Below are 132,919 nucleotides of genomic sequence, written 5' to 3'. Positions count from 1 at the left end.
CCCCCCCCCCCGGCCGGCCCCTCCCCCTGCGCCGCCGGGAACAATGGGGCCGGGCCCCACCCCCTGCCGCGGCCTGAGGGGGGAGCCACCGCCCCCCGCCCGGCACGTGGGGGGAGGGGTGGGGAGCGACCCCCCCCTTTCCTGGCATGTGGGGGGAGGGGGAGGGACCCCACACCCACCCTGGCATGTGGGGGAGGATGGGGAGTGACCACCCCGCACCGTGGCTTGGGGGGGGTAGAGAACCGGGAACGCCCCCCCCATCCCCTCCGACATGGGGGAGGGGAAGAGTGGGGAGCGACCCCTTCTCCCTGCCTAGGGGCGGGGGGGCGGAGGACGGGAAGAGTGACCCGCCCCCCTTTGCAGCCCCTGGTCCCTGGGGCCCGAGTGTGGGGGGGGGGGATGGAGCATGACTATCCCCGTCTCTCAGGCCCCGGGACTTGGGGGGTGTTTCTCCCCCACTCCTCTGGCATGGGGGCAGCTGGGCGGTGAATTGCCTGCTTTGCCCCTCCACCTGGATGCCTTGTGGGGGGGGGGTGAGGAGCAGCCTCCTTCAGCCCCTGCCACCTGCTTACATAGTGGGGCAATAGGCCCTTTTTTTCTGACCCCGGGACCAGGTCCCAGGAGGCAGCCTCCTATCCCTTATTGTGGCCCTCGGGGCGGGGAAATGGGGGAGCCACCTAGTGCCAGGGAACATCGGTCCTCTCACTTCCTTCTAGGTGGCTGTTGCGTCAGTCCCCACCCTTCTGCCAAGGGTTTTCTCCCATTCTTTTTCTTCTGTGTCAGGGGATAGCCCCCCTCCCTCGTGCCAGGGGGAGAATGAGGAAGTATCTGGTTGCTGCCAGGGAATGCTGTTCACTGTTCCTGGGATTTTCTCCTAACACCCTTTACCTCACTCCTCCCATGTCCTAGGGTGGTCTGCTCCACCCTCAGTGCCAGGAGATTTCAAGATATGTCCCCCTCCTTAGTCCTCAGGTACAGTGCTGCAGATTTTAGGCCTCGCCCTCTCTATCCTCTTTGCTTTGTGCTTTCTAGGGGAGGGGTCCAGAGTAAATGTACCCACTCTCTTTCTATTATAAATTCTCTGAGCTGGAGGGGTGGAGAAGAGAAGACCCCTTGTCCCCACAAAAAGAGATGTGGTTTTCCTCTCTTGGCTCGCAGTATCTCCATGCAGATAGAGAACTCTGATTTCCCAGTTGCTGTAATCTCTGGATTTTGTTACTGGTACTGTAGAGACTCCTCTCTGGCTTGCCATCATTCCCCCCTTCCCGTTAATGTGTCTCTCTTCACGAGTTCGCTGGAGAGCTTGGCCACCTCCGAGCTTCACCTCACAAAATAAATTCTGTGGTGGGTTAGCATATGCAGTTGAATGACAAATGATGGGCACCAGTTTATCATACCTTCTGTTCTACTAGCCACTGCCCACCATCCTATAGAACAAGGGGTCTATCCAGTCCGAGGGCAAAATTTGAGGATCAGGGTGTCCCAGTTGTTTCAGGGAGCTTGTAGCATGCACAGTTAATTGGGATGCATCAGGCGCTGTCTGGTAAAGTGGGGCAGTTGTCCCAAAGGGATTGGAAACTGCAGCTTTAAATGATTCTCTACATTAAAATAGAATAAATTTGCTTTCTTGGAGGGTCAGCTCTCTTTACCTGTCCATTCAGTGCAGACATATATATCCATTTTAGCATATCCTTGGGGGGTATCAAGCTGCATATGTTTGTAATAACCCTTCCCATAATCAGTTACTAAGGTCCAGTCTTCCTCACATTGAAGTCAACTGGAAACTTATCGACTTCTGTGGCAGCAGGATTGGACCACAGCTCTGAGGGAGCAGTTGTGTGAAGGGCTAGCAAGATTACACTGATCAACTTTGTTTTATTGTCTCTTACTTAGATTAGAAATCAAATCCTGTGTGTGTGTGTATGTATGTATCACTGATACACAGTCACCGAGTAAAAACATTCGTATGTGATGTAAATCAAAATAACTTCAGAGATCAGTAGGACAGTCATGAGTTTTTAATTGTAAATGGTGTTGAGGAACATTTAGCAAAGCCTGTGAGACAGAAAACACAGTTTCTTTTAGCCAGTTAATTATAATCAGGAAGATAGATAATATGATCTGCAGTTTCTAAAAGGCCCTTTGGTTTCATTTGCCCTACAGGGCAGAATTGTGCACCATTTTTGTCCCAGGAATTCAGGTTTATTCTCTTAAAGTGTGACTCTGTGAGGTCTGAAAATATTGCCAAGTGTGGCAGTAAATATTTTCTTAGCATGGTGAACTAAAGGTTTGGACCTAGGTTTTTTTTACCACCATTCACATTCTTACTGGAAGAAAGAAATATTTGTGTATGTTCTTGTGCTTGGTTTACATAATAGAATGAGCAGACAGATTTACTAGGAGCTGATGTTTTTCCCTACTTGCTTGAGCTGATAACTGATTTTGTAAAGACTGTGGGATGAGCAGCTTTCCATGCTGTGAGCTCACATTGAAGGAGGGAATTCAAAGCAAAAGATATATTTATATCTGCTTTTGTTCATGTATTGATGGCTTCAAGAATCTGTGGTGGTAACATTTTCTGTGATAGTTACGTGTGCCCGTTGGTGTAAGGAGGTGTGTTTTCTGCATAGATTCTGCATTTCTCATCACTGGAACCCCTTTAGTAGAGGTAAAGCTGGGTTAGTGAGGACATTCTTATCCAAGGAGTGGGTGATGAGGGTGTGTTCCTAACCATTATTTCTGTGAAAGGAGCTGGGAATTACCTGACCTCTTTGAAAGGAAGCAATGGCCATGTTGATACACCTCTACCTCGATATAACGCTGTGTTCGGGAGCCAAAAAATCTTACCGTGTTATAGGTGAAATCGCGTTATATTGAACTTGTTTTGATCCGCCGGAGTGCTCAGTCCCACCCCTCCGGACGCAGCTTTACTGCGTTATATTCGAATTTGTGTTATATCGGGTCGCGTTATAATTTCTGGTTTTCCTGACTTGTAAAGCTGTTCGTTCAGTGTCACATTCTGATATAAAGTTACTTTTATTTTTTCCAGTCTAGCTTGGACCTCACTTTGTAACACCCAAAGTGCTCAAGTCCCAAAGGAGGTGTTGGATAATGAAGAGGGTGGCAGTTAATGTGCAATACTGAATGTAAAGTTCTTGTTTTTAATCGGCATTTTGGTTGCCCAGGTCTTGTTTGCATTGAACAGGTGAAATAAAGCACAAACATGCCCTGTTTCATTTTTTTGCGGTTATTCAAATGGAAATTAATTCATATTTTGGGGGGGAATCGACACTGTTTTTTGCCTTTGTAATTAAGACTACACATTTTTAAAGAAGACTTAACTTTTCATGCTGAGTCATTGTTGACCCAGTTATCCAATAGCAAAGATCTGAATGAATGGCTTGAATTACTGCAGTTTGTTTCTATATCAATATTTCTGAAAGTGCAGAGCCCTCCCTACTTTTTAATGATTATATTCATAATGTTCATTCTGGAGTTTTGCAGGGTTATTATGGAAGAGATCCTTTAGTTTTCCCTTATTCTTCTGTAAATTTAACAGCTTTCTGTTTCTTGATTATGGAGGGTGGTGGGATTATTGTCAACATTAAAGTATTCTCTTGAGCTGTGTCTTAACTGAATTATTGCTTAAAATATTGTGCTCTTCCCATTCTGTTTTCTCCACATACTACCTTTTGTTAAATTTGGATTCCTTTTCTCTAAATTATCAAGAAATGTTAAAACTACAACTGGCCCTGCTTACCCTAGGATTTTAAAATGTGTTATCTATCACATTTTGAAAACATAGCTTTTTCCTCGTGTATGTCTGGCCTTGGAGACTGCATTTGTAGTGTTGGGTGCACTCCCTTGTAGGAGATTGTAGTATTCATTTTTTTCTCAGTGGAAAGGGCAGTGTCTATCCAGGGGGGAAGGCATGGGGAGCTGAGTACAAGGGGAGATAATTTTTGGTAGCCAGAAGACAACACATTGGACTTCTGGTTATCTGAGCACCAACTTGAACTGCATGTTGAATACATGGCCTCTATCCCAAAACACAAGTTGCCATATTGATGCAATCTCTATCTGGACTCTTCTGCAAAGTGACTATATGTATTCAGCAAGCATCAGGTCTCTGTGCAACGAAGAAGAGAATGAATGTCCCGTCATGTGCTTATACCCTGCATTCTAAAAGGCCTAAATGTTTTCCTGCTACAGTTGGTGGCTTGTTTACATATAAATTTTCTGAACAGACTGTAGTAATTCTTTTAATTTAAGACCTTCCAAAATCTTTTTCTTTAGATAAGCAGTAAACCTCTCTAAACAATTGACAGTGTTCCTTTAAATATGAAGGATTATTTCTCCCTTTGGGAAAGCTGCAGTCATTTTACAGCATCAGATTTACAGAGATACGCTGTACAATCCACAACATACACCATATCCTGTGTTATGTACTTTGAAAATTAGCCTAACTGATGTATAAATTGACCATGACCAAAAGCAGTAAGTTTCTTTGTTGCATATTAAAGCAGCATGTTGGAATTGTATTGATTTTTAAATATAGTTGCAATGAACCTCTGAGGAAACCTTTAAAATCCCAGTTTTTCCTTCTCCGTGGAAGGTCAATGAGGTGCAGTTTCATAATCTATTGAAACCTCTGCATGTACTGACACACGGCAGCTGTGTGAGTGAGTGATCACACTTCACAGGAATAAAACAAGAGAAAAATCATTACCATTAATTGCCATAGGCAATTAAAAAGACCTTTTTTGGTAATAAATTGTTTACAAAGGAAAGTGGATAATATGTTACATATGAGATTTAGACTTCTGACAATGATTCCTAAATCTGGATTTTTAGACAAATAGGGGCTTTTATATCTAAATAGTGATTTTATGGGGGATAGGATACCTAAATGGACTAGTGATAATTGGCATTTTAATCTGGTCAGATAGAGCTTGGAGTGGATGCTTGCTTATTTTGTAGGTGGACTGCTGGCTGATGCCGCTATTGTGATGTAATTTTTAATGGCCTGGATTCATTGATTTATTTCTTTAGCCTGCTGACTGATGTGAGATTCAAGCACTGATTAGTCAGTAAAAGAATGCAAATGAACCCATTTGATAAATGTAAAAAAAAAAAAATCTTCTGTGAGGACTAGCTGTGGGCCTGTGAAATTGGCATTTGCCCAGTAAACGGCCATTGAATACAAATGCTTGGAAGATGGTGGGTTTAGCTCCAGTGGCCAGTGAATTTGAGGGCTGCGTGACTGAGGTTAGTGTCTTTGTCTTGTTTATGCCAAGACCAGTTTGCAGTGTGACATGGTGATGTTTACCTTTTTCATATGTAATAGTTTGGAATTTTATACAACACTGTCATCTGGGTTCTAGTTTAAGGTCTTGCTTCTAGTGGCATATGATACTGGAATGAGGAAAGTGTTGTAATAAATACGCTTACAGAACAGTATACATTATTACTTATGCTTTGATTCTTGCGTTTCTGTTTTTCTCTGTCCTGTTTTGTTTTTTTTTAATTATTTTCTCCTGATCTGGATTATCCAAATTTTTGGTTGTTTCAGTTTTTTGAGTCCATTGGAAGTTGTTGAAAATAAACTAAAATCTGATTATTATTATTGCCTACCACAATCCTAAGTGCTTGTTATCAAATTTGATGGTGCACATGTAGTGTCCTTGGTTATGCTATCACAGTTGCTTTTTTTTATTCCCTGAGGTGCAGTGTGGCAAGATGTGCCTATGGATTTGCGAGCAAGTTTAAGACCATTATCCTATCAAATGGCCTTACTCTCTGATATTTTGGTGAAGTACTCTTTTTAACCATTGGGGTCATCCACGTTCTTGATGAAACCATGATGATTCTTCATTTCCCCTTCTTTTATTGCTGCTGTCTCTTGGCCCTGCATCTCAGCTTCCATCTTTCTGCAGATGGCTGGGCAGGACACCCCCTACCCCCCCCAATCCATCAGTGCTGCACAATTGGCTGAAGGGGTCACAGTTTAGCAATGCTTTGCATATTCCTTTCTCTCCCTTCCCAGGGGCAGTCTGCTGCCTCTGAAGTGCTTCCAGTGTTTGTCTCTCACATAGCGGTGCGGTCTTCGAGCCAGCCTTACTTATTTCTGACCATTACTTGTTGCTTTTTTGCTGCTATCCTCCTATACATGATGACAGATTTTCCAAGTGTTTTCTTAGGGCTGGTCTACACTGGGGGGCGGGGGGTTCGATCTAAGATACGCAACTTCAGCTACGTGAATAGCGTAGCTGAAGTCGAAGTATCTAAGATTGAATTACCTGGGGTCCACACGGCGCGCGATCGACGGCCGCAGCTCCCCCGTTGACAGCGCTACCGCCGCTCGCTCTGGTGGAGTTCCGTTGTTGACAGTGAGCGCGTTCGTTGCATCTTAACGAGACGCGATATATCGATGCCGGATAAATCGATTGCCACCCGCCGATACGGCGGGTAGGGAAGACGTACCCTTGGAGTTTTTTTATATCCTTTTGAATCCTCATCTGATTAGGATGAAATTTTAATATCAATTTTGTCTATCGAATATTGAGTACATTGGCATTTGTTCATGGTAGTTGTAATGTGCCCTAATTTTAGTTATTTGTTAAAGGGTGTGGAGAAATGTGGTGACAAGAGATTGGAAGGAGTAAGACGGACTAATGGAGTAATGGAACGGTTCGCTGAAGATCCAACACCCTGGAATATTGCTCTTGATGCTGCTAGATCTAGTTTTTATTCTCATTTTACTGCTTTTTGGGTGTGTGTGTGTGGGGGGAGGGGTAGTGTTACATTTCTATTTGCAAAGAAAAGCCCTGCCTTCACATTCCTCTATAGTGGTTGGCTCTGATTGCAGTCTGACATTTCACTCTTGATTATTAGAGAATTTTTCTCTTTCCCAGTGAATGTATTTGATGGGCACCATGCATTCAGTAACTTGTCCCTTGGATCCCTGCTCTGTTGGATCCCTGCTCTGTTAAACTCGTTAAAGATTTTCACATTTAATTGGTACCTGGTACTTGTATTCTTCTTCTTTTATCTTGCCTTTCAAAAGGTTGTTATACTTTTAAAGAAATTTTCCTTGCTGTCTTGGATTTCTAATTTTAGGACAGTGTCACCCAGGCTTTTCTTAGCTAATCAGTCACTGGTCCATTTATCTGAATGCCTTTGATGTCCAGTGTGATTTTAGAGCGGGCCTGTGGTAGTGAAGCTGCCTTGGTCCACAGAGTTAATGCTCTGACATGGCTGTGGTTTCAGGGTAGGCTGTAGTAATGAAGCTGCGTTCCTCCTCTCTGCTAATGCTCTTACATGCACCGATAACAGGGCTGTATCTATCATTTCTTTTGGATATTTCAGAAGCCTTTGATATGCTGCTTTGACCGTGACACCATGTCAGCTTGCCTTGAATCCTGTGTGCTGGTTACTGGGGACGCATCACTATGGTTCTAATAGATAGGGGATAACAGGCAGTCTGGTAGCAGAGTGAGATGAAGCTACTGCGGCCCTCATCATCTTGTTAAAAATAACAGACTATTGTTTGAATTAAACAGTATATCGGGGTACAGGGGAAACTTATAAACTACGCATCTACCCAAGTATCAGGAAAACCAATAAGTTGACTACCAAAAGTTGCTGCTTGGCAGGAGATACTAGACTTCTGAGCTATAAACCTGGGATCTATTCTGCCTTATAATGTTATTTCTAACAATATTTTCAATATATTCAGCTTTTAATTGTCCTCTTACAGATAACTGATGAGGCCTTCTGCATTCTCTTTCACCTTATCGCTATGTGTTATTCTGTAACCCTTGCCTGTATTTCAGTTTACATGTTGCTATGCGTTTAATTCAAACTTTTGGTTCCAATAATACTATGCCTGTTTTTCTGTTGTCGGCAGACATGCATAGAAATGTGAAAATGGCTCATTTCCAGTAGAGTGGTCATGCTGTTTCAAGGTCTTGCCATTAGTTCTGGAAATACCTCTTCCTATTGAGTTTGTAGACAGTTTCATTTTGGAGTCTTGATCTCTTACAAGATTCCTGTTTTCAGTTAACCTCCTTCCCACTTTGTATCTGAGTGTACCTTTGTCTTGGAAGCAGAGCTAGAATATATTGTCCTCTGTCGAAGCTGTGACCCCGACACATGTATTGGTGTATCTTTCATTATTGATTATCAGGTCTAAAATTTGGAATGATACAGTTCTGTCCCACATATGTCAGGATGTATATTTGAACTAAAATAGCTTATTTTAGGACTTGCTTTGCTATGCTGACCCCATTAACTTGTGACTTTTTGCTAGAGCGGAGAAACAGGTCTCTTGGGTCCCTGACTATCTTTCTGCCCTGAGATGCACCGAATAGTTACAGTTGCTAGTTAATTTTTATCATCTATCCCAGGAGTGATCTTGAACTCTTACTCCAGTCCCAGGTAGAGGGGGAGAATGTGCTTTTTTTTCTTCTATAGGGCCTGACTCATGGCAGTCAATGGAAATACTCCCGTTCACTTCAACAGAAGTTGGATCAGGCCCTAAGCTGTTAATACACACAGCCTAATTCTGCTCCCTGTATACAGCGCTTTTGTTAGAATCCAGGGAAGTTCCACTTGCTGAGGAATTGCAGAATAGGATAGGACCCGCAATAATTTGCTAAAATGTAATGCGTTTTCTTTCAAGGTGAGAGAGAGAACTGTCACTTAAGGAGATAGAGGGTGTACCTACGGGTGGATGGCCAGATCAGATGCTGGGGACACCAGATGATCTTCATGGTGACACCTTCCCCACAGTTTCCCATAGCAGAACAGTATACTTATTATGCTTTCATCTGTGCACTGACACACACTCCTTTTGAATATTAAAAGGGAAATAACCTAAATAACCCTAGATATTACATTGGAAAAAAGGAACCAGATATATCAAAATCTCTGCCTCTTCATTTGATTATTTTGTCTATTATATTTTTGAACAAATATTAAACTATTGAATGCTTTAGGACAAATTAGATTGTCAGCTTGCTACTATCGAATCTCTAATGTTAATGTTGTAGAAGTATAAACATGTCATGGTAAACAGTAGATGTTTCAATAGTTTTTTCAATAGATGTTGTTATAGTAAGGTATTTATCTGTTAAATTAATATTAGAGTCATGCAAGTAGTATTCTGATGTTACTTTGCGTTCTATCGAGGTAGAGGTGTAACTTAATACTAAGAGAGCCTGCAAATGCTAATGAATTCAAAGTATTTGTTAAATTAACCTCTTTCCCTTTCTCCCTTTTGGACTTCTGGGCGTATAACTGTATAACAGAACAAATGTGTTCTGATAGGCAGTAGTGTCCAGTGACGCGCTCATGTTCCTGAGAACATCCCTGTCTACCCAGATGCTAAACTGGATTTGAGGACATCAGTCAACTGGTGTAAACAAATTATCTGCTTCTGTGTACATAGCTTCTTAGTGTCAGTTTTGAAATGCCTGCACTTCTTGGAGGCATAGTTTTGAATTCCATCAGGGGTAACTTAGCCATATTAAGTTCCATTTAGCTTCCCATATGTGTTGTGGGTTGTTTGTGTGTGTGTGTGTGTGTATTTGTGTGTGTGTGCGTGTGTGTGTGAAACCTGAACAACTGTACTGGTGGACATTAAAGATACGATTGCACTTTTTTTGGGTAAGAGATGTGGTTGCCTCTGTCTTTTCTCCCGACGCTTCCAAATGTTGCTTTGTGTTGTGTGTACCTACTGGCTGCTGCTCTACACCACAAGGTGACTGTTTCAGTACTGTTCATATATTTTTTAAAGCATTTGGGTGGGATCTGTCAGGTTGAAAGGTGCTATGGAGAGGTTTCTCAAACATTTACAGAGTGGCATATATTTTAATAGCATGTTTTCCTTCCCATTCATAGTCAAGCGGACCACTTCCCTTATGATTCAGGGTCACTTACGATCTCTGTAGCAAATTCAACAATTGTTTACATAATACAATTTAGAAAAGTGATTAATGCACTTTTAGTTTTTTTTAATGAGATTTAGAATTCGAAATGAGGAAGAGAGGGCAACACCAGCTGACAGCCAACTCTTCAAGGGCCACCAATGGTCTGTGTACCATACTTTGAAAACCTGTGCACTGTGGAATAATGTAGTACGGCTGTAGATGTGTTTTAAAGGCCAGTATACTACGTAGGTTCCAAAGTCTCTTTGCAGGTTCTACTGAACTTTGATTTACTTTCTGATATTCCCAAAACCTCACCCAAGATCTTACTGAATTTTTCTTGATGTCCCCACAGATATAGCCTAAAATGAACATGTGATCTGTAGTTCGTATCTCTCATGGTGACAGTGGAAAAAACAGTCAGTGTGGACAGATACATGGAGTTTTTGAAATTATCCTTCTGTTTTGGACACAGTGTAATCTCTGGTGTGGATTGGCAGGCTGTTTAATTTTGTTTTCTTGATCTTCACATGGAATTGATATGTTAGGGTAAATTTTCCTATAGGAATATATCTTCTACTAATAAAATTCTATATTTCACTACAAAGTGTTTCCAAGCCCCAAGAGCAGCTTTATTAGAAGTAAAATTTCTCTATCCTTTAAGTTTTAAGTAAGGATTCTTTTCTTGTGTATTGATCGGTGAGAATTTCAGTAATTAACCAAAACAGCCTTCTAGATGTGTAGCAAATGGTGGTTAGATGTTGAAAGTGGCAGGTTTGGTTATGGAGACTTCACACTTACGGGTTGAAAATATGGAATGTGCAAAGTCAACCTTTGCTTCCATTTGAAACAAGTGTTTCTACTTTTGTTTGAGCACTGTGGACAAACAATAATCCCAAGGATTTGTATAAATGATCAGTAGGCTAGTTGAGAGAAAGGGGATTCTCTGTCACCTTCAGTGTTGAGTTCCTGGATTTATTCAGCCCCCAAGTGGGGGCAGGGACTGTAGAAGTCCTACAGGGAAACCTGTGAACATCCATGCTTAGGATGGGTACCCTGATTTTGGCTGTATACCAGTGTGCTTTGTACTGTTCAGAGCATGGTGGGAATTCCATCTGCTTACCGTCCAAGAGTTTATCACTCATGTACAACCAGAGGCCTTTCTTGGCCACATGCACTCTAGAAAGTCAAATTCTGCTGTCTTTGACTGGTAAAGATCTGGAGTTCCCCATAACTTTGGTGATGTTACTCTGAATTTACATTGGACAGAATTTTGTCCTATCAGTTTGGGACCCCCCCCCCCCATTGTATTTTCTCCTCTAAAACAAGTTTGAATTTACATAAGCTAAATAGAAGATGGAAGGAACTTAATGATTTTAGACATTTGAAAAGTAGTTGAAACACTTATCATAAATCTATATCTAAGTTTTGTGGATAGTTCATAATGTGATGTGAGATGGGGACAGGGTTAAAAGCTGTTTGTTCATCAACCATAGAGTTCTAGTGACATCCCCCCACCTCTGGAGGGGATATATTTACAATCTTAACACCCAGATTTTTTCGTTTGGGAATTCTTTACGTAGAAATTTTTGTCTGATGTTAAAGTGAGGTGTTACAAAGGCCATGGCTTAAAGTAACACTTTTGTTTACACTGTGTGATGAGTATCATCACTCTTCTTCCTTATAATTTAAGGTGAATCAGGCTAGATAAATGTATCCCTGTAAGAGATGAAGTACGGTCTTTTCATGTAGCTGGTATAATTTGAAGTTTGATTTCTACAGTGAATTTCTATCAAAAGATTAACTGGCACTGAGAGGACAGAAAGAATGACTTTGAGGGGAAGTGGGGATGACAGTAGGATTCAGAAACATCGGAGCAGAGCGGAACATAAGTTTTGCTGTACAGTGGTTTGATTAAGAGTCTATAGGCCAGTCTGGAAGTCACAACCCGGATATGGTCAGGCTGTCAACTGGTATAATGGGGCTTTCTACATTATTTTACAAGCACCTGTCTCTGGATCTTTGATGATAAAGCATAGTAACATTAGCAGATAAACTAATTTCAAGCTGCCACTTTTCAGTTTTTGTTTTGGGAAGCCCATTTTCATAAAACCTGTCATTTAAATAGATGCTGTGATTAAAGTTGAGCTAAACGAGCAAATAAACTGAGGTGAGAAATGGGTGGTAATCCCATTAAAGCTTTAATTTTCTACTGCCGCATCTTCCCTTCCCTTAAAACCTACATCTACCTTTAACATAAGCCATATCTCCACTGGGACTGAAACTTAGTTAACTATGTTTAACTCAGCTCCAACTAAATTGGTATTTAACACAGTATGACTGACCAGCATGGATGAGGCTAAATTATTAGTATGACACTGTTTTCTTTTAAAAAAAACATGATTCTAATGCAATTTGGCCTCATCCTTGCTGACTCTTGAAAGCATGTTAGGAAATAGTTTGCTGAATTTTGCTTTAAACTTGAGTCATAGGTAAGAATCTTAAATCCAGTTTAAGGGAATATAGATGGTGGGAAAGTCTCTAAGCTTAAACCAAATTAAGAAGTTTAAAATGTTTTTCTTCATTTTTGGTGAAATGGCAATACCAGAAGAGGGATACCACCCTCATAATGGAGAACTTCATGCTTAATCCTGAGAAGTTACTGGTTGGTTTGTGTTCTGAATCATTAGGTTTGAAATCCCTTATGTATTTTTATAACACCTCGCACCTGTAGGATACTCTAGTCACCCCAAACCCAGAGTAAACAAATCTGGAGGTGAAATAGCCATTTTATTCCCTCCTTCATTCAAATGCAGGTACAACTCACTTGAGTCAAAATCCTTGGAGTACATTCACTTATTCTGTGAGTCCAAGAAACAAGACTAACTTGAGCTTTCTGCTAGTCTGTAAACCTCCAGATCCCAAAGGCTTCCAAGAGGAGCTGATAGGGTGATGAGAGTCACAAGACTCATTGTTCTGAGAGACTTCAGCATCACTATGGACACACTCTCTGATATGATAAGCCCCAAAACTCCAGTCTGAACACTGCACCCTAGGTGTTTCTAAGGTACTTCTGCAAATCCCACCTGTGGCTGGCCATATTCTGGATGGGATTCTCGGGTTGCATGTGGAGGTAAGAAATGCAGTAGTAATTGTGTGTTGCTGGTCAGACCACTTTCTCTTCTATGTGGAAATAAACTCTCACTACTGCAGTGAAAGAAGAAATTACTACCACTGTCTTTCCCTGAAAACTTTTGGCTCCCCCAGTTTCAAAAACTTTCTTATGGAAAAAGAAACTTAGTGAGACAGCACAACTCCTCCCTTGCTACTTTTATAGACTTTAGCACTGAAGCCCCTTTCCCACTCTACTGCCCACATGTATTGTCAGGGTTCTCAAGTGGCAAAGTGGGAAGGAAGAAAACTTGTGCATCAGTGTCAGAAAACATAGTCTGATATAAACACCAGACACACAGAATTTCAAGAAGTCTATGCTGTTGTCGTAAAGGAAACCGAGAGCTCGCATCTCATCTGCTATTGAAGCAGTAAAGTCATGTCCTGCAGAGCTTTGCTGGATGATAAATTGCTTTGTAAACTCACGCTGCCGCCACTCGTACCCTAGAATGTGTCATCTGCCTTTGCGAGGAATTCTATTGTTTCACAGAGGAGATCACCCATATGTGGGATGGGCAAGAAATAAAAGTCGAAAGTAGGCCCAAAAATACAAGAATTTGACCCATTCACATGAAGTAAGCATGGAATCATTACAGCCACAATGTGTGACTCTGAGCCCTGCCTTTTCTAAATGGTAAAGCTAAAACATGTAGTTGTCTGACCAGTATTAAAGAAAACATTGCTTAGTGCTAAAGTCTTTGCAAAATACTGTCAGAGGCCACCATCTCTTTTCTAACCAAGATAAATAAGAATCTAGTACCAAAGAGTTTCCAGTGACACCTGTTAGCTGGATAACTGTCCGGCTTCAGGGCAGGTCATTGTAATGAGAAAGCATTTGTTTTGGTGAATGACTGCTTTCGATTCATAGCCAGGTGAAGTCCATTCCTATTCCTCCTGCTGGGACACTGTTCTTTTTAATATTACTGTTCACCACCTGATACTGCTTGATGTATCTGTCCTGTCTCCCAAGATGGTGCAGGGGTGAATAGAAATGTTGAATGCCTCAAATTAGTCCTTTCACACCAAACTTGGGGGTGTGTGTGTGTGTGTTTTGGCAAAACCTTCAGAACCTCACAAGGCTCAGTCTTCTTTCCCAGATTGTTCAATGTCTGTGTAAAGCTGACAGTTGGTGAAATAACTTAGGCTGAAGTGCCAGCAATTCACATCAAAACTAGTCTCTGCATCTTTTCTTCAAATAGTCCCATCTCCCAGACTTGTGAATGACTAGCCAAAATCTTCTCAGGGTGAAGAGCAGCTTGTTAAAGCCGACCCCTGCCAGATAGATGATGCTGGTAGGAAAAGGGAGTCACTTTGAAGAACTTGCCTCATAACATCCCCCACTACAGATGCCTTCCGATTGATGGTAGGGACGGTTGCTTCCCGTCCTATCAGACATCAAGCTGGCCTGTGGTCCATGTGTTTGTATAACCTCCAGGGTTGATTATTACAACTCATATCTAGAAATGAAGCTGTGTACTCTTAGAGCTTTTTAAAAACGAGTACAAGACACAGTAGCCCTCCTATTGTAATGTGTTCACAATTTTCTGTAAAGTCGTCATCAAGCCCTTCATGGGATTGTCCCAAGCTACTTGTGAGATCTCTTCTCCCTTCACGAGAACACTCACCAGAATGACATGCCACTGCAGTAATGAAATTGTCAGCCAATAGGAAGAGGCTTGAGGGTATGGGAGACAGAATTTTCACAGGGGCTTTACCTGTGCTATGGAGCTCTTACAAGTGATAAGAATGACCACAGAACTGGCCACTCGGCCATAATTGCAAAATTCATGTGTTCGGTTAAGCTTTCCCTCAGTTTTCTCATAAAAAAGGGGATAGAGAATAAGACTGAGAATATATTATTGCCCTTATATAAATCGATGGTACGCCCTCATCTCGAATACTGCGTACAGATGTGGTCTCCTCATCTCAAAAAAGATATACTGGCACTAGAAAAGGTTCAGAAAAGGGCAACTAAAATGATTAAGGGTTTGGAACGGGTCCCATATGAGGAGAGATTAAAGAGGCTAGGACTCTTCAGCTTGGAAAAGAGGAGACTAAGGGGGGATATGATAGAGGTATATAAAATCATGAGTGATGTGGAGAAAGTGGATAAGGAAAAGTTATTTACTTATTCCCATAATACAAGAACTAGGGGTCACCAAATGAAATTAATAGGCAGCAGGTCTAAAACAAATAAAAGGAAGAAGTTCTTCACGCAGCGCACAGTCAACTTGTGGAACTCCTTACCCGAGGAGGTTGTGAAGGCTAGGACTATAACAGAGTTTAAAAGAGAACTGGATAAATTCATGGTGGTTAAGTCCATTAATGGCTATTAGCCAGGACAGGTAAGGAATGGAGTCCCTAGCCTCTATCTGTTAGAGGGTGGAGATGGATGGCAGGAGAGAGATCACTTGATCATTGCCTGTTAGGTTCACTCCCTCTGGGGCACCTGGAATTGGCCACTGTCAGTAGACAGGATACTGGGCTAGATGGACCTTTGGTCTGACCCGGTACGGCCTTTCTTATGTTCTTATACATGTGCACATTAGCACACTTATTCATGCAAACATAAACAAGCAGAAAAACTCCATACGAAATCTATGAACTAATTAGCTCTTTGGGAGGTGCTTAGAGATGGGGACAATGCGTTGTTATTAACTGATACAATATAAATGTCCAAAGCTTTTGTGAATCGTGCTATATTCTTGGTCCGCGTCTTGTGGCCTGAGATTAATAAGTGTTTTTTTTAAATCCTTTTATCAGTTTCAAATTTGTTACATTATACCCCTTGTTCTTGTTTTAGGAGGGTAAATGGAGTGTGTGATAAGCCTGTTAACCATTCATTATTTTTTAAGAAGTGCTAAGATACAATTTTCAAAAGCATCAAAGTTCTATGAGAGGTAAGCAAGATTTAAGCTTCTCAGTGCATAAGTCACTTTTGAAAATGGGACAAAGTCAGGCACTTTAAAAAAAAATGTTACCGCTAATCTTTATACTTTTTCCCTACAGAAGTCTTTATCTTCTGCTAATCACTTTTTGTGATCACTCTCTGGACCTGTTCAGTTTCTGCTGAATTCTTTTTGGAACAGGTGACCATAACTGAACACAGTATGCAAGCCAAGGGAGTACCATTGATTTCTGTAATGCAGTTATATCTCAAATATTCTCCATTTCTTAACAGAACTTAATGTCTTGTTTGGTTTGTAACCATTGAGACTATATTGTGTCCTATTCCCTCCCTCATCCTGTAGTCTCAAGGAAACCCTGATTCTCTAAGATGAAATGTAACCCTGATAGCTGTATACAAACTCCAGAAGTACTTGGGTGTTACTGTGATGGATATGTTAGCAATACCCAGCTTGGAATAAATATAATATGTGCAAAGGTCTTTCATGTTGTGTAGTTCTTAATGTGGAACGTAAGTGACAATTACATGTTGGGGGTTGACCTCTGGGAGCGGCACTGACATACTTGTTTTTTGCATTAATGCAAATCATGCACTTCTAGTGACATAAGATACCGTTGAAATGAATCTCCTGGCTGGAAGTCTCGTTAGCTTTAGTGGCGTCTACCTTAAATCTATTGCATCTAGTGGATTGTTTTCTTACAGCCTAAATATTTGTTGCCTGTGCTGATGAAAGCTTCGGAAGATTCTTTTTGTATGAAAGAAAATGTCTCCAGCCACTTGTCAGTTGCTCGGTTCCTGTTCCTGCTCGCAGAGCTGGTAGCAGATCTTTTCTGTAGCTCAGCTATTAAATTTATGGCTGCCGGTTCAGTGGCTAAAACCTGGTCATTATCTATGTGATTATAGTTGCAGGGGTCTTAAGTAATCATTAGGAACAATAGACTTACCTGTCTCCTTGAGGAACATCTTTGTCCAGTGAACAAACTGGTGGAGGTGGAGCTTCCAGATTGAGAGATACTGCTTAACTAGAGCCTGTTTTTCCCCCCTTCAGAGAGTTTTAATGACCCAGCCGGAGGAGGAGTCCAGGCCGCTTGGCTATTATCCAAGTATTCCACCATCTGAGCTGTGAGATGTTACATGGCACTTAGATATCACAGCGATAAGGTCCTTAGAAATGCCTGAGATAGCTAGCTGGTAGCAGAATACCTCAAATTATTTGCTGGTGCTGTGACTTCTAAATGTTTAGGGCATGATTCTGCCACTCTTACAGTACCTCACCCTGCAATTAGTCCCATTAGAATCAATGGGACACCTTGCAGTTAAATATTACTCAAAATGAGTAAAAGTGGCAGAATGGGCCCTTCATTTTAAGTGTTCAGCTTGCTTGTTAGTATGTTTTGAAGTAGAAATCAGGGCTTCTGTTATCTGCTGCAAATAACAGGTTCACAGAATTTTTTTTCAAAAGTCTAGAGTAAAGACTCTTGAGTCTGTTGTGCAACCTGACATTTTATTTGGCAGCCACATAGATGCAGACCCTTCAATAACAAGGTCATTTCTGAAGAACATTTAGTGGCTGAAAATTTGGGACGTTCTTGTTTGGTAATGCACGTAGTTTTTTGCAGCAGCTTTGTTTAAAATGTAATTTTTGGTCTGTAATTGGAAACAAAAGTCTAATTTACTGTTGCATTAGATTGCAACACTGTACTTAGTGCAGGGGTTCTCAAACTGGGGGGTCGCGAGCTGTCAGCCTCCACCCCAAGCCCCGCTTTGCCTCGAGCATTTATAATGGTGTTAAATATATAAACAAATGTTTTTAATTGATAAGGGGGGGGTCGCACCCAGAGGCTTGCTGTGTGAAAGGGGTCACCAGTACAATAGTTTGAGAACCACGGACTTAGTGTGACTGGAACAGAGCAAAGCTCTCGCTATTTGTACATTTTTAGATGCTGCTCATTGGAAGGTATTTTTTGTTTTTGTTTTTTGAGTTTGAGAGGGAAGGCTTGATAGTTAAATGTATTTAATCCACCTAATGACAGGCAGAAATCCTTATATCCCTCCCCCACTCATTTTCACAGCTCTGGAATGTGGACAGATGACTTCCGAAGTTCAGGTAATAATTTATAATGGTGCAGCTAGCATGACTTATCAGGGTTTAACCTTTTAAAAAAAATCCCTCAATATACGAGAATGGAAAATGAGATAGGAAGTTTCACTGTTTTCAGAGCACTTAATCAAGGTGACTTAACTGGTTCAAAAGCAGAACCAAGGTGAATTATTCATTCCTTAATGCTCTGTTAATTTTAGGGTTCTTTTCATTTAAAACAATCACTTTGTTCAAAGGCAGCTAGGTTTATAGTTAGATTTTTATATCTTTTATACAAATTAAAACAGTATTAACTGAATAGATGTTGGGTGAAGTTCTATCTGATATTGGTGAAAGCCCCATTGCTTTGGTCAGTAAAAAATATACTGCATAAAGTATTCTAGGTAATAGACTTGTATGGGCCAGAGAGTGTGGGGCAGACAAGAGTCAACTTAGATGACTTAACAGGTTTCTTTTATCTTTTTATTTCTATAATCCACATAACTGCCAAAAATATAATGAAGGTACAGTTCATTCATATCCGATAGTGGAATCCGTCAATAGCCACTAGGAATTTGAAGGACTCTTCTTAAATTTCAGATACGTGTTGCCCCCATAATAGCTTAATTAAGTTTTAAAGTGAAAGTAGTTCAAAGCTACACTAACATGGTTAAAGGCCTGGTTTTTGCGTTACTATTTTCATGTTATTTAGCATGTATACAAGGGTTGAAAGCAACGTGGCAGGGCTTGGTCATAGTTGTGCCCAAATATACAAAGATAAACTGATGGCATTGTGAGATAGGAAAAATAGTTTTCTGTACTGGAGTGGGGCATCTTTGCCTCCTGGAAGCTGAGGTCATTGTAGAGGAGTCTCCAGTGGTCTGTAGAAGTACTGTGGCCAGCCACCTCTCTATGAAGGTATTTTTTGCTGTATAGGAAATAGCCTATTACTGTCTTGGTGTGGCTGTTGAAAGAGAAATTATATCAATAGTCATTTTTAGACTGCTGATTAATTTTGTTCCTTTAGGAATATGGTGGCTTTTGTGCAGAATTGCTTGTGTGCTTTTACTTAAAATTAGAGTGAACTCTTTATTCACTTTTGTCACTTTTTCCACTTTATATCTCCTGCAGTCTTTTAATAAAATTGGAACTAGTCAAACTCGGAGCTCAGGTTTTGGGTCCAGTAGAGATTGGGAACGCTGTGGGGGAAGCCTGGCTATGTTTTTGGGAGAAGGAAGTGCCTCCTTTGAATCTATAGGTGTACTGGGCACTGTGGGAATCAAGTACAGCCTAGTGCAGACTTTGGGGAGGTGATATTGTGTCCATTGAGCTCCCATAGATTGCAATTGCAGGCTGATCTCCAACTTTGTCTAGTCAAAATCATTGAAAAGTGGTGCGTAAGCTCCAGCATCTAACCTGCTGACGTAGTAGGACCTTCACTAAGTTGTCATGGGATAAGAGGGAAGGTCCTCTCATGGATTGGTAACTGGTTAAAAGATAGGAAACACAGGGTAGGAATAAATGGTCAGTTTTCAGAACCGAGAGAGTTTAATAGCGGTATCCCCCAGGGTCTGTACTGGACCAGTCCTATTTAACGTATTCATAAATGATCTGGAAAAAGGGGTAAACAGTGAGGTGACAAAATTTGCAGATGATACAAAATTACTCAAAATAGTTAAGTCCCAGGCAGAGTGCAAAGTGCTACAAAAGGAATTCTCAAAACTAAGTGACTGGGCAACAAAATGGCAGATGAAATTCAACACTGATAAATGCAAAGTAATGCACATTGGAAAACATAATCCCAACTATACATATAAAATGTTGGGGTCTAAATTAGCTATTACCACTCAAGTCAGGATGGGCAGGGATGGTGTCCCTAGCCTCTGTTTGACAGAAGCTGGGAATGGGCGACCGGGGTTGGATCACTTGATGATCACCTGTTCTGTTCATTCCCTCTGAAGCACCTGACATTGGCCATTCTCGGAAGACAGGATACTGGGCTAGATGGACCATTGGTCTGACCCAATATGGCTGTTCTTAAGCTTCAGGCAAGGGTATGACACAGCTTTGGGTGGTGGTACTGGACAACCGCTATGGATAAGATGATAAACCTCGATGAGCATACTACATTCTGTCTACTGTGGATCATAAGGAACACCTGCTTTCTGCATGACCTTGCTGGGGTGGATGGAGCAGTAGTGAACTACCTTCAGTCATTCCCTTCAGACCAATACCAAAGAACTGTGGTGGGCAGCTGTCCCTTGTTTTGAAAGGCCATTATGTGTGGAGTCCCACAGGATTGGGCCTGGGTCATTGCCCTGCCCCCACGCTCATATTCATTGGGGCCTCTGGGAGATGTGGGTGATGGCAAGGGCTCTAATGCACTAATATGCTGGTGACACCCAGCTGTACATCTCCTTTTAGTGGACACACACTGCACTGTTACCGCTTGGCTGCTGGCGGAAGAGGAACAGAGCATCTGGGCGGTGTCGCAGCTACTAGTCTGAGACTTTGCAGCAGGCAAGAAAAATTTCCCTTTTTTCCTCCTTCAAGAATCTTATCAGGGAATACAGATCTGTGACTGACTTGGGAGTGCAGATGAGTCAGAAGTTAAGGCCAGAAGGGACCACCAGATCATCTGATCTGACCTATTGTATATCATGGGCCACCAACACCACCCAACATCTGAAATTAGTCCAAAGTATTAGAGCGCTCAGATGACTTAAACTTCTGTGCCTCAGGCAGCGAATAGGAGGGATCAAGGCACACCAATATCAAAACCTTTCTGCTGTGTGTATGTGGGATAATGAGCGAGATCTGAGGAAATAGAACAGGGTTGTTGACTGACAAGACTGCCAGTTGTGGAGGGGGACTGAGTGGCTCCAGGGAGGGACAGCCATAGGGAGCTAACTGCTTTACCTGGTGGGGGCTGCAGCACGTGTCCTTCAATTGCTCCTCCCCTACTGTCTTAACATGGATGGGAAGGAAGCAGCCCCAGACAGTGATGCCAGCTTGGTGCTGCTTCAGATAATCAAAAAGCACTCCCCCCCCCCCCCCCCCCCATGGTGTCCATGCACCACTGTTGAGAAGGAGTTGCTTGAGCACTCCTTCAGGCTTGTAGCCCAGTCCCTTGAGGGGGAATGTCTCCCTTCTGCTTCTCTAGAGATGGATCCCTGGAGGGAGTAATAGAACACTTGTTATCTGCTGCATGTTTGTTTGTGGTGCCCATGTAAACAAGAATGACCCTCGCCCTGCCTGCAATCAAAAACCAAGGGGTATGTGTGCAAAAATAGTTGGTTGGTTAGTTTTATTACTTTCAATTCATGTTTTACTACCTAAACCCTGTATTTTAATTGTGGCTTCGGGGTAGCATGTGGGGGAAGTTGGTAGACTTTAATTGGGTAGAAGGCTGGCTATTGAGGTTTTGCAAATGCTGCTTTCTCCTCCAATATTTCAGTGATTTTTTTTCTCACTTTCCCGTATTTAGTCTGGTGTCTGGATTAGAGCCGTAACTCTTCTTTTAACTAATGTATTATCTCTAAATGGGCTTTTCTTTGTAAAACGAAAACTTAAGAACCTTTTATTCAGGAATGTATGCGGGACAGACAGATTTGTTCCATAAACTGCCAGTACCATAATGAGCTGTTACATTCCACTGGGTCGCTAATCTGCAAACAAGATGTACCTAGTAGATGAGAGAGCAGCAGTTCTTTAAACTGTGTCTACATTAGACTTTATTTCCTTTACATTTCCCACTGGGGCAGTTTACGGGTACTAATGCTAGTGTCGACCATCTGCCATCATAACGTGTCATCCAATATTGCTCATAGTAGGTCTAGACCAGGGGTTCTCAACCTTTTTCTTTCTGAGGCCCCCCCCCCCCCCCCACCAACATGCTATAAAAACTCCACGGCCCACCAGTGTCACAACAACTGTTTTTCTGCATATAACAGCCAGGGCAAGCGTTACGGGGTAGCAAGCCGGGCAATTGTCGAGGGCCCCACGCCACAGGGGTCCCCACAAAGCTAAGTTGCTTTGGCTTCAGCCCCAGGTGGTAGGGCTGGGAGCCCTGGGCTTCAGTCCCACACTGTGAGGCTTCAGCTTTCTGCCCTAGGCCCCAGCAAGTCTAACACTGGCCCTGCTTGGCGGACCCCCGAAACCTGCTCTTGGCCCCCCTGGAGCTCCTGGTCCCCTGGTTGAGAACCACTGGGCTAGACAACAAGGTGGCAGAAATGCCAGAAATCACCAGTGCCTTGTCTATGCAAGTTTTTCCACTCTTGCTACCATTTGTGGTATTCATGGTGAGAAATCTTGAGAGGTGGAGGTGTGGCGTGGGATCCATGATTATCTGTTGCATCACAAACCCATATCTTTAGAAAAGTACATTAATGTGTATGTTATCGAAAACTGTGTGTTCTTTGAAACAGGGAATCTCTCTCCATCTACATGTTTGTGCAGCATTTAGCACAGCAGGGACTTGATTCTGACAGGGCCTCTGAGCTACTGTAGTACAAAGTATATTAACTTTGAAATCCAGCACAGTGGTGGAGGTTGATTGAGTTTCTGTCTAAAAGCTGGGCACTCTTTTTGTTACATGCACAGAGTCATTCAAAATTAAGGGCCAGATCTTCAGCTAGTGCAGGGGTGTTCAAACTTCATTGCACCGTGATCCCCTTCTGACAACAAAATTACGACATGACCCGGGTGGAGGGAGGGGCGGCCGGAGCCTGAGCCCTGCTGCCCCAGGTGGAGGGAGTGGGAGCCTGAGTGGGGGTGGAGCTCGGGCTTCAGCCCTGGGTCCCGGCAAGTATAATGTTGGCCGTGGTGACCCCATTAAAAGGGGTCCTGATCCACAGTTTGAGACCCACTGAGCTAGTGTAATTCAGTGCAGTCTCCTTGACTTGAGTGAAGCTCAGATTTACATCAGTTGAGAATCTGGCCCTAAAACTTTTAAACCACAATTTAGGTAATTTTTTATAAATACCTTGACTAGACAGTTGTAATAAATATATGTTTAAATGAGGTTTATTCTGTATTAACTACAGCGGTTGAGAGTTCTGCAAGAAAGTGTATGTTTTATAACTACATAAAGGGTTAACTATGCCATGAGGAAGTTCAGAGACCAGAAAACTGTGAAACAAATGGACAAAAGCCAGGAGTATTAGTGTTGTCTTTGAATTTCCTGTCTTTTGTAGGTTAGAATCATAACCTTGAGGTTCTTTTAAATGCAGTATATTGGCAGTGAAGTTAGTCAATGAGCAGGTTGTTAGGTATTCTTATCCGCCGTGAATAGAACCTGGCTGATGGGAAGGGCAGTTGTTGCTCTGTTTCTTAGTGACCTTTGTGTGCAACATCAGGTGTATAAGATTTGTATGGTTTTCATAGCTTTTGTGAAACTGTTTAATTGTTCATATTGTTAACTCCATGGCTGCTGTAGCAATACACCACCAACATGGTGTGTTTTAGATTAGCCAATCGCATACCTTGGGTGTTCTGTGAAGCTGAAGGTTGAGTGCATCCAGACACCTAAGCACATCAGTATCCCACCATTGCATATGCTGGTTGTTCCCTAATTTCAAAATTTTTATAATACAATTCCCCCCCACCCCCCAAATGCTGGGTGTGTGTGGGAGTTGGCTTTCTATATATCTTTCTGCTGTGAAAGTGAGTTTATAGGGAGAAGGGTTAGAAAAGCCTTTTCTCTATTTTGAGCCTGTTGTTAATTTTTTTCCCCCTCTTAAAATTCACTGAACTGAATTATTTGAGTTCCTTCTCCTGACTCCTGTTCCTCATTAGGAACATCTTGTGGCCTAAATGCTACCCATAACTTGCTTTCTTTTATAAATCAAAACAAAATAGGGAGTAATGACTAGTTTCCAACTTCGTTTTTATGGCAGAAAACGAAAGTTGTCCTCTGGCCACTTATTGCCTGCCATTTAGCTGGGGTCCTGGGGAAGGGAGAAGGGGAAATAGAAATCTGTAATCACCCCCACCCCTCTCTTTGCTAGAGGAGATAGTATCACTTGAAAATGGAAAAAGATCAGGGTGGATAAAAACCAGTGATTTAAAAAAAAATCATTTTTTTTATTTAAATTGGATTTTTTTGATAAAAGATTTTTCCTCAAAAAGCATATCTAAAGATAGTTTTAATTAAGATATATTATAGCTCAAAGATATCTTATCATGGAAGGATTATAAATTCTAATTCTATAGTATGAGACAATATATTCATGTAATGTTTAAGAAAATTTTTGGATTCAGAGACTGTTGAAGTGATGATAATCTCACTTTTAACAGCAGTAGCTTCTTCTGCCGGTGTAGAAAGAATATTTTCTTCCTTTGGACTAATTCATTCCAAATTGAGAAATCTTTTGGGACCTGAAAAATCAGGAAAGCTTGTTTTTCTTTTCCAAATCAACAAACAGGAAAATGAAGGTGAGGACGACTGAGTTATCTGCAGAAGCCAATATTTTAAGTTTCTCATAGTTGATTTAATAAAAAAAAATTCATTTAACTATTTTAGTTAAAAACAATTTTAATAAAAACAAACCTGATTTTAAAAAACTCGAATGTTTAACTAAATTCAAAAATTTGTATGCTTGTTTTATTAAAATATTATGTTTGCTGTTGAAGAAAAAAATCTATAATACATAACGTTGTTGTTTTAGTTAAATAAAACAGTTTAAATGTCTGTCTGGTGATGTTCTCCTCCTAATACAGCATGGCAAGAAAATCCTCCAAATATTATTGATTAACCTGTTGAATTGGAGATAGTTCACCTCCCAATGACTTCATAAATATCTGCTTCAGTTACCTTTGGCAAATGAAATAACCAAACAATCATTCATTTTCTGATATAGCTGTAAAACTAATATGAAAAGTTTTCAAAATAAATCACTTTAAAAATGTAGAATGTGTACCTTCTAAAAACGAAATCTACATCTATCTCTGAGTTGTGAAGAATATGTATTAAGGTTATAAGAACCAACAAGAATGCACTTTTCTGTAGAAATCCATGATTAATGCGAGTCTTCCTGACTAGTGATTTAAATCATGATTTAAATCAAATCCACCCTGAAAAAGGTGCACTTTATCAGGCTGTGCTGTAAGCTTCAATATATGTCCTCTTCAGAGGGAGGTGATAAGGATTTTGTATTTATCTTTAAAGGCACCCTAGATTTTAGACCACAAACTAAAATACATGTATCAACAGGGGGGAGGGATAGCTCAGTGGTTTGAGCATTGGCCTGTTAAACCCAGGGTTGTGAGTTCAATCCTTGAGGGGGCCACTTAGGGATCTGGGGCAAAATTAGTACTTGGTCCTGCTAGTGAAGGCAGAGGGCTGGACTCGATGACCTTTCAAGGTCCTTTCCAGTTCTAGGAGATAGGATATCTCCATTAATTATAATAATAATAATTATTATTAATTATTATTATAATTATAACACAAGTTACAAATATATTTAAAACAATGTATTTGAAAATTATCTCCTCACCTGTCGAGACCCGTGTTCAGGGTTCTCTTGCTGACATCTCTAGCTTAGGGTAATAGACACAGAATCCTGCTCTGTTTTAGGTGTTAGTCATGATGTCAGCTCTTGTTACAGAGAGACCTCTGAAAGCAGATTTGGGGCAAGTAAAAGGAAAGAGGGTTGTTGTTTTTTAAATGTTATATATTTACAATTGTAAGGCTACATGTGTATGTTAATGATGTAAGATCTTAAATAGGGTTTGCATTGACTTCACATCCCCGGGAGAGTAACGTATAATTTTGTGAATGTTAGCAAAACTGTGGTATAGGTGGCTAGAAAGAATAATGACCCTGTCCTTCTTGAACCTTTTAAAATCAACTTTTATGCAACTGTGCTTCTGAAATCCATTTTTTCATCTTCAGCGTATTAAAAATCTAATTTTCAAAGAATATGAAGCAGATCTGATTTTGGGGTGGGGGGAGAGAATGGCAGAGGTATTTGCATTTTTTTTTTACCTTCATTGTAATAAAGTGTATATCTTATGATTTGTAAGCCCTTATCTTTTTTTTTTTTTTTTTTTTTTAATTAGAATAATATTTTATTTGGAAACACCATTCGTGACATGTTTGCCTATTTGAAAGTACTCTTTTGTATCAGAACTTGTTTATCCTCCAACTGTTTATTTTTGTAAAAGTGGCAGTATTACATTTAAGGAAGTACTTACGAAGTCACCATTGGAATTTGCTTTCACTCTCAGAACAACTTGCTTTTGGAAATGTTAATTTTATGACCAGCTTCTAAATGTCTGAATGCCTAAAAATGAGGGCTCAGTGAAAAATTAGCCCTTACTGTAGGGCAAGACAAAGGTGAATAGTGGAAGCCTGTTCTGGTTTCTGCATCTGTTAGCAGGGAACAATCCAAATGCCTGGAGATTGGGTCATGTTTGCTGTATCAGTGGGCTTGGATTTGCTATATTAAGAACTGAGCTGGTTCAGGATAAATGATGAAGGAACGCTCACAGTTGCCTGTTTTTTTTGCTGTTGATTAAGACTTAGTACATTCCTCCCTTTATTCATTTCAGATTTAAAACATGGCACTTAGCCAAATAATTTCTGAAATCGATCCTCACATACAGTTCTGAAGCTTAGTTGTGTTGCTGACATTCTTTTGTGCGGTGTAAGGAAGCGGACTTCTGTGCAGGCCTATAAGAGGGTACCACAGTGATTTTTGTGGGGGAGGGTGGTCAGTGAGGGGGTGCTGCATAGCATGTGTGGCATGTAGGCTGCGTGCACGCCCTTTGCCTAAGAATAGCCCATCTGTTGCGTGAGATTAAGCATTTCAAATCCAGATGGTTAAAAGCTTAAATCAGTCTTTCCTAAGATACAAATGACCCATTTCAGAGACTTTCTACACTTGGGCCACTGTGATGCAGTGAGAAAATTTACAACTCTGTGAGGAAATCCTTCCACATTGATATACCTACAATATGTTCAGCATCAGTGTAATGGCATCCTTTAGTGCCATACTCAAGGGTCATTTGGAGTTTCCTTTATAAACTCTAATTTCCTACAGCATGTAATTATGCACATTCCAGCTGGCATACAAATTGTCATTCCTGTTCCCCAAAACACCCCTTAAATTGGGTTAATTTGTGATCAGTTTTAAAAAGAACTGTTTGAGGATATTTATATTAGTTTTGCATAAATAACACTATCCCATATAACTTCATTTAGGATGTAGGAATACAGAATCCAGTCCTACTAGAACAGTGTGGGAGCATCACTTCAGCATTCAGTTGAAGTAACTCCTAAGATTGACAAGTACCTTGTCCCCTCAAAAAACTTGAAATGTGCCTGTACCAAAACTTGAGCCCAGGAAACTGATGGAATGCCTTTCTACTATGAGTCTCATGATATAAAAATTAATATTTAGAAGTTCTAGGTGCAGGCTAGTAAACTCTTAATTGTCCAGCAACTCAGGACAAACAAACGATCCTATCTTGACATGGTTAATGTAGTTACCATATGCGTATATAATCAATCATAAGCTGGTTCATTTATAAGCCAACCTCCCCCCCCCCAAGATGGATAAGTAAAAATGGAAAATTTTTATGACCCATTCATAAGCCGACCCTATAATTCAGGGGTCAGCAAACTTTGGCTCCTGGACCATCAGGATAAGCCACTGGTGGGCCGAGATGGTTTGTTTACCTCGAGCGTCCGCAGGCACGGAGGTAAACCTAAGAAAACAAAGTGTCCCAGCGCGCCAGCTGCTTACCCTGACGGGCCAAGACAGCAACTGGTGAGGGGGAAATCGGCTTATGAACGAATATATACTTGTTGCTTACCTGTACTTACAGTGTTGGGTGTGTTTACTGACTGACACATCTAACTTGGGGCTGTTATTGAGAACAAAGGCTCCACAACCTAGTTGTCGTTGTAAATTTTATTGTTCAGTATTTGATTTGCCTGTCTGACCTGCCTTTTTGCTAAATTCTTCCTCTGGCTTATACCCACATGCCCTTTGAGGTGAGCACGCACGAAGTTGGCTATATGTTTCTCCAATCAATGTAACCAGGATTTTAAAGATCGTATCCGCTGTTCCCAGGAGGGAGTGACATATGATGTAACAATTTTAAAAAGTTACCCTCTTTGGCTACCAAATGCATGAATAATATAAAAATACAAATTTGGACACTAATGTGTAGCTTCAGATGAAGGTTTTTCAAAAGTGACTTGTGACTTTGAGTGCCTCAATTTTTGATTGCCCAACTTGATGCTCTAAAGGGACCCGATTTTTCAGAGGGTCAATGCTCAGCACTTTGAATATCAGGTCCTATAAGAGGTACCTGTAATCAGTGGTCACTCTTGAAAATCTTAGCCCAGTATATTATTGTTTGACCTAATTTATACCAAAAGGTATATAGAAAATGCAATGTGACTGTTAATGTTGTTGGACACACTTTTGTCCTGGGTGATTTGCACAGGTATTGGACTGACGTTTCCTAGATTTCAGCAGTAACTTTAACATTTCATATTTCCCCCTGCCCCCAGAGTTAAGGCATCTGGGGTGGGACAGGGAAACCACTAAGATGCCCAGATAAAGACTTAAACTGACTGGAAGCATTCTGTTCAGAAACAAATCTGCTTGCTTATTCTGTATTTTCTAGATTTCCCTTCTCTCTTGAACCTGGGGCCTGGGCTAAATATGAAGTTGCACAGGTTTATCTAAAAGTGTGTTTTTAAACTGATTTAGTTATCCCTGTGTGGATGCGCTCTTATGTTGATCTTCCTTGCACTGGTGAATTCACAGGTGAAAGCCGAAGCAGTTTTAAACAGAATATGTTCACACAGGTTAAAAACACACCTTTAGATAAACTGGCATAACTTGGGATCTTTGTTAGGTAACTGGCTGAGCCAGATTCGTTCCGTACCTGAAGCTGATATTTTCAGAGACATTAATTGGTGGAAATGTCAGAAGATTGGCAAGGACTGGGAAATAAGCAGGTGTAGCAGCTAAGCTCCTAGAGAGGCTCTTTACATGCACATTTTCTCATTAATAGATGAGGATAGCCCCCTTCCCCCCTGAAAATAACATTCAAGCAAAATGTTTCTGAACCATTAATATGCTGAGCTTTCCAGGAGGTATAAGTAGTTCTTTAAATTTAACGTTAAGAGTAGCTGTTCAAAAGAATAATAAAAAAAATATTGGACAGAACAGCAGCTCAGCAGAAGAGCTTACATCACACACTAGCCCCAACTTGCCCTTTCACCTATGGACTCTCGTCTTTAAGAGTGAAGTACGGTACTTACAAATATAGAGATCTTCATCCCTCAACCGTGTCTGGTCTTTGAGGAGCTAAAGATACTAAGGAGAAAATCTCCAGATTTGGACTGAAAGGATCCTGTCGTCACTCCTGGTACCTGACTACCATGGTGTACCGTCATTGCTTTTGTGGGTTTTAGATAATAGAGCCGGGTGACTCAGCTAATTTTAAGCACCTTTTAAAGAAGTGGAACGTGCTTAAGATCAAGGGTTAAGATTGCCTTCTCAAACGCAAACGCACAAGACCCATTTCAAATTTACCGCAGCCTTCGTCTATTGTGTAATTCAGCCCAACTGAAGAACTTGTAAAACTGCATTATCCAGACATCAAAGCAAAGAAAATATTTTATACTAGCTGCATATTCAATGCTTAGCAACAGACAGAGTTACTGTGAAGACCAACAGTGTTACCAGTAGACCAGTTAATTTCTGTCTCGTTTTAAAAAGCTTACCACATCAACATCATTCTGAGATTTTCCTTTTAAGCAACCTCCCCTCTCCAACTTCTGCTATTTAAACATAGCACCATCTTGAAAAATAGTATAATTGGAACCATTCCTTCATTAGGCATTAGTTTAAGAGGACTTCCTTGTTTTAGTATATAAAGCTTGGTTAAGTATATGGAAATTATATTCCTTTTTATGGGGTTTACTTAGATCTTTTCACTCTCTGAACTACTACGATTCTGTTAGATTGAGTCTGTTCCCCTGCAAGTGCAGGAGATAATCCTCCTGGTAGAAGACACATCGGATATTAGACTAGTACCATACTTGATCTTAGCTGGAAGGCAAACAGAAGACTTTACATTCTGCTGCTCTAGGAATTATTTTCAATATGTTAAACAGGAATACATATGCAGCGTTTCGTCTCCTTCCCTCTCCTCTCCTTCCCTTGGGGGTGGATGGCCTTCCTCCTGTCTCCAGAACTGACTCTTATTTCTCCCCTTCAAGTCTCTGTCAGGCTGACTCATTTTTCCTGTGGAGTACTTACTCCCAGGCTTTCTAGGGCGGGTTGCTCCCTTCTCCAGCCCTCACCCTAAGGCCCTGTGCAAACTACAACTTTTAACTGAGTTTGTAACCTTTAGTGACATGGCTGGCTTGTGGTTTGTGCCAACACACCACAAGATATGGCAGTTATAATGATGGCTGGGTAAGTAGTGTCCATCGTGGCTAGGCTAGCCTGCGGTTAGTAACCGTGGAAGTTAAATGTTTTGTCCTTGCCAGAGGCCTAGGCTGGCACATGTTATCCTGTAATCAGTCTGTCATAGCTTTTTGAACTGGGAGCAGGACCCTCACCTGTGTCTGTGTACCTGGTTTGGGTGGTCTTCCCTCCTGCCAGCTGGTGTGGTTGCCTTTTATGCTTATCTTTGTGCATGTTCTCCAGGCACTCAAATCCCAGTTGAGACCAGAAGGAGAACTGTCTAGTGCACTGTTACAAACTTGATTTAGGCACATGGTAGGTGCAGATACACAAACATAAATGTGATGAAAGAAAAATTGCTTCCTGGACACAAACTGAACTGTAACTTGTAACTGGGTGAGGTGATCTGCTTCTAACTGATTACAAAATCATGGTTGAGGTGGTAGCATGGTCAGAGTACCTCTCCTAGCCTAGTATTCCCATTTGTTTGGGTGACCAAACATATACAGCTAAGCACTGGGACTTCTGGGAGGTGGCAAATGAATGTGAAAGTCAGAATAATAAGATTGAGACACTGCATTGATAAAATATTTTAAGGAACAGTTTACAACTAGTTGCCGTTTGTGTTTGTGATTAAATGCAATGTATTAAACTGTACTGACCGAGTCTTTCTTGAGTTCAGTTCTATTCGTACTATAATTTCAGAGCTGTAATACTGATTATTCTTTTTCTTTTTCCTAGGGGGAAATGCAGGCTATCCAATTATGAGACTCAGTGAGAACTGAGCTGCTGCTGGTGCATACGGTATGGGAACAGCAAACTTCATTGCCCTGGCAGTCCGCCTGGATTGATAACTGTCACCCCTCCTCCAGCAAGCTTTGAAATTGCACGGAGTACTGGAAACACTAATCCTCTCGGAAGCAGTTGACTGTGGCAGGATGTGTGGATGATGATGATGGCAAGAAAGCAAGATGCTCGCACTCCCACCTACAACATTAATGTGGTGGGATTGTCCGGGACAGAGAAGGAGAAGGGGCAGTGTGGCATTGGGAAGTCTTGCCTCTGCAATCGGTTTGTGCGGCCTAGTGCAGATGACTTTCATTTGGACCACACTTCAGTTCTCAGCACCAGTGACTTTGGAGGAAGGGTTGTCAATAATGATCACTTTCTGTACTGGGGGGAAGTTGGGCGTCCCCTGGAGGATTGCGTGGACTGTAAAATGCATATTGTGGAACAGACTGAATTTATTGACGACCAGACTTTTCAGCCACATCGTAGCACGGCCCTGCAGCCCTACATCAAAAGGGCAGCTGCAACCAAACTTGCATCAGCTGAAAAGCTCATGTACTTTTGCACTGATCAGCTGGGGCTGGAACAGGACTTTGAACAAAAACAAATGCCAGATGGGAAGCTGCTGATTGATGGCTTTCTTCTCTGCATCGATGTTAGTAGAGGTATGAACAGGAATTTTGATGATCAACTTAAGTTTATTTCAAATCTTTACAATCAACTAGCAAAAACAAAAAAGCCCATTGTGGTGGTCCTGACGAAGTGTGATGAAGGAGTGGAGCGGTACATTCGAGATGCACATACTTTTGCCTTAAGCAAAAAGAATCTCCAGGTTGTGGAGACATCTGCTAGATCCAATGTGAATGTTGACCTGGCTTTCAGCACTTTAGTGCAGCTAATTGATAAAAGTAGGGGGAAGACTAAAATTATCCCCTACTTTGAAGCTTTGAAACAGCAGAGCCAACAGATAGCTGCTTCAAAAGATAAGTATGAATGGCTGGTTAGCCGCATTGTCAAAAACCACAATGAAACATGGTCGAATGTCAGCCGGAAGATGCAGTCCTCTCCAGAATATCGGGACTACGTGTATTTGGAAGGAACACAGAAAGCCAAGAAGTTGTTCCTACAACATGTCCATCGCCTCAAGCAAGAGCATATTGAGCGCAGAAGAAAGATGTATCTTGCTGCTCTTCCTCTAGCATTTGATGCTCTTATTCCTAATCTGGATGAAATAGATCACCTGAGCTGCGTAAAAGTAGAGAAGTTATTGGAGACTAAGCCAGATTTCTTAAAATGGTTTGTTGTTCTTGATGAGACCCCTTGGGATGCTACTAGCCATATAGACAACATGGAAAATGAATGCATTCCTTTTGACCTGATGGAGACTCTGCCTGCAGAGCAACTTTATGAAGCTCACTTAGAAAAGCTGAGAAATGAGAGGAAAAGAGCAGAAATGAGAAGGGCTTTCAAAGAAAATCTGGAGACTTCCCCTTTCATAACACCTGGAAAACCATGGGAAGAGGCTCGTAGTTTTATTATGAATGAGGAGTTTTACATGTGGCTGGAGGAATCTGTCTATATGGATATCTACGGCAAACACCAAAAACAAATTATAGAAAAGGCAAAGGAGGAGTTTCAGGAACTGCTTCTGGAATATTCAGAATTGTTTTATGAGCTGGAGCTGGATGCTAAACCTAGCAAAGAGAAAATGGGGGTCATTCAAGAGGTTTTAGGTGAAGAGCAAAGATTTAAAGCTTTACAAAAGCTGCAAGCCGAGCGAGACGCCCTTATTTTGAAGCACATTCATTTTGTGTATCACCCAACTAAGGAAACTTGTCCTAGCTGCCCAGTTTGTATAGACTCTAAAATCGAGCACTTGATCAGTTCCAAGTTTATAAGACAATCCGAGCGCAATCAGAAAAACTTGCTTTCTGATTCCAATATAGATAGGATCAATCTAGTTATTCTTGGCAAAGATGGCCTCGCACGTGAACTAGCAAATGAGATCCGAGCTCTGTGTACAAATGATGACAAGTATGTGATAGATGGTAAAATGTATGAACTTTCCTTGAGACCAATTGAGGGTAATGTCCGACTTCCTGTTAATTCTTTTCAGACACCAACATTTCAGCCACACGGTTGTCTCTGCCTTTATAATTCGAAGGAATCTCTATCTTACGTTGTGGAAAGTATTGAAAAGAGTAGAGAGTCCACCCTTGGCAGAAGGGACAATCACTTGGTTCATCTTCCTCTGACACTAATACTGGTTAACAAGAGAGGGGACACCAGTGGAGAAACACTGCATAGCTTAATACAGCAAGGTCAGCAGATCGCCAGTAAACTACAGTGTGTCTTTCTTGACCCCGCTTCTGCTGGCATTGGATATGGACGTAACATTAATGAAAAGCAAATCAGTCAAGTTTTGAAAGGATTACTGGACTCGAAGCGTAACTTAAATCTTGTAAGTTCTACATCTAGCATCAAAGATTTAGCAGATGTTGACCTTCGAATTGTTATGTGTTTGTTGTGTGGAGATCCTTTTAATGCAGATGACATCCTTCTACCTATCCTTCAGTCCCAAACCTACAGACCTTCCCAGTGTGGCAGTAGTAACTCAGTTCTACTTGAACTACCAATAGGATCACACAAAAGACGGATAGAACTGTCCATCCTTTCATACCATTCCTCATTCAGCATTAGGAAAAGCCGGTTAGTCCATGGGTACATTGTGTTTTTTTCAGCAAAACGTAAGGCGTCCTTGGCTATGTTACGTGCCTTTCTTTGTGAAGTGCAGGATATTATCCCTATTCAAATTGTGGCACTCACAGATGGCTCAATAGACATTTTAGACAATGACTTAAGTCGAGAACAGCTGACTGAGGGACAGGAGATTGCCCAAGAAATTGATGGAAAGTTTACGACAATATCCTGTAGCCCGCCTCAACATAAACTCGAGATCTTTCACTCATTCTTTAAAGATGTGGTGGAGAAAAAAAATATAATTGAAGCCACTCATATGTATGATAATGCTGCTGAAGCATGCAGCACGACGGAAGAAGTGTTTAATTCACCTCGGGCTGGCTCACCTCATTGTAATTCAAACCTTCATGATTCAGAAGAAGACACTGAGCCACCATCTTACAGCCCATTTAGAGAGGACACATCCATGCCCACTTTGCCCAAAGATCATTCTAAACTGTCAATGGAACTGCTGGAGGGGAATGATGGTCTGTCTGTCTTTTCTGTTATGAGCACTTTCGAAAGCAAGCTGAACAACAAAGTACCTCCTCCAGTGAAACCAAAGCCCCCTGTACACTTTGACATTACAAAGGGGGATCTGCCTTATTTGGAACAAGGGCATAGAGATGGACAGAGGAAGTCTGTGTCATCTAGTAGTTGGCTGCCTACAGATGGTTTTGACCCTTCTGATTATGCAGAACCTATGGATGCTGTGGTCAAACCAAGGAATGAGGAGGAAAATATATACTCTGTGCCTCATGACAGCACCCAAGGCAAAATCATCACCATTCGTAATATTAACAAAACTCAGTCTAATGGCAGTGGTAATGGTTCAGACAGTGAAATGGACACAAGCTCTCTGGAACGTGGTCGAAAGGTGTCTATTGTTAGTAAACCTGTGTTGTATCGGACAAGATGTGCAAGACTTGGGAGATTTGCCAGTTACAGAACCAGTTTCAGTGTAGGAAGCGATGATGAGTTGGGGCCCATTAGGAAGAAAGAAGAAGACCAGACATCCCAAGGATATAAGGGGGATAATGCTGTTATTCCGTATGAAAGTGCAGATGGAGAAGATCCAAGGAGAAGGAACATTTTACGAAGCTTGAGAAGGACAACAAAGGTAAGATGCTAATTTCTGGCTTTAGAGTTTGAGCCTTAAAATATACCTTGGATTGTAGAAGTCTTTTTCCTTCATGAGAAAAAAGCATACACTTTCTAAGAACAGAGTAGTAGGGGAACGGTTGACTTAACTGGCATCAACCTCACAGATTAGACAACCCAATTAGTATGAGCATTAAAAACTGGGCTCAGAATGACTCTTTAATGGTCATTTGTATACTTCATATATTTTAAAATTGTCCCTACACGTGTTCTTAATTTCTAATTTCTGACTAGATCTCTGTGAACTGTGTGTGGAGGAAGGTGGTAGAGAGTGGGGAAGGAAGATGATAGTAAATAGTTCACCATCAAGGAACATCTCTCTTGTGTAGAGAGATCCTTGTATTGCACCTAAGTAAAAAATATTGTTCCTAATAAGTGTTATTTTATTTAGTCTTAATAAAGTTTCTTGCAGAATACTGTTGGGTTACTTCCTTAAGTTAAATGTTACAATCTAATGTGATTGAAGCAAGAAATCGTTTAATAGTAAGACTGATGCTGTGCCAAAGAAAACCTAAAGTGTTTGTTTTACTGTAGCGAAAGCGGTTGTCTAACATGATTGCCCATCCTTATTCCGTACAGTTCTTGGGATAAGTGTGCCCCCTTCTCCTCCCCGGCCCCCGAATCTTTGAGAGCAGTGTCACTTGTAACCATTTTTCACCTTAACCCTCCCCCCACATAGCTTGTTCTCATGTAGGTTTCTGAGGGTGTAGAAGGGTGAGTGGCCCCAGCTGCCCAGTAGTTACTTTTGTCCACTGAAAACAGAGCGAGCTCAGAGCATGCTGTTTCTTGGTGCTTCCCTCACCCTGTGTGTAGTTTTGCAGGGGTTGGGGTGTATAATTGACTGGTCTGAAGATTCAGAGCTTGGGTACCAGAGGCCCACTTTTCCTAAGAGTGTGGGGCTTGTTGCGGGCACCTCTGTAAAGAGAAGGGATGAACACCTTATGTTATGTTGCACGGTGGTCCTTCTCCTTGAACTTACTATGGGGAAATGCCAAAGAGTACAGAATCAATAATGATGGAAGATGTAATCTTTGGCTTGAATACATCTTTATATATAGAATAAATGGCAACGATAGATTTTATGGAGCATGAAAAGGAGGCAGGAGACTTTGATGACTACATAACAATTGGTGTCAAAATCGAGTCCTTAAAAGCACCTTGCTAGCAACTTTTACAGCCTTGTTTTTAACTTAATTTAGTCATAGAGGAATAAAAATTTAAATTCTAACTCCCTCCTTTGTCCATTTGTCTCCATACCTGAAAGTATCCTTATCCGTGGATATAATCCTACAATCATGAGATGATATCACATGTATGCTTTGAGATTAACATCGCTATTGTGTAAAAAAAATAAACAGGTTTATCAGTATATTTCTTCGCTAAAAAAGGAGTGCTGACGAGCTTAACATATATAGTAACGAGAAGTTAACATGAAACGACTATATTTTGATCCATTGCCAACAATTTTGTGCAAATATATTGGTATTAGTATAGTATGTCCTGGTTAGAACTAGCTGCTCCTGTTTCCCCCCTTCTGTTCTCTTTCAGTGAACCCCTTCAGGTGTCAAGTCTCATGCCTTTACCTATCCCAGGGTGGAATTCTGCAATTCTTCTACTCTTAGACTGGGCCCTAGGCTACAGTATCCTGCATATCCAGCAGGTGTGACTGAATTTGGGTAACCTGTGGTTCTTCATTTTGGGAGTCTGTGACCAATGGTATACAATGATTAGACAGGCTTCATAGAACCAAATAATTGTTTATTTTAACATTTCCCAGAACATTTAGACAAAAAAGATTTTAAAATAGTCTGCATGCATGTCTAGCTTAGCTAAAGGCATACCCTTCCCTGACAGTAACTTAGGCCTCCTAGCTTCTTCAGACACCCTTAATGGGGTGTCGTCCCAGTTGGGTTTCCCTGAACAACTACTTGCCTCTTGAGAGAGAATTCCTTTTTAAACCTGCCAGAGTTCTTTTGATCTCATGTGTTCTCAGGCCTTTTCCTGTCGTGATTAATACTAGTTTTGTAGGCTAGCTGGAGAAGAGGCAAAATCTTCAAAGATGATAATCCTGGCATTGTTCCTTTACCACCCTCAAGTGTTTGCGAAGAGGTGGCTTATCTTGAGCAATTCTTTCCCATCCTGCCGTTTTTTTCAGAAAGTCTCCTGTTGCAGTAAATCAGGACACTCAAACAGTCCTAAATTATTATGCAGCAGCTCTGAATGTGTCACAAAGTACACTTAGCTAAAATCAAGAAGGAACCCCTCTGTGGTTCAGAACCTGAAACGGGAGAATAAACAAATGCAGAGGAAGATAAAAAGGCTTGAACCCAGAGAGACCCTAGAACTGAGGGTATCTAGATTAGGCAAGTAGATGCTGTAGGAATGGTTCTTCAACATTCCTTTTTTAAAAAACAGCCTAAGGTGCTTTACTTATCTCTGTTATACTGATAACGCTAGCTAGGTGCGGCCATTGCAATCAGATTTACTCTTTTCCAGGGCGTCTCCCCATTGAGAGACTGACAGTCACAGTGTTTGGTGCCAAACTCCTTTGGCAGTGAACATCGATCTCTTTTCCTGTCACGTTTTGGCAGTCAAAATTCCTCCCCCATATTTTTATCCATATAGGTGGGGATGTTGGGAGTATCGAGTAGTGAGTGTAGTTCTCCATTGCCCCAAGACCGATGTCTTTGATTTTGCTGTGCTGTATGTCTCAGGCAAATTAGCAGGAAGTTGAGAGACTGGAAAACGAATACTTCAAAGTTCTTGAACCTACTAACAGAAAATATCACGGAAGCAGCATGGCTGTACACCTGTTCCAGGGGTTCTCAAACTGGAGGTCGGGACTCCTCAGGCGGTCGCGAGCTGTCAGCCTCCAACCCAAACCCTGCTTTGCCTTCAGCATTTATAATGGTGTTAAATAGATAAAAAAGTGTTTTTAATTTATAAGGGGGGGTCGCACTCAGAGGCTTGCTGTGTGAAAAGGGGTCACCAATACAAAAGTTTGAGAACCACTGAATTCAGTTGAAACCAGTTTGTACAATTGCCAAATTCCTTTACTGAATTAGACAATAAACAGGACTTCTGGCTTGCTGGAGCACAGGTTTCTTGAAATGGCCCTATGACTAGATATTAAATCGACATATTAAAAACTACCTTATTCAAAAGGAACTTAAGGTGGGATTTTCTGAAGTACCTTGTTTGTGGTAAGGTATTTAATTGTCAGCATTGGGAACTGAAATATTTTATCAATAGAACAGGTAGAACTGAAATAATTGAAGAGTGCCACATAGCCTTGTATGTCCACTTTACCTCAACCCTGGTATGGAGGGGGTTACCTGTGAGGGCATTAGTGGAGTTTAGTCTCTTCTGCACTCTCCTTTTGAGTCTGAAACCATCTCATTTGTGACAGAGGTTTACGGAGATTCCTGTCTACTAGGAATTCGGCTGAGACCCACAAACTCACTTTGCATATTTTGAAAAGGCATTGTGTTCCTATGAGGTGAACGGTGCTGTAACCGATTTTGTAATCTTTTATATGCAATTATAGGGTTTTTTGTTACAGAGGTGCTTGTTGCAACTCCATAGTTAAGGCGGAGTTCCAATTTGCACTTAAAGTAGGATTTCCACTGCTTTGATTTGTAAGTAAAATGTGTTGGCTTTCCCTTCACCCTCCCACTTTCCTGGTTCTTATCACGCAGACAGCAAGCAGCAAAAGACCAGAAGTCCGAAGCACAGACAATGAGATGTTTTTTGGGGTTAGTTTCTAAGCAAGCATATTCCGAAGCCCTTCACACCAGTTGGGCGTATCTCTATACGCCGGTAGTCTATTCCTCAGTGTTCTGCTCCCAGCTCTGACGCCGCAGAGCGTTTACCCGTGTCCCCCTTCCCACCTCTGATGCCGCAGAGTCTTGTCTGTGTCCTTGTTTCCTATTCCTGTTCCCCCCCCTTAGCAAGCATGATTCCAATTTCGCAATATCTTCCCCAAGCTAGCAGCACTAACTCTGAATACGCTATGAATTTTCTGAGAATTTACAAGTAAATCCATTGATTAATTTTGAGCTACAGTTAGTTAATTTGAGTCCATTAAGAAATTTAACATCTGTAAGTCATCTTTGTTTCAAATGATCTTAACAATGAAATAACACACTTCAAACTTCCCATGTAGTTAAAATTAATTGAAATCATGGACATAGGCTATATTTGAAGAAATTAAATTGTAATTAAGATGAGTTGTATCAGGCTCGGGTAACCGTAAATGGGGTCATTGTGATGTTAGATTACTCAACCAATGGCCACCCTTCCTCCACAGCTGATTTCTGTACAGCAGTTCTATTGCATATATTGACTCATTGATTTGAGGCTCTGTGGTCTCTAGTCAGAGTTCTCATCAGTAGATTGTGGTCCAACCAGCACTGCTCTTTAACGATTCCATGGTGGCATACTAGCTTGAGCCATCAGAGTTTGTAAGGCTCCCCATGCACTGCTTTCTCAACTCCACTGTGCATTCAGGAAGTACTGATGAACTGAGGCGGGAGTGCAGGGGAAGCTCTTAAAGCACAGACATGTTGGGTTTTACGGACGGGGCTCTCCTTGTTCTCCCTTTACACAGCACTGATCTCTGCAACACAATCTGCAATGCCCTTTTTGGTTTACAAGGCTAAGGGATAGATTCAGCAGAACACTTTGGCAGCTTTGTGTTACGCAAAGCTGTTGTTAAACCCATATCCACTGGCTTGTGAACTCTGGCTACATTGCACTGTTTTCGTACACCAATGAATCTGCCCTTTAAAAGTCAAAATTAAAACAAAGTAAGGTTGATACTACATATCTTGGAATAAATAGAAATCTTGCATGGTAGAATTCTCTTTGGGCTTCTTTTTTAGTGTTTGTGTATGACATTTTAAAATTTAAAACTAAGGAAATTTCTGGAAACGCGAACTACATTAAGAGGCGAAGATTTATAGTGTGTATCAGTAATTTAAGGGTAAGAAATGTTGTTGTAATACTGTTGTAAATATCCAAAAATAAAGTATTGTAAACCCAGGAAATTAAAAATTAAGGTAATATTTAAAGGAAGTCAAAACATGTTAAAGAAAGAAATGCATAATTAAGGCACCTAAACAGCCTTAGCTCTGCTCTGTAGTAATGCTATGATAGGTAAGAAATATGAAAAAACAAACAAACTGAATTTAATCTGGGACCATATACCCTAAAATGCCTTAATCATAATCAGAGACAAGGTGGATGAGGTAATATTTTATTGGACCACCTTCTATTGGTAAGAGACAAGCTTTTGAGTTTACACAGAGTTGCTCTTTTTTTTTTCCACAAAGGTCAATTATAGACTGATCACTATCAGTCCTCATCCTCAAAGGAAACCTGCACAATACTTTCAAAAGACAAGCCTGGGAGCTTACATTTATAACTTTGCAAGACACTAAAAATCATGGTCTTAATAATGACACTGGATTTATGTCATTTTATAACAATCTGTAATCCACTTATTCCCCTTTTTGTCCTGTGTCTATAGGGATGTTAAAGGGTCGCTTCACCTTGAATAGTCCTTTAGAATGTGGTGTCTACTTATACTACGCTATCTGTTCAACCTTGTATTTAGCTGTGACGCTCTGAGTACCTTTCCCAGACCTGAGGAAGAGCTGGTTGGTCCAATTAAAGATATTACCTCCCCCACTTTGTCTCTGTAATATCCTGGGACTGACATGGCTACAACAATACTGCATACAAGGATAGAAATGTATCCTATAAAGCTAAATTGCTACTTTTAATAATATGTAGATCCCAAAATTGAGACTTAACCCTTTATCTTCCTCCTTCAGGCTTCCACTTTCCTCATAATTCATGAGTAACATATCATTTACTAATTAGATATGTAGGATAATGTACCCAGGAGCTGAGACTTTTGTCTGTGCATTTCAGCTTTACGGGTTTAACATTGGCAGTATGATATCTTATTAAAACAAATGCCTGTATGGTCAGTGTAAAAAGCACAGAACTTTATAAGCACAGCAGAAAGCAGTGGATTACTTTTTTAGAGTCTGGAACATCTTAGGGACAAATAATTTGCAATTAAAATTTCTCAGACTTAAACTTCCTCATCCCAGGAGTGTTACCAGTGAGCATGCAATGATTTAAAACTAATCAGTTTTCAGTTGATTGTCCCGCATCTTTGAGAAAAATTAAATATAAGCGTGGTCCAGATCTGGGATTGTGCCATAAATCAATAGGCCCTTGAATACTACGGTATAGAAATGCCTGTAAATAAATGGTGGAGTATCTTTTGAGGGCATGTATGTGGAGGGAGGGGAAGAATAGAGACACAGAGACCATGTATTTAAAATGCCGATTTGAAGGAGTAGTGTAAGCGTAAGTGATGAAAGTCCACTGTGTGTATCTAAAAGAGTTGGTTTTTCCCAGCGCCCACGTCAAGCGGTCAAAGGGCTTGGTGTAAGAATAGCAGATCTAGCAGGAGCGCACAGTGTGCAGAATGCTAATGGGGGAAAGGGCAGGAAATTCTCTGACTTCTCAGCTAATTGGCTAGTTGCTATGAAGCTGTGAAATTTACATACCAGGTAATGGTTTCACTGCGGACGTAAATGAAATATCTTAATTGCACTTCTAATACATCTATCATGGTAGTCATAGCTGGGTGTGTTTGTCATGATTTCATTTCATTCTTTCTGAGCTATTTTGAAATCAGCCTGTTGTCTGCTATATCTACTTGATTTCAAAATGAATTGTGTACATTTCAGGACTGCTCATGAGGGCAATGCTACCGAAAGTCTCTCCATGCACCGCCCTCTCCCTCCCCCCAGTGTGTTTTAAAGATAGTTCATCAGAGGAGCTGTGCAATTGATTTTCAGAAAATACTGGTGAGCTAGAGAAACCGTTCTCCCAATATTCCTTTGGAAATCCAGATGCATAGCCGTGCTCGTATGGCCTTGCCAGTAGTACCTCATCTTTAGTACGCTCTTCTTTGAGTGAGAAAGTATACGTCTTACTTGCTGCCTACCTATGTGTTCCTTATCCTGTAAGGATGGAAAACGTGGAGTTAGTCCTGAAATAAGAGAATTCCCCCCCCCCCCCCCCCAAATTTTCATATTTTCATTTGGAGAGTTGTGAGAATTATGAATAAACAGTAGCTGGTGAACACTCAGGTTTCCCTGCCCTTCAAAAGATGGTGAATTTTGACAGACAAGTTGAATGGTATGAAATTTGAACCTTGTGTAATCTTACAGCATGGAAAAAATTTTTGTTGTTGTTGTAAGGAACTATAGTGGTTTGCAGTGTAAACACTCTCTCGCACCAATAGGACTACAGCTTTGTTCCTGTAACGTGAAATTATTGAGAAGGCTATTCTTCAGTGATTATGTAAGGTCAGTGCTGCTCCTTGCTTCAAATTGAACTTTCCACACAGGTTTTGCCAACTTGGGCTGTAGAAGATTGTTCTTTACAATGAACAATAATAATAGCTACTAAATGGAAGGGTATTCTCATTCTTTCATCCTTAAACTCTTGTCTTCTTAAACAATGTTGCTACTGCTTTGCAAAACAGTGGGGATTTCATACTTGCAGCAGCTGTCCCTTGGCAAGCAGGGTAGGGTGGTATACTTCTTTTCATTGGCATTGGAGCACTGTTCCTAAAAACAAAGGAGGGCTGAATTGGTAGAAGTCTTGTACAGTCTGAGGAACTGTTTTGAAGTGGAGAGGTTTTTGCAATTTTTAAACCTTTTCTTTGTATTGTGCGCTTGCTTTGAATTATAAAAATAGAATATCTTTAAAAAAATCTGTCAGCGCTTAACACCGTTGGGAATTAAATTAGAATAAGAAAAAGCCTATTTTTAGAAAACTATATTCTCTATTCTAAGACCCTCAATAGCATGCAGACCTCTGACAGGAAACCAAGTTTTAATTAAAAAGGAGGTGAACTTCCTCAGTTCTTGACCTATAAGGTGAGACAGTCTTACCTGGGTGGGAACAATCTCTGAGGTGCATGAGAAGTGCTGATACGGAGAGCTCCTTTCTGTAGGAAAAACATATATTCATAGACCTGCTAAACTGTGCATTGGTTTAAATGGACACATTTTAGTAATTTAGGTGCAGAACTCAGTGCTTAAATATTGTGCAATAAGTGCTGTAAAAATCGATCACAGATGAAAATTTGAAGTATTTTTTAACTAGATCAGATCACAGGACAGGGGAAATCTCCTCCAAAACCCATTGCTTATAGAATACCTGGATTAAAAAAATGTTTTGTGCTTGGCTATCTCAGAGCCAGCAGAGGGAGCACAAGTTAATTGCCAAACATAATTACTAGCTCTTGATGTTGATGCACAAACAATTAAGTAAATTGAAAGGCTTTGTTAATTTCAAGCTCCATTGGAAACACATGGAGAGAACCTCAAATATTTGCCAAATAGAAAATGGCAAAATTAATAATTTTTATAATAATGACAAATAATCTTTCAAGCTTCTCAGAGGGAATAAATAATGGAGTAAAAATACTTGTTCTGGTGTCCCTTTTTTAGTAACTTACCCATTACATTTAAAGTGTTAAACTGCAATAGCATGTTACCCTGAGGAATTCCTGAGCTGGCCCCAGTCAGTGCTCTGATTCTTTGAGTCAAAATAAAAACTTACCTCAACTCATCATTCTTTGTCAGATAAGGACTGTATTGTGGCAGTTATTTTCCTGAGGTAAGCTCATCTGCATTAGATAGATACACTTGGCTGTAGCAGGTATGTGCATAGATTTTTATGGGCAGAAGGGCCCATTGTGTTCATCTAGTCTGACCTCTCGCATAACACATGCCATAGAATTTCATCCTGTGCTTCCTGCATCCAGTGGTAAGTTGTTCCAGTGGCTAACTACTGTTTGTTTGGTTTTTTTTAAAAAAATGTGCCTCATTTTCTGGTTTGGATTTATCTAGCCTCAACTTTCAGCCGTTAGTTCTTGTTATGCTTTTGCTTGTCTAAAGAGCCTTCTACTCAGATATTATCTGACTGTGGAAGTGCTTATAGAACATGACACAGGTGCTTCTTAGCTTTCTCAATAAGCTAACTAAAGCTTATTAAATCTCTCTGTAAGGGATGTTTTCATGTGGTTCTCTGGTCCATTGTTTATGCAGGTAGTAACTGTGTTATTCTCCTTTTACAGATGGTATAAATTAGCCCAGAGGTTCTGGCTTGTCCAAGGTCACATAGCTAGTTGTCATTTTGTTTTCCTGGTCTTAAAACGAACATAGTAACACTTACACACTTATTGCTTGGTATAGATCTAAAATGAAGGTTAATGCTCCACATTTTCTAATCTGTTGAAAGATTTGTATAGCGATGTTGCAAAATCCATTAGCTATCCCTGAAGAACTGATTGAATCTGGCAAATAGAAAATAGGAAGACTTCAGTTAAGGCATCGTGACCTCCATCTTCAAAGATCAAGCTGCTAATAAGAGGATCAAATTCCCTCTAATCTTTTTTTAGTGACTCATCTGATACTAGAGTTTGTTTCAGGGCAGATTTAGTTCATTTCTTTGGGCTAAAATGATATAATAGAGCAAAATATACACTGGCACGAAATCCAAGACAGGAATGGATAGAGGAGAGTGTTCATCAGCTTTTAGAATTTAAGTTTGGTAAGAGGCAAATTGTGCTTGGCATTTTAATTAGTTCTGCAAGTTTTGTGTTGTTTTAACATATTCCTGTTTTGTCCTGCCAGCTTTTTAGTTGTTAGCCTTCCTCACTCTGCCTTTTCCAGGAACAAGCAGATAACATTGAACAAAGATCCCTCCAGGTACGGGGGAGAAAACAGTTGGTTCATGAAATCCAAGCTTCAGGCATCACAAGGGGCTTGATCATACCATTTCAATTCTATCTTTTCATGAGTGTTCACAGAGGCCTTTGAGACCGTATACCTAATATAATCCATGCAATAGTGCATTACTTAAAGCATACAGCATCTGCACCTTCATGAGGCCAACTGTCAGAGTAACATTTCCAGTGTTGGCTTCTTTAAAAGAGAACTGGATAAATTCATGGAGGTTAAGTCCATTAATGGCTATTAGCCAGGATGGGTAAGGAATGGTGTCCCTAGCCTCTGTTTGTCAGAGGGTGGAGATGGATGGCAGGAGAGAGATCACTTGATCATTATCTGTTAGGTTCACTCCCTCTGGGGCACCTGGCATTGGCCGCTGTCGGTAGACAGGATACTGGGCTAGATGGACCTTTGGTCTGACCTAGTATGGCCGTTCTTATGTTTTACTAGCCTTTCAGTCACTTCGATTTTCATGATACATTTCTTCTTTCTTAGCATCTTCCATAGTCTGCAAGTTTTCTGTAGCTGATTCAGTACTTGGTGTGATCACAGTTGGTAAGAGATGATGTAATTTAGTTCTAGCTACCTTGTTTTAATGCAACAGAACTTTAACTCTGTAGATTTTAACAATGGATTATGATGCTTTTCACCTCTAGGTTACTGGTTTGAATCCAGCCCAGGATGATAGGAAATTTAGCATATTCCAACTTCAGTGGTCCACATGAAACAAACAAATGGACCTTTGGTCCAGCCCCAAGCAAGGATGTGTTTCCATATTTCACAAATCATCATCACTATTGTCACTAATTGGCCTGCAAATTGGCAGTCTCATTGGAAGCGAATAATTGAATGACACACTGAAGCTGAACAATCTTTCTGAATGCGAGAAATAGTTTATTCAAATCAGGTTTGAGACATTCTCGGGAGTCAGCTTGTGTTACTGCTGTCTGTACTGTAAGTAGAAAACATCAGTCTCCAATATTACCAAACCAACACCTTTCACCAGCATTAAATTCACTTTAAAAATACAATTATTTATTATTTGTATTATTGTTGTGCCTAGAAATCCCAGTCATGGATCAGGACCCCAGTGTGCTAGACACTGTACAAACATAGAACAAAAAGACGGCCACTGACTTTTTTGCCTAGTAAGAAAGTATTACTGTGCTTTTTCCTCCTCTTTCAGTTTCAGGCTGGCATATGTGGAGTTGAGTAGCCCCATTTGCCCACACTGGAAGAGTGCCTAGATTGATTAGGATTGCAGGGTGCCAATTTTATTCTCATTTGGTGTATCAGGTAAAGCATATCAGCACTGGAGAGTGGTACTGGTAACTAGATTCCAGCATCAGTTCCTCACAGATGTCTAGTGGGAAAAGGTAGCTCTGCTTGTGACCTCCTTACAAGTTGGTTGTGATTGCAAGTTGAAAAAAGCTGCCAGCATACTTGTAGTCATTGCTTAACCCACTCTTCAGTCCTCATTTACATTTGTATCCGTTTTCTTTCGCCTTTAATCTTGTCGAGTAATTAAGTAGCTAAAACCTCATCCCAAAATGTAAGTCTTGCCCAAGTGAATTGCCTGAAGTTTTGCCTGATGTGGTTTAGATGCAGAGATGCCATCATCTATGTGATGCTTCTTGGCACTTAACCATCATTCCCCTTTGTTACAGGGAGAATGGGCAGCTTTTCCCTTAACCATCAGGCTGTTCTGGGCTGCTGTTAGAATTCTCTCCATATTCCTGCCATCAAAGCGATGCCATTGTGTCAGTGTATCACTCTGTGCAATCTGATCAAATCCTTCAACACGCTGGGGCTGTGCCCTTGCAGTTCAGCTCAGTTGAGCAGAAACACTATTTTTTGCCAAGTTCCAACAGATCAATGAGTTACTTCAAGAATGCAAAGATCCAAATAGTTCTGGCTCTCAAGGTAATTCTGTTCTCTGAACAGCTACCAGACTCTGCTTTATTGCTTTTTTAAAAAACAAACACAACCTCATATACCATTTTGTCAGCTATGTACCATACTGTTGTCCAAAGCATAATACATTAGCATTTATTCAGCACTTTGTGTTTTCGTGTTCTGCACAGCCATTAATTAATCCATCCTCACTCCTCTGAGATAGCTAAATATTATCCCCATTTTACAGATGATTAAATATTTTTAAAATAAAGACAGCTATGCTTTTAAGTCTGTGGAGAACTCTCAGCAGGATCATGATATAATTGCTTCATTAATAGGGAGTACAAAGCATAACCTTTGAAGCTTTTTGTCAGTTACCCACTTCTAGTTCCTGGTCCTTTGTCTGCTTTCCACTTTCTCTCACTCTAAAGCCGTTCTCTACTTTACCTGTTATGGCAACTTCCAGAGCTTCTGTTTTGAGAGGGGAAGAACACTGAAGAATGTGCTGCTTCATTAGGTGCTAATAAGTGGGTTCTCAAGCCCTTCCTTGGAAAGCAGGAGTATTGTCATTGCTGCTGCTTGCCACAAGTACTCCTGTTCTTCTTTTTGCGGATACAGACTAACACGGCTGCTACTCTGAAACCTTTATTCCTTGTCTCCCACCCTTTCCTGGTCTCCGTCAGACAAGAAGTTGGAGTCCTGGAGCAGATTCCAAGTGAGTCTCCTACATAGCAATGCAGGCATAAATTATAAATATCCCTGTATGCAGGCCTTTGTTTCTGGCAAGGTTCTTAATGCTGAGACCCAGCCAAGACACCTGCTGTTTTTATAGAAACTGTCAGCGGGCCTGAAGTGCTGTGAAGAGCCCTTACCCTTTTAAAGACCAAACAATTATATTCTCTCTGAGCAGGAGATGTGTGGGGCAGGCAGTTCTATTGTATGAACTGGACATGCTTTTTTGTAAGTACAATTCTTGGTGGTTTTTTTTTTAGTGAATTCTAAAAAATAGGTAGCACTGACATGCGTCTGTCTTTCTAAAGACTTAATTTATCTCCTTTGTAGAGGCTTTGTCTGATTTGCTAACTGAGAATTAGCTGCTGTAAATGAAGATGGATGTTGGGATGATGTTGCTTTCTTCTTGCTGAGTGCCTGCTGCTGCTCTCTAACCCTTTTAATGGTTCCCTAATGAGTGACACATGCCCAGCTAAGGGCAGGGGACTGTCCATTAGACATCTGGCAGGTGGCACCGAAGGGTGACGTTTCCAGCTGAAATTTACAAAGTAACCCTTTTATTGCCTGAAGTTCTAGAAGGGTTTCTACATATGTTGTAGCCTCAAATTTCCTTGATGCCCTGACTTTGGTACACACTGCATCTAGTCACAGGCAGCTAGAGATAGAGCTACAGGTTACACCATTCTGTTGCCTTTCGGCTGAGTCTAAGGCCTTGTCTACACTGCCACTTTATAGCGCTGCGACTTTTTTTCTCAGGGATGTGAAAAAACACACCCCTGAGTGCTGCAAGTTTCAGCGCTGTAAAGTGGCAGTGTAGACTGTGCACCAGCTGGGAGTGCTGGTACTACTCCCCTCGTGGAAGTGGGTTTTTTACAGCGCTCTCTCCCAGCCCTAGTGTTGCGTTTAACCATGTTTAACATTGCTAGTGAAGACATACCCTCACAAACTTCTTTAGAAATCTGCTAGGTCATCAGAATTTGCTTCCTGTAAACGTTTATCAGCAGTTCCTTTCCCCTTTATAGTTCATCCAGCTACTACTACTGAGGAAGGAAGGGAGAGAGATTCATAGTTCTAGTATTTGTATTCTGCCATCATTCTGCTGTGCTATAAATCAGTGGTTCTCAGTGAGGGCCCAGGGCCCACAGGGGCCTGCAAGCAGGTTTCAGGGGGTCCGCCAAGCAGGGCTGGCATTAGACCTGCTGAGGCCTAGGGCAGAAAGCGAAAGCCCCCACCACCTGGGGCTGAAGCCCAGGGCTCCAAGTCCTGTCACCTGGGGCTGAAGCCGAAGCCTGAGCAACTTAGTTTTGCCGGACCCCCTATGGCATGGGGCACCAGGGAATTGCCTTGTTTCCTATCCCCTAATGCTGGCCCTGGCTTTTATATGTAGAAAAACAGTTGTGGCACAGGTGGGCCATGGAGTTTTTATAGCATGTTGGGGGGGCCTTGAAAAGAAAAAGGTTGAGAACCCCTGCTATAGATGATTAAAATGATGTACAATTTGAAAGCTTTCTAGTGATTGGAGTCATCCCAATTACAGCTTCCTGTCGTCTCATTGTTGGATCTCTGACTGAAACACCGATTGCAAACTTCTTCTGCATTGAAGAGGTCTCTTGTTTGTTAGCCCTGTCCAAGCATAGTGTACCGTACTTCATAGGGTTATTTGGGAAAGATGAGGATCTTGTCATCTTGGCAGTTGGACGTAATGAAATTTGTATTGAATTTCAGTAGATCTGTGAGCTAGAGTATGGCAGTATTATTTTAGACAGCTTCCCAAAAGGGGTGTGCTGAGGTTTTTCATCTGATCTTGGAGCCAAATCTGAGAGGGCAGTGTCTCTTTTTCACCTGTTAATTTATTGCACAGAGCAAGCATGAACATAGCAAAGGGGCATGTGACAAACTGCACATCACAGACATAGTAGATGTGGCAAGGGATTGACATTAGGATTGAGAACTGTAAAGTACATATATTAGAAAGGTGTTTCCCTGTACTGATCTGCTCACTTTTTCCTCACTTTCTGTACACAGGACCGGTACATGGAGTAGGTTACATTACAATTGTTGTGTGGGGTTAGCTTTAAGTATGGACAAGGTTTTCATTCCTTTTTTCACCACTTTTTTGCTGCTAAATTTGTCACGTGATACCTGTTCTAAATTTGCTGTTTGCTTTTATTGGCACAAACAAGATGCTGTGCCTGTTGCACAAAAATAAACGTTTCTCTCATTATTGCAAACTCAGTATTGTTCTAATGTGTCCATGTGTGTCACCACTGCTATGCAGGAGGAAGTTTTATAGAAACACAGACTAAACAGGAAGTGATCTGTTCCAGCGGGGCGGGGATATAGACAATGGGGTGTGTGTGAGTTTCTTGGAGTCACATGGCCCAGCATCTGGATAGTAGTGCTCTCTAGGGAGGTTTGTTCATGCAGCCACATACAGTTATTGGGCTTCTAGAATTACAGTTCTATGATATTGCAGGTCAGGAGTTTGAGTAAGAATAATCAACTCACCAGGGCTCAAAATCTGGACACCTGCTCTCCTAAGTTATTTTTGTCAAACTAGAAACTGTATGGAAATTGAGCCACCACTGATTGATTTTTTCCAACACTTCAACATCTGTGTCTTCCGCTAGATCTCCTACCATCTACCTCATCTGGAGAGAATGTTAATGCTTGTTTTATGAATCAGTACCTATTGAAAAGCATTTGACTAGCCAGCTTGCCTATTGAAAAGTGTTTGACTAGCCAACTTTTACTCTTTAGATGTACAAGCATTTCAAAAACAATTAAATGCACATAGTGCCCAAAATAAGTTGCAGGGAGCGTCTTCACTCAACCAAAACCATCCTCTCTCAATCCACCCTGCTTAAGAAAAAGACTGAATAAATGTGTAGTGGTGGGGAGGGAGGGACAAAAAAATTGATAGGGATGGAAAAAATTCCGATGGCTAAAGGGCTCTTCGTTGAGAATGCCCTTCCTGTGGTCCCCTGATCTATAAATCTGTGGACAGTAAACTCAGATAGCCCTGTTGATCTCAGCTATTGCAGCATCACTCAAAGAATGGAGATAGTTTCCTAGATAACTATAGCTCAAACCATAAAGATGGGACCTCGTAGTTTGAATGTATCTAGAAACTGGTTGGAAGCCTGTGCAGTTCTAGAGCACAGATGTAATGTGCTACCTACGCAGAACAACACTAAATAAATGTATCAGAGGGGTAGCCATGTTAGTCTGGATCTGTAAAAAGCAACGGAGAGTCCTGTGGCACCTTTAAGACTAACAGATGTATTGGAGCATAAGCTTTCGTGGGTGAATGCATCCGACGAAGTGGGCATTCACCCACGAAAGCTTATGCTCCAATACATCTGTTAGTCTTAAAGGGGCCACAGGAGACTCTGTTGTTTTTTACTAAATAAATGGGCAGCCGCTGAAGTTTCCAAGTGGTTTTAGGGTGTGTACACACTGCAGTTAGATACCATTGCTGGCCTATGCCAGCTGACTAGGACTCTCAGAGCTCAAGCTTACGGGGCTGTTTAATTGCAACCCATAGATATTTGGGCTTGGGCGTGACCCTCTCAGGGTCCTAGAGTTTATAATCCTATGTATGTTGTGGTATTTTTCTTGTTATATTAATTCAAGGACATTCTCTTCTACAGAAACCAAAGCCAAAGCCTCGGGCATCCATCACAAAGACTCCGTGGGAAAGTAATTATTTTGGGGTGCCTTTGTCCACTGTAGTGACTCCAGAAAAGCCTATTCCCATCTTTATCGAGCGATGTATTGAGTACATTGAAGCAACAGGTAAGAATTTCTCTTGGGGCAAGCATCAATGAGTAAACTGTCCACTGGGAGCTTGGTACAAAAGTCCTATAGTTTGTTAGGAAGTCCAGGATCGTATTACCCTTGAGGGAGAGAGGGTTATGAAAATGTTTGTATGCAGATACCTTTGTACATATTGGAAGACTGGGAATTACATTTTCCTTAAGCTTCCTGCATTTAACCCTTTAAGTAAGCCAGGTTACACTGCACGCTTTTGGAAATAAAATAAAATAAAATAAAATAGGTATTATACTAAAATCTGTATTACAAGCAATCTGATAGGTTAAATTGAAATGATTGTCTTTACAATACAGTATTAGGCTGTGAACCTGAATTCCCATTCCTTGCAATTTCAGCTTCCCTGATTTGTATAAGTAATTGACAAATAATTTGTCATTTCATGAGATTAGAAAATGAGACAATTTGCTCTGTTGGGATAAAGCTGAACTTTATTTTGGTGCCAATGTGGGCTTGGGTTTGTGCCTCAATCATACTACACTGAAATTGCATGCAGATACTCTAGGACCGTGCACTTTGCTGTTTTGTGTCAACAAAAAATAGCTCCTTTAATTTCATTTTGTTTGGCAAATGTATTAAGGTTTGTAATGCACTGAAGATGTAAAGTGCCATTCTTGTGATTTCAGAAATTTGCCAGATATTTACTAGCCACAGAACTAAATGTGGTAGCCAGAGAGTAATATGAAAATACCGCTCCCCCCCCAGTCAACAATGTCAAGGAGTGGTGTCCCAATGAGAAACCCAAACCCAACATCCCCAGTGTTGTCATTTTCTTCATAGCACTGGCCCTTAACTTGATGTGTGTGGCTAGGAAAATCTGATTATATACTGAGTTTAATTTTCTGTCTGGCTCCTGGAGAGAGAGGGATGGGGTGTTCTTCCTTCCCCCTTACAGATCCAGAGTGGAAGGGCATCAGGAAGGTTGTGTCTTTTTTACTTTGTTCATCCTCTCCCTGGTTCACACCCCTACTGTTGCTGCTGGTCTCTGCCTTATAGCAGAGTGAAAACGACATTACTTTGGCCTGCTTCACTCCGCTACTGTGAATTGCTGTGAGCAGCCGCAGCATAGATTAAGGGTATACCTGCACTACAGCTGCTGCAGTTGTGCTGCCGTAGCGCCATAGTGTAGACATTTCCTACATCAAAGAAAGGGGTTTTTCCATCAATGTACTTAATCCACCTCACCGTGAGGCAGTAGCTAGATCGACAGAAGAATCCTTCCATTGACCTAGTCACATCTACACTGGAGGTTAAGTTGACCTAACTGTGGTGCTCAGGGCATGAAATTTTTCACATCCCTGAGATATGTGCTAGGTCAACCTACGTTTTAGGTGCAGACCGAACCTCAAGCCTCTACTGTTCTTGAACTGTTTTTCAGGGTGGTAGGTGGGGAATCAGTGAGAAGGGACGGAGAGAAAACATTCACCTTTTACAACTCTGAGTCTGCCATAGGCATAAGGATTGGCATGAGCAGCCAGTTAGCAACCTGTTGTCATGTCAGCTGAACACTCATGTGCGTGATAAAGAAGACAGAACAGTAGAGGGGCAGTAGTGGAAGGAACTATTGTTCAAGTATAACTTAAAATTGATTTAAAAATAACTCCATTTCCCATCCTTCAGTATTAGTGAGTGTTCTTATTTGGCTTTTCCCTTCCCTGTGTTAATACAATAGGCCCCGAAATTATTTCTGATTCTAACACTTGATATCAATCTGTTTTCTAGGGATAGAGTTTTCCCATACCTAGTTCTAGTTCCATTTCTGGGGGAGTGACTTCTAAACCTGTCAACACTGCAGTAGGGCTGCATGGAAACATGCATTATTTTGGGCCTACTTGTAAATTTCCCCGTTTGCTTGTTCTGCCCCTGAAGTGCGATGCAAGGATTTAATTTTGGAAGTTTGTTTAATGGTTAGAGATTATCCTTGAATTCTGCAGCTAGGGTTGAATTGTACTGAAAGTCATCACAAGATTCAGTTCTACCATAACTTCTGTCAAAATTCCTTAAGTGGCAAAGAATTCTAGATGCCCTAACTCAGAGGTAGGCAACCTATGGCATGCGTGCCGAAGGCGGCGCGCGAGCTCATTTTCAGTGGCACTCACACTGCCTGGGTCCTGGCCACCGGTCCAGGGGGCTCTGCATTTTAATTTAATTTTAAATGAAGCTTCTTAAACATTTTAAAAACCTTATTTACTTTACATACAACAAGAGTTTAGTTCTATATTGTAGACTTATAGAAAGAGACCTTCTAAAAACATTAAAATGTATGACCAGCACGCGAAACCTTAAATTAGGGTGAATAAATGAAGACTCAGCACACCACTTCTGAAAGGTTGCTGACCCCTGCCCTAACTATATCTGGATGGTTTACTTGATTCTGTTTGAAACAGACTTTTGTGTGTGTGTGTGTCAGTATTTTTGATCCATTTTTCCCCCTCCTCTGCTTTTTACTTGCTGCTTTCAAAGCCTTGATAGCATTTGAGGTGGGAGGTGCTCTGAGTCTCTAGTAATGCAAATTCTTCTGCAGTAATAGCTATGCTCAAGATTACAGGCTTACACTAATGTGTTAGTACCCAACACAGTCAGGCTGTGGATTACAGTCTCTTTCCGTCTGGATTTATTCCCTCTAATCCAAGTGTAATCAGTAATGATTAAGTATCATTAAGTGTGGACGAACTGCCTCAGCCTGCTATTAACCCTGATAGCAACATCGGGAGTTGAGTGATGGCGTTAACACTCTCACTATTTGAAACTTCATGACAAGGGGGAAAATGCACGGACTTTTAATCATTCAAGGTCTGGGTCAAATGAAGCCTAGACAACAATCCAAAAAGTCAATTTTAAAGTGTGATATACTGACTTAGTTCCAATTGAATAACTCTTCAGTGTACGTCCATATGCTATATTTGAAAATGCTTCTTTAGACAAATACTTTCTTCTGTTTGATCTAGTTGTTAAATGCCAGCAAAGCTTTGCTGGAGTGCTGAAGAAAGTAAATCTTTGGTGTCCTATCCCCACCTTCTCAAAAGTCATACAACAGGGTAATGTGTACAGACAAAATAAAGCTAGTGACATGTATATCAGGTTTCCGACTTCATTTAAAATTAAGATCTCAAGTATACAGCACCTGCTTTTAGAATAGAGTTGTAGGTAGCACCCCTATAACTTTTACTGGTCCTTTCCATTATGCTGTTCCTTTGTTAACGGTCTTGGGGTTTGACATAATGTGTAGATGGAACTTAATATTCAGCTACCCTCTGTATCCTCTTCGGACACTGAGTTTGTAATGCTCTGATGAACTAGAAGGTGAAGATCCGACATAGATATTGAAAATCCAGTCACTGATATTTCATTTTCACTGATTTTTCTCCAGTAGGTTTGATTTATGAGCTTATCCCTTAATCCATATTGGGCTTCAGAGATGTCCTAATACCTAAACTACCTTCTCTGAAGAGCAGCTTTTTGCTAGACACAATTGCATTTTGGTCCCCATCTGTTCTAATTTTTTTCACAGTGGTGATATGGCTCCTCAGATTTGTGTGGTATTTGAATTGCTGTCAGGATTCATCTGTTGGAGTCTTTGCTTTGACCAATGGAAGCTTTTCTCTTGCTTGGTGATATGTCCGTTTAGCTTGAGGGAATTGCCATTTTCTCCTGAAGATCTTTGATCCTACAGCTGTGGCCTTGAATGGCCATTTTCTCTTGGGGGCTCTAAATTTTTCTACATATGTTTCAGCTTTGTTCCCTTATGGCTTATATGAGGGAAGAAAGGGGCAGCATCTTTGTTGCTTTGATGGTATAATTCAGGTATTTGCAACACTGGTGACCAAGACATCTGTAAAGACACAAGAATTTATTTTTCTAGACAGAGCTAAATTCACATAGTTCTGTTTCCTGCTCAACACCCAAAAGAGCAGGACATTCCTGAAGAGATTCTCCAGTCTGAAACCTGAAGTATTCTGCATGATCAGAATTTCCTAGGTTGCAGCTTATCTGTGTGTTTGTATGGGGGAGCATCTTTGGCATTGCAGTCCAGCTCTGTCCACTTAAAGTTCATGAGGGAAAAGATATTCTCTTCTTGAAACATTTTATAAAACATGGTTTCTGTCTGTTGCATGTGCCTATTAATTTCCCTATCAGTGATACAAGTTCTAACATTTTTAATTTATTCACCATACCATATCTCTGACAGTTTGTTTATACTGCAGAGGAATGCAGAAATTAAAAGGAAAAATGTACCTGTGGAGAAGTGGTCAGTCATTTCAATTACAAATGATTGAGTTCTTTTGTTGTTTGTTGTCGTTGTTGTTACTATAGTATTGCAGTAGTGCCTACGAGTTCCAAACAGCAATCAAGGTCCCATTGTGCTTGGCACTGTACAAATGTATAACAGAGATGGTCCTTGTCCCCAAAAGCTTAAAATCTAAATCCTTTAGTGAAGGCAGATTTTAAAAGTTGCTACACAATCTGCTTTGGCTTGGCTGGAAAATTAAACTTGTTGCTTTCTGGGCAGGGGTAACTGCTCTTGACCTATCTGACTATTTTGATCGACCAGAGTAGCTGAAAAACCCAGGCTCCATCTCTTCCCAGTCACCATACACCTGTGATCAGAGAGCTAAGTCAACACATTCAAACTAATGTTCATCACCTTCCCATCTGCCTTCTCTCACCAGAATAGCAACTCAGTTGTGTTCTGTTTAGCCTCTTCTCTCCTGATCCCAGAGGCAGCTCAGTTCAATTTGCTTCCATTCCATTTGGCCCCTCTCTTTCACCGTCCCCTCTGAGTGATGTCACTCATTCTGCCCCAGCCTCAGCCATGGCCTCTTTTTGGCAGGTAGGAAACCTGACACATTTATTTGCCCAGATATTACTTCTACTTTTCCTGAGCTTCTGGGTACTGGTTTTGGTGCAAGCTTCTGTGCACACGTTCTGGTTACAGTTTAAGAATGTCTACACACAAACAACTGTCGGGAATGGTACAGGTAAACTTAGTCCTGCCTCAGTGCAGGGGGTTGGACTTGATGACCTTCATTTGTGATTCTAAACTTGCACTGTCTACACACAAACTTGCACTAGCAAACTGAATCCGTTAAAAAACACACCTTTAGTTAAACTGGTGCAACCCTGTGTGTGTAGACAAAACTTAGAGTATTTTGCTCCTTGGGTATGTTGGACTGGGTTTTTATGTGCACAGCTACACTGATGTATCTGAGTATAAATTGGTTTAATTTTTGTATATTTGCTTTAGGGATAATCAATATGTCATATTTGCTGGCAGTTACGGCTTATTTTCATGTGTGTTTAAATATGTGCATTACTTTAATTGTAATGCAGGTTTCTTTTGGAAAAGCCAGTAGCTTTAATTTCCTGAATAGTGCTCTGAAGTTGGCTTGATATAAAAGGAAATGCCTTGCTTAAGGAGTTATAGCTGCCCTGTTTGCTAATCACTTAATACACTGGAGGAATGGGTTATACTGTTCTCTCAACTGGCAGTTCAAGCACGTGCAGTCAGTTGTCTCAGCACGTACAGATTCCTGTAGACGAGTCTGAGATTTTTTGACCATCAAAATACAAAGCCTGTTATCTGGTCTTTCTCCATGGGCTAACGTAAACTAAGTGCGCTGCAGAGGCTTGTAAGAGATCTCGAGTTGTAAAATTAAAGATATGCACTTAAAGGGGAAGTTGGCTTTGCACGGTAAGAGAGATAGTGGGGGTGAGTGGTGGCTAGTTAATCAGAACTCCACTAAATGATTGATAATCGCCGTATATACTCGATCATAAGCCGGTTCGTTTATAAGCCGACTCTCTCCTTCCCCCCCCCCCCCCCCCCCCCCCCCAAAAAATGGATAAGTAAAAATTGAAAATTTTTATGACTCGTTCATAAGCCAACCCTATAATTCAGGGGTCAGCCAATTTTGGCTCCCGCGCCAGGAGGATAAGCCGCTGGTGGGCCGAGATGGTTTGTTTACCTCGAGTGTCTGCAGGCACGAAGGTAAACCCTAAGTAAACAAAGTGTCCTGGTGTGCCAGCTGCTTGACCTCATGGGCCGGGACAGCAACTGGTGAGGAAATTTTTTGGGGGGGGTGGTGGAAGAAGCTGGGGGTCAGGGGAGTAACCTTTGTGACCACCCCCCACATGACCCCACCCCTAGCCTGGGACCCCCACACTCTCCCCTTCCCACCTTATCTGGGGAGAGCCAGGGGAGGATGTCTCTGGCCTGGCCGCAGCCTGCCAACCCTGGAGCTGCAGCTGCTTCAGAGGCTGGGGGGAGAGCAGCGTGGCCAGAAGTGGAGAGAGACTGGCCCCTTCTCTTCCCTTCTGGCTGTGCTGCCTCTCCTTGCTCCCTCTGTTGAGGGGAGGGGCTGTGTCCCACCTCTCCCTCTCTATACCCGTTCATAAGCCGACCCCCTTCTCTGGTGCTTCCCTTTTTTACTAAAAAAAATTCGGCTTATGAACGAGTATATACGGTATCTCAATATCAGGTCTCATAAATGTGTTCTAATATGTGAAGGAAGGAGGACAACCCCAAGTTCTTGGTTTTCTGAGAAATATGGCAGTGAGCTTGTAATAACTGTATGTAACTAGTTCTCACCAAACTCAGAAGAGCCCAAAAGGTATAGTTCTCTTTCCCCTGTTTACACCTCTCTTTGTGGTATGTACAAAAAATATGCAGTAGTCATTGATTTACTAAACATTAAAGATCCAAAGAAGATTCTCTTTTATAGACTTGATACGAAGGGCCCTTAATGTTTTGGTAAGAGTTTGGAAAGGTGATTCTTTGTTCTGCTTGAATTAGCCAAAAGTGAGGGTGAAGGCCAATAGGTTGTTGCTAGTAGAGGTCAAGGGCTGCATGAGGAAGGCAAGCGGGGACTAAGTGGTGTAGGGGGTTGGTAATAGGGTACAGAGTCTTTCCCCTCTGGGTCACTAGTTCAAATCTAACCAGTATCAGTAGGGACTGAAAGTTAGCCTCTGACAGCTGTTCATTGGCCTGCCTGAAAGGAGCTCTGGTGATCCTAGAAAATAGAATATCCCCTTTTGTGACTGAGTGCCACAGTCGAAACTGACAGACAGCCACTAACTAACATTATTTGGGCTCAAAACAGGTGTTTTTTTCGTTTGTTTGTTTTAAAGAACTGAAGTTAACATTCACAAGAGAAGTTCTGAACATTAATACAGATCTTTTAAGCCTAAACAATTGGACAATGTTGACTTAAAAAAAAAAAAAGTAAACATGGTATTCTGCTAGCAGATTAGTGCTTACAATAGAAAGAGAAATATGTTAGTGCTTCAGAAGTATTTTTAAGGCTGTAATTGCTGTGCCAGGTTTTTATCTTAAAGCCGTCTTTGCTTCAGCAGCCTAAGATGAATAAAATGCAAAGTGGTGTGGTGTTTTTTCTTCCTAATATCATGCCAGAGGTTCTGAATGCCGATTCTTCTACTTACATTTTGCACATCTTCTTTTGGCTGCTGCCAAAACATAAATTATTTTCTTTTGAACATGTAACTAAAGTGTAATATTCCGCAAGTAGTAGCATTTTCAGGCACAGAACATCCAGCAATTTTGTAATACAATCTTGTCGAGCTTCCGTTTTGTCAGAAGTAATCCTGTTCTAGAAGTTAGGACTGCCTTCAGATTAACTCTAATCTCTGGCTGTTGCATTCTGGTAGAACTGCATAATATAAGGCCATTTTTCTCTGGAGCACTTTGAGCGTAACTTCTGTTTATGCTGTTCAGTGGGAAGGAAGAGCTTTGAATGAGACCTTTTTCAGAATAGGGACTATAAAATTCTTCCTTCTAGGAATGTTGGAATATAGCAATAGGAAGCCAGATCTTGTTCCTGCTATCATTGTACTATGCTTCTTTATGAATAGATTGCTTCTTATATACGCTTGCTCTTTTCTCTGAGTCTTTTGATTAATCCATTTGCAGCCATTCTGTGAGAGAGATTGGTTTGTACTCTGAAATGGCCGGTGCGTAGAAAACAGTCCTCTAGGATTCTGTCTGCAGACATTTTTAATATTGCGAAAACACAATAGTCTGTCCCTCACAATAGAAAAACCTCTTTTTCTTTAGTGTACTAATGAGATATTAGGCTTTCAGTCTGTCAGTGCAAATCGCTCACTATCAGACAGAGCAGGTTCGTTGGCATAGCTGAAATGAGGTATCCCATTAGCACCGCTTGCTGTAACATCAGCGGGTCAGGGAAGGTTTAACCACCAGTTAACACACACATCCACTTCTCAGATTCCCGCACAAAGGAAATTGGCTGACAAGGATCTACATGTCAGGGCTGCTGCCTAACCAGTAGGTAGTTCCATGCCTTGCATGAACATCTGACTTCCTTGGTGAAAGGAGAGATGAGTATCTTCAATTAGAGCTGTTGCATTTTGCAGCATTGGTGTTAGAAAAACCATCTGTAATGATGTCCACCCTAGCGTGGATTTGCAAAACACTTTTCACAACTATTAGAACTTCCACATTCCCTTTCTAGGAATCAGTTCAGATGTACTGTGTGAAGTGTGGAATCATGCTAACGCTGTGCTGCGCTTGTAATAGACACAGAGGTGTGTGTATCTACTTGTTGGTTTGGATCTTTGTGATATTAGATTACCTGGTATGGCTTTACTAATACACTTCCACAGCAAGCTCTGAAGCCCTGTTCACACTGCAAGTAAACCAGCTTAAGCTAAAATGTCCGGTGGTGCTGTCTCAGGCTATTTCTCTAACAGGGTTTGAACGCAGGTACAAAAGGTTTTTTTATTAAAAAAAAATAAATATGGTAAGGTGACATGATCTAATCATGTTGACCATTCAGTGATAAATCAGGTGGTTTTTCTTGTAGCATGTTCAAAGTTCATAATGCATCAGAACTGCAGTTAGTCCTCACTGGGTCCTCCCCCTGTGTTACAGATAGCTAGCGGAATGATTTTACGGGCAAGGCTGCTTCTATCAGATGAATGCACCTGCTTTACATCTTTAGCTATAATGTATTCAGACAGTACTGTATAAATAGCTATCAGGGCAAGGTTTTTGTTAGTGTATCTGTAGCTCATTCTGCCCCAGTGGGATGAATAATACCCTGCAGTTAGCAGTCAGGATTCTCCCTCAAATAATGGAGAGCTCTGAGTAGTGTTAATCTTTTTCTTAGTTTGGTAGATCAGTTAGAGGCTGAGAGCCCTTTGGGCAGTCCAAGTACTGGTTGGTTGCTTGTGCAGTGCCCGTTGTCATATTGCTGACACCCTTTATGATGGATATGCTGAGAGTGCAGGTCTAGCCCTGCTTCAAAACAGGCAGAATCAGCACATAATTTGTTAGTCTCTAAGGTGCCACAAGTACTCCTGTTCTTTTAGCACATACAATAGATCTCTAGCTGGTGTGTTAGAAGAGGGATTTTGTTCTGTATGGGAATTGGAATGGCAGTGATCAGCCTTTGATAATCTCCATAGTGAAACCTAAATGGTGTCAGCTCACCTGAAGATGCTTTAAATCAGTGGGGTTGACAATTTAGTTTTTTCCTTTGCTATGAAAAGCTGTTTTTACCTTTCATGGTACAACACTAAACACCATTTGAAAGATTAGCTTGCTTCAGGGTATTTCTCTGGCCCTGATTTGGCAGGGATTTGAGTACATAAATATATATATTTTATATTGGACATTATGATGTATGCTTCCAGCAGGTCTTGAACTCATTCTCCTGGTGATCACATGCTTCTGTTTTGATTAACTCTATAGCATGAGCAGGGGAATCCATGTTTTATCAGTTTCTACCAACGAGTGTAATTGAAGGTTTTGGGGTTTTTTTGTTTGAGGGCTCATAACTTTTTCATCAATGTTTGCTCTGAGTTTTAACTTCGTGTACAAGAGGCTTTTCCTAGAGGAGCTTTAATCTGTATAGAGGAAAAAGTAATCGTAATGAGGAAAATAGTTAGCAAGTTAGCCAAAAGGGGGAAAAAAACCTTGTAAATGTAGGAAGGCAGGAAGGCCAATGGTTCAATTCTGTTAATGTTTGGCAACTTACTTGGCCACTCTGTGCCTTTATTAGCTCAGCTTTAACACTGTTTATTTAACAAAAAAAACCCAAAACAAACCCACAGAAAGCAAAACAAAACCCTAGAACTTAATTGAAAACCAGAAGTAATGCAGTTAGCCCTGATATCCTGGAAGATAGGCTGTATTGCTTTTTTTAATCTAACAGCCATGAGCTCTTGACAAATGAAACTGCATTATGTTGGTTTCTCTCAGTCAAAAGACTAAATCCAATTCACTAGTTACAAGCTTGCCCTGTGTACGTGTTAGTCCTCCAAACTACACTCTTCATCAGTTCATCTCTGCAGCATTAATAATTGAAGGAATGTGACTAACTGTGGAAGTTCAAACAGAATATGGATTCTTTTTATCCCTTATAGCAATGGTGGGTGAAACTGGATAACACGTGAACTATTTTAATATTTAATTTTAGCCAGGTTGATCTTGATGCCTTAAAATAAATCCTTGCATGTTTGTCCCCCTAGGAAAACTAGTCTGTGAACCTTGGATCTAAAACTGAAGATCAGATTTTCTAAGTGAAGTAACTTCTCTCTTACCTACAGTAAAAAGAGTAAAGCTTCCAGGTTGCTTGCTACGAGGGCTAAAGTAATCACTTCTGCTATCCCACCTCCTGCATGAGGGTTATACTGTCTGGAGTTTCACCTTGTGGTATTTCACATGTGGCAATCAGTGATTTACTTGTTGAAACAATTAATTTCCCAGTGGTTAGCTCAGTGTTTAATAACACAAAGGTCTTAGCAGCAATGCTGCTGATGTAGCTTCGATATTTTTAAATACAAGAGGTTCTTGGGGGGGAGGGAATATCAGTAGGCGTTCTTGTTAGTGCAACATTGCAAGAGGGTGAGTCTTCAGCATAACTCCCTGGATGAAAGATCCATGAGCATTACCTATCTCTAAAGGAAAAACTGCCTCAAGCTATAGAATTGGGACTAGAGAGAGATGAAGAGTATCTCCATTACCTGGAAATATTCTTTCTGGGAGAACATTAAAACCCACAGCTGTGGATTCGTGGCTGCGTTAGATCAGATTGTGTGCGTCATTGAAAGTTCACATGTCAGCCTCGGCTCTTTGGTTGCAATTGAAAGCGCTAAATAAAAACGGACTTTTGATTTTGTATGGATGGTTGTGACCTCCATCACTGTTCGCTAGGCTGACTGAATAAATGAGCAGAGTGCTTTGTGTGGAAGACCACATTTAAATTTTAACATTTAATTTGTGATGGTGTCTTCAGGAAGGCAACTTCTTGTTAGATCAAGAGACCTTTAGAAAACAGAGTCTCAGTGATTATTCTGGGAGACAGATATGTATTTTATGATGAGCAGAACTGCAGAAAAATGTCTTTCAAAAGTGGGGAATCTTACAATAGATCCCTTTGGAATTTGTATATGTTATCCTAGCCCTGATGACTATTTATTGCTGGGTGTGATGAAGTGGGAATTTTCTGTAATATTTTTATAACACCTCTGTATGCCTCAGTTTCCCTTATCTTTTGCATGTTACCGGGAGAGGGAGAGGCAGGACTGTTTGCTCTCAAGGCAGCCTGCTCTCAGGGCAGCCTGGGAGACAGATATGAATGTTACTTAGCTCTCTGAGCCTGAATAGGTTGTTAAAAAGGACTGGCCGAGGCTGACCCCATATCAGTGGAAAATCTGAGAAGATGGCAAATCCGGTCACCAGGACATTGATGCCTAGCAACCAAGGACCAAGAGAAAGATGGAGTTCCTCACCTTTCAGCAGAAAAGCTGAGCAAAATCTCCCAGTTCGAGAATAAAAGACCAGGGAAGATGTGAGGTGGGGGGACAAGAGTTGCCTGCTACAGGGAGTCTTGGGCTCTCACCTAGGAACTGACAAGGAGGTGAGACGGAGAGAGATGGAGTATGAACGTGAGGGTTTCACTACAGCTTGGCTGGGGGCTCTTGGCTAACCAGAATGGTCTATGCCTTAACCTTCATTGCTCTATGCTAACATAAGGAACTTCCTATGTTGTGTGCCAGTTGATTAATAAACCCTACTGTTTTGACAACATTTGAGTGTCACTGCAAATGCTTGGTGAGGTGCATTGATCCCTGAAGAATGTATAAGTCTCCACCAGGAGCATGTCTCAGGTGGACTTACTGAACAGAGCTCGTGGTATGAAGGAGGAGTGCTGAAGCGGCAGAGGTCAGTCTCAGGAGACAATGAGGCCGTGTGGCCTATCCTGTAGGAAGAGAGAATCCCCTTGGGGGTTCAGCATACTGAAGGGGTTCCTCTAAGAGACTGTTCCAGAGCTGGGGGTCTAGCACCGATACTGTGGATCTGTGACCTTGATGTGTTAAAGATAGTCTCCACTTTGAGACCCAGCTGGTCACATCTCATCCTCTATGGTTTGATTTGCAGGTAGGCTTCAGAATTAGATAATTGAATCATATTTAGCTAAGCAGATGTGGCATGTTTTAGTGCGGTATTTCTAGTCTCTAAAGCTCACTTCTCCCTTCCTTTCCCCAGGTGTAGGTGGAATTTTGGAATTTGTCCTTGTATGTTGTAATACCTGTGTGGGGAATAAGACTATGTTATAACTTCAGAGCCGTATCTTTTCCGGTTATTGTCCTGTGACACTTTAGTTTTTTTCTATACCAAGGTTAGATTTGCAAGCTCTTCGGGGCATTGTCTGTCTATAAGGTACCATGTGCATTTATACCACTACTGAAATGACAGCCCTCTCCACCTTTTTATTTTCCTCTTGGGAGCCTGTATTTTGTACTGTAGTCAGAAGGAGTGAGATCCTTATAAACATAACAGATCTTCTTTTCTGTTGGAGTCCTTCTTGGGTTGAGAGTACCGTGGTTCTGGTACTAGAAGGGGTACTTACAACAGCATATATTTATTTATAACGTAGAGAGCAGAGAGTTATTTTAGATAAAATTCACCTAAAATTTATGACTTTAACAGCTGTTTGGTGCCCTATTATCGTATTTTAGTAGGTGGAATTAAATAAACGCAGACAGGTATCAGGGACTGGATTATTTTTTGCTGAATGGCAAACTTGTGCCTGGCAGTATCAACATGGAGGAAGATTTAGTCCCTGCCCCAAGGAGTTTATAACTTACTTTATTAACTAAGATTGTATCTAACATTGTAGACTTGGACTCTAGTACTTGAACATTTGCCATTTACATCTGTTACCCGTCATCTTTTATTTGCATTCAGTTGACCCATAAAATTAGAGGGAACGCTGCACTATAGACATAGCAATCAACTGGGTGCACCTGAACCTGTGTTGGAGTTTGAGCTGTTTCAAAACCAATTGTGGGATCCTGAGGAGCCTAAACCATTGCAAAATGTCCGTAATAAATGGGAGGTGGTGGGCACTGTCGAGGTCTTATTCTAGGAGAGTGGTGGTGGCGTCTGAAAAAGTTAGAAACTGCTGTTTTAAGCTACCAGTCATCAATTTTAGGGAACTTTCTTCTGACATTTGTCTCCCCCCGAACTCTGTCCTGCAAGAAGTGTTTTCTTGCCTCTGACAACAAGCAGAGCCTCTCCTGGCTCTGAAATTCTAGCAGCCATTTAAAGAGCTTGGTAGTCAATGAAGCAGTTTGAACAATGATCTGAAAGTGGTTTTGTGTGAATAAGAAATACATGGTAAATGAATGATTCATGGCAATCCAGACAAAACCTCTCCTCTAATGATAGTGTTGGGCTGGGTTTGGCAGCAGACTGCCAAATCAACTGTATTGTTTTAGATCAAAACACTGAGATCTATCATTTGTAGAGATGAGAAATTTACATATCTGGTTTGCTCTGTGCAGTCCTTTATTTCACTAAACAGATCTCTTTCGGCCTCTGGAGAGCTCAGTGAATGAAACTTGCACTTGAGGTCTCAATAATGTGTCATTCGTTTGACAGGTAATTGGGTTAAATCTCAATGGCTCTGTGGCCATGGGACAGTCACCATGCTAATATCCTACTGCAGTTACCACTGTTTTCCCACATAGAGGGCTTTTTGACTTTGCACAGCTACAGAATGAAATATTTCAAATGAATGACAATTTTTGACTTCCTCCCCCTACATCAGTGATTCTCAAACTTTTTTACAGGTGACCCCTTTCACATAGCAAGCCTCTGAGTGCGACACCCCCCCCCCCCATCAATTAAAAATGCTTTTTTATATATTTAGCACCATTATAAATGTTGGAGGCAAAGTGGGGATTGGGTGGAAGCTAACAGCTCGCGACCCCCTATGTAAGAACCTTGTGACACCCTAAGGGGTCCCGACCCCCAGTTTGAGAACCCCTGCTCTACATTTAAAATGTTTCCTCCATTTCTGGATGATGGAAACATGATTTTGCTTAAATGTGAAGACTGATGCATTAATTTAAATGTTTCAGAGGGGTAGCCATGTTAGTCTCCTCTATAAGTAAAAACAACGAGGAGTCCTTGTGGCACCTTAGAGACTAACAAATTTGGGCGTAAGCTTTTGTGGGCTAGAACCCACTTCATCAGAAGCATGGAGTGAAAAATACAGTAAGCAGGTATAAATATACAGCACATGAAAAGATGGGAATTGCCTTACCAAGTGGGGGGTCAGTGCTAACGAGGCCAATTCAGTTAGGGTGGATGTCAACTGTTGGGAATGGGCTACAAGAAGGCGTGAATGTGGTGTCCTAGGCAGCTAGGAAAGCATGGAGCCGGGAGAGGGGAGGTTGACAGAGGGGAGGTTGACGAAGGGAGGGAGGTACACAGATGGCTTTGTCTTCCCAGGAAAGGCCCATCAACCAGTAGCAAGTTTGCATAAAGAAAGATGCAAATTTCTTTTGTAGGTTTTAGTAACTGATTCTACAGACATATAAACTGTGGCCTAATGGAGCCTGAATAGATGACTAGTTCTGAGGAAAGGTGTGCGTACTTCTAGGTCGATGACAGATGGCCGTTGTAACTGTCTGTTAGAGATTCTACTCAGTTTACTGTACAGTGATTATTCAGGAAGTTTAAAATCAAGACTATTGCTTGATCAGAGTGACAATGGCAGTTCAGGAAGTATAAAGTTAAATACCAAACAAGGCAAGGCTTTGAGCCAGTAAATGTTTCAGTGAATACTCTCACAGTGGGGGTCTTGTGATAACATCAGGGCTACAGAGATTTGTCTTCAGTGTTGTTCAGTGTCAGAGCTTATTCTGAAAGACTTCTAATTCATTACCGTCCTGTTGATACTGGCCAGGAAAAAAGTTAACCCTTCTAGTGAGCAGTGGCTTTTAAAAACATTGTTCTTGCTTGAAAATTGCTAACAGGTTTTGACAATCAGTGCACCCAAGCAATGTTAATTCCTTCTTGTAGTGATTCTGTGAGAGGAAAAATATGAAAAGAAATTCTTTAAAAATCACTGACACTAAAATGACTCCTTAATTATGCATGACAATTACTACAGGGCAGAGTTAAGGTTGTTTGGATGTCTTAACTGCATTTCTTGCACCTTACAGTAACATGTTCGGATTTCTTTTAAGTATAACCTTAACTTTGAATTTCCTGGGTTTATAATGCCTGATTCTAGGATAATTACAGCAGCTTTCTCATGTTTTTTACCTTTAAATTATTGATAATACTCTCTGCCTTAATGTATAATTGGAAATTATATACAGTTTAAAATTTCTGCTTTTATTCCAAGCAATGAAAGTTGTTTTTAGTGTATTTAATGTAGCCAAAACCTGCTGCAGTTCTTCTCTAATGGATTAAAAATAATTTCCACTTCCATATATAGGGAGTGAAGTGTTCGATGAACCATCTCGGAGAGTGCTAGCTAGTACAATTCCTCTGTCTATGTGCTGGAAGTGAAGAGGGAGTTAAACAAGCTGATAACTTCCTCAGACATTTCTTAACACGAGAGCCTTTATCCAGCACGGTCCTTTTCAAATGCATGAAAACGTAGAAAGATTAATGTAAATTCTAAGGAGATCTTTACACAGAGCTCAAAAAGATGTTACCTTACCGTCACTGACACATCATGAAAAAACGTTGCTAAATCCATTTAGAGACAATTCTGCAGATTATAGCATTGCAGCAGCAAATTGGGGTGTAGGTAGAACTTTCATTCTAAACCTCCATTTACAGGAACTCGGTGTGTTTTTTGTTGTTTGTTTTTTTAAACTGACTCGTCAGACTGATATTTCCCATGTTAGTTCTCTGTTTAACACATGGATTTTTTCAAGTGTGTGTAGAAGAATGTTTGCTGAAATGCCCCCCTGTTTTCTTTGTGTTCAGGTAATTCAAAATGTTCATTAAAACTTCAGATTTGCTACAAGCATAGTCCTCCATGAGGAAAAGTGCCTATAATATCCTTGAAGAATTGTCATTTATAAACCAAATTGTGGATTAGAGTAATGGATATTCTCTTTGTAGCTTTTTATAAGTAAGTGTTTGTGTATAAATCTTCTGTATATAGAGGTTTTTTAAACTCTATATACCTTGGATCATACAAAGAGCTCATAATGTGGCTAGGAAATGCCTGTATGAAATGGCAATTGTGCATATCTGTATCTGCATTTTGTTTTAAATTCAGGAGAACCGATTTAAGGGTCTCCTCTGTGTATATCCATGTCTCAGTTAAACAAGCATCCCATGTAAACAGTTTATACAGTACTGAATTTTACCGCTTATTTCATTTGGCTGAAGCCTGATTACAATTAATGTACATTTTATTAGTGCATAAAACAGATTAACTTGTAATTTAAAATATAAAATTAGTAAAATGAACATAGCCAGTGCATTCCTGGCCCTTTCCTGATTCACTATGAGACATGCAGAAAATAAAGCCGCAAGCAAATTGTGACTTTTAACTGCCACATTAACACTTGTAATTGTAATTGGCAGTGTTTTAGGCTGAAAATCACCACAACAAAGTGATTGGATTGAGCAATTAGTCGTCCTGTAAAGTGACAAAACACTTATTCTGTTCAGTGAGAGAAAAATCGGTTATTTGAGGATTGGCATATTAAAATTGGCTTTCTTGTTATCCATGCCTTGTTAGGAAAATAGGAATTGCCAGATTGGATCAGACCCATGATCTGTCTAGTCCAGTGTCCTGTTTCTGACCGTGCTTACCACCACATGTTCAGAAAATAGTGCAAGAATCCACACAGTAGGCAGCTAGTGGGTAATCTGCACCCCATTAAGGTCCCATCCTAATCCCTAATTGTCAAATTGGTTTAATCTCTAAAGCATGAGATTTTATATCCCTTCCAATACTTCTTGTTACCATTAACTATGGATATTCTTGTTACCCATATAAGTGTTCAATTCACCTTTTGATCTTGCTAATTCTTGACCTTAGCGATGCCCTTTGGCAATGAGTTCCACAGCCTAATCATGCATTATTTTTAATATTAATTATGCATTTTTTTGTTTGTTTTCATCAAAAAGGTTAGCAGTGATTGGGCAACTAATATAGTGAACATCGGTGTCAGTGGCATGAGATCTGAGGCTAAAATAGGGAAAGAATGAGTTAAGAATTATGTAGGTCTCGCCTACACTAGAAAACTAGGTCAACCCAGCTAAGTTGCTCAGGGGTTTGAAAAATCCACAACTCTGGGTGACATAGTTAAGCTGACCTAAATCCCCTTGTAGACAATGGCAGTTCAATGGACGAATTCTTCTTTCGACCTAGCTATCCCCTCTTAGGGATGTGGATTACCTCTGCTGATGGAAGAACTACCTGGCATAGGTAGCGTCTACGCCGAGGCTACGTCTACACTACGCCCTATGTTGGCAAAATTTATGTTGCTTGGGGCATAAATATTCCACCCCCCTGAAGTTACATCGACATAAGCGCTAGTGTGCACAGTGCTATGTTGGCGGTAGAGCTTCTCCCACTGACATAGCTTATGCTGCTCACGGGGGTGGTTTTTTATGCTGCTGGGAGAGCTCTCTCCCATCCGCAAAGTGTCTTCACCACACGTGCTGCAGCGGTGCCGCTGAAGCACTGTAAGTGAAGACAAGCCCTTAGACAAATTAGATGTCTTCAAGTTGGCACCTTAGAATACCTAAGGAATTGGCTGAAGAGATCTTTGAGGCATTAGTGATTATCTTTGAGAACTCATGGAGGACAGGAGAGATCTTAGAGGACTGGAAAAGGGCAAATATAATACTTACCTATAAAAAGGGGAATAAGGACAACGCACTTAGAAGATAGTAAGTTGATAAGTAACAATCAGCATGGATTTGTTAAGAACAAATCAAGTCAAACTAACCCAGTTGTCCCCAAACTGGGACGCCCTTCCCTAGGGGAGTACAGAGGAACGTCTGGAGGGGCGCAGCGGGGCCTGGGCCAGCCCCCATGAGGAGGCGGGGTAGGAGCGTCACCCAACTCTACTTTGGCCCCGGCCCCAGTTGTGGCTATGGCCCGACTCTTGCTTTTGGCCTCCGGCCCGGCTGCAACTCCACTTGGGGGTGGGGCAGTGAGTGGGAGAGGAGGCGTCGACACATTCTATTACTGGTAATGGGGGTTTGAGGGGAAAAGTTTGAGGACCATTGAACTAACCTAATATCCTTCTTTGACAGGGTAACAAGCCTTGTGGATGGGGGGAAGCAGCAGCAATGAGATTGGAACCCCATAATATATATTAGTACATTGCCAGGCACAGTGGGATCCAACCTGGTACTTGTCTTTAGTTGGACTCACAATGTGAATAACAATTGTGGCAGTAATTGTACTGTAATGATGATCCATCATTAGTAATCTTTATCCTTCTTTAATGCATACAAAGGAAAAGGTAGTTTGGGGTATTGGCAAGTTTAAAAATTTGATGCATTCGTATCTTGTATTGTGCCAAAGATGACCAGGATTTTCAGACAGTATTTCACACTGTCAGCATTGGTAACTTTTTAAGAAACCATTTTCTGAAATTTTCCTGTAATTGCCAAAAACCTTATAAACGTAAAATGGCTGTCAGGTTTTGGAATAATAGAACTGAATTTGGAATCATAGAGCTGTGACCTGGTAAGAAGGTAACAGAAACCAAAAGACCAAACTGTGCACTAAGACAGGCAGATGATTTTATACATCTGTCTTCAAATTTCAGGATTGCATAATCCAGTTCGTTCTCTTAAAACAGGACCAAATTAATCTTTTGTGTAACTCCATTTATTTTAGTGGAGTTACAGCAGGAATGAATTTAGTCTATAGTCTCTGTTCACAGCAATGTCCTTTCTATGAGTGTACAAAATTCTGGGATGAATAACAGAAGAAATGGTAGGAAGGCTCACGGTTGTGTTGTCACTAGCCAGATTACACGTTTTAATACAATGACCATGGCAACATTGTACTGCCTATGATTGCTCAGTCTGTGCTAGAATTCAACAGAAACTTATTAACGGAATCCTAAAATACTACTTCACACCCTTCCAAGAGAGTGCTACTTAGAGAGAATACAGTAACTTTCACACCATAGTCTCAATTTTTTTGCTACGCTTAATCTAATTTTTAGTGGTCACCACTCTAGAGATCAAAGTGTATTAGAAGGAGTCCTATTTTTTAAATTTAGAAGAAAATGGTCTTGTGGTAAAGCCACTTGATTGGGACTTGGCAGACCTATGTTCAGTATGAAACTCTACCAGACTTCCTGTGTGATCTGAAGAAAATCACTTAATCTCTCTGGGGTCAGATCCCAATTTGTAAAATGGGGATAATAGCTCCTTTGTTTGTAAGCTCTTGGGGGCAGGGACTGCCTCGTACTTTGTCTGTACAGCACTCATCACAACAAGCCCTTGGTCTCAGTTGGGGCTTCTAAGTTAGTACCATAATACAAATAAATAAAATTTAGGATAGTTCCACTCTGGCAGTTAGTTTGCCTTTTAATAGATAATGTATAAGTGATTGAACTAGCAAAACTTATAAACTGTTGTTGCATTATTTCGAATGGTGGTGAAAAAAGGGGGTATTAAAATACATAGTTCCTTTCAGTATTCTGCATTTTAATGAGCTTTTTAGTGTTGGTACCTCTTTTGAAAAAATAGTGAAATATAATTTGGGATAAAACATGGGATTAAGCTGAGTTGAAAAACTTCAGTAATGTTGACATAACGTAGCGTTTTTTTCTGTGGTTTTAAGGTATGGTTTAAATGATACTTTGAGATATGCTCGGGTGTAATTAAGAAAAGATCAAATTAGCTTTAATATAATATTAGGAAAGATTCCTAACAGTGAGAGCTAATAATTTGTGGAATGTTCTCCCATGAGATATGATCGAGGTCCCATCACTTGTGGAAACCTCACTTTAGACAGGAGCAATCCTGCTTTGGTCTCAGAGCATTGCACTGTATGCAGCTATGAAATCCTTGATGTGATAAGCCAGTTTCTATGGAGACCAGTATCTGGAATAGATCAGAGGATCTCAAACTGTGGTCCGCGGATCACTAGTGATCCACAAGCTCTATTCAGGTGGTCCGCGGATAGTTCCCTCTAAGGTGTGTGCCTGGGCGGCCGCAAACGAGAGAATTGAAGGGTCACCCACCTAATTAGTGGAGCCGCTCAGGCATGGCTCCACTAATTAGGTGCCTGGACCCTGGAGAAGATGCACATGTAAGGCGAGGTGATGGCCTTGGGGGGTAGGTGGGAGGGGGCAGTGGGGTGAGAAGAGCAGGTGGGGGGAATTTGGGATGTGCAGGGCTGCGGTGGCCAGAGAAAGAGGCGATTTTCCCCAGCTCCAGGGCTGCGGCTGCCGGGGAGAGACCCCCTCTCCTTCCCAGCCTCAGCTCTGTGGCTGCTGTGGTGGGGGGAGAGAGACCCCCCCTTCCTTCCCAGCCCTAGCTCGGGGGTTGCCGCGGCAGGGGAGAGAGGGCACAGCCATTGCATTAGAAAGGTAAGACTACTGATATTAAAATATGAGGTGTGTGCTTTTATTTGTAGAACAAAAAAAGTTTGTTTTTTTTTACATAGCGCTTTTATCCAAAGCACTTTACAATAGTTAGCTAACTGTACAAACAACATTTGGAAAGATCATTAAGTGGTCCGCCGAGACCCTCAGCAATTTTCAAGTGGTCCGCGAAAAAAAAAGTTTGAGAACCACTGGAATAGATAATTCCTTGAGTAGATGCAGCTGTGTATTGCACTTAGGCATGTGTGGAGAATTTTGCCTAGCAGGGGTGGCATTCCCACCTCATGGCCATAGCCCTAGTACCCATTTAGTGTTAGCGTTAGTTAAGTATTGACCTGGTGATGCTCTCACTGGGATTTTTAAACATTGTCTGTTATGTGGAGGGGCAATTCCTAACAGCAGTCCACACCTGCGGTGCTTGCTCTGCTTGGGCAAGGCTGAGAGTGCTGGAGTTTCACCCTCTGGAGCCGACGCCTCTCTGAAGAGAGGGAGGAGCCATTCTCCATTGAGTGCACTGAGGAAAAGATCACATAAAACCAATCCAGACTGTGATAAGCCAGTGTCTATGGAGACCAGTATTTGGAATACATAATACTACAGTAGAACCTCAACGATACGAACACCAGAGTTACAGACCGGTCAACCGGACACCATGTGAAACCGGAAGTAACCAATCAGGCAGCAGCAGAAATTTAAAAAAAAAAAAAATCAAGTACTGTACTGTGCCTGTATTGCCTCTTAAAGGTAGGCACATCTGGGCTGCCTATGCCCACCCGACCCCCAGCCCCACTCGCAGGGCAGCCACTTACTACAAGAAACTGGGCCTGGCAGCCCAAGGTGGCTGGTGCTGAATCAACGAGGAGTACGGTGGCACCTTAAAGACTAACCGATTTATTTGGGCGTAAGCTTTCATGGATAAAAAACCCACTTCTTCAGATGCCCCCTAATACTTGTTAATGAAATGTTGTTAGTGTGTTAAACTTTGGGTCATTAATGCCGCTGATTGTGTCTGGATGAGAACACTGCAGAGGTGAACCTCCTTGAAACAGGAAGGGTCTTGCAGCATACGCTTGCATCTCTAGTGATTTGTTGTGGAGACAGAATAGCAGTCAGCCCTCTCTTTCAGAGGGTGAATAGAGTGTTGTAGGGAAAGGGAGAAGAGTACTGATGAGGAAAGAAAATCTTCATGGGCATTCTAACAAGTTCACACTTTAGGATTCAGAGTGTCTCACATACTTGGCAGACTGTTTACTCCCAGCTGCTTTTACACTTCGTCACTCAGGGCTTGTCTTCGTTTGAAACGCAACAGTGGTGCAGCTGCATCACTATAGCACTTCAGTGTAGACGCTACCTGTCATGGACTACCCATCCCCCTGCCGGAGCCCAGGGCCCCACCCACCACGGCCACCAGCCCCAGGCTAGTGCCCCAGAGTGCTGGGAGGGCGGGTGGTGCGGCCCCAGCCTTCCCAATCCTGGAGCGCTGGGAGGCCGAGTGGTGCGGCCCCAGCCTGAGCTGGGGCCACTACGCAGGAGGAGCCGCAGAGGAATCTTGGTGGTGGAGCGTGGGCAGGGCCATGCCTGGCTGTTTTGGGAGGCACAGCCTCCCCTAGCCTATGGTACCCGCCGCCTATGCTACCTGTATGCCAACGGGAGGGGTTCTTCTGTTGGCATAGATAATCCACTTCCCCTGCAGGTGGTAGCTATTCTTCTGTCGACCTTCCGCTGTCAACCCAGGGATTGGGTTAGCTTAACGATATCGCTCAGGGGTGTGGATTTTTCACACCCCAGAGCAATGTAGCTGGGTCAGCCTAACTTTTTGGTGTAGGCCTTGTTGTCTTTTATTATTTTGATATCTGTACCTGTTGTTTCAAATACTTCAATTCTTGAGTCAACAGACCCATAACAAATGGTGTTGAAATAGTAGAGACTAGAGTCCAAGAGAAATGTTCTCTACCAGGGAAAAGTGCAAAGCAGAAATACTCAGGACATCATGGTTTACCTAGGGCAGACTTATGGCTTATCTATACTTGGAAGCTTACCAAAATAGCTATTCTCGAATGTATATTCCAGATTTCAGTAAATTTTGTAAGTGTAGACAAGTTTGGTGCTATAGAAACGGATGCTGAGATAGAAAGAGATTTGGAAATGTAGGTATTTTATAGATGTCTGAAGATGTGCATTTCCGTACTAACTGCCGAGATCACTGAAACGGTTTCTGGTTTAGATCAGGACACGCGTTCAGAAACTCCCCAGCATTTATTATCTGTAATGGGAGGCACAGAAAGAACCAACCAGATGTCAAATCCATATGATGCCACAGCCATGGTGTGATGTTTGCACCTCTCCTTTTCCTAACCTAGGGATTTATGACACAGCTGGCTGTGTACACAATGCCTTTTCTAATTTATAGAGTGACAGCATCTGGTCGCCTGGCTGGCAGTCATCAAGATTGTCATAACAGACTGAGTAGATATCGCAAGTCCATGTTTCAGTGAAAGAAGGCGGCGTATTGCCAGAAGTTGACACACTTACTCTTTAGAGAGATCTTTGCTGCCAAGGAGAAATACCCAGTAAAAATGCAGGGCTAAAGTCTCCTGAGCTGTCTGTCTGACACCTTTCTCTAGCGCTAGGTCCACTCAGAATTTAAAGGAGAAATATGGATTGTGTGCAGAATTTCTGCCTGAGTAAAGGGTGAGGGGTGAAAATCCTTTAAATAAGGACACTGGCAAACTTACTTGATGCAGCCAGTTATGAAGCACCAACTAATGTAAATAAAAATGACAAAAGATAATGAATGGCGAGGAGAATAAATCTGGCCTGCTCTGGATGACTCTTTGGAGGATGATTTAATACCAGAGCAGAATATTTTTCTTGTCAGCTCCTAATATTCTATATTTAAAACCACTTTGCTAATAAAAGTTTAGATTGGGATAAGTCATGTTAGTGTCTACTTGTAAACTTAAGAATGTGTCCTACATTATATTTTTTGTTTTGTGTGTTGTGGCTTATATATCGAATGTGTATAAATATGGACAGAGTGTCATAATGGTTTAAAAAAGAAACCACAGATTTTCACAGAAAATAGTGGAGTTAAAATTGAGAAAGTATGAATACCTTACGGGAAAAATATAAGTATTCCCTTTGTTCTTCTCTTAGGCATCTAATTCAAACCAGGTGTAACTCCATTGGTTCTCATGACCTCTTTCCCAAGGACTGAATTTAGCCTGTATTTCTAAAACTCTGGTCTTTTCTAGAGAGTTTCATCTGTACTGTATCGAGTTTATTCCTTGTTCTGTTTGTCTTTGAGTATTGTATTTAGCTTAGTTACTTCAGGAGACATAGTCAACACACAATCTAAACAATTTCAGCAAATGAGTTTCAGGTGGTCCACCATGTTCTGAACCCTGTACCAATTTTATTTTATGGTTTTGTAATCACATTTTTTTTTTAAACTCCCTGGTTGTTGTGTAATGGACCCATACAAACATGGGAAACGGGAAGTGACTGTTCAAATTGCTATCAAATACATTAAGTATATTTAAAATCATAGAACAATATGTTCTTTTAGAAATGAGATGAATGCTTGTGTGAAATTTGTAGGAATGCTATTAGTTTGTGGGCTTAAAATCATGGAAGTTTTATTTTTTTAAAGCAGATTATAAAAATATTTTTAAAACTAAAAGGAAATATTGCTTTCACACTTTATATCCTGGAGATTTTGAATGTAAGTTTATAATTTAAAGAAGAGCTCTGTGTAAGCCCAAAACTTCTCTCTCAGCAACTGAAGTTGGTCCAATAAAAGATATTACCTCACTGACCTTGTCTCTCTAATATCCTGGGACTGACATGGCTAGGACAGCACAGCTTATGAAAAAAAAACAACCCATTGTTAATGCACAGAACTAGATATCTGCAAATAGCTAGATCTTAATTCAGGTGACTTGCCTTTTCAGTATAAGTCTTTTAATGTTTTATAAAACCAACATTTCAGAAAAGAAACTAATGTAGAATATGGTGGTGAAATAACATTACAGGTTTGGATCTAATCGCAAAAACAAGGAAAACCCTTGAGACACAAGCTTTAGTGTTTATGGTGATTACAACTTGCCTGGCAGAAAGAATGAGGCGTGTGATATTCCTCAAGTGATTGCCTGTATGGATTCCACTCTTGGTTTGCATGAGCCTAAGACTGGATTATTTTGGCCAGCAGTGTCTGTGCCAGTGCCCTTGATGACCTCATGCCCCACCACCCGAGGACATAAACTAGGGAGAAAGTCCTTGTTTCCTTTTTATCACTCTTGAAAGAATCCCTGCAGTGTCTGCCTGCTTCTCTGCACACTGTGCTAGTGTTGGTTATTGGTATTGTTAATTAGTTAGTCTTAGTCTCCCTGCCCTTTGGCACAAAAAATCTTTAGTCGGTTTATAGTCTAAGCTCCCTGACCCCTACGATAGGGGCTCGAGCAATGCAAAAGTGAAATCCCTGGAGTTCCAAGCCCGCACCTCAAATGAAACTGCAATCATGCTTAATGTCAGGGGCCCCAGGTGCCTCTTTTTGTTCAGAAATATGATCTCTCCTAAGCAATGTTTTGTATGTCACTCCTTTTCTAAGTGGACTCAAAGCTAGAGGTTCATCTAAAATGGTTCCTCATGGAGCGCTTTTTGCTCTATCACAGGAACAAGAGAAATTTAAAATGACTACCGAGGGACAGATAATAGCCCACGTTTCCCTACATACGGCACTGGATGCATCAGACACAGCGGTGTGTACTATGGTCACATCTGTGGAAGAACATCCTCCTAGTTTCAGTCCTCTGGGATTCCCAGGGAAGTCCAAACCACAACTGAGGACCTTCCCATTAAGGCTAATGAACTTAATTCCAAAATAGATCAGATTCTCCATTTGCTGAAGGTACTTCAAGAAAACTTGGCGTTCTTTGGGACTGTGTGATCCAGCCCCAAGAAGAAAGCCACGAAGACCACAGTGTTCCTTCTGCCTGTTACTATCATCAGCCTCAGAAGGCTTCAGAGCCACTGAGAGAAGCAGAGTTTCTTCCAACAGTAACTCTTCTGCCTCTTCACAGTCTGCTTCTTCTGCCAGGCAGCAGGTTTGATGCCAGTGTCAGAGCCTGACAGAACCTCTTGATCTCTTTCTTTCCACCCCTCTTTGGCTTTTTATTTTTGGGAAGCCTGGACTCTGATCACTTCAGACCAGTGTGTCTTGGAAATTGTCAACAAGGAGTATTCTCTCCAATTCCAGTCCCTTCCTACCCTCCTTCCTTGTCCCCTTTCAGGGATCTCATGAGATACTGTTGAAAGAAATGGACTTCCGTCTACAACTTGGATCTCTAGAGAAGGAGGTACTCTTAGAGTTCAGGGGTTTTATACCCATTATTTTCTCATGCCAAAGAAGAAAGGGAGTTGTAGGCATCCCATTCTGGACCTTCAACATCTTGGCAAATCCCATGCATCGATTCAAGTTCAGGATGGTGACTTTGGTCTCTCTAATTCCTTTGGTAGATCCTCAAGACTGGCTCATGACTCTTGACTTTCAGCATACCGTTTTCATATGTCCATTCATACAACCCACAGCAAATACTTCAGATTCCTGATAGGAACATCTCACTGCTGGTACAGGATCCTTCCTACTTTCGTCTTTCCACAGCATTGAAGGTATTTCATCATGTGCTTGGCAGTTATGGCAGCTTGTCCAAGGAAGCATGGGAACCAGGTCTGTCCATGTCCCAACTTCTGGCTGATCTGAGGAAGCTCACGCCAGCAGGTGACCAACTTGATTCACATGACTGTAAGGCTCTTCAGTGCATTGGGTCTCAAAGTCAACAGTGAAAAATATATTTATTTCAACTCAGAACATAGTTTTATAGGAGCTGAGTTAGATTCCATGTCAGTGCAAGTTTACCTTACATAAGAGAGGTTCCAAACTACAGCGAACCTCATCAACCAACTTCTGTCTCTCTCAGACATCGTAAGAGCATGCCTTAGACTCCTGGACGAAAGGCCTCATGCACCTATGTGAAGCAGTTTGCTAGGCTTCACCTACATTCCTTACAAAGGTGGTTAAAATCAGTGTATCTATCCAGCAGGCACCGCATGGATATATGATGGTCACAGTCCTGCAAGAAGTCATCTCCTTGCTAAACTGGTGGAAATACCCTCTTCAGGTGTGCAAGGGAGTACCCTTCTCTGCAGTTCTTCCAACCAAGACACTGGTGACAGATGCCTCCACTGAGGAATAGGGGGATGTGCTCCTTCAAATGCAGGGGATGTGATCCTTCAATAAGCTAGTCTGCACATAAATGTCCTGGATCTCAGAGCCATCCACTTGGTATGCAAAATCATTTCAGCCTTTACTCCAGGGATCCACAATCCAGGTGCTCACAGGCAACACCACAGCTGTGTGTTATGTCTACAGGCGTAGCCAGGTCACCAGCTCTCTGTCTGGAGGCCATTCAGCTCTGAACTTGGTGTATTTATCATGCTGAAGGCACTGCATCTTCCAGGCTTTCAGACTCACTAACAGATTGTCAGCAGACAATTCCCAGATAACCATAAGCGGCTGAATAAGGACCCAGTGTTGCAGACCATCTTGGTTGGTTGGGCCTGCTCCATCCTTCGGGTGAGGGATGTGAGGATGTCTAGAGCGCAGGTTTGTCCCAACAGACTCTGTTGACTAAAACATCTGATCTTGTGCGAGTGGGGCACACACATACCAAGAGTGGAGTCTGTGTGGACAATGCATGTTGAAGAACTGTAGTTACTGTAAGCTAAGTAATAGTTCTTTTATCTTTATGGTGTTTTTACTGCTTTTTGGTGAATTTTAAACCCAGAAATTGTCAATCCCTGAAGCTGCTCTAGCAATCTGTTTCTAACTGCTCACAGGCGCTAGTTGGGTTAGATCAGTGTCATCGTAGGTCATTCTTTGTAGCTCTGAAAATTACTCAACAGGTGCATTTTGTGTTTTGTTCTCATTTGTTGTTTCGTGCTGCTATATTTTTTCAGAACTAATTTAACTTGATTTTTCTCTCCAAGGCTGGATTAAGGGCTCTAGAGACCCTAAATGTCACGAACCTTGCCCTGATGCTATCCTTCATATGTAGTATGTGTTTTCCCCCTCAAACTGTATTATGTATATAATTGTCCTCTGTGTTTTTTTGCTTCTTTTCATCACTCTACAAACACATCTGTACTAGTGCTTCTTGTATGGGCGCAACTCAGAAAATTGACTTTGCTATCATTTTTCTAGTTGCTAACTAATATGCCAGATGCCTCCCTTTTTCCCCTTTCGAGTGATGATCCGGAAAAGGAGAGGTTCTGTCACAGGGATAAAGGCCTAAACATCTGGGAAGCCTTCCCTGATTGAAAAACCAGATTTATTTCTAGTTATCTGGATTATTAAAGGGTTCTTTCATATCTAAATGTCCTGCTAAAAAACTTAGATTGTCATGGACTATTATCGCCGTGGATGTCTCAACATTTATGAAGGTCTCCAGTGAGTCATTTGATTCTTGGTAGCTAGTGTATGTGAATCTTACTTTCTGGTTGTAGAAATGTCAGCTGGAAGAATGAAGTGCTTTAGAAAGGCAAGGTATATTTGCATGTTTATCCAAAATTCTTTTCTGAAACAGATTAAGGTTCTACCTTCATTAACTTTTCCCACCACTTGATTCTAAGATTTGGCTCATGTAATAAAGGTCGTTTATTGAGAATGAACAAATCTCTTTGGATAGTCCAACCAGCTTTTTTCTTTAGATTCTAATTCATTAACTGGGCCTCTGATTAAGGACTATGTTGAAAATAACTGCTGTCTTTCTTTTTTTGTTCTTGCTGATGGGAATGCCACTTAGGCAATGTTAAAGTCCTTTCTACTGGAGAAAGAACAGGAGTACTTGTGGCACTTTAGAGACTAACAAATTTATTAGAGCATAAGCTTTCATGGACTACTGGAGGACTCTCAGCAGCCAGTTTTTGGTTGGTGTAACCACACAAGATATCCCAGGGTAGCCACATTGGGCTCATTCTATATCTTTGTCAGATGTTACTGCTGAGAATCTGACAGCAAGAGTGAGAAACCCAGCCGTTCCTACTTCTTAGTATCTTTCAGGATGTTGGTCATTTTGTATTCTCACCTTACTTCCATTATCCGTGAACTTTCTTACAGCTATTGACAAAAACTAATGGGGAGCAAGCATACAAGTGAGGTTATACATGAATTGCGCTGTTGAAAACACTGCAGCACATATCTTCTAATCTTGTCATTCACTGCCCTGACCAGATATTAACCAGTGAAAGTCATGTGTTGACACTTACATGAATTACCAGATGTAACCAGTTGGTGCTGCTGGAGCATACCTTGGGCACTGTTAGGAGCAACAAGGTGGGTCACCCAGAGACTGATAGTTGAGAAGAAAAGAGCAGAAGGCAGGTAGCATTAGAAACCTTTGATGAACATAGACCCTGTAATGAGCATGACCCTTATATAAATGATCATGTTGGTTATGGTGCTGTTCTACCTTTTCTGGTGATCTCCCTTTAAAAAGTTGAAACCCCATGCTGGATTTGTATCCCCATTATTCAGGTACCCATTCATTCTGTGTGTTTCATTTCAAATTGAATGGATTGATCCTCTCCTCATGCACTGGATACATACATATCTTGGGAAATCTATTGCCTTTGTGTGCAGACAGGTTATCTTGATTCTTCACAAAATTCATGTCCGTATGTCTGAGGATAAATCTTACTGCTTTTTTGCACATTTAGGTTCCAGTAATTCTCTCAAATGCAAGCCCTGTCTTACACTGCTGTAGCGCAGATACTTGGGGGATTTGCATGGATATGGGGCAAAAATTCCCTTCTATGCTGGGGCTCCCAACATTGCCAAAACTGATGGAGCTGGACCCATGTTAGCAATGGTGTAGACAGGGCTTTGTGTTTCAAAGTCAAGTTACTCCTTTGCAGCTTCTTCCCAGGTTTTATTTCTGTTTATATGAAATTAGTGGTTGATATTAATAGTTCAGTTCAGGTCAAATGATGTTTAGCCTGTCTTGATGCTACAGCTTTGCAATGTCTGTGTGGCTGGTGTAAAACAGGATTTCATAAAATAAACATGGAAGTGGATTGCAGGAAATATTAAGTCAGTTAATAAATACTGATGAGACATGATGGGTGAGGTTATATCTTTTATTGGACCAACTTCTTTTGGTGAGAGAGAGAAGCTTTTGAGCTTACCCAGAGCTTTTCTTCAGGTCTGGGAAATGTACTCGTGCCATATCGAAGTACAGGTGCAACAGATTGTTTAGCATAAGCCATAAATCCAATGTCTCTATTGAGTCCATGTCTTTTAGTATCTAGCAAAGTTATGAATTTAAGCTCCCAAGCTCATCTTTTGCAGGTGTCGTGCGGGTTTCCATTGACTGATGTCAGCTATAGAGTGATCGCTTTGTCAAAAGTGTTCACCCACAAATGATATGGTGTTTTTATCGTCTATTAATTTTTTTGTGAGAGTTAATCAAGAGCGTAGTAGCAGTGGAGGTATGACTACAAGTTTTACATGTGGTGTTTTGACAAGATCTGGTACTGCTTTGAGTTGGTGGGTCCTGGTCTCTGGGGCGTTTGCTTCTGATAACGAGCTTGGAGAGTATGGAGGGTTGTTTGAAAACCAAAAGAATCCTCATCCTCAAAGGAAACCCGCATAATACCTTCAAAAGATAATCCTGTGAGCTTAAATTCATGACTTGGCTAGATACTAAAAATCATGGACTGAATAGAGACACTGGATTTATTGCTTATTACAACAATCTATAACTTAACCCCCCCCCCCCTTCAGCTTTTCCCCCTCTCCTATGGCTGGGAGTTAATGTTCATGGGTCACTTCACCTTGAATGGTGACTTGAAATACGTTAACTACTTATGCTAAACAATCTGTTCCGCTTTACATTTAGCTATGACAATGAAACTGACTCTATACTAGAAGCATGACATCAGCGGTGCTGCACCGCTGTAGAGCGTCTGGTGAAAACACTCTGCGCCGACGGGAGAGAGCTCTTGCATTGGTATAATAAATCCACCTCCACAAGAAGCAGTAGTTATGTCAGCATGATAGTGCTATCCGTACTGGTGCTTAGGTCGGTGTGACTTATTCACACCCCTGAATGACATAAATTATTCTTGCATGGTGTCAAGTATCAGGCGGTAGCAGTGTTAGTCTATATCCACAAAAACAACAAGGAATCCGGTGGCCACTGGACTCCTTGTTGTTTTTCTAAATTAGTCTGAAGTAAGTGGGAGTGTAGTGTAGATCTGGCCTGAGTATATTTCCCAGACCTGAAGAAAAGCTCCGTGTAAGCTCGAAGCGCTTCTCTCTCCAACAGAAGTTGGTCCAATAAAAGATATTGCCTCACCCACCTTGTCTCTCTCCTATCCTGGGACCAACATGGCTACACCAATGCATATATTAAATATTGCTGTTGCTCAGTCATGAAAGGGGATGGTTTGAATTTACAAGTTACGTTTGTTTCAATTTTTCATTATATATGTTGTCAGCATTATGCCTCTCGTTTAAGCTACTGGTAATTAATTTGTCATTTACTCTTATTAGCGGCTATGGTGGACGGTCAATAAGAGAAGGAATTACTCATCTTACTTTGTGCTGAGTGGTAATGTTCTGTCAGAAAAAATTAATTGGGGAACAAATGTGGAGCCATCTGCAGTCTTCGCAGTCCCATAGTGTCTAATCCCTTTCCATCTACATGTCTGAGCAACGAGTCTTTGGGGAAAAAAGAAATTGCCAGAATGTCTGTGACTCTGATGTTCCTTTTGTTTCATGCATTCGTTGCTTAGTATTGCTGTAAGGTTCAACAGTGCCAGTGTTACTTAAGGCAAGAACGATGCTGGCTTTGTTATGTGTGAGTTTGGTGTGACAGAAATGATTGAGGTCAGATTTGCTAACAGGAGTTAGGGAGCATGTAGACTTTTAATGACCATACTAGGCTTTTAAACAGCTCTTCGTATTTTCACGGCTTTCTTTTTCCAGTTTGCACATCCCTGCTTTGATTTCTCTGTGGCTCTCCCATTTTATATGAAAATGGAACTAGCCCTGGGGTCCCTGACTAGGTTGCTTCTTTCTTAGGAACGTGGTGCTGTAGCAGTAATGGTTCACCAGGGGCTGGGGGTTGTAACAAAACACGAGAAGCAGAGCACAATAATCTTTGGGGAAAGTGCAACTCCTGGGGAACACTTAACATGAACAGTATTTTATAGCACGGCAAAAGCCAGAAACAAATCTTAAGAACTAGTTGCTGTCAATTTAAAGTCATCTTTGGACAGTTTGAGTATGTCCATCAGTAGTGAGTCAAACTGAGGCTATGTCTACACTACCGCGGGATTGATGCTCCAGTGATCGATGCACCGGGATCGATTTAGTGGGTCTAGTGAAGACCCATTAAATTGGTGGCAGAGAGCTCTCCAGTCGACCCTGGTACTCCACCAGGAACGAGAGGAGTAAGGTAAGACTCTCCTGTCGACCCAGCGTGGTGTAGATCCCGTAATAAGTCAACCTAAGCTACATCGTTATTCACGTAGCTGGAGTTGCGTAACTCAGGTTGATGTACCCTGGTAGTGTAGACATAGCCCGAGACAAGTGTGAGCAAGGACCAGAAAGCCAGAGCTTCAGATTAAAGGCAAAGAGATGGGGCTCTCTTTTCTTGCTCTATGTGTACATTAAACAGGTACTTGCCTTAATAAGCCCTGTTGTCTAATGGCGAGCTTGTTTTGAAGTTGGGCCGCAGGGAAACAAATGGTGGCAGCTGCTCCTGTTTTTCTTTCCAAGTGCACAAACACTGATTCTTTTCTGTCCAGCCCTGAATTTTATGATCCTCTGGGTTGGTCCATTAACCCAGTTTTTTTTTTTTCCCCTGATGAGGTGAGTTTCTTTCTGTGAAATGAGACCCTGATACAGAGCACTCCTTTAGCAATTAAAAGCTTTTAAACTGTACAGTTGATGACCTGTATATTGAATAAATCCTTTGCCCTTCAGATTCAAATACCATTAATGTCCTGCGCATCATAAGACAGGTTCTCTGCTTTTATCTCACTGAACGTGGGCTTCTCAGAAAGCAGCAATTAAAATGATGGCTAAATTGAGACATTTGTTCTCCCTGCTTATAGATTGACTGCAAGAGTTGCATATCCTTCTAGTTGCACTGCAAGTTATCACCCTCGCCCTCTTGTGTCCAATCGTTTCTGTCTATGCTGTGGTTACTGCAACAGAGCTGCATGAGCGGCTGTATGTACAGGCATTTGTCCTTGGGATAGTAATAAGGAAAGGAGCAGTGAGGGGTAGCTTCTTCCTTTAGCCAGATTCCAAATACCCATGGACATCAGCAGTCACTTGCCTTATTTCTTCCATCTGTTGCACAGATGTGTGGAAAACAAAGCACCTTTCTAAATCTAATTTTATGCCCCAAAAAGTTATTTAGTGAAATAGTGTTATTTGTTCAGTATATTCATTTAACAGGTTAACGTCCTATAGAAGCTATTTTTGCAGTTGCCACAACGTTTATTTTAGGTAAGAACCAGTATTGTCCTCTGCTTAGAGTAGAGGGGGAGTCAGAGACCCAGGGTATGTCTACACTACAAAATTAAGTCGAATTTATAGAAGCCAGTTTTATAGATATCGGCTTTATACAGTCGATTGTGTGTGTCCCTACATAAAATGCTCTAAGTGTATGAAGCCAGTGGACCGCGTCCACAGTACTGAGGCTAGCGTCGACTTCTGGAGCGTTGCACTGTGGGTAGCTATCCCACAGTTCCCGCAGTCTCCACCGCCCATTGGAATTTTGGGTTGAGATCCCAATGCCTGGTGATGCAAAACAGTGTCGCGGGGGGTTCTGGGTACATGCCGTCAGGCCCCTCCACCTCCATCAGAGCAACGGCAGACAATCGATTGGCACCTTTTTACCTGGGTTACCTGGGCAGACAACATACCACGGCAAGCATGGAGCCCGCTCAGCTCACCGTCACCATATGTCATCTGGGTGCCAGCCGACGTGGTACTGCATTGCTACACAGCAGCAGCTAATTGCCTTTTGGCAGTAGATGGTGTATTACGACTGATATCCATCGCAGTCATATTCCAGTTCAATCAGAAGCACCTGGGCAGACATGCTTTGTCTCCTGGAGACTCAGTCCTGCCGGCAGTCCGATTGAACTGTCTTGACGATGATGGCTAGCAGTCGTAGTACAGTATCTTCTGCCAAGCACCCAGAAGATGCCGAGGGCTATCAGTCATGCTGCACCGTCTGCTGCCAGCTTAAGATGTAAAAAATAGATGTATTCATTTGCTTCCCCCTCCCGCCGTGAAATCAAAGGCCTGCAAAACCCAGGGTTTTGAGTTCAGTCTTTGGGGGGGGCCATTCTGTGTGACAGTTGTTTGTGTTTCTCCCTGATGCACAGCCACCTTTGTTGATTTTAATTCCCTGTACCTGTACGCCATGTCGTCAGTCGCCCCTCCCTCCCTCCGTCAGTTTCGCGCCTTTTTTCAGACCAGACGCCATAGCACTGGCATCATGGAGCCCGCTCAGATCACCGCGGCAATTATGAGCACTATGAACACCACGCGCATTGTCCTGGAGTATATGCAGAGCCAGGACATGCCAAAGCAAAACCAGGACCAGCCGATGAGGCGATTGCAGTGCGGCGACGAGAGTGATAAGGAAATTGACATGGACACAGCCCTCATACAAGGTACGGGTCCCAGCAATGTGCAAATCATGGTGTTACTGGGGCAGGTTTATGCCGTGGAACGCCGATTCTGGGCCCGGGAAACAAGCACAGACTGGTGGGACCGCATCGGGTTGCAGGTCTGGGACGATTTCCAGTGGCTGCAAAACTTTCGCATGCGTAAGGGCACTTTCATGGAACTTCGTGACTTGCTTTCCCCTGCCCTGAAGCGCCAGGATACCAGGATGAGAGCAGCCCTCACAGTTGAGAAGCGAGTGGAGATAGCTTGCAACGCCAGACAGCTACCGGTCAGTCGGGAATCAATTTGGAGTGGGCAAATCTACTGTGGGGGCTGCTGTGATCCAAGTTGCCAGGGCAATCAAAGACCTGGTGATATCAAGGGTAGTGACTCTGGGAAACGTGCAGGCCATAGTGGATGGCTTTGCTGCAATGGGATTCCCAAACTGTGGTGGGGCGATAGACGGAATCCATATCCCTATCTTGTCACCGGAGCACCAAACCACCGAGTACATAAACCGCAAGGGGTACTTTTCAATGCTGCTGCAAGCCCTGGTGGATCACAAGGGACGTTTCACCAACATCAACGTGGGATGGCCGGGAAAGGTATATGATGCTTGCGTCTTCAGGCACTCTGGTCTGTTTCGAAAGCTGGAGGAAGGGGCTTTCTTCCCGGACCAGAAAATAACCGTTGGGGATGTTGAAATGCCTATCGTGATCCTTGGGGACCCAGCCTACCCCTTAATGCCTTGGCTCATGAAGCCGTACACAGGCAGCCTGGACAGGAGTCAGGATCTGTTCAACTGCAGGCTGAGCAAGTGCCGAATGGTGGTGGAATGTGCATTTGGACGTTTAAAAGCGCGCTGGCGCAGCTTACTAACTCACTCAGACCTCAGCGAAAAGAATATCCCCATTGTTATTGCTGCTTGCTGTGCGCTCCACAATATTTGTGAGAGTAAGGGAGAGACATTTATGGCGGGGTGGGAGGTTAAGGCAAATTGCCTGGCCGCTGATTACGTGCAGCCAGATACCAGGGCGGTTAGAAGAGTACAGCAGGGCGCGGTGCTCATCAGAGAAGCTTTGAAAACGAGTTTTGTGACTTGCCAGGCTACGGTGTGAAACTTCTGTTTGTTTGTTTCTCCTTGATGAACCCTCCGCCCCCACCCCCCAGTTCACTCTACTTCCCTGTAAACCAACCACCCCACCCTCCCCTCTCTCCTTCGAGCACTGCTTGCAGAGGCAATAAAGTCATTGTTACTTCACATTCATGCATTCTTTATTAATTCATCACACGACTAGGGGGATAATTGCCAAGGTAGCCCGAGAGGAGTCGGGGAGGAGGGAAGGAAAAGGACACAGTGCACTTTAAAACTTTAACACTTATTGAAGGCCCGCCTTCCGATGCTCGGGCAATCATCTGGGGTGGAGTGACTGGGTGGCCGGAGGCCCCCCCACTATGTTCTTGGGCATCTGGGTGAGGAGGCAATGGGACTTGGGAAGGAGGGCTGTTGGTTACACAGGGGCTGTAGCGGCGGTCTCTGCTCCTGCTGCCTTTCCTGCAGCTCAACCATATGCTGGAGCATATCAGTTTGATGCTCCAGCAGCCGGAGCATCAACTTTTGCCTTCTGTCTGTAAGCTGACGCCACCTATCATCTTCAGCCCGCCACTTGCTCTGTTCATCCCGCGATTCAGCCCGCCACCTCTCCTCTCGTTCATATTGTGCTTTTCTGTAGTCTGACATTGACTGCCTCCACGCATTCTGCTGTGCTCTTTCAGCGTGGGAGAACATCTGGAGCTCCATGAACATATCATCCCGAGTCCGCCGCTTTCTTCTTCCAATCTTTGCTAGCCTCTGCGAAGGAGAGACATTTGCAGCTGGTGGAGGACAAGGGAGAGGTGGTTAAAAAAGACACATTTTAGAGAACAATGGGTACACTCTTTCACGTTAAATTTTGCTGTTCCCATTACACAGCACGTGTGCTTTCATTACAAGGTCGCATTTTTCCTCTTATATTGAGGGCCTGCCGGTTTGGTGTGAGAGATCACTCACGCGGTGCCAGGCAACAGAATTCGGCTTGCAGGCAGCCATGGTAAGCCACAGTCTTTTGGCTTTTTTAATCCTCATAACGTGGGAATGGTTTCAAACAGTAGCGCCCTCATTTCCCATACCAAGGGTCCATTGGGTTGGCCATTTAAAATGGGTTTGCAGTGTAAAAGGAGGGGCTGGGGTTTCCAAGTTAACATGCAGCACAAACCCAACTACCCCCACATACACACACACCCAATTCTCTGGGATGATCCCTTCACCCCTCCCCTCGCCCCACCGCGTGGCTAACAGCGGGGAACATTTCTGTTCAGCCGAGCAGGAACGGGCACCTCTGAATGCCCCCTTAATAAAATCACCCCATTTCAACCAGGTGACCGTGAATGATATCACTGTCCTGAGGATAACAAAGAGAGATAAGGAATGGATGTTGTCTGCATGCCAGCAAACACTGGGACCATACGCTGCCATGCTTTGTTATGCAATGATTCCAGACTACGTGCTACTGGCCTGGCGTGGTAAAGTGTCCTACCATGGCGGACCGGATAAGGCAGCCCTCCCCAGAAACCTTTTGCAAAGGCTTTGGGAGTACATGAAGGAGAGCTTTCTGGAGATGTCCCTGGAGGATTTCCGCTCCATCCCCATACACGTTAACAGACTTTTCCAGTAGTTGTACTGGCCGCGATTGCCAGGGCAAATTAATCATTAAACACACTTGCTTTTAAACCATGTGTAATATTTACAAAGGTACACTCACCAGAGGTCTCTTGTGTGCCCTCAGGGTCTGAGAGCACGCCTTGGGTGAGTTGGGGGGTTACTGGTTCCAGGTCCAGGGTGATAAACATATCCTGGTTGTTGGGGAAACCGGTTTCTCCGCTTCCTTGCCATGAGCTATCTTCATTGTCGTCTTCATCATCATCATCTTCCGCGTACCCCGAACCCGCTTCCCTGTTGCATGTTTCTCCATTGATGGAGTCAAAGCACACGGTTGGGGTAGTGGTGGCTGCACCCCCTAGAATGGCATGCAGCTCCGCGTAGAAGCGGCATGTTTGCGGCTCTGCCCCAGACCTTCCGTTTGCCTCTCTGGCTTTGTGGTAGGCTTGCCTTAGCTCCTTAATTTTCACGCAGCACTGCTGTGCGTCCCTGTTATGGCCTCTGTCCTTCATGGCCTTTGAGACCTTTTCTAATATTTTGCCATTTCGTTTACTGCTACGGAGTTCAGCTAGCATTGATTCATCTCCCCGTATGGCGAGCAGATCCCATACCTCCCATTCTGTCCATGCTGGAGCTCTTTTGCGATCCTGGGACTCCATCATGGCTACCTGGGCTGATGAGCTCCGCGTGATCACCTGTGCTCTCCCCGCTGGGCAAACAGGAAATGAAATTCAAAAGTTCGCGGGGCTTTTCCTGTCTACCTGATCAGTGCATCTGAGTTGAGAGTGCTGTCCAGAGTGGTCACAATGAAGCACTGTGGGATAGCTCCCGGAGGCCAATAACGTCGAAATGCATCCACACTACCCCAAATCCGACCCGCAAAGGCCAATTTTAGCGCTAATCCCCTCGTCGGAGGTGGAGTAAAGAAACCAGTTTAAAGGGCCCTTTAAGTCGAAAGAAAGGGCTTCGTCGTGTGGACATGTCCAGGCTTAATTCGATTTTACCCTGCTAAAGTCGACCTAAACTCGTAGTGTAGACCAGGGCTCAGATTCTAAACCTGATTCTGCCACTGGCTTGCAGTGTGACCTCTGTGTTTCTTTCCCCATCTATAAAATGGTGACTCAGGCCATGTCTGTGCTACAGTGGCACGGTGACATCACCATAACTATGTCACTATAGCACCGTACTGTAGACATTTCCTACAGCAACAGAAGGATTTTTTTTTTCCCGTTGCTGTAGATAATTTACCTCTCCGGCACCTACACTGCGGGTTAGGTCGGCTTAGCTGCATGCTCAGGGGTGTGAACTTCTCACGTCCCTGAGTGCTGTAACTATGTTGACCCAACTTTTAAGTGTAGACTAGAGCTAATTATATTTCTCTCTCAGTATATGCTTAACTACTGTTTGTTTATAAAGTAGTCTGAAATCCTCTGAGGAAAACTGGTAGAGAAGCACAAGTCTTTTTTTTCCCTCTGGGTATTTTTGCAAAGCATATTGCTTGTTCTAAGGAATAAAAGTTGTGCACCACTTTCCAGTTCTTGTGACATGGTAGGCTTTGCACTGATTCATTTTTTTTCTCCTTGTAGACAGAGAATTCTGTTCCATCCAGATAACACTTCCACAAAGTTGCACCCTTCTGATTCCAGTCCTTGCATTGACTTCTCGTGTCCTTGTTGTTTCACTAGGGTTGAATACTGAAGGAATCTATCGTGTGAGTGGAAACAAGTCTGAAATGGAGAGTCTGCAGAGACAGTTTGATCAAGGTAATGTCTGTTCCTATTGGGCAAAGGGGTTAGGATGTGGCAGTAGCATAGGAAATAGTTTTTTAAATTTACTTAGGATCGTCTAGTCTAGTATAGATCAAAGTGATTTGTTTTTGTGCAATCTGTTTTGATTCCAGGTGCGGGCCTCTGTAATCACCTTTTAAACTATTACTGGTATTCAGACTGAAAGCTGAGAAGTCTGAATGTGACCCTGAGATTAGTTGTGGGCACAGCTTTCTTTAATATTTGTTCATTGACTGACTGAGAATTTGCTCTAATTTCTCAAACCTGACCAATCAGATTGTGCTAATGAGCCAAATTATCAGCCAGTACTGCTGTAACGGTGGTTGTGCTGTGTTGGTACTCTGTTCTTCACAAAATATTTAGGCTATGTCTGCTCTGCTGAAATAATCAGGATCCTATGTGTGCTGCGCTTCCCCAGCTGTAGAACTTGCAACACTATCCACCCCTTAAAGCAGACTTGTGCTCTAGAATAAAAGGGATGATGGTACTCTAGAATACAAGGGCTAGAAATGGTGTCCCTAGCCCCTGTTTGCCAGAAGCTGGGGATGGGTGACAGGGGATGGATCACTTGAGGGGGAGGGATAGCTCAGTGGTTTGAGCATTGGCCTGCTAAACCCAGGGTTGTGAGTTCAATCCTTGAGGGGGCCACTTAGGGATCTAGGGCAAAAATCAGTACTTGGTCCTGCTAGTGAAGGCAGGGGGCTGGACTCGATGACCTTTCAAGGTCCCTTCCAGTTCTAGGAGATAGGATCACCTGTTCTGTTCATTCCCTCTGAAGTACCTGCATTGGCCACTATCAGAAGACCTTTGTTCTGACCCAGTATGGCCATTCTTATATTTTATTTCATTTTTTAAAAAGATGTTTCTAGAGCTTGTGGATGTGAAAATAACTTTAAAAATATGAAACAAGTGTGAATCAATGCAAGCTTTTATTTTCTGGCTTTGTAAACTGGCCTTGTCTAGTCTGCAGGTAAAAGGTGTATTTTAAATTGTCTGCTAACGTGATTTGAAATACCATTTTGTACCCAGTGTAGAAATAGTTTTAATGCTGTTAACACCCTAGAGTTAATTAGGTATCAGCTGACATGGTTTTAAAGGTATTAAACTATATCTAGGCTATGTGGTAAGTGATCTCAAACTCTAATAATTAATTTAGTTTTAAAAACACTTTTTCTTAGAGTACAATCTGGAACTGGAATAACCAATCTGTTTTAATTCACACCCTCATTTATTTTGACTTGAGTCTGTGGCTGCACACTTCTTTTAGATTTATCAAAATAGAACATTCTTAATCTGAAATAAATGTGTCCACATGCAGATTTGCACCAAAATAGATGAGGGTGTGAGTTAAGAGACTGATATTTTGGTTCCAGGTTGTGTAAACAAACCTATAATCTAGACAAGACCTCAGAGTTGTGAGCTGCTCCATTATCTTAATGGGGTTAACTCTGAAACACAAAACAAAATAATTTTAAACTACAGTTTCTCTGCTTGAGGCTGATAATTTTAGTAGAAATATCCAGCTGTTGTGTTTAGTCCACAATCCCAAACTGCGTCCCATGTCTTCCCAGATGCCAGAAGCCCCACCTGTTGTTTACCCAACTCCCATCGGTCCCAGACACCTATTGCAATCCAGTTTTGTATTGTCAATGCACAAATTTTCAGCACATTCAAAACTTAAACTGTTGATACCACATAAAATAAATGTATAATCAAAACAAATACCATGGTGACTAGCATACTGATTGTTTGTGTTCATATTTAACTAAATGTCCATGTTTAAATTTAGATGGGGGTGCCAGAGTACCACACAGACATTAGGTCCTTGAAAATAACCATATTTAATCACGGTCTTGTGCACTTTGGACCGTGTAAAGTAACCTGTTATAAGGCTTCTAGATTCCTAGGCTAAAGCAGCATGAGTCCTTAAAGGATTCACACAACTCAAGAACTGGACAGGTTAGAAAATGAGTTAAATTAGTTTAAGGTACCCTGAGCCTCTTGCCAATTTTTGTTCTGTTACAGTTAAGCTTTCCCCCCCCTCTCTTTTTTTTTTTTTTTTTCTCTCTCTCTCTTCTGTTGCTATGTGGAAAATCCACTGATAGTGGGAAACTAACTGCAGGGGAAACAGTGAAACTGAATAGAAGCAATGTGCTGTCAAATGCGCAAAGTAAGCAAAGCGAAAACACAATGAGAAATATCTTTTCTCTGATCTTTCAATTACAATAATCATAGGTATTACTTGGAACAATTGTAGGGGAAAGGTTGTCAGTAATATGAGTTTTAAGTTAGCTATGTCCCTTCAAACAGAGCAAGTCTTTTCTGATGACACAAGTGAGGTGAAAACGTGTTATAACATGTTTGGGTGACAACCAAATTTAACTGCAGCTATTTTTGTAGCATAGGCAGAACTGATATTCGTGACCTTGCAATTCCTGCCTTGGTTTTTAAATTCCTGGCATCACAATATGTACCATAACGCTTGCAAATAGGATTTTCTGGCTCTGGGACATCAAAAGCTTGTACGTTTGGCAGTTTTTGTGTGTCTTTGTTGCTCCTGGCCTCTGTAGACCATCTTATCTGACACTTTCCCTTTGCCCTTATCTAAGTCTCTCCCTTTCCTTCCACACTTTTCTGTGAGTGGTTCAGTTGTTTGTAATTAATGTATTCACATGAGGTTTTGCCACTTTGTGTAGGAGTTCTTGTTTGACATGTTCCTTCAATAAAGTGTTTAAGAGATTTATTTAGTGCAGATAAATGAAACTACTAATTCCCGTGTACCAGTGTTTAAACTTCCAGTGTTTTTGTAACTCCTAATGTTTTGTTCTTCCAGGGCCCTCGCTGACCACTGGGATTTTGATTATTTCCTGGTCTGAAAAAGCAAATTTAGGACTTCAAACATGATAAAGTGACTTAAAACTGAATAAATGTAGCTCTAGTCATATGAAAAGTTTAGGGATTCAAACTAGCTTTACTATGATGTCTACTATAGGGTGACATGATAGAGCAAAACTCTTATAATATCACTTTACATGATTAACATTTTAAAGGTGCCTATAGACATTAACTGCAATGATGCCACATTTGAGTTTCTTCATCAGTAGCTGCTTTGGGGGAGGGATCTGTAAGAAGATAGATAAATTAGCAGAAAAGTATTTACAAACTGCAGGTGGCTTTGAAAAATAGGACAAGGCAGGAATATACGTAATCTCATTAGCCAGATCCAAAAGGTTCATGGCAGGCAGTATTACCTACTGGGTAGGGTAAGGATGGAAGTCAGGACTCCTTTATCCCTTTTCTGGACCTGTCAAATTAACTGCCCTCTCAGAGCTTCTGTTTAGCTATCAGTCAAATGGGCGTCATTTTACAGGATTGGAGTTTCGCACAAGACCGGGGGATGGTTACTCTGTGTTCTGTGCAAGACGTGTTCTTTAGCTGTTTGTCACATAGAGAAAGTGCTGAATGTAGAGGGGCCTAAGTCTCATTTGTAGCCCGCCAAGTGATTTCTATCTCTTCCCTGTCAGGATCTCACGCGTGTCGTTTGCTTCACTGCAGCAGCTGCATGTCTTGTGTTTGGTGAGTTTTAACTGTTAAATGCTTTCATTGTAGATCACAATCTAGACCTGGCAGAGAAGGACTTTACAGTGAATACTGTGGCTGGTGCCATGAAAAGCTTCTTCTCAGAACTGCCCGATCCCCTGGTACCGTACAATATGCAGATTGAATTGGTGGAGGCCCACAGTGAGTATGCACAAGGCAATGGGTGACACCATTGTTTCAGAGCATAAAGAATCCAAATTCTTCTGTCCATCTGGCATTATAGGAAACTGCTTTCTCCTGTCTGAAATACATCAACATAGTGGCAGAGCACGTTGTGCTGGCAGCGTGTTGGCTTTAATTGCAAATTTCCTAGCTTTAATTGACTTAGTCCGTATTGTGTGTTGTCATCATGACAACAGTAATAACTGTCTCCGCTTGTAGAGCTTAGAGCAAGAACTGAGCTGAGACATTTGTGGTGCTTTCCTAATCATACCGTTCTATCCTCTGCCTCTAACATCACGTTCTTTAGGACGTGGATTGCGAGACACACATGCAGGACTTGGCTGCATCCGGAAATTTGCTTGTTCCAATATATTGCCCTGGGATGCAATGGGTCCTGAATCAGCGTTGTTTGGGCAGGTATAAATCCAAAATTGCAGCCAGTTTCCTTGCACCTCAGTGGGGTGAATCCTTAGTCTCGGTTTGGAGCTTAGCCCCTGCACAAGTTTTTCCTTCCCTTTTTTATTTCTTTTTCTAGCTGCTCGGCGGGGGCATTGACCCACTGCTTTCATATGCTGTGATGAACTGGGACTGTTCTTACTGTGGTCTTTGAATGCTGACAGGGGAGTGTGGCTAGGACAGTCTGCATTGGGGGATGGGAGACTGGCCGAGGGAGAATACCTGAGCATGTAACATGAGAACCCAGGAAGGGGTTAGAGGCCAGGTGACACCTTTGCCCGGGAAACTGAACAAAGGGTGGGGGGAGAGTTTCAGAGCTGGCTGGTGACATGGCTGGGAGGCAGACGGGCCTCTGACCTCCCAAGGGGGCTGGGGTGCCCGGGGACCCCAAGATGGACCGAACTGAGGGGGTCCTGTTGTCTGTGCCTGCAAGACCTGTCTTGGGCTGTATTCCTGTCGTCTAAATAAACCTACTATTGTACTGGCTGGCTGAGAGTCATGGTGAATCGCAGGAAGCCGGGGGTGCAGGGCCTTGTGTCCCCCCACTCTCCGTGACACATGCCAAAAAGGCAGCTGCTACCTTTTAGGGCTGAGCAAGACTTTCAGTCTAGCTGCTCGGTCAGTACATGATCTCTATCAGCAGGCAAGCCCTGATCTATCCAAAGTAGTCTTCTCACAGCAGAACCTAGGCTGCCACAATGAATACGTTATAGTGGGTGGTATCTCCTTATGTGCCCGGCCTGCAACCCAACCCAGTGACTCTATATCTAGCTGCCCTGTATGAGCTGGGTCCGACGATACACACTCCTAAAGGATGGTTCTTGACAGTCAGTTGGGTCTCTAGCGCATGCTGCTGTTTGCCACAAATAGAGGGAGACAGTGTAATACACAGCGTTGCCTGTTAATGTCTCAATGTTCCATAGATAGCTTTTCTTCCGGGATCAGCTGGCGTTTATAAATGCTTTCAATGCTGAACTTGGGTTTCCAGACAGTAGTTGACAGTCCAGTGGGCCGAAAGTTTCCGAGAATGGGTTAATGTCAGGGAAGAGAACTCCATCACCAGTAGTTTGAGGGCATCTAATGCCAGCAGTAGACATCATGCTGAGGAAAGGATTAAAGACCCAGTGAGTCTGTGTACGTGCACACACACGTACACACACACACGTACACACACACCTTCCTTCAGTACACTTCTTTTCCCCTCCCCTATCCTTAAGAGAAAGCTGTGAAGGGCTGTTAACGTGACCAGTGCCCTTAGAGAAAGAGCTGTTGGAATAATGCATATTACTTAGGTTAGGAAAGCCATAGATTCAGCTGGAAAAATGGATCTCTCCTGGCAGTTATGTTTAGGGGCTCACAGCCTGCTGGAAGCAAATAGGTTTGTTGGTGATAGCCTTGCCATGGTGCCATCTAGAGGTGGAAAAGATAAAGGCATGCTAAAAATTCCATTGTGTGAGAAAATTGCTGACATAGCATCTTTTGTTTGCATTTTTTTTTTTTTTTTGACTTAAGAAATCTTGGCAAGAAAAACCAAGTAATTCTAGCGCAACAGCCTTTCTAAAACACGCATATCGTCCCAGTTGATTCTGCTGTGAAGACAGCACATTAAAACAGTGAGAGCCTGGTGTGGATTTAATTTCCCTTTTCATGAAGTGTCCTCTTTGTTGCTACTGCCCTTTCGCGGATATTCACAGCATCTTTAAGTGCGGTAGAGGCACAGCCCTGCTCATTTTAACTTGTGGCACATCTACCCAAGGGCTAAGCGGAGCAATGAAATGAGGTATGCAAGACAAACGTACACATTCAAGCAGGAATTTAGATATACCATTCAATGGCGGGGAAAATGCAAATAAAATATTAAGGCTGAGAATTTAAATGAATAACATAGATTCTCGTTAACTCAGTTCCCTTCTGCATATTTCATATTTATTTTAATTACAATCTCCATATCCAGGCACCTGACAGTATTAACGGATTATCCTGATAGTTCCCGTGAAGGGTAGAGGACTTTTGTTACCTGGTACTGCTGAATCACTTTTAACAGCAGTGGGATACTTTTGTTCCAAAACCTCAGTACACAGACAGCCACCGTTGGAATGGTAAATACATAACCAGAACAATGTTTGACATGCCTCTTTGGCTTCAAGGAAGGCACCAGGTACATCCAAAAGTTACCCTGGGCTTGATGGGGGAGTCCAGGGAACACCATTGTCAGTTGACAGTTCAGTGTAGTGGAAGATCATATTTTCCTTCCATTTAGTTCTTTCTGAAAGAGACTTTTTTAGCGAAGGCCGGTGGTTTGGAGAGACGTCTCCAAATCACCAAGAGCTTGTGTACATGCAGAGTAGCACTGGTTTTACAGGTGTGATGCTAAAGCAATTTAGTTAAACTGGTGCAAAAGGTGTGGACATGTTTATTTCAGTTTAAGCCTCTCTCCACCAACCTTTGCTCCCGAGGACCAGTTCTTTCCCTCTGCCAGCCTAATGCTCAGCTAATGCCCATTCTGGTTTCATTGGTTTTCAACCAACCTGCTTTCCAGTAGTGGTTCCCAGTCCCACAAAGGTTGGCTGGGTTGGAATCATATGCTAGAGATCAGGGACAGTTACGGGCAATGAGGAGCACAACTTGCTTCTGTCTAGAGTCCTGCCTGTCTCCTTGCTGCAGGGACTAGTACTAGTGCCCCTAACCCTCCCTTAAAGCCAGCCAGTTCCTAGGTAAGTTATCTATCTGGGAACTAACCAGGTGCAAAGAGTTAGGCCACATCATCTGGCTCATTGTTAGGTGCCTCTGCTCTTCAGCACCAGAGCAGGATCTTCTGAAACAGGTGGACAAGACTGATGATTTGTAGCAGCAATGGGTTATTGCTCATATCTGAAACATCAGGTTGATTGTAGCGGATGAGGTTATACCTAGAGTGGGATAAATGTGGGTCATGTTCCTGTAAATCCTCTCTTCCCCTTGATTGGGTTGTATAATGGCGAGGGGTGTATAAGGGGAGGAAGACTCATAGATTCTAGGACTGGAAGGGATCTCAAGAGGTCATCGAGTCCAGTCCCCTGCCCTCATGGCAGGACCAGATAATGTCTAGACCATCCCTGATAGATATTTATCTAACCTACTCTTAAATCTTTCCAGAGATGGAGATTCCACAACCTCCCTAGGCAATTTATGCCAGTGAATTTATTCTCCTTTATTCTGGAGAGCTGCATGTACTTTATGGATGATAGAATATGGTGGAGGTACCAATATCCGCCATGTCCTCCCCACCTCAGAATGAGGGCCTTGAGCCAGTAGGGTACAAAGCCAGATCTTGATACCTTCAAAAGATGGAGATCATTGCCCGTGTTGTCAGCCTCCAGGCTTATTCCAACTTGTAGCACCCTCCCCTCCCTAGTGGCCTCTCTGGGCATGTCTAAGTTAGACACACAGAGCAGCCTTCTGTATCAAACTATGGTCTGATGTGCAGGAGGAGACTTACTCAGATGTAACAAGGAATTCTCTTCTTACGTGTGCTGGATATCAAAAATACCAGCCTGGTGCTCCAGCTTTCATCCCTCTTCATCCAGTGTTGGGATGCCAGTCTTATCTGATTGTGCCCAGTGTTTGTCTTTGATAATGCTTTACTCGAAGGTACGTACACAGCTCTATTCGACTGCTTTTCTAGGCCATGTACTGGATGGAAAAGGAAGATACGAAAGTGGTAATTATGTTCCCCAAAAGCAATACAGCAGTACACCAAGGATGATGTGTTCTTTGTAGGGAAGACTTATTAATTGAGCTATGAATCTGCTCCCTCACCATTGCACCCTGGAGGTCATGCAACCAAGTAGGATGTAGCACTTCTCCGTATGCGGCGATTTGTGCGTTTAAAGGGTGAATCTATTGTACACCACCTGTGGCACAACAATTAAGTGCATGTGGCTTTAGGGTTAGCTGCTGATGGTACACTTTTGGATGGAACAGTAGGATGACACTTGTCTGAACAGATTCCCTGAGGTGCTTGGCTTCTCTTTGGAGAAGACCCAGTGGGATTCACATCCATATGTTTGAGCAGGTTCTCTTTGCTGCTGGCGGCCTTTGAGTTGTATTTAATCAGCTCATCAAAGGCTCATGAGCGTTTCACTTCCTCAGAAATTTCTGATTCTCATCGCTTTTTTTCTTTTGACAGAAATTAATGACCGAGAGCAGAAGCTACATGCGCTCAAAGAGGTGCTGAAGAAATTTCCCAAGGAGAACTATGAGGTCTTCAAATATGTCATCTTTCATTTGAACAAGTATGTACAAGATCTCTTTCTTCTGTATGACCATGGATGGCGGTTGGATACATAGACTGTCCCCTTTATTCCATGAGCAGCTTCTTAACATAAGCTGTGTACAAAGCATTGGAACAATATTAATCTAATGTTGACTTATTTAGCAGCTGTAATAGAGTAGGGAAGCAGCCTGGAGTGAATTTGTTCCTTGGCAGTTGTCCCAATTAAGCGGGCATGTCATTTATCAGGGGGACTAATTAAGTTCCATAAACGTTGCTACATCAGAACTAGCAGAATTCTATGGGGAAAACCTACATTAGACCCACATCTCTCCAACTCCATTAGTTTCTGCTTAGGATGTCACTTGCTTCTGGAGATGTAAGATCACTTCTGGTGCTGCAGAGTTTAGAAGTCAGCAGGGAGCCTGCATTCATCATTCTGCACGGCCCATGGGAGGGAAGCGGGAGAGCTCTCCCAGAAGGCACATGATGATAGCTTGGGTGTGGTTTTGAGCATGGTTTCCTAGTCCACCGGAATTTGGATAATGCTGTCAAGGGGACGAGTTGGATGCCAACTGATTACTCCCTGTACCCGTCACGTCCTAGATATGTGAGCGTTCTTCCTGTTGTGAACAGACTGTGCTCACGGCCTCTCTCTCTTGTCTGTTGCAGGGTCAGTCACAACAACAGAGTGAATCTGATGACGAGCGAGAACCTCTCCATCTGCTTCTGGCCCACCTTGATGAGACCTGACTTCAGCACTATGGACGCTCTCACTGCAACTCGCACCTATCAGACAATCATTGAACTCTTCATCCAGCAGTGCCCCTTCTTTTTCTACAATCGACCAATTATCGAGCCCCCCAGTGCTACACCCAGTTCTCCGTCAGCGGTTCCTGCCAGCACACCTGTCTTATCCAGCACACCTGTGATGACTCAGCCGTCCCCACCACAGACTCCTCCTCCGTCACCACAGTCTCCTCTCCAGCCTCTTCTCCCATCCCAGCTTCAAGCGGAGCAGCACACACTGTGAACTGGTGTGGGAGACAGGAGGTTTGGTCTTTTCTCACACAGCGTGGAGATCGGAAAGAAGACCCAGGGTTCTGCTGTCCCCCCCTCTCTACCATCCTGTTGCAAGCTACAGCTGTGTTGGCAGTCTGAGAAAGCAGGAACAAGTTGGGCCATTGGGTGCACATTTTGAGCGTTCCAGACTGGTGCCTGGGACTGGGTTGAAGAGGACATTGGACCTTTCTCTTGTTTGTGGGAGGGAGGGGGAGGGGGCACTTTTGAGTACTGAATCTGTTCAAGTGTGATTGGTTCTGATCCAAGCCAACCTACGTTCATGACAACACTACCGAGTTCAGTCTAGGGCTCTGAGATCTATTGCTTCTGTCCACTTGGCTGCTTGTACAGAACATGTCCTTTGACTGACTCTTCGCAACACCCTCAGCCTGTCTATGGGAAAGATCCTGCCAGAGCGCAGAGCCGCAGAAACACCCAAACACGTTCCACAGGATATGGTTGAGGCTCATCAAACACTAAAAAAAAAAAAAAAAAAGACACTAATCATGGGGACCATAACTCAGAGCAATCTCACTGCTAGCAGATCAGCGTAGCTACTCCGAAAGCTGCATCGCCACAGGTCTGGACCCGGTATCTCTCTAACAAGTACAGCTTTGTGTGTGGACAAAGCTAGAATGTAACTTTCTCTGACTTAACTGATGACCAGGGTGGGAAGTGAGAGGAATCTCCCTTCAGAGCAAAGGAACACTGGAAAACTAACATGTTCCCACCATCCACTGGTTTTAATCAAGAGATGAGAGACGTGGCACAGACCATGGCCCCTTTTCCTTGGAAGCAGAACTACTGTGCAGCAGGTTCCTTAGGAGAGTTCAGGCTTGTTGGGCTGCCCTTGATTTGGCTTAGCCTTGCCTTTTCCTTGACAAATCACTACATCTCTCTCACCCTGGTAGAATTTGGCATTAGCACTTACAGGACGAGAGGTTTGGAAACACAGTAGATGTTTACTATCAGACAAGCTGGATTTTGATTCCTTTAAAACGCTATTGTTACTGAAACACTTTTGTTAAACTGCGTCTGGGGAGGGTGGTGGGACTAGAACACTTTTTTTTCTTTTGTCGGTGGAAAGGTTTTTCAGTCCAGCACTTATTGTGCAATGAGGTTGTGAGGGAAGCGTGTGTCTGCAGTGTGTCACAGGGCTCTGAAGGCACAGACAGTATTGCAGCTAACTTGTCCATGGCAGGGACTGCGGTAGTAAGGGTAGTAGCCCTCAGTTGGGTGGCTGCTAAAGCCTCTGTAAACCTTGAGGACATTCTGGCTTTGTGGGTAAGACTTGGTGCAAGTATCCCCACTAGACGGGGAGGGTGGAGTACGTTACTGGTGTCCCCTCAAGGCTCTGATTTTGTTTGCTTAAAAAAAATTGTAGCCAACCTGATGGAAGAGGGACCCATCATGGAAGAGGGACCCACCTTCCAGGCCCTCTTTGTATCTCCAGCTGGTAGAAGTTAGGTGACACACTTTGGCTTTTTGACAAAGGGTGGTGGCTGTTCACTGCATTCTCACCTGCTGCTGGTTGATACCACAAAATTAGCAAGAAAGGTAGGGAGTGAATGTTGAAGGGGAGTGGATGGAAAAAAAGCTGTGCATGAGTAAAAAGGATGGTAGGTTCTCAAGGCTCCATCTTGGACCGGCCTTCAGGATCCATACTTGGATCCCTGGTATGGTGCCACCACAGAAGAGCGTGTGCAAGTTTAAGTAGTGCTACGTGACATGCAAAGTGCTAATTTGGCACCTGAACTGCTGTACCTCTCACTCACCTCCATTTGCTTGGTGTGTGTGTGTGTGTGTGTGTGTGTGTTCCAGTCGTGCCCACAGCCCTGCCATCCTGGCCCCTCTAGACTGTCTTGCGCGCATGTCACCTTCCTCCTCCCTCTCTCCCCACACGTAAGCTGCTGTGTGTGCGAATCATGTCTTAAACCTGTGTTGTCTCCCCATCTCCTCTCTGTGTGTGGCCTCCCTATCCTCAGTAATATAGGGCAGTTTTTAACTGGAGTTTCTATGGTACCAATGGGAGAAATCCCTACAAAGACCCTCCTGTGTCTCCTCGCACTTTAATATGGGATCTGTGATTTATCGCTATTTTTTATCTTTCAAAGATGTTTGAGTCCCTATATCTAGGCAGTTTAAAAAAAAAATTAAAAACAAAAATAGCCTCAAAGCACCCCCTGCCCTCCTTACGCCCTTCGGCACGCAGAGCCAGCTCTCAATGAACTGAATCCCTCCTATAAATAAGCTGGGTTATTTATGTACTGACAAAACTGCATTTAAAGTTATACCTATGACAGAATAATGTGCTTGAAAGTACTTCTTATAGCATTCCTCCGAGTTTTATATTCTCATGCTTTAAAACAAAAGCTTTTATGTAAATATTGGATGATGTTTTTTTAGAACTTAAACCTCCTCCCTCCCCACAAAAGCCCTTAGGTTGTGCATGTGTGATGCTAACGTTCTGAGTGGAGAAGGAGAGTTGAAGCCCAAGGTTGATTCCTTTCAAACCTTTCACCATAAAATAAGGACCCATCTGTGCTCCATTGGACTTTCTTGCTTCTCTGTAGGCAGTGAGGATGGGAAAGGGGTTTTTTTTGGTGTTCTTCCTTTGGATTCTTTGGGGTCATTTTGCTTTGTGTAAAAAGGTTTGTTTCCGTGCCTTTCTTATAGGTCTGATGCTAAACTTCTCTCTAGACAGCTCTTTGGTACCTCTTTCCAAAACCTGCTCAGAACAGAGCCGTCCTGTCTGAGGATGTTGGGAGGACGGGACCTCTTCCTTCACACAAAAAAACAAAAACAAAATCCCATTCCCTGCAGAGCAGTAGTGCATTCTTCCCCCGAGGCACTGATCAGTTCCTGTTGTTCTGCCTGAAAACTAAAGCAATCAGTCTCCAGAACTCCCATCCTGGATTCCTCTACTGTGCAGAGGCTGGTTCTGCCCAGTTACCCATCTGTGGCCTTGAGATTTTGTCCTCAATTTGTGTATATTGCTGACTGAAGCAGCAAGGCATGGCGCATCGGGAGTGGGGTGTGTAGGAAGGGCGCAGCCATTGTAATTATACTGATCTAGTCTGAGGTTCTAGATGCAGCAGGGGAGCCTGCTTTTGCCCATAGGATGGAAATAATGTACCTCATTTTAAAAAACAGAAACACTGCTGATTGATTTCCTACGGGATTTGCTCACTAATTCTGTTCTACCCTGGAGATGCCTGCTGTGAAGATAGACTAGCAGGCCCATCCTAAGGGAAAGAGGTGTATGTTACAGAACGTACTGTCTCCAATCAGCTGGCACATACCTGGTTGCAAAGCACCTGATTGGTTGCTCCTCCCTGACAGGTGTTAACCGTCTGTCCCTCCCTGAGCAGTAACGTTCTGCCCATACCTCAAACACTAAGTTTTTCACATACCTTTCATGCCACCTGTGCTTTACAAATGGTCAAGACTTTTCTGTGTTCTGGGGAATGTGGTTTTTCTGTACAGTGGAGGTAACGGCTCTAGAGCAGACAAGAAGTGCATGTTTGGTTTCATCATGCATGTGGTACTCCTGGGGGAATTCTGCGCCAAAAAAAATTAAAAATTATGCTCACAGTAGTTTAAAATTCTGCATATTTTATTTGTTGAAATAACAATATAATCACATCAGTTTCAATAATTTTAGTAATTTATTTCAAAATACCTATCAGCAGGTATGTCTCTAACAATACAGATAACAGAAAGATCGAGGAAATGTTTTTTGACAAATTGATTCCTTACTAGGCATATAAATACAGACCGTTGAGTAATCATTCATTTACACTACAATACAGAAACATATCTCCTGAACCCCTCAGAAGCAGTGCAAAGGCTTGCGGGAGTCCAGGGAAACAGGAGCGGAGGGAGAGGGAAGTAATTGCTGGGAAGAAGCCTGGATATGAACTTGGGGAATTGTTGGGTGTAGGTGGGAAAAGTATGGAACGGGGTTTGTGTTTTTTTGTGCGGGGAGGGGGATTGTTGAGGAGCCTCCCACATGTTGACCACTAGCCTCTCTCATTCAGACAGGCACATCTGGCCCTGGCCTCATATGTTCCTGCACCCCCATTCAGCCACCTCTTCTCCCCCATGTGTCCCTGTACCCCTATCACCCCTCCCCATCTCCGTGCCCCCTCCTCGTCTCCACGTGTCACTGCATTCCTCCTCCCATTCATCCTCTGCCCCAGTCTGTCTCCCCCACCAGCCCTTTTGAACCCCAGTCTGACCCCCCCCAGCAGCCCCATGTGCCCCACACTGTCCGTCCCCCTATATCCCATGCCTCTTGACCTGGCCCCATGGGCAGGGCACTGCGAAGAATGCAGCCTCTTCTCTTCCTTAGCAGGAGCTGAGGCTGTTCCTGCCCAGAAGTGGCACGGCCACAGTGACCCCTGGTGCGCAAAAGGCATAACTGCAGAACTTGTATTTTCTGCTGAGAAAAAACATTCTGCGTGGCACATGAATTCTGCGTGTGCACAGTGGTGCAGAATTCCCCCCCTCTCCCCCCTCCGGAGTAATGTGGTTATGTTCCACTAACAGCACTGTTCTTACTGCAGGCGGGAAGGGTGGGGAGGAAAAGTAGGCACCGAAGGGTGGAAATTTGAGTAGTCTTTAGCTTCTAGTTGCATTTTGAAAACTGTCTTGGCTGTGTGCTCACCATGTGGCTAAATCAGCTATCCAGTGTGCAGCTTATCTCCCTAGGAGAGTATTCTGCTAGAGGCTGGAAATGTGTCTGCTTCCTTGCCCATGTAGTCTATGGTACCTATCATAGAGATAGCGGTAAAATTCTTCCAAAGTATTCATTTGTTTTGTCGGGCAAATGGATGTTTTCTTCATGTGTTTTTTGGACGCGCTTAGAACCTGCTTCATTAATCCAGCGCGCTCCAGCTTTTCTGTGATTCTGTTCTTCCTTTCTTGTGCAACTCCGAGCGTCCATGATTCTTGCTATTCTGTGTTATTTTAAAGTAAAATTTAACCCTTTTAAATAGATTACAGGCAGCTGAGGTTTAAGCCACTTGTTTAAAAGAACCTGATTGAAGAGGATTGGCGACGGATGCTTATTGGACACTAGGCAGCGTTTCTGGACATGTAGCCAGCACTTCCTTTCAGCGGTGCTCGGCTCTTATACTTGGCGATTACATTTCATCAGTGATTATACCTGTGACATTTCATAGTTCTTAAACAGTCATCGGAGTGGGGAAATAAATCTTTTAACCACTTCCACTTTAACTGCTGTGCTGATGATTCGTCTTCAATTTCAGTGACTCAGCAACTGTGTGGTCCAGAGTCTGAATTTTTTTGTACAGCCACGTACGGTTTTAGTTTCCCTAAATCATTTCCTCATTCAAGTATGTGTCATTCAGTCTGTCTGTCACTCTAACCCAGAGCGCTGCATAGATTTGCAGAGTTCCCACTGTTGTTTTCTCTCCCTACTTCTTGTGTTTTAGGTCCTAGTTTTTCTAGGTTTAAAAATCCTTTTTGTAAAATTGAAATACAATAGGAATATTGTATTTTAAATTTAGTTTAAAGCAGGACATAAGTTATTGTTTAAATAAAAAAAAAATCCTTAATTTTTTCCCTGTGTACATTTTAAAAACAAAAATCTGTCTCTTAAATTGTATGGGAATAAAACTTGTCCTGAAAAGTTGGATTAGTACGGCACCCAGCTTATTTTTCTGGTACTTGTATTTTCACATGTAAAATGATCTCTATATATGTTGAATTAACAAATATTTTGAGTTCAAGAAGAAGAAAAAAAAAAACATATTAATGGTATTAAAATGTGTTAGTAGTTCCAGCTAAGTATGTGCCCGAAACAAGTTTTTTGCAGGAAAAAAAAAGTGAAGATCTGTATGTAAAGAACAGTATAACGGTTATTTCTTTGTATTTTTAGGGGCCTAACAGCTACATCCTTTAGTTATTGGTGATAGAATATATTTCCTTTTACGCTTCTTTTAAGGACATTTTTAACAATTTGTGGTATTTTCCAGGGCCAATCCAATTAGTGCATGATAATGTTTCAAGCTCGGGGCCAAGGAGCCCGTTTTCTGCTGAGTTTAAAAAAAAAAAAAAAATCATGTATTTGCTACAGAGTATTGTAATTGTCTCAATGGGAATGGTGTAAAAACTTAAAGGCCTTACGTGATATGTATCATAGTTAATAAATCAATCTTGTAAAAAACAAAAGAGAGAGCTCCCTCCAAAACCAACCCATGCGGCTGTTTCTTCTGGTGGCTTCCCCTCTTTGTCTTGTTTCTCTGTCTGCTCTGGAGGTTGGCAGTGTCGCTGCAGGCGGTCCAACAGCCCACCAAGGCAGGCTACGCTGGGCAGGCATAGGGACAGTTAAAAGCCTATCAGAAACAAATCTCCACCAAAGGGGGAGCGGGGGGAGTGAGAGAAGAGAGTGGTTATTGGGTCAGTACTGTTGAATATCACAGTACTGGCGTGCTATGGTGGGGGGAAAGGCCACACTGTCCGGGGCTGGGGTGTCAAACTCCTGAGCTGTTGGCTGTATTTATCAGCCCCTCTGGACTACAGAATCTCACACTGGACTGTAAGCTTTTTCTTCAGAAACAGATGTAGCCGTTGCGGACATGGTGAAGATAACAGTCCAACTCTGAAGTGAAGGAGTTCTGGTCAAACCAGTCGGAGCACAGCTCTGAGATGTGAGAACTGGTCCATTCATCTGTGGGGAGTGTTGACAGCGGAGACTAATGACTCTGCGCGGGCCAGGTTTTCAAAATGATTCAGGCCCAATTTGCACATGCCGCTGCTGTACACAGATGGCTAAATAACCAAAGGGCAGAAATAAATGGTCCTAAATGTTCCCCACATCATTGATTTTTGCTGCTGACTGGATCAGTAACTTTACAGCTTGGTGTAATTTTCAACAGCTCCTAAGTCCCATTTCAAGCAATTTAAGGCTTAGGCTCCTAAATCATGTAAGCAATTTAGAAAATGTTCCCTGTAGTTCCTACATATAAAGGCGGCTGTATTCTTCCCTTGATCCTAGTGCAAACCTTCCAGTGTCACTAAAAGGAAGCTCTGCTGGGGATCTGGGTTGGTAAATGACTTTGATTAAAATATTAAACATCTTCACCTTTTTATTCCCCTCCCTCCTTCCACCAATGATTTAACCCTTACATTGCTGCAGGTGCACGGGTATCAGTCTGCAGCAGTTAATTATCGTCATGTTCCGAAAAGAGCCGCCTTATGCCTGCCTCTGGCTCCTTCCTTGTAAGGGAGAAAAGCACTCCAGTTCCTAATCCAATGCTGCATCTAGTACTGGGAGCCGGTTAAGCTGGGGGTGCTTGCTAAGAAACATCTTCCACCCCATGGAACGGCAGGGATGGGTTGGGGGTGGGCTGGCAGGCTTTTCAGGAGCGAGAGGTGTATTTAGCATGATCTCATCTGAGGGGTCAGTGCCTCTAGCTGCATGTATTCCCCTTCCTTAGGATACTTATTGCCGTCTGATCCTGAATCATAGAATAACAGGGTTGGAAGGGACCTCAGGAGGTCATCTAGTCCAACCCCCTGCTCAAAGCAGGACCAATCCCCAGACAGATTTTTACCCCAGTTCCCTAAATGGCCCCCTCAAGGATTGAACTCACAACCCTGGGTTTAGCAGGCCAATGCTCAAACCACTGAGCTATCCCTGAATGTAGGGGAAGGGGGCGGCTCTGTGTTGTAAAGGCTAACTGGAACCTTGCAAAGTGAAAGGTAGTTTCTCCCAGGAAGAAGAAAATGGAGGAAACTGGCAGTGGGAGGCTTGTCTGTCTTAATACACAAACTTTGCATGAAGCAGTTACACCACATACTTGTTTCACAAGCAAGGGCATGAAAAGTTATGCCACTAACAGTCCATAATCCCTACTCACTTAGAGGCGTACGCTTTACCCATAACACCACAAGGCAACCTTAGCTGTCCCCCTTTAACTTTCCCTTCTCCACAAATCCTTTTATCCAACTACTCACTACCAGTACTGCTGCTTTCAGGGGAGTTGAGTCAGGTATGTTGTGTGTAGCACAGCTAAGTATTTTTGTATATTAATTTCCTAGGCGCTTTTTAAGGATCAAACTGGTTTTTGGCATTGCACAAGGGCTGGACAGAAACCCGGGGTGTGGTAGGTGTAAAAGTAACTGCTAATGGAGAAGTCTTTATCCACCATTAACTACTGCTGCACATGCGCTCATGTGTTAGGAGCTGTACATAAAGAGTATCCATCAGCTTTTGGATGAAACTTTTGGATGAAAAACTCATATTAGCAGAAATATATTTTGTCTTCAGTTATTGCACTAGATCTATTTGGGATACATGTCTCTACCTAATTTTAGTAAAAACACTAAAAAAAAAATGACCCATGCATGGGTTAGACTGCCAACAAAATAAAAAATTGTCAGACAAATTTCAAACCTTTCCTATTGGGGTGGGGTGAGAAACAAAGCTACATGGAAAATTCAAAGAATTAAGAAACTTCATAATTAGGGCTGTGGTCTAAAATGCAGCAGAAATCTCTTCTTTCCTCTAAAAGTAGGTAACCTGTCAGTATAAAATGTCATGGAGTTATTAACTGCTTCTATAATAAAGCACTGGGAAAGCTTGGATGAAGGGAGGTCATTGAAGCATAAAACTTTATTTTGAGAGGGACACATCCCCCAACCTTGACTTAGAAGCGGGCACAGGCTAATCATTACCGTAGTACCTAGGAGCTCTAGTCATGGACTCAGACCCCATTGTACGAGGTGCTGTCAAATCTCTTGGCCCCTGGCACTATTCAAGACATTCATCTTCACAGCACCCCTGGGAGGTGGTGCCACGGCTGTTATCCCTGTTGGACGGGGGGAGGAATTGAGAGATTGAAGTCTCTCAACCAAGGTGTCTCAGGGAATCTGGCAGACACGGGTGTTGAACCCACATCTCCATGGGCATGGACTCTCACATCTGTACAGTGCTGGGGCTACAGGTGGGACAGAACTGCCAATGAAGCAACTACCTGACAACGCTCCTTGTTCTATCGCCATCGCTTCACCCAAGGGGTCTGGGTCCATTATGGGTTTTGGTCACTTTTCCTCTGAAACATCAGTATGTGGCCATAGTAGCAGGAGAAAGGAGGTATGATCCGGCATGGGCCACCCTCAGCAGCCCACCTGGAATGTGTGAGGGCAGGATCTTGCAGCTGTTTCTTCGTAAGGGAACAGAACGTGAGCATGATAAGGTGGGTGAGGTAATATCTTCTACTGGACCAACTTTTGTTGGTGGAAGGTACAAGCATTCCAGCTATGCAGAACTCCTCTTCCCGCCTGGGGAAGGAAATCCGTTTCTAAGCCTATATGGGCGGGGGGGTCTGTGTGTATCCTTGCTGCCTTCTGCTACGTGGAATCCTACCTGCAGCCAACACGATATTAACTACAGATGGCTGAAAATTGGCCAATGGAACGTTTTTCTGTCGGAAAAATGGCTTGTGGAAACTGAAATGTTTCACGGGAATGTGTCGACGCTGAGGATGTTTTCGTTTTTTTAGGGAAGGAGAGGAGACCCTGAAACATTTTGACAGTATCAGAAGGCTGCAATGAACAAAGGATCTCTGCAGCATCCCAAATCCTGAAACTGGTCTCAGCTGTGCTCAGTTATTGAGCCTAAGCACCTAGGCCAAGCAACTTAGTGGGGCAGTATTGAAGGAGAAGCTACAATGCTGGATCCAGTCGAAACTGTATGAGGAAGGTAAGAAGAATGGAATCGCCTGCATTGGAATTGACCACGCTGTCCTCAGAGGGAAAGTGACCTTGGGTGTTCAGTGGGCATCCGGAGCCCTGGGTTAGTTCTTCCAGTGCACTCCTAGCCCCCTGTTGTCACAATCCCTGAAGACGGACTGACTGAGAAGACGGGGCCATCTATTGAACCACCAGCACTAGCTCCTGCAGCTGCGCTTTCCCCTAGGGATGTCCTAGACTCAAGTCGAACACTTCTTTCATTTGAGCTCTGAAAGGATCGCAATGCAGAGCTACCTTAGCTGAAAGCCACAGATGTTTGCTTTAAATGGAGTAAACTAACACTTCTTTTTCTTTTTTTTTGAGTGATCGTCCCTATGGATAGCCACTGTGTGTGTGTGCGTGTTTGTGTGCTCCATCTGCCTGAGACCAGGCGATTTTTCAATAACATTGTCTGGTCTCACAACACCTTGTGCTCTGAAGCATGGGCATGAAGGGCAGTGTGGACTAGGTGCCCCTCCAGTTCCTTCCCTCATGGTCTGAGACGGAACCCCTCCGTGTCTGCAGCTTTTACTAGAGTTCCTGCTCAAAACACACTTTGTTATTCGAAATAGATTTTTTTTTTCTTAGCTAGTGTTAGATAATTTTTGGGTGTCCCCCTATTAGTCCCACCATCTGGGGCACCTGGTAGGCCCAAAATACCAGGCCGTTGGGTCTTTCCCAGGCAGTGATCCACACCAGAGCTGTTTGTGCTGCCTCAGGGTATTGCACATTCCATCTATGTGCAAGATCTGTCGTTCTGTTTCTCTCCTCCCCCCCCACACACACACTCACCGTGCTCGAACTAGACAGTCTCATGAATCCTGGTAGGGTGTGCCTGGAGCTCATGGAAAGCCTGGATCTGGTACCACACTGAAGAAGTCCTCCTTGGCGGTCCTGACGCTCTCGGCCCAACCCAAACCTGCATTATCAGATCAAGCCAGAGACAAAAGTCCCCCAACTCTCCACCAGCTAGCCCTGAGTATTCCATTATCAAAGTCCTGGCAATCTACGATCATCCTGAACATACTCATACACTCATAAGAACAGCCATACTGGGTCAGACCAATGGTCCATCTAGCCCAGTATCCTGTCTCTGACAGTGGCCAATGCCAGGTGCTTCAGGGGAAATGAACAGAACAGGGCAATCGCCAAGTCAACAATTCTTTTGGACATTCCCACACCCATGCTACGTCCTTTGCCAGTTCCAAGTACCAGCCGTGGCGTAGAGGCTCCAACACCACCGGCATGCTATTCCCTGGTTCCTTCCCCCAGCCAGAGTGTTACGAGGCAGACGGTACCGATGGCTCCACCAGTGGACGTGGGCGACCCTTTTCATCTGACAAACCGGAAGCGGAGACAGCAGTTCATCTGACGGTCCCGAGGTGTGAGATGAACCCTGAGTTCCAGGACCTCGTGGGCACCTTCTCACTCCCAGGAAGCATGTTACTGGCCTTGGGGCCAATGATCCCCTCCTGAGGCCCTGCCCCACATTCATGTGATCCCACCTATTGGCCGTACTGGGGATCCCAGGATCCATACTTTAGCACTCCGGACTACAGGGACACAGGACATCACTTTGCTCCGAAGTCGCTTCTCAGGGAGGAGCCATGATCCCTACAGGCATGTTTGGAGGAGGAGGAACAGCCAGATCTGCTGGTACTGACTCTTCCACCGGCAGCACATTCTTCCTCATCAGATTCCCTTGGAGGAAACTCAGGACTCACAAACGTTTGGACATCCTCCAAACTACAGGCCCTAGCAAGTGATACTCCCGAATAATGAGCCTGTATTAGAACCTGCTAAGGTGGTCTGGCGCTCTCCGGCTATGTGTTCTCCAACTCCAACGAGGACAGAGGAAAAGTACTTTGTATGGTCCAAAGGGGCAGAATATCTATTTTCGCAACCCAGTCCTAACTTCCTGTTGATCCAGGCGGTCATGACCCATAACAGGCTGCACCAACCTTGGTCCATTCCTTTGGACGAGGATGCCAAAGAGACTAGATCTCGTCGGCAGAAAAAGTTTCTCATTGGCCAGTCTGCTGTTCGGCATAGCGAACTACCAGACGTTAATGTCCAACTCCGACTTTATTAATGTCCAACAAATTGCTGGAATTCAACTAACAAGCTGCCACAGGAGCTCAAGCTGCAGTTATGGACCATCCTTGACAAAGGAAAATTGTTAGCCAGATCATCTCTCCAAGCGTCATTGGACGCAGCTGACAAAGCTTCCCGCTCCATGGCGACATCGGCAGGCTTCCTGGCTGCTATCCTCTGGGTTCCCCGGAGAGGTCCTAGCAACAGTAACTCTCCCTTTGGGGATAACTTCTTGAGCTCGAAAACAGATGAGTCACTTCATTCCCTTATGGATGCTCATGCAGAACCTCTGCTCCTTAGGGATGTACACCTCAGCACCTCGGAGGAAACACACACACACACACACACACACACACACACACACACACACCACCTTGATGCCCTTCCTATCCTGGAAACAGGGCCGGCACCAGCGAAGGAAGCAGGTGCCTGGGGCGGCACGTCCGGGACTTCGGCGGCGGGTCCTCTTCCCTCTTTTCCTCATCGGCGGCACTTCGGCGGCAGCTCAATCCGTTTTTTTGTTTTTGTTTTTTTCCCCCTCCGCTTGGGGCGGCAAAAAAGCTGGAGCCGGCCCTGCCTGGAAATGACCTTTTGCCAGGATGTCACTTTGGCGGGACGCTCGAGAACTGCCAACCAGTCTCCACACCACGGGTTACCCCCACACCCTGGGTCAGTTTCCTCCCAAATGTGGCAGCATAGCGTGTCGAACAAATGGGTCCTAGATTTCCTGTCCACTGGCTACGTGGTAGAATTTCTCTCTGCCTCTACCCCGAAACCCCACTCCCCATGCCTCTTCAGGGACCCCTCTCACAAGAGGATCCTCAAGGAGGAGGTGGATTCTCTGATCCAGCCTGGAGAGAGAGATCCGGTGCCGCCTCAACACAGGCCTTTTATTCAAGATCTTTCTTTGTCGCCACCCAAAAAAATAAGTGGGGGCTGGAGACCCATCTTGGACCTCAGACAGCTGAGTATCTCCATACACCATTCAGGATGACAGCTTGGCCTCCATAAGCCCCTCCCTGGGGCCCAGAGAACAACTGATTTGCCTCTCTAAATTTGAAGGATACCTATTTTCATACAGGCATTCATGTAGTGCATGGGAATTCCTGCACTTTGCCGTGGGTCTAGAGTACGTTCCATATGGACTGCCCCCCCCCCCCCCCCCCCACCAGCCCCAAGAGTTTTCACATAAGTAATAACGTTGGTACCTGTGTCGCCACGGCAGCCCGGTTTGTCTCCCTCCACGACTGGCTCTCGAGATGATTGTATCAGGAGGTTCAAACGGCAGGTCCTGGACTTCTTTTACTCATCAGGACTGCAGGTAGATCTAGAAAAGTCCACTTTATAACCCCTCTGTAAGTTATAGACTTTATCGGCACAGATCTGAACTGGGTTTCAGCAGTAGCACAATTATCATAGGACAGATTCCTGGTGGCGAGGAACCTCATCACCCCTTGAGCCCTCAGGCCACGGTCCGATCCTTCCTGGTCCTTCTAGGTCATATGGCCTCTTGCACTATCATGGTACCTTTGTGAGACTCCACCTTATTTTGTATGTATAGTTGGGATTATGGAAAAGGGAAAGGTTTTCACTAGGGCTGGCAGGAAAGGGGGAAGGTTGTAGATGCCCTTGATACAGAGGCTTAAACAGTTACAGTTCAAAGTGAACAAAAGCAGTTCCTGTTTGGGTCCCTGAGACAGTCCAATCAAGACCTAGCGCCTGAGCTGCCCCTTCCAGTCCTGAGTCTCCGCCAGCCAATAAGCATTTGCGGGTCTCCAAGCCAGGCTCAGTTAGTCTCTCCCCCGTGCATTGGCTCCCTGCCCAGCCCACGCTGACCTGCACTTAGCTGGCATGTCTGGCAGTCACAGCCCTGTGCACAGTTCCTGGGCCATCTCTCCCGGCTCCCGCTCCCAAACAAAGCCTGGCCACCTACTTGTTCAGGAGTGGACCAGGGCGGGGCAAGGTAAGTACAATATGGAGGGGGCTGATAGGAAATGTAATCCCTGCTTAGCCAGGAGGAAGGGCATGTGCACTGGGGAGGAGGCTGGTGGGAGCTGAGGGTCCCCTACTTTGCGGCTCCAGCACAATAAACCCCGAGTAGAGATTCTCTAGACAAACGAGTCTCGCTTCCTCAGAGCATCCTAACATCACCCACCTGGTGGGAAACCAAGGCGGCTGTGTGCAGAGGGGTCCCCTTCATTCCCTCGCCCTCCACAGAGACGGTCATTACAGATGTCTCCCTTCTGGGCGGGGGGACACACTTGGATGTTCACACGGCTCAGGGCTCCAAACTGTGCATCCGTCTCTTACGAAGCTTGCAGGAGATTCCTACCCTTCTTCCGTACCGCACGTGTCCAAGTTATGTCCAACAACGGGGACCAGGGTATACGATATAAACAGGCCAGGAGGAGCAGCATTGGCCCCACTCGATGCGGAGGTGGTCAAGGTTTGGAACTGGTGTATCTGACATCTGATCACCTTCTTGGGAATGCACTTACCGGGAATAACAAATACCTGAGCAGACAGCCCCACAGCTCCGTGGTGGAGCACGTTTTCTATCGGTGTGGCTTCCCATCCTGGGACCTTTTTGCAACCCAAGCGAACAAAACGTATCCAGCCAACTGCTCCCAACCCCAGGGGCTCAATTCCAGAGGTGACGCTTTTCGGGTACAATGGCCAGAGCCGCTCATGTACACCGGCTCTCCCATTCCCCTATTACCTCGTGTCCTCAGGGAGTCAAGCAGGACAAGGTAACAGCAATCCTGGCAGCACCTTGGTGCCTGTCACAATTCTGGGTCATCACCATCCTGCAGCTAGCCTCTCGCCTGTGCACATGCACTTAGAAGTGTTCCCAAACCACCTGTTTCAGAACAGGGTTAGGGCCAGCCCTCCCAACCTGGCGTCCCTCCGGCCCCGCGTGACCTGCTTTTTTGGAGGGCCAATGAATGTAAGGTTTGTCTACACAGCAACGAGACAACTGCGGCTGGCCCCGGTGGTTTCGTTGCTCTGTAGACTTCTGGGCTCTAGGACCCTGTGAGGTGGGAAGGTCCCAGAGCTCGGCCTATGCCTGGAAGTTTACACAACGAAGCAAGTTGGCTGGTACGGGCCAGCCACGGGTTTTTCTTTGCTGTGTAGACGTACCCTCTGTGCCCAGAACTGCCCGGCTAGCACCTGCCCCAGCATGAGCATTCATAGATTCCTAAGCCAGAAGGGACCACTGTGACCATCTAATCTGACCTCCAGGTCAGAGAACTGCCCCCCAAATAATTCCTAGTGCAGATCTGTTAGAAAAACATCCCACCTTGATTTGTCAGAATTCACCACGACCTTTAGTCACTTGTCCCAATGACTCTTGCTGTTCCACCTTCTTTCCAGTCTGAGTTTGTCTAGCTTCAGCTTCCACCCGTTGGATCGACCTTTCTCTGCTAGGCTAAAGAGCCAGTTATTAAATAGTTGTTCCCCATAGAGGTGCTTGCTAACTGTAATCCAGGGACCCCTTAACCTTCTCTTTAAGCTTTTTGGGTCTATCGCTATAAGGCAGGTTTTCTGATCCTCTAATCATTCTCGAGGCTCTTCTCTGACCCCTCTCCAATTTCTCAACATCCTTCTTGAATGGTGGCCACCAGAACTGGACACAGGATCCCAGCAGCCGTTGCACCAGGGCCAAACACAGAGGGGAAATAACCTCTCTGCTCCTACGTGAGATTCCCCTCTTCATACATCCCAGGATCGCATTAGCTCTTGTGGCCTCAGCATTGCACTGGGAGCTGATTATCCACCACAACCCCCAAATCTTTTTCAGACTCACTGCTTCCCTGGATAGAGTCCCCCATCGTGTAAGTACGGCCTGCATTCTTTGTTCCTAGATGCAGCCGTTTACATTTAGCCTTCTTAAAAAGCAGATTGTTGGCTTGCGCCCAGTTTACCAAGTGACCCAGATCGCTCTGTGGCAGTGACCTGTCCTCTTCATTGTTTACCACTCCTCCAACTGTTGTCTCGTCTGCCAACTTTATCAGTGATGATTTTGTGTTTTCTTCCAGGTCATTGCTAACAATGTTCAATAGCTTAGGGCCAAGAACCGATCCCTGCGAGACCCCACTGGAAACAGACCCCCTCTGAAACAGACCCCCTCGATGTGTGTGTACAATTACAATTCAGGCTCAGTCTAGACTGAACACAGCCCTGGGGGACATGCCGTTGAGAGCAACACTGGGTAAGATGCCCTCATGAGTATCCTCTCTAACAACTTCTCCAAGTCTCTGCTCGCTAGAGGGATGGGGAAAGCCATGGATGCATGCAGTTCTAGCTGTGTCCACTAGGTGACGGGGTTGCACGCAGGTTGTAACAACTTGTCTTTGTAGCCCGTCTGTGTGTCAACTGATTTCTCCAGGTACAGTCTACCTGGATTCTATCCCAGAGCGGTGTGCTAGGAGATGGGGGTGCTTGAGAATGAGGCATCTGGATTCCGTAGTCTATCAGGGCGAAGAGATCTGACAGCGGAGGGCTGTTTAGAAGGCAAAGGCAGAGTGGGAGTCAAAATCTGCAAAATGCCAAGTGAAAATAAAGTGCAAATTTTTGGAATAACTGAGATAGGGCCGTGGTGGTTTTACTTGGCGTGTTCAGATTGGGATGATTTAGTTGGGGTTGGTCGTGCTTTGAGCAGGGGGTTGGACTAGATGATCTCCTGAGATCCCTTCCAACCCGGATATTCTATGATTCTCTTGCTAACAGGTCCGGTCTAGTACACGTTACAGGGCTGGATGCAGAGATCACTGGGCAGGATTTTCCTGCTTCTGCTATAACAGGAGGTCAGATGAGATGGGGAATATAATTAGCCCCATTTTATGGATGTGGGAAACTGAGGTGCAACTAGCTAAGTAATTTGCACACAGTCTCACAGATGGCGTCTGTGTCAGAGGCAGGAATTTAAACCCAGGTCTGCTAAGTCCCAGTCCAGTGTGTTACCCACAAGGCCGTGCTTCCTCTCAGGGAAGCTATGCCTTGATCTTAAAGGAGCCAGTACAAAGAATTGGGGTTTACATTTTTAATGGCAGCTTCCAGATGTTTATTATGAACTTTAATAATTCACTGTTTCCTTTTAGTATTTGTGGCTGTAGCTTTAATTAGGATTTGGTGCCTGCGTGTTTTGCTTTACAAGGGAGGCAGATTTTAAGGTTAGTTTTACATTTTTAATCTGTCGTTTTAAAATATTGCTAGTAAATTTTTACCACGGGGCTGGGAGGCTTATGGGCTGAGTTCTCTGTACAAAAACATTGTAGAAGTGGTTCTAAAGGATCTTTTATTCCTGTCTTTATAAAGAGCATGCATTTAATGCTTGGACGTTTTGTCACCTGTTTTTAAAACAGGGAGGGTGATAGAACAATCTGTGGAAACCTGAATCCTCCAGATGAGGATGGTAACAATGTATAGGCCCTAGAGAAAGTTTGAATTCTTTCTGAGAGTGGTATTTGTGTTTAAACTCTCCTTGGAGGTGGGAGATTAAGGGCTAGAAGCCCCAGCTGAGATCATTGTGTGGTGCACTGGGCAGACACAGTGAGAGGCCTTCCCTGCCCCAACTGCTCACGGCCTAACAGAGGAAGGGAAACTGAGGCAGAGAAAAGGGAAGTGACTTGCCGAAGCTGCCTCAGCAAATCAATGGTGGAGCTGGGAATGGAGTCCAGGTCTTCTGAATAGCAGTGGAGTCCCTAGCCACCAAACCACAGTGCCCCGTTCTCTCTTAGGATTTCCTATCCCCCTGTGAAATGGCGCTGGGAATAGAGTGCTATGGCTAGTGGATATGTAGAGGCAGTGTGGGCTAGTGGTTAGACCCCTGGACTGGGACTCGGGAGATCTGGGTTCTGGTCCCCGCCTGCCAGCTCTGTTCCTGCTCTGTGCCTCAATTTCCTCTCCCATCCTTTGTCCATCTGATCTATTCATGCCAGGGACTTTGTCTGCAGACCCCACCACAATGGGGGCCTGATCTCAGTTTCACGGGGAGCCCCCTTGGCACTACCATAAATACACTGAATAGCTTGGCAGTGAAGGTGCTCGAAATCGAATGTTGTTCCCACACAGCCTCCACCAGGGGGCAGAACTGCCCTTCCTGTCCCCTGTATTGTAAAGCGGGGTGATGGTGAGCACAATGGGGGGGTGCAGCCATTCACCCTGCACCGGGGTTCACGGGAGTAAGGTGAAACAAATCAGCCGTACCAGCCCTTCTCCACCCACCCTGGCAGCTGCCTGTAGGATCTCAAAGCACTGTAAGAAACTCTCTCGCCATCGCTGGATATTACCCAAGGCCCACGGAGGGGTAGTGACCAGCTCCAATGATGCACAGCCGAGCTGGACCGAGCTGGCCCCTCCGCTCCGGGCTCAGCCAACTGAGTGCGATAACCCCCAAGGGGGCCATGGTGGGATGGGGCAGCGGCCGAGTGGGGAGAGTTTGGCTGGGAAGAGAGGGCACCTGGTAACTAGCAAACCTAAGGTGCACTGCTTTACTGGGTGGCTGCACATCCCAATGGGGAGATCTGGGGGGCTGGAGATGATGAAGGAGAGAGGTGGGGCTGGGTGCGTGGTGGGGGGTGAGTTGCATTCTGCTCTCCATCGGCATCTTTGTGGCCCTGCCCGGTGTTGAGATCCTGGGCCCACGCTGGGAGGTTTAACAGACCCTTTGGGATACAGGGGGCAAGAGGGTTCAGAAGCGACTGGGGGATTTTTGGGGCACCCAACCTGAGGCTCCAAAAGGGGGCTCTGCTGAGCCCCTCCCCCCTTCGTTAAGAGGTCTCCGGTTGTGCCTCTTCCCCAGTGCTTAAAGTGTGTTTGGTGCAGTCCCAGCCAAAAAAAAAACCCTTACAAATGGTGCCAAGTCGCCGAGGGGGGCACTTTAAGCTCTGTCTTGCCTCCTTCCCGATTATGCAAGACACCCCCTCGCTCCCTGTTTCTCAGGTCACTTTAATCACCTTCCTTTTGAAGACCTTAGCGTCTCCTGCGGGAGGCGCTGTCTCCCCCGCCACGCTTTCCTTGGGCTCTTCCTTATCTATCCCTTTATCTCCATAGCGGCAGACAGAATGCGGGCGCATCCTTAAGATGACACCTGACTTGACAGCCCTAGTGACGGTCACCTCTTGTGCAGAGCCGGAGCGTGTGCTCTCAGACATGCTGGTCTCAAAGCCTAAAGGCCAAGACTTGCAATCGGCTGGTTCTGGGATTGGGGAGACCTGGGTTCTGTTTCGGGCTCCGCCACTAACCTGGGCAAATTATTTCCCTTTTCTGTGTCTCAGTTTCCCCTTCCCCCTTTGTCTAGATTGCAAACTCTTCAGCACACAGATCGTCTCTCACTGTGTCTAGGCGGCGCCCGGCCCGACAGGGCCCTGATCTCAAATGGGGCCTCCAGTGGCTACTGTAATATACATACTGCCCATGGAGAATGTTGGCTGAGAGGTTGGGAGTGGGGAGCTGTGGGACACGGCAGTGAGACGGTTAAAGAGTAGCAAGTGACAGAGAGTCAGTATTGGGTCCTGGTGGTGCAGGGGTTAACATGGGGTGGAATAGGCATGGGGCAGCAGGGCACTGGCAGTGCGGGGTTTAACGTCAGGTGGATGGGTATGGGATGGCGGGGGGGTTAATGCCAGGTGGATGGGCACAGGATGGCAGGGCCCTGGCGGTGCAGGGATTAACGTTGGGCGGATGGCCACAGGGTGTCAGGGCCCTGGTGACACATGGGATAACTCCAGGCAGATGGGCCCGGGGAGGGAGGGCCCTTGTGGCAGCGGGGTTAACGCTGGGTGGATGGGCATGGGGCAGCAGGGCCCTAGTGGTGCGGGGGTTAACGTTGGGCAGATGGGCACGGGGCAGCAGGGCCTTTGTGGCAGGGGTTAACGCTGGGTGGATGGGCACGGGGCAGCAGGGCCGTGGCGACATGGAGGTTAATGGTGGGTGGATGGGAACAGGCTGGCAGGGCCCTGGTGGCACAGGGGTTACCGGGTGGATGGGTACAGGGTGGCAGGGTCCTGGTGCTGCGGGAGTTAATGGTGGGTGGATGCACACATGGGGGCAGGGCCCTGGTGGTGCGGGAGTTAATGGGTGGATGTGCACAGGGGAGCAGGGTCCTGGTGGCACAGGGGTTAACAGTGGGTGGATGTGCACAGGGGGGCAGGACCCTGGTGGTGCGGGGGTTAATGGTGGGTGGATGGGCACAGGGGAGCAGGGTCCTGGTGGCACAGGGGTTAACGGTGGGTGGATGTGCACAGGGGGGCAGGGCCCTGGTGGCACGGGGGTTAACAGGGTCAGGCATGTGTCAGCGGATGGCAGCTGGCGTGTCAGGCATGCCGCAGCCCGCGGGGAGCCCCGGACATGGACTGGAGGCTGCGTGACTGACAGCCGCGGCCCCGCAGAGTCACCGGGCTGCCTGCCTGAGTCAGAGGTCAAGGTTAGGCCTAGTCCCTGCAGGTGGCGTGGGCAGGGGAGCTCCCCCCCACCCCGCCCCCTCCAGATGCTCCATTTCCACGCCAGCCCCACGCCTTTGCTGACACCGGGGTGAGAGCAGCGCCCCAGGACTTTCCTCCCACCACTGCCAGGCTCCCCAGCCTGTCCCAACTTCGGCCGTGTCACAGCAGGAGTTGGGCTGGATTCAGTGGGAGCAGGCGGTTGCCTGTGTGTCCTGGTATCTGAGAGAGCTCATAGATCCAGCCCTGTCCCATTGGCGGGGCAGAGAAGAGGGAACTGGTGCAGTGGTGGGGCTAGTAGCTGCTTCTGTCCCTGCTTGCCCCCCTCTAGCCTTGTATGTGCTGAAATGCAGCCATCTCTGGGGAGGAGGAGAGTGGGCAGGCAGGACATAAAGCAGGGGGAAGGCACCATGTGGATGGCTAAGGGGCACACGGGGGGGGGGGGGGAGAGGCTGGGGAGCCGTGACCTGTCCCAGCAAAACAAGGGTTAAATGCCGTCCCTGTAAGCGCCCTGCCCCAGGTGTGCTGCTGGGGGATAGGCCCTGCAAATGGGCCCCTGTATGGCAGGTGGGACAGGCACATGCCTTCCTCCCCCACCAAACCCCTGCAGCAGCTGTGATGCCCGCTGTTGTTGTGGGAGCTGATCTTGGAGCCACTGGGCCCTGGATCAGCGAACCCCTAGCACCTAATAAGCTGTGAACCTGACCAGTGCTATGCAAGCCTGGTGCCTCAGCCCCCATTGGGCAGGTGGGGGAAACTGAGGCACAAAGTGAGTCAAGGTCCCTGAGTGAGTCACGGGCAGAGCTGGGACTGAGCTCCCAGGCTGGTCTTGGCTGCTGTGGTCTCGGTGCCTATGGGGGCACGGTGCCAACTGCATGACCTCGCTAACGCCGCCCCCGAGCCTCCTGCTCGCCTGTCGGCGGCTCCTTCCAGGCCCACGTCCCCGCGCGCGGCTGCGCGTTGCCGTGTGTCAATCACGGCGCCCGGTGACACGCCGGGCCCACCTTGGTCATTACAGCTGACAGATGTCCATTATGTGCTAATCTCTCTGCATTAATAATGTGTTTGCTGTCAATCAGGCGCGCGGGGAAGATGTGTTTGCCGTCAATTTTTATTTGCATCTGTCAGGCCCAATTACCGCCGTGCAGACAAAGGCATCGCTGAGTGTTTGCTGCCTCTCTTTTTCTTTCTTTCGGTCGTTCCTTCTTGTCTTTCTCCCTCCTAATTTCTGAGCAAGGGAGGCAGATGTTGCCAAGGGTGCGCTGGCCAGCTGGGTTCAGATCTGACCCAGCGTCCCAGATCCCCGCCCTGATCCCCGCCCCAGGCTGAGAGTCAGAGCAGGAGCTGCCCACCGGGCACCTGTGTCCAGATCACAGACCAGTGTGGCGTGGGCAGGATGTGCTCGGCGACATAATCTGGTGGTTTTCCGGTGCCGGCTAGGCAGCGGGAAGGTTGCAGGAAGCTGGAGGAGGGTGGGTGGGATCTACGTATCTACCGCAGCTCTGCTGTTGGAGAGGTGGAATGGCCCAGTGGTTAGGGGAGCTAACCTTGTTCACAGGAGACATGGGCTCTTCCACCGTCCACAGGGTGATCCTGATCTGTGATCTTGGGTGAGTTACTGGGGGCATTATGTTGTGAGGATAAAAGGCATCAAAGCAGCTTGGATGTGGTGGGAATATGGGGCATGCCCCAGTACCATAGATAGATTCTTCTTCCAAAGCAGACAGCCTCTCTGTTGAGCAGTTTGGTATTATAAATAAATAGGGCGGGGAGGAGAGGGGGGTGAATAGCTAACAAGGTCCCATGAGTGCTTTGTGGGGCATCACAAAGGTGACGAGTGGCTCTGTATCCTAGACCCAGAGGTGGGGCTGTGGGGATGACCCATAGAAGGGAGACGACTGAGTATATCTTCCCCCCCTCCTTTGTAGGGTGGGTGAAGTTGGCTTGGTACGTGAGGATGGAAGGAAAAGGAGCTCCAGGATATTGCAGGGCAGCAGCAGTAATAGGCTATTCTCCCATGAGCCAGCCACTGGGGAGAGACAGAGGCATGGTGTGCTAGCATTGGGTGCACATCGACCCCGATGCTGGTGGCTTTGCCCAGGTCCCTGGGGGGGAACCCTCCCCAAGCATGCCGTGGCATTCGGGTCTCCGTCCTACATGTGCTGATGGCTCCATCAGGCTTCCGGCTGGGTTGATGTTGGCAGACGCTTAGTGGCGGGAGCCAGAGGTGGGAAAAGGCCCAGCAGGTCCATGTCTTGGAGTGAGATCATACCAGTCTGCCCTTAGACACGAGCCCTTTAGCTTAAGCAGTAGGGGCTTGGGTCATGGGAGGGAGGTTGCATGTTCGATCCCTGATGCTGCAATGTATCCATAGCCTCAGTGAGTTGAGCTTGCTTTAAGCCATGTCCTTTGGATGCTGAGTTATCTGCACATGGGAGCCACCCGTGGAGGCCACCTAGCTGCTCACACAGTCTAATTCTGCTCAGTCCTCCTCAGCTGTAACCTTAACATGAGCAGGTGGCTCCTCCCCAGAACTTGTCTGCTCCTAGGATTCCTCCCTTGGGGCTGCTCAGCCCACACCCTAGGTCTTTCCTCACCTAGTGAGCCCCTCCCTCAGAGCTGAGCACAGCCCACGTCACCATTTCTTGGCAGGATAGCCCCACTAGCAGACTCGTGCAATTAATTCCCTCCTTGTTCCCTGCTTTGGCACGTCGACTGCCCACCAAATGCATCCTAAAGGCGGGAAATTGCTCCTGCTCCCCTGGCCCCCAGCATTCTCCAATTGGCTCAGTGTTTCCCGACAGTGAGAGAAGTGAATGGACCCGTGTGATGCACGGGGGTGGGGTGGGAGGGAAGAGATTTCTCCCATGAAACTAATTGGTCACTGGGAGGCTGCTTACAATTAGTTACAAGACCCAGCCTGGGCTATTAGGGGCCACAGAGGAAATTACCATGCTAATTAATTTTCAATCTGCAACTGCTCAGCTAAGCAATCCACACCCAGATGCTTTATACTGCTGCAAAGGGTCTTTCAGTCTGAGCTTCTCCCTGGACTGATTGGGCTGTGCCCATCCTCCTCCCCAACTCCTCCCCCCACCTTCTAGGGACCACTCTTCTCCTGAGGATAGGGCTTGGGAATATTATGGGTTGGGTTAAACCTTGCTGAAGCCAGTAGGTGTAACCCCTGCCCTTCATTTGGGATAAATGGTAATAAACAATTAAGCTTCTTTGTGGAAACAATAGCAGCTTCCATCCAAAACGAAGGCACTTGTGGACGGAAGGAGTGTTGCTTGCTGTTGTTTTGTGGAGGGCTGTGCGTCTGTGAAAGAAGCAGGGAGAGAAGGAAGTGCCAGACCCTGCTATGGAAGCACTGGTAACGTGGCTCTGAGAAAAAAACGGAGTGAGAGAGTTTTTTGGGCTGAGCACTGGCTAGAACGAGGCTTGGAACTGCGAGCCAAGGAATTGGTTCTTGGAGTTTGGATCTGGCTGTGTTCAGGGAAACAGGACTTTGTAAATAGGCAGGATTGCATCAAAGGTAACTGGCTCCACCCTCCCTTTCTCCTTCTAATGGAAACAGCCCTGAATATTGGCAAACTGCTCAGATCAAAAAGGGGCAACATGAGAGAAGTGAGCCATTTCCCAAATCTACGTAAGTCTCAATGCAAGGGGGTGCGAGGATGAGCCCGGCCCATGGCGGGACACAGCAAATCAGTCTCCTGTCCTGGAGCAGAAAGGGGAGAGTTTCTGGGTCTGTGTGTGCTGGGTCCTAGGTGTGCCTTGGGTCAGAGCCTGGAGTGACTGCACGACTTAAGGCGGCTTTTAAAGGGGGCTGATGATCATAAAGTTGGGGGGCGGCGGGGACTGCCAAACTTTCTCCAGCCACTCACTGATGCCAGTTCCAGCCTTGTTGTGCTGGTGTGAATACATTCCACCACCAAGGTAACTGAACAGGTGCGAAGTTGGCCTGCTGCTGCCCTACAATGCACCAGTCACTGGCATGTCTGGTCACCAGCTAGTGGCAGAGAACTAATGGAAGTGGTTGGGCTGTGCAAAATGGACCAGGCCGTCCTCTGTCGGCTCTTTATAAGGGAGGTGGTGTAACCTAGTGGTTAGAGCACTGGAGCGGGACTCGGGAGACCAGGCTTCTAGTGACTTTGGGCATCCCCTCTGTGTGATTTCCCATTTGGACAATGGGAAAATGACTCTGACCTCCTTTGTAAAGTGCTTTGAGATCTACAGCTGAGTAAGATCGCTGCATTAGCTGCACAATTGCTGGTGAGACCTTTTTTCATTGGAAAAGAGAGTTCAGTCAACCCAAATTTTTCAAGGAAACCTTTTTTATTTTTTCCTGGAATTTTTAGTTTAGAGAAATATTTGATTTTATTTATATATATTTATTTATTTATTTATTTAATGTTTCCTTTTGGAAAATTTCAGGAGAAAAAAAATAAAACTTTTTTGCTTCAAAATATTGGGGGTTTCTCCCCACTTCTCACACTTTGTTACTGTTTTTTACAACTTGGCAAAAGTTGGGGGAACAGTAAAAATGGGAGAAGAGATCATATTTTTTTTTACTGCTTAAAACATTCCCATATGTCTCATCATTCCCTGCCCCACAGTGGGGGAGGGGGAGGGATAGAAGATAGAAAGGCCAAAAAGGGAGGTGGAGGGAAATACGTCAAAATCTTTTAAAAAATGAAATGTTTTGATTAAAAATAAACCTGAAATGACACTTGGACGGTTGATTAGAACCAAATGTTGATTAGAAACTATTTATTCTGTTCAGAAAATTCCCAGGGAGAATATCCAAATTTGTCAGTCGAAAAATGTCTGGAGGATTATTTTGTCACTAGAAATTTATGCTGGAGTGTGTGGCGGGGAATCTCACGTTCCAAACACTCTAGTTATTGTTCTTTTCCATATGGGACCCTCCCGGCCCATTTATTTCTATTAGGTGTATTAGTGTAGTGTGTAGGAGCCCCCATCATGGACCAGGACCCCGTGGTGCCGGGCACTGTACGTTTTGGTTGCTATTAGCGTATTACGGTAGCACCTAGGCGCCCGGTCATGGACGCTAGGTGCTGTACAAACAGAACAAATGATCCCAGCCTCTGGCAGCCAGCCTTGCCTCTGATACCCCCTTCTCCTGAGTGCCCTGGAGGTAGTCACACAGGGCCACACCCAGTGCCAGGGACAACCTCCCGCACCTCTCATTAGGGGCACGCCAGTCTCTCTTCCTTCGCTCCCGCCAGCTCTCAGGGATATTGTAGATGGGGACATATGCGTGGTGATGTTGGAGTGTGGCACTGCAGACCTCCTCAGGGATTCCCCTTTACAGCGGGCAACCCACGCCTGCTAGCCCCAAGCGTTCAAATAACTTGAGCAGAGCTAGTCGGAACTTGGAATTTCCAGTGCCCCGGGACATTCCGACATCTCGACATTACCTATCACCCCAGACTGAATGGACAGTCAACTTCCCGTGAAAGGAAATTTCTGGAAAACTCTCATGTGGGAAACTACAGCTGGTTGGGAATATTTCGACAAAGCTTTTTTTTTTTTAACCTCTCCCTTCTCTCCTCCCAATGCTGAGGCATCATGTTGATCAGTTGAATAGTCAATTGCTTGACCACAGGTTGGTTTGTAATGAAATCGACTCAGGAGACTGACCAACTGCTGTCAGTCAGGTTTATTGCTAGAAGCCAATAATGAAATACAGGAAAAAGGTTCTAGATGATACCAATCTCCAAGAAGTTAGAGCTTAAGAACGGCCGTACTGGGTCAGACCAAAAGTCCATCTAGCCCAGTGTCCTATCTTCCGACAGTGGCCAATGCCAGGTGCCCCAGAGGGAATGAACAGAACAAGGAATCATCAAGCGATCCATCCCCTGTCGCCCATTCCCAGCTTCTGGCAAACAGAGGCTAGGGACACTTACAAAGTTTTGCCGATGATACCAAGCTGGGCGGGGTTGCGAGCGCTTTGGAGGGCTGGATTAGAATTCAAAATGATCAACTGGAGAAATGGTCTGAAATAAAGAGGCTGAAATTCAATAAGGACAAATGCAACGTACGCCACGTAGGAAGGATCTGGGAGTTAGAGTGGTTATGGGTTGTGTGAAGAAATACTTCCTTTTGTTTGTTTTAAACCTGCTGCCTATTCATTTCATTTGGAGACCCCTAGTTCTTGTGTTATGAGAAGGAGTAAATAACACTTCCTGATTTACTTTATCCATGCCAGTCATGATTTTATAGACCTCTGTCATGTCCCCCCTTAGTCGTCTCTTTTCCAAACTGAAAAGTCCCAGCCTTTTTAATCTCTCCTTCAGTAAAATACAAGGTGTTACAGGATAATTAGCATAAGTGAACAGGATTATAGTAAAGATATAGGCCAGTTTAAGCTATAATAATTGTGCTTAATGCTATTTGTGCATAATGCACGCTAATATATAGATGGTGGGGATAATAGATATTAATATGATTATATATAAATATGCTAGTCAGCATTTATTGGTCAACAGTCAAAATACAAACTATTTGCGGGAACGGGTCTGTTCTGACAAATTTCCTGCCTTGAAAAAATGTTGGAAAAAAAGTTTTGACACTTTCAACATTTTTGGCTCAAAATGGCTTTTTGTTTCAAAATCAAAATACGAAGTGTTAAAAAAGAAAAGGTTGAAATCGAAACAAAACTCGTGGAAATGATCCAAACATTGTATTTTTGAGAGACCTGAACTGACATCTTGTTCAGTTTGTCTGTTCACGGAAAAAATGGAAGTGCTTTATTTTGCCTTGTTTATATTATGTACTATAGAAGTTGAAGTGATAACCAAGCGCTTTGATACTTTTTCATCAGATTTTGGTGAAATCGAAACATTCCCACAAAACATTTTGGTTTCATTGAATCAGCATTTTGGATGGAAAACTGTTCCATTGGAATACCTTGGCCCAGCTCTAAGCCTAAATCTTTATTCTCCTTCTGATGTTGAAGCCATTAGGGATCACGTTTTCCAATCTTCCTCTGTAACTTGCTATTTAAAAAAAGAGAGAGAACTGAGATTTTCAGCTAATCACATGACTCCAGGAGCTCAGGGCTTTTTTTTTTTTTTTTTTTTTTTTTTTTTTTAAGACAAGTATCATGAGAGCATTCAGTCCTCTTGGTGTGTTTCCAGCACGGGCAACAATTATTTCAGATCCTCTGACCTAAGACCCATCAAATTCACATCACCAAGGGGCTATTTATCTCTTCAGTTTAGGTAGATACATGTTCTTATTCTTAGGCAGGATGGATGGCCCAGTGATTAGGGCTTTTGGGAGATCCAGAGTCTATCTCCTGCTCTGCCCCAAACTCCCTGTCAGGCCAGTCCCCCAGGGTGGGATCCACAAAAGTTCCTTAGGTGCCTAAATCTTGGGTTTAGGTGCCCAAATCCCCATTTGGGGCTTCACTGCCATCCACAGGACTCCTGCTGAACCATGTTAAGTGCCTACCCTCACGTGGGGCCTACGTTTTCAGGGTAGACGGTCCATTGGTACCTACGTTCCTGCTTCTGGCTGTCCGTCCTTCTGCCTTCCTCGAGGAGGGGGGCGGTGTTGCCCACCTAACTTTTAGGCCTGTGGTCAGAGCGCTCACCTGGGATGTGGGAGACCCAGGTGGTATTCCCCCTCTGTTCGCTTGAGGGGGAGAAAGAATTGGACCAGGCATCTCCCAGCTCATGGAGCACCCACGGAGTCTGGTGCACCCTTAGAAAAAAAAAATAGTGGGTGTCTTGTGTTTGGCGCTGCTGCTGATCAGCTGTTTGGCGAATCCCCGATCAGCTGATCTGGGGCACTGCCAAACAGCTCGGGGAGGGGTTTGGGGGAGGGTGGAGAGCAGTGAGTGGCAGGCAGGCAGGGGCCTCAGGGAGGGGGCAGAGTGGGGGGTGGAAAGAGGAGGAGCAAGGACAGGCCGAGGGGGAGGGGGCGAAATAGAGGTGGGAAGAGGCGGAGTGAGGGCGGGGCCTTAGAGGAAGGGGCAGAGTGGGGGCAGGGCCTGGAGGTGGAGTACCCCTGTGGAAAAGTAAAAGTCGGTGCCAAAGTCCCACCTCTCAGGAGAGTTCTCGAACCCCTGAGCTCTGGGAGATTCTGATCGGAGTGTGGGGCTCCCTCAATCTCTCCTGTTGAAGCTATCCTACTATGGATATCTAATGAAAGAGTGAGGGGAACAGGGGGACTGGACCTTAGGTCTCTGACCCACCAGGGCTACAGAGTCATTCATTCATTCTCTCTCTCTCTTTGCCTCTGGCCCAAATGTATTCACCCACAGTGGAAGAGTCATTGGGCCAGAGAGAGAGAGGAGAATCATCGAAAGGTAGGAATGGAAGGGACCTCAATAGGTCATCTAGTCCAGTCCCATACACTGAGGCAAAACTAAGTATTATCTAAACCATCCCTGACAGGTGTTTGTTTCACCTGTTCTTAAAAAGCTCTGGTGATGGAGATTCCACCACCTCCCTAGGTAATTAGTTCCAGTGCTAACCTACCCTTACACATGATGCTCACCCCCTAACAATGGGACTGCGTGTGATCAAAGAAAAGCAAGTAGTTGTGACGCTCATTCATGAACAAAATAAACATGGAAAACAAATATCAACTTTCTACCATCATTCACCTTCCCAATCTACACAATCCAGAGAATCACACTTATCAATTTCACCCCTCAAAGTGAGAAAATAGAAAATATGTTAGTTCCAGACCGTCATAACAAACCTCAAGTGATATTTCCCTCCACACACCACTTCAGAAAAACCAAGCAGCATGCAAACTACAATGAGCATTTAAAAGTGATGCCTCTAACCCAGGGGTAGGCAACCTATGGCACGCGAGCTGATTTTCAGTGGCTCTCACACTGCCCAGGTCCTGGCCACCGGTCCGGGGGGCTCTGCATTTTAATTTAATTTTAAATGAAGCTTCTTAAACATTTTAAAAACCTTATTTACTTTGCATACAACAATAGTTTAGTTCTATATTATAGACTTATAGAAAGAGACCTTCTAAAAACATTAAAATGTATGACCGGCACGCAAAACCTTAAATTAGAGTGAATAAATGAAGACTCGGCACACCACTTCTGAAAGGTTGCTGACCCCTGCCTAACCCAAAGGACAATGTTTGCAGACCTTTTACTTGTGTTAAAATGGACATCCTGCTACGCTATCATGAATTGCTGTGTAAGGGGTAGCAAGTGATACAACTTGGGGTCATTTGGTCAAGGGATTCTCAGATATAGCCCCCCACCCCGATAAAGAGCTAATTTTAATAATGAAAGGGTCGTAAAATGCACATGCATATGAAGATTGTCTTAAAAATTGATGTGTCATGAGAGGTGCTGAGCTAGAAATAGTGGTGCAAATTGGGGATCATTTAATTAAATGGTTCCCAATATATACCTCACCCCACATATGAGAGCTTCTTTTAATTTTTAAAATGCTCTAAAGTCCCATGTGCATAGTGAGATTACCTTGAAAGTGGGTAAGACAGAACAGGGATGGGGGGGGAGAGTTTGAGGGGGCAAATATGGGGTCCTGTGAAAAAGGGATTCCCAGTGTGAGCTATTCTTAATTTTCGACATGCTCCAAGATCCAGGTGCATAGTGAAGTTATCTTTAAAACTGGTATACTGCAACAGGGGCGGGGTAGAATCTGGGACAAATTTGGGATCATTTGGTCTAGGGGTTCCTCAGATACATCCTGCCCATAAATTGGGAGCTGATTTTCATAGATTCCAAGGCCGGAAGGGACCATTGTGATAGTCTGACTCCCTGTATAACACAAGCCATAGAACTGCCCCCAAATAATTCCTAAAGCAGATCTTTTAGGAAAACATCCCATCTTGATTTAAAAATGGTCAGTGATGGAGAACCCACCATGACCCTTGGTAATTTTAATATTCAAGTTGCTCTTGAAAACCTCAGACTTTATCTAAGAGCTTGTTTACATGGGAAAATTGATCAGACTAGCTATTCTGGAATAATATAACTGGAAAAAGGGGTAAACAATGAGGTGGCAACATTTGCAGATGATACCAAACTACTTAATCTTAAATCCAAAGTAGACTGAGAAGAGTTACAAAGGGACCTCACAAAACTGGGTGACTGGGCAACAGAATGGGAGATGAAATTCAATGTTGATAAATGAAAAGTAATGCACATTGGACTCCCAGGATGGGCAGGGATGCAAACCCATGCTCTGAAGTGTCCCTATTTGCGAGAAGCTGGGAATGGGTGACGGAGGATGGATCACTTGATGATGACCTGTTCTGTTCATTCCCTCTGAAGCACCTGGCATTGGCCACTGTCAGAAGACAGGATACTGGGCTAGATGGACCATTGCCCTGACCCAGTACGGCCATTCTTCTGTTCTTAACTATTCTGCAAGAGCTGTTCCAGGATAGCTGTAGCACTTCAAATTCAAACCCATCTTGATTTAAAAACAGTGACGCAGAATCCATCACAACCCCTGGTAAATAGTTCCAGTGGTTCATTATGCTCCCTGTTAAAAATGTCTGTCTTATTTCCTGTCTGATGGGTCAGTTCGCACCTCTGCGGTTATGCTGTGCTCATGGGCCGAGCCCCTGCCTCCTACCTGAGCCCCTGAGATGCTGCCTCCAGCTGGTAGATGTGGTCCTTACCACCTTCGCCCCTCTCCATGGCTCCTCCAGCCCTGCTGGGGTCACAGTCTGATAAGATTCTGTTGCAGATGGAGAAGGAAGAGGGGTGGTTGTGTTTGTCCAGTGCTCTGCTGGGAGACTGGGCTATGTTGGGGGGCAGGGATAGGGTGACCAGATGTCTCGATTTTATAGGGACCGTCCCGATATTTGGGGCTTTTTCTTATATAGATGTCTATTACCCCGCACGCCGTCCTGATTTTTCACCCTTGCTATCTGGTCACCCTAGGCGGGGAAGGGGGTGTAAGTTGCTAGGGTGTGTGGCTAGCGGCGGTGCTAGTGGGCCGCCTTGCTGCAGGGTCGGGTTCGGAGGTGAAAGGGAGGGGGCATTGGACCGGAGGCTTCTGGCTGCAGCAGGATGTGGGTGTCGTGTGTTTTAGTGTATGTGTGGGGGGGAGTAGTAATGTTGCAGTGGAGGTGGGGAACAGCAGAGTGGGGTGCTGCTCGGGGGTGCCCCTGGAGAGCATCCTTGCTGGGGGTGGGGGTTCTGGGAGGGGTCTTTGAGGGGTGCTGTGATGGATGACACTGCTGAGGTGTGTTGCTGTGGGAGGGGCCCCAGTGTGAGCTTGGGGTGGTGCTCTGGGCAATCCCCTGGGGTGTATCCCCGCTGAGGGCAATGGGGTGCTCTGAGGGTGGTTCTCTGGGGAAGGTCCCTGCTCTGCATCTTCGCTCGGGGTGATGGGGGTGGGGTTTGCTGTGCTGGACGGGGTGTCTTTGGTGAGGGGTGGTGCTGGGGTGCCTGTGCGCATCCTGGCCGGGGACGGCAGTTGGCGCTGGGGGTGCGGCTCAGGGATCTTTGAGGGGTGCTGCTCTGGGCGGGGGGCACTGGGTGTATATCCTTGCTGAGGGGGAGGGCTGCCGCTCTGGGGGGGGGGAGCGGTGTCCCAGTGTGAGTCCTTGCTGGAGTGGCTTTTGGGGTAGCTGGGTGGGGTGGGGGGCTGCTGCTCTGGGAGGGGGATCTTTGCTGTGTCTCCTTGCTGGGGAGAGGGGTGCTGTTGGGGGGGGTGATCAGGGCTGGGGGGGAATGTGGCTCAGGGGTCTTTGAGGGGTCCCATCGTGGCTGGGGGGGGGGCTTTTGCGGGATGGGGGATCCTTCTTCTGCATCGGCGCTGGGCGGGGGTGGGGGTCCCAGTGTGAGCCCTTGCAGGGGGTGCTGCTCAGGGTGTTTGGGGGGGGGGCCCTGTGCGGGCTAGGGGGCGGGGGGACACCCCTCCCTCCAGTCCCAGCCCCTCAGCCCGCCCGGCGCTGGCAGCATCAGTATGCAGTGGGGTGTGCCGGCGGCTCCAGCGGAATCCCCTCCCCCGGCCCCCCGCCCCGCCGCTCACAATGTCCGCTAATCACCATCTGAAAGGCAGGGCGGCCGGGCTGGGGAGCGGGGGGTGCGCGGAGCCAGCCGGAGAGGAGACGGGACCCGCCGGGCGCCCTCCGTGCAGCCGGGGCAGCCCCAGGGAGCGCGGGGGCGGGCGGGGGGTCTATGGAGGCGCCTGCCGGCGGCTGCCCCCAGCGCCCCGAGGCCACGGCGGAGGGTCAGCCCCCCGCGGGAAGGAAGGGAGCCGCCAGCAGCTACAGCGGCCCGGGCACCTGCCCCTTTGCCCTGGGATCCTGCCATGCCAGCCAGGTAACTCCTCCGCCTCCTGCCCCTGGGGGGCTGGGTAGGAAGGGGAGGGGCTGAGTGAGGGGGGCTGGAGAGAAGGGGGCAGGGGGGTGAGTGGGGGGGCTGGGGATGCATGGAAGTGAGGGGCTGGAGAGAAGGGGTGCAGGG

General features: G+C 44.1%; 2 protein-coding genes and 1 long non-coding RNA gene across 3 annotated transcripts in view; 2 read left to right on the top strand and 1 right to left on the bottom strand.

Annotated features, from left to right (window-relative positions):
* The first annotated feature begins 31,271 nt into the window (after positions 1-31,271).
* Positions 31,272-100,658, top strand: ARHGAP35 (Rho GTPase activating protein 35). The gene is made up of 6 exons (XM_034792996.1): positions 31,272-35,173; positions 51,326-51,470; positions 90,529-90,606; positions 94,240-94,371; positions 99,017-99,122; positions 99,773-100,658. Exons 1-6 carry the CDS (start codon positions 31,472-31,474, stop codon positions 100,131-100,133), a joined length of 4,524 nt encoding a protein of 1,507 aa, XP_034648887.1. The 5' UTR covers positions 31,272-31,471; the 3' UTR covers positions 100,134-100,658.
* On the bottom strand, positions 41,214-47,660 carry LOC117889133. The gene is made up of 3 exons (XR_004648408.1): positions 47,388-47,660; positions 43,200-43,255; positions 41,214-42,872 (listed from the first exon to the last, which is right to left on the bottom strand). It is a non-coding gene; the product is annotated as an uncharacterized LOC117889133 (long non-coding RNA).
* Positions 100,659-132,690: 32,032 nt separating the features above from the next.
* The window catches only part of NPAS1 (neuronal PAS domain protein 1), a 97,946-nt gene continuing 97,717 nt past the window's right edge, over positions 132,691-132,919 (top strand). The window contains exon 1 of the mRNA XM_034792862.1: positions 132,691-132,775. The gene's annotated coding sequence lies outside the window, so the exon portion shown is untranslated. The remainder of the gene's footprint in view (positions 132,776-132,919) is intronic.

The sequence above is a fragment of the Trachemys scripta genome, chromosome 16, assembly GCF_013100865.1.
Source record: "Trachemys scripta elegans isolate TJP31775 chromosome 16, CAS_Tse_1.0, whole genome shotgun sequence".
NCBI lineage: Eukaryota > Metazoa > Chordata > Testudines > Emydidae > Trachemys > Trachemys scripta.
Note: the sequence above shows the minus strand (reverse complement) of the source record. Positions and strands in the feature narration are given on the sequence as shown.

Bases quoted from the DNA above. Each gene is read 5' to 3' on its own strand.
- ARHGAP35 (XM_034792996.1), top strand. From the start codon at position 31,472: ATGATGATGATGGCAAGAAAGCAAGATGCTCGCACTCCCACCTACAAC. The intron at 35,174-51,325 runs GTAAGATGCTAA...TCTCTTCTACAG, and splicing joins GCTTGAGAAGGACAACAAAG to AAACCAAAGCCAAAGCCTCG. The intron at 90,607-94,239 runs GTAATGTCTGTT...CTTTCATTGTAG, and splicing joins GCAGAGACAGTTTGATCAAG to ATCACAATCTAGACCTGGCA.